The sequence below is a fragment of the Toxorhynchites rutilus genome, chromosome 2, assembly GCF_029784135.1.
Source record: "Toxorhynchites rutilus septentrionalis strain SRP chromosome 2, ASM2978413v1, whole genome shotgun sequence".
NCBI classification, from domain to species: domain Eukaryota; kingdom Metazoa; phylum Arthropoda; class Insecta; order Diptera; family Culicidae; genus Toxorhynchites; species Toxorhynchites rutilus.
In genome coordinates this window covers 98113999-98258177 of record NC_073745.1, presented here as the reverse complement: position 1 = coordinate 98258177, position 144179 = coordinate 98113999, and the positions used below count along the sequence as shown (strand labels likewise).

The 144179-nt window shown below is 39.6% G+C and overlaps 2 protein-coding genes across 2 annotated transcripts; one reads left to right on the top strand and one right to left on the bottom strand.

Annotated features, from left to right (window-relative positions):
- Positions 1-47904: 47904 nt before the first annotated feature.
- Positions 47905-48849, bottom strand: LOC129765972 (uncharacterized). Its single transcript, XM_055766431.1, has one exon. The coding sequence runs from the start codon at positions 48847-48849 to the stop codon at positions 47905-47907; it is 945 nt and encodes a 314-aa protein (XP_055622406.1).
- Positions 48850-78118: 29269 nt separating this feature from the next.
- Positions 78119-143237, top strand: LOC129769261 (protein patched). Its single transcript, XM_055771385.1, has 7 exons — positions 78119-79336; positions 134416-134966; positions 135031-135511; positions 135583-136953; positions 137025-137232; positions 137305-137576; positions 140958-143237. The coding sequence occupies exons 1-7, from the start codon at positions 79199-79201 to the stop codon at positions 141675-141677; spliced, it is 3741 nt and encodes a 1246-aa protein (XP_055627360.1). The 5' UTR covers positions 78119-79198; the 3' UTR covers positions 141678-143237.
- The last annotated feature ends 942 nt before the right edge of the window (positions 143238-144179 follow it).

Genomic DNA, 144179 nt, shown 5'->3' with positions numbered 1-144179 from the left:
TCAAATTTTCACATCTGAGAATTTGAGACTAATCCATTTTAAATCGCGATAATGCATCCACGTCGCTAGATTGAAGAAGGTTAAATTAATTTGCATGTATATTCACATGAAGAAAGAATGTTTCTCGTATACTTTCTAATTCGGTAGTTGTAGCAGACTTCCACATCGCATTCTGAACAAAACACGGATCGTATTCTCACGGACAACACGTAAGCCATCGGCGGCCTCTCTGAACCACCAACAACCTCACTCGTCCAATTACCAGCATAAGAAACAATTAAATACTTTTATTGATTTTTATAGTTAATTTAATTATTTTATTGTAGTCTCTACTTCCGCTAGCTTCTGGTTTTTTTTAGATCAGCTTCCCTGTGTGGTCATATATAGGCTTTTTTCCTTCTCTTGCTCACCCTGTTTTACTAGGCACCATCGTCGCGGCTGGAGTCTGGTACCAGACACTCGCACACCAACTAACCAACACATCGGCGGGATAAAACAGCGACGCAAGGAACTTCAACCCGTTAATGGTATTAAAAAAAAATGAAGATGTTCAATTCCCTGACCACCGAAACTCGCAGCGTGGTTCATCGAGGACCGCGACTTCGAGCGGCAAATAGTCGGTAGTCGTTAATGTGCGTGGTTAATGATAGTTTCGGATTATACAAATTTCAGAATTTCCTATTGATTAGTGCCCTCTTTGGATGTGGGAAGATCTTCTTATTGGCTGGTTTAGTCGTTCCAGCGGGGTGGTCCACGCTTTGCGTGCAGTAAGTGGCAGGAAGGGAGGGGTAGGATGGCTGTGACGAATTTCGTTAGCTTCGGATGCTGATGCGGATGCTCTGCGTAAAATTAAATCGTTGATTCTGTTTGGTTTTTTCACCGACATCGATTTATTTAGATGTTGGATTGGGGAGATGCTTTCGAGGTAAAATTGCTGATTCATTTTATAGGCTACGACAGGCTCGTTTAATGAATGCCTATTTTGAAGACCGACTTGTCGTAATCCAGAATATCGGAATTCCGAAAACGAAGCAATTTGTACGAGTCTTGCGCACCTGTTTTCAATAACAAATATATCATCAAAGGAACATAAATCTTTGGTTTTCTGTAAAACGCCACCCCCCGCTCAGAAAGCTCTGCTGAAGGATGTATATTATGTATATACGACTCTTAAACTAACGATTCTTTCGAATAAATTAGCACTAAATCACCTCTCTGGAATAAAGTCAAATCTTCTACTGTTGGCGCTTCGGGCATATCCCATCCCAATCTAATGCTGGCAAGGTTTTGCCGCTTCCGCACATTCCGCACAATTTTCGCCAAGAGCAAATATGGACGGCTTTTATATGAACCGGAATTGAGCAAACCTGCGCCGGTGGTCTCTCGGGTTTACATTTCAACTAAACAGAAAATTTCTGTCTGTAAGATTCATGTGATTATTTTTGTGTTCTTTGAAGAGAGGTATTTCTATGGAATACAATCAAAACTTCAAATATGTATTGTGCCACAAGTTTTACGGTGAAATATTTTCGAGTTTGAATGTCGAAGCGAACACTTTCATCTTTGCATTAAGACCGGGAAACGTAAGTATTCGAATTGAAATGTCTTTGAAACGAATGCACAAATACCCAACAGGAAACTGTAACATAATTCCAATAAGATGATACCGTTATTATAGAATTCCGTACAATCACTTCCAAAGGCAGTCGGAGAACAAAACTCGCCCATGGGTCTAGTGAACCTTCTGGATATCTTCATTGGTTATTGGTTAAGCGTGATGAAGGAGAGCTAAGATTTTCTATTCCTGTTTCGACGTCTTATATTTTAAAACACTCCTCATAGAATTGAATGTATTTGCTAATGAATGCCTCAGTGTGCGTAGATAAGCGAATTAATTCCGCAGAAACAATTGCAAATTTATTGCTTGTCTATAGGATCTTTTAGAACTCATATCAGAAGCCGCTTGAAGAGAGAGCATTCATATACAGCCATTCCATGCCAAACCGATATAGTGGATCTCAGATTTCCACGAAAAGTTGTAGTTTTGTTCTTTATCGCAAAATATTGAACCCATATTTTTAAAATTTTTCATTTTTTTTTTATCCAAAATATATATTTTATTAAGGCTCATATGGCGTCAGCCTAACGGGGCCGGGAGTTCAATATTTTGACAATGTTTGCTTAGACTATGTTAGTAATATGTAACCGATTACTCGCGGTTGACTCGAGGTTAGTATTACAAGTGTTCTCATAATTGGTATGTCGCAGTCTTCGATGCTCTGTACGTGTGCCCGACACGGGATACTTCCTATTGGGATGCAGCTGACCATTAATCAGCAACGCCCCCCTAGTCTGTACCCCATATCTAGCGTGGTGCGTCTTTCTCGACTCGAGGAATCCAGGATAGAATGGTCACTAGCCGGCGCAATCATCAGCTCGTGTAGAGTTGTCATGAGCGGTACAACCTTTGGCTCTTGTAAAATTTTTCATTTGGATGCTCATTTCCATTTTAGGGTGGTCCGAAAAATCAATTTTTTCGCATTTTTGCCAAAAATGATTTTTTTCAGAAATTCATAACGTACGAATCACTGGACCGATTCAGAAGATCGACATATCAAATTAAAGCCAATCAGCAGGTCTTTTACTACACAATACCACAGTTGCAGAAAATTCGGATTCTGTTTTCGTTATTTTTGTTTGTATTTGTTTTTTATAGTTTATAGTTTTTTTTTCGTTTTTGAGTTATGATTTTTCAAAGTTAACCGATGGTCCGAAAAAATATTTTTTCCCATTTTTTCCACTACAAAAAACTTTTGATCTACTGAACTGGACTGGATTATATTCTAAAAAAAATAGATTTTGTTTTCGTAATTATTGATTATATTTGGTTTTCATAGCTTACATCGTTTCGGGACCAAGAGTGCCATGTTTGTTTGATATATTTTTTCCAGAATGCTGAGGTTTTTTCACATAACATATCCGATTACAAGAGAGGTGTTATTTTCCGTTTTTAAGTTATGACTTTTCAAAATTAACATGCTTTCAGTCCTCGTTCAATATTTCTATGCGACTAGACTGGATGTATGCTACTTTAATCCAGTGCATTTTTTTTTTTGAATAAAGCTGATTAATAGGCTTCAAGATGATATGTCGATCATATGAATCGGTCCTGTAGTTCAAAAGTAGTAAATTTGAAAAAAATTGAGAAAAAAGGGAAAAATGATTTTTTTGATCATCGGTTAACTTTGAAAAATTATAACTCAAACACGAAAAAACGCCTCCCTGGTTTTGAGATATATTATGTGAAAAAACCTGAGCTTTCTAGAAAAAATATAAAAAATATAGCGCCTTTGGTCCCGAGACCATGAAGACTATAAAAATAAATACAATCAATAATAACGAAAACAGAATTCATATTTTCTGCAACTGTAGTATTTTTTCGAACCACCAGCTGATTGACTTTAATCTAATATGTCGATCATATGAATCGGTCTAGTGGTTAGAAAGTTATGATTTTTTGAAAAAAAGTCATTTTTGGTAAAAATTCAAGCGCAACGAATATCCATATCATGGCACAGACATTAGCAACAGTTGTGCTCATTATACAAAACAAGTAGACCAGTTTACACTGATTTAGATGTCGAATCTCAAACAGCCTACATGTCTCACAGCGTCCAATAAAGTATTATGAACATTCCTTTGCATATGTAGCGATTATAGCGCGCAGGATTTCCAAGTCTGCCGCTGCTCGATTCAACCCGAACGCTCCATCCGTGCGATCCGGCCCGATATACGGTACAGATCAAACAGAACGCACTGGGGACGATTATGGAAGAGGTTAATATGGGCCATTAATTAATTCGAATATTGTCCTCGCCATAACGATATTATGAAAACATCATCGATGATAATATAGAGATATTTTACCCCGGTTTTATGATAATATCCACATTTGTGAACGACTGAATTAATTGGGTTTGGAGGCAGTGCCGGGTTTGACTCATTTTTTGTTGTTGCTGTTCGCTGCATCGTCATTTTTTGGTTCAGTGGTGCAATGTGTTTGTTCATAATTCATATCCGTGACTGGGTCAGCCATTATCAAACTTACTTAGTGCTAAGAAATTCTATGAAATTCTATGATACTTCTATGAGAGAGGCATTATGAAGCTATTTTTAGAATGCCTCTCTCCTTAATCTGCTTAGAATGCATTAATATAATTCTAGCGTTCAGAATCATAGAAACTTTACATTTGACAAGAAGTAAAGTTGAATTAAATATTATTAAGCTTAGAGAAGATTATAGGCTGATTATACTGAAAGGTTTGTATCTGCCAAAATGTCAATTAGGCCCTGATTTTGAACGCTGGCATTAATTGATGAAAAATGTAGTTGGTTCATTATCATTTAATTTGATTATTTTGCCTTTAATAGCAATACTTTCTCTAGGTAGTAAATCATTATAAGAAAAGTAACACTCTTCCCCTCCTGTTTATTGGATCTCTTTTGACATTTCCATTGGATTCTTTTTGACAAACAATTTAACTTCTGACAGCCATGGTGTTTTGGCCAAAAAGTTCGTAAGAACCTGGAGGATCCTATGGTTGATTCTTATACTAGATGGTGTCCGGAATCCATCTAGCATAAAATTTCATCCCCATCTGCCCGTATAGGGGTAAAAACTACCCGTGTGTAGTACTGCATACGCGGCCCCAACTCAAGGTAAACGAGTAAAATATCGATAAAAATCATTATAAAACAATTTATTTTTTCGAAATTACATTTTTTATAACATTATTTAAAACTCGTAAAATGTCTTCTATTAAAACAATCCAGACATAAAAACTTTTGGGAGCATTTCGGGCAGTGATAAATTGTAATTGGTAGAATAATACAAGCGGTGATGCCAAACTATGAGATCGAAATGTCCTACTATGTATTGAAACCAGTAGAAAACGACCAACACATTAGTTTTAACGTAAAACTTATGCTGCGCACACGTTTGAAACATCGCGTGTACAGTGCTGCACTCATGGCCCCAGCGGAAAAAAAAATTTGATTGCAGTATGGCGCTCATGGCCGTTTATGTGTTAAATCTACCCGCATGACCCAGGGTATAGCTATTGAAACCGGCAAAGATTTTGAATATTTCGAATAAACGAATTTGAATTTCAGATACCTTCTTCTCTCAGCTGCGTGTAGCAGGAGTCTAACGTCACAAAGATTTTTGCAGATGAATAATCTTTCTTGGGTGAAATTCTGGTTCAGTCAAATAAACAAAGCCCGAGCCACGAAAACATTTACTCCCCTTATAGGCGAAACATTTTATAGCATGGGGAAAACAGTTGCAAGATTTTGACGTACATCTACGTCTTTCATTAAGGGTGCCAAATCAGAAAACAGGTCACGTTTTTATGAAATAAAGTTAACGTTAATAACTATCTTTGCCGTTAACGGATTCTGTCGATCCACATACCAAACGAATCGGAAATTCCCTAAGATTTGTTTGATATGCTATACATTACAATCCCATAGTCTGTATATGGTTTAAATTGATGAAAATTGGAAGCATTCCCATTTCCTCATACATTTGTTCTGTCCATTTGTGTGCTTTCCCGAACAGAGCTGTCAATAACGAGCAACTTATCGACGAGCAACGAATGGGAAATCGTAAGATATAAAGTCTCCGTGAACAAAGGAAAAGAAGAAGAACGAAGGAGGATATTTGCCTATAGTATAAACAGTGGATCTTGCTGGGCGAGCTGGATAGCGAGGGATCGAATGGTTTTCTCAAGGCAATGGGGGTGGAGGAGTAATATGAGGAAAGAGTAGAGTTTTCCTAGGGCTTTTTTGAAAGCTAGAGACGAATAAACTGAAGAAATTTAAAATCTCTTTAATTCAACAAGGAAAGGAAGGAAAGGCAAAGGCTATCGTCTGCTCACCAAGAAAAAAAAACTGGGATTTTGTCAGTGATTTGGTTTCGCATGACGATAGGAAAACTCTTTCCACAAAGGATGACAGCTGAGCTAATCTAGACTGGCAATATTAACAGAAAGGCTTGTGTTGAGAAGAGCGCAAAACAGAGTTAAGTGTGTGTATATTTAGTTGCTTCAAGCCATCGATATATGGATATTTGTGTGCGTACGTGCGTGCTTCATAACCCATACGTAAAAATAGTGCATCTTCACTACGCTGAAACCCCATTTGTAATGATAATATAAACAAGGAGGGGAGATAGCGGGAGGGAATTGTTTACGCTAAGGTACTAGTAATGAATCTCTGCTGAGGAAAATATTCAGCCTTTTTCCAAACATTGTTTGTTTTCTGTCATCATAAAGGCTTCATTGGTGTCTTTGACATTGTATTAATGCATTGAACTGACGACGGTGAAGCAGGTGTTAAGGTTGTGCACCAAAAAAATATTTGGGGAATACCAAGTTATTCAATAAGTTATAATAAGTCATTAATTTATTTAGGTTCGCGTGCAAATAGAGTTTATTTCGCTTGTTTAATCACCAAGAAAGTAAATGTCGTTCTGGAATTTTGTATGTGATTTGGTTTCGCTTGCCAGTGGCAAAACTTTCTCCACTAAGGATGATAGCTGCGCTTATCTTGAAAATGTAATGTTCTGCGAGCACAAGAATGAATCATCAAACAATTATCGTCAAATGATTCTACAATAAAAAACATTTCAGGGCGGTAGAATGGTAGAATGATTTTTTCAGAACTACGTACCATTATAAAATAATATCCGCAGTTATAAACAAGCGACTTGAATTAAACTACAGCGTAGTTCTACGTCAACAATGCGGTCGTGTCTTGAACACAACCTCCTATATATTTTTTTTCTTCAAACAAAACACTTGAATATTAATTACAATTAACTTCAAAAGTAGATTTTGGTTGGGGAAGGCGGGGGAAGACGGCATAATAAATTATATTAGTGTATCGCATTACCCTCAATTATGTATATCCATTTTGGCGTGTGTATAGGTGAAAACTACTTTTCGGGTAGAAAACGAGACCAAACTTGCGATCTTTTTTTGGCCGTCCTCTCAGTCTATAAATCAGAGCAGAACCTTCAGTTGGTTGCCAGTTTAAACGCTAGTTTAGGCACCTTTTTAAGTTACCCTAGTACATGATACCTGGGTGTTAATGTTCAGGCCCTACAGTTTGATTGCAGTATCAAATTATGTATTATGTAGCCCGAATGTATGGGACTTCCAGAGTGGCTAACACAATGGATCTGTTCATACCTCACGGACCGCATCTCCTTCGTTAAGATAGGAGATTACTGCTCTGATCCTTTTCATATACGGCCCGGAGTCCCTCAAGGTATCATACTCGGACCCTTGCTGTTTGTTCTCTTCATTAACGACCTCTACAGGAAACTTAAATCTAAGAGTTATTGTACGCTGACGATTTAAAGTTCTACCTAGTAGTTACATCGACTCTGGATTGCTACGCACTTCAAATGGACATCGATTCGCTATTGGAATGGTGCTGATTAAATGGAACGGAAGTCAAAGCCAACAAATGCTATGTGGTTTCTTTCAGCCGTTCTCGTATCCCGCTTTTGTCGACTACAGAATGGAAAACACAATACGCCCAGTAGACCGATCCTTTTGAAAATTTTAGACAGTAAAATAAAAACTATTAAACAACTTTTGGCATTTTCTTTTTATTCATACTTCGAGCCCAAGCCCGTATGCTCGCACCTTCCTCTTTACCCCGTCCATAAGGTTCTGTACAACGTCAGGTTGTAGTTTTTTTGAACAGAAATCCATTTTCTCTTGAAGTCCGCCTCCGATTTGACAACTTTTGGGTTCTTCCGGAGGGCCTATTTCATAATCGCCCAATATTTCTTTATTGGGCGAAGCTCCGGCGCGTTGGGCGGGTTCATTTCCTTTGGCACGAAGGTGACCCCGTTGGCTTCGTACCACTCCAACACGTCCTTTGAATAGTGGCACGAAGCGAGATCCGGCCAGAAGATGATCGGACCCTCGTGCTGCTTCAATAGTGGTAGTAAGCGCTTCTGTAGGCACTCCTTAAGGTAAACCTGCCCGTTTACCGAGCCGGTCATCACGAAGGGGGCGCTCCGCTTTCCGCAAGAGCAGATCGCTTGCCACACCCTGTACTTTTTGGCAAACTTGGATAGTTTCTGCTTGCGAATCTCCTCCGGAACGCTGAATTTGTCCTCTGCGGAGAAGAACAACAGGCCCGGCAGCTGACGAAAGTCCGCTTTAACGTAGGTTTCGTCGTCCATTACCAGGCAATGCGGCTTCGTCAGCATTTCGGTGTACAGCTTCCGGGCTCGCGTCTTCCCCACCATGTTTTGCCTTTCGTCGCGGTTAGGAGCCTTCTGAACCTTGTATGTACGCAGGCCCTCCCACTGCTTGGTCCGCTGGACGAATGAACTTGATAAATTCAGCTTATTGGCGACATCCCGGACTGAACTTCTCGGATCACGTCTAAACTGCTTAACTACGCGCTTGTGATCTTTTTCTCTGACGGAGCATCCATTTTTGCCGTTCTTCACCTTCCGGTCGATGGTTAGGTTCTCGAAGTATCGTTTTAGTACTCTGCTGACCGTGGATTGGACGATTCCCAGCATCTTACCGATGTCCCGATGTGACAACTCCGGATTCTCGAAATGAGTGCACAGGATTAATTCACGACACTCTTTTTAGTTCGACGACATTTACGAAATTTGGAAAAATGTCGTCGAAAATTGACAGTGAAGCATGACCAACGTGATCTATACACTCTTATCTGATTATAAGCGAAAGCTGAAGATATAATTCCTAAAAATTAAATTTCTACAGCGTTTTTTCCGTGATGCAATTTGATGTGACACCCCCTTCATTAGTGCAGGCGAATACTCCTTCAGCGTATGCTCATATTTGATGTTCTGACCAGGGCCCGAAATCTTCGAAGGTGAAAAAATAAGACCGACTCTACTCTCAGTAGCTTCGCTTCGACTAAAACTGCTTCGGCAGTCGCCCAAAACAAAAAGTGATTTGAGTAGAAAATGAATTGACTAGCGTTGACTATCGAGGATGACTGGTGAACTAGTCCAGTCAGTGGTTATTTTTACTGACTCGACTAATGAATACAAATCTGCCTCTTCATTCAACTGACTTTAATCCACACTTCCATTTCCCCTTGACACTAATTTTATACCCGCGTACGCAATCTTATTTTTACGTCCATATGAAGAGGAACGAAAACTTGATTTCTGATGCAAAAAAGAAGTTACCCCATCCATGGACGGTTTATTGTCTACCCATCGGGAACTCAAACCAACGAACTTAGACATTTATCAAGTATGCTATAAAGGTCCTCGCGTTAGCTGTAAAGTCCCTCGCGGGATGCTTTTTGATAAAGGTGGCAACTCCAGGCATGCACTTTGTACTGTATCGCTCCACATTTACCGCAACCGCCGAAGGAAATATCAGCGGCTTGGTCATTCCTTTCTCGCTGACCGTCAGCCACAGAAAAACCTTCATCAAGAACATTTAGAATCCGGTTCCCTACCAGTCGTTGACGTCCAGCGTCAAGTAGGTACTTCTCCAGCGTTTTGCCGGTTGCTCCAACCTCCCGGTCCAATGTGCGGAATGACGAGGTCACCTTGCTTTCCGCTACCGTCGCATGTGTTCTTCCAATTATGTCCACGTCATTGGCGAGGCAGATAAACTGACTAGACTGTTGAAAATCGTGACCCGCATGTTGAAGCCCGCTCTCCGCATAACACTTTCAGCGCCACGTTGTAGAGCAGACAGGAAAGTCCATCACCTTGTCGAAGTCTCCTGTGAATCTCGAAGAATTCTTACAGATCACCTGAGATCTGCACACTGCACCGCACACTGTTCATCGGTACCTGAATCAGTCTAGTCTAGCACAGCTTCCGGGAAAGCTGTGTCCGTCCATGATTCTCCATTGCTGTCGTCGATCAATTGTATCATATGCGGCTTTGAAGTCGACGGAGATGCGATACTCGCGACACTTTACGAGGATCTGTCGCAGTCTAAAAATCTGGTTCGTTCTCGAGCAACCAAGCAATGTATCCGGCCTGATAACTTACATCTGTCAGCATTACCGTGAGGTAGAAACAGGAACTTGCAATTATCCGATCTTGTCTCAGAGTGAAGTTTTGTTTTTTTTTCTATCCTCTTTTTTATGATGACCAAGGGATGTGAAAGCTAATGAAAGTTATCTTTGAATAATATATGTGCACATTTATCGAATCATAACAGAATTTTTTTCCACTACAACTTGGTCAACTTTATATCATTCGGGTCTTCTCTCCAATTTTTTTCTCTAAATCTAGGCTGCAAAAAAGGTCCAGTAGGAATCCGATCCGATCGACACGATGTGGATGTTCGTAAAATTGTGGTTCGCTATTTATTGTCCAATGCAAACAAAATGTTGATGAAATCATTTCAAATCCGCAATGACTCGTGTCGCTATGATAGTTTTTCTATCAGCATCTTGACATCGAATGTTGCTAATTCATAACGCAAGGTTTTAAGACACGTCTTCAAATTTTAAACTTCATCGTTGTCATCTTCCTCGAAAAGCATGAAGCTATTGGGTTCAACCTGTGATGTCTGCGAGATACTTCCAATAAGTGATAATGTTTGTCATAATATTCCACAACTCTAGCACAAGTACGATTCGTAGACGGAAAATCAGATTGAACCCCACAGTAATAAATTAATAGCTCGAAGTGCTCCAAAAGAAATCGGCAAGATTGCAGCAGCTGGAAGGGAAATACCATTAAATGTGGAGCAGAATTGGAAGAACACCAATGGAGAGCACGACAGACGCGAATGCGATAGAGATATAGGAATGAAATAAATGAAGTGGTCAACGGAGAACGATTTTCTGCTGCTGTTGCTGCTGCTCACTGGTCCCCGGATTGCAGAGTGGTGGTTGCCTGCCTGCCGAGCCATGTCCAGCATCGAGACAAAGTAATGAAGCCAGCGTGAAGCAAAGGTAGATGTGGAAGGAAGGATGGAAACAGTAAAGGCCAAAGCCAAGAGAAAAGCATATAATTTAAATGTGTGTGTCAATAAAAATGTTACTTATTTAGCAATAAAAAAGGACTGATTTAACTTCTTGTCCGGACCACCCAGCACGATTTTTTTCCCTCGGATTTTATCATGAAAGCGTACATATGCCGAGAGGTAGTGTTATATGTGTAGCTGTACGGGGTCGTTTGGACGCCAACACTTGAGATGGATCTGATGGTACCTTGGAACGAAACTTGAGGTTATTTGCATTCAACAGCATAACGATATTTATTGCCTAGTGCGATACAATCTTCAGTACCACCGCAATCAAAGAGATCATTCATCAACAACTTTATGTGTTGGTGGTAAACCGATACACTTCCATTTGATTGAGAGGCTTTTTTTTCATTCTTGTCGGTCAAAAAACGGACTGCAATACCTTTCCGAGTAGGATTCCACAACAGTGGATTACTCTCACATCACGCACATTTAGAGAGAATTAATTTCTTTATCTATGCTCGGTCGGAAAGACGGCTTGGCTTCAAAGGCAGTGAAATTGAAATATCTCTATCCCGTGGCGAGCGTTGCAAAAAGAAATGACACCACAGGTAAAAGTAAACCTATCAAAACATGGGGTTTTTTTTTCCTTCTTCTCTCCGCAGGAACATCTTCATCTCATGACTTTTGCCGGTTGATGGGTGATAGATTTGATGTTTCACGTAATAATTACTGGCTGGCGGCTTTTTCCTACTGATCTTCACATACACACACAAACAGAACTACGGTACTGGGAAGAGTCGATCCTGGAATTCGCATCATTATGTTTCCCAGCTTAACTCTTATGTTCCTCCCATTTGAGGAGAACTACCATCACGAAACCATTGTGGCTGAGTGATGTCTTGGTTTGGTGCGGATTTTAACATCTTGCCGAAAAAGAAATAAGCGTGAAATTCTATTGTCGGGCGGCAAGCAAAATGAAAAAAAACTATACGCTTACCCCCGTGGGATTTATGAATCTAAAAAGTCGCTTTTGGACAATTGCAAGCCGGCACAGTTTTCCCATAAATTTTACCGAAATCTCGGCCCCCTTTTGCGTGATAATAATGCAAAAGTAGCTCTGAAAATAATGCCGGCTTTAGGTGAGCATTGTGATTTTGTAGACTGGTTTCTAACATCGAAAGTATATTTAAAAAAAAGTTCCAAATTTCACGGGCGTATAAGGTCGAACAGCTTAATTTTTGTGTTAAAAAACTTGTTTCGAACATTGTCAATTTTTGACTTTGGAAAAATTGTTTAATTGTTTTTGACAGTTGATTAGATGTAACATGTCATGTCTATTAAGTAAATTTTTACATGGAAAATAATTAAGCAGTTTGCATTTAAATTTGCTATAAAAAGGAAATGTCATTTTGTTACTCGTAACATTGTAATTGGAAGTTTGATGAGCTGGACAGAAAAAAATATTGTAATGATTTTTTTTATAAAGCTTACATTATAGGCGAAGACAGTTTTTATATCTCACCATATCATTTTAACCGTGTATATTTCAGAGAAAACTCATAAAAATTGAGTGATTCTAAAGTAATGAAACATTGGAGTTATCTAAATGTTGATTTTCATGAAATTATTTTCTCTGCTACATTTTTTCTGCATAAAACAGCTAGCAATGGTTGCTTTTCATCATAGATCAGTTAGTGGCCTTCAACCATTTATTGGCCTTGTTCAGAGTGACGATATATCTGCCACTGAAGTTGCTGTCAATTTTGATGATTTTATTATTAATAATAGATATTTTTGACTAGAAACGTTCTTAAAGGCCTGGTTGATTCAGATGAAATACTGTAGCATAAATTTCCTCAATCTGTGGAAGTTGGTTATTAGATTCTGCAAAATATGTACCGGGAAATGCTTTATTTATCATCTAAATTTATATTATCACCTTTAAAATAGACTCCTTCTGAAACAATGCAATCCAATCCAACGAAATATCCAGTCATCGAAACACTTTTTATAGCTGTATAGAGGAATTGCCTTCAGTTCACGCAAAGAATTCATTTTTATGTTTTCAATTCTGTCAAAACGGGTCATACGAAGCAATGCTGTCAAAACGGGAGCTTATGCATTATAGTTGTGCAAAATCCAAGTGTTACCCTTCCACAAATTTGCCCATTTGTGAGGGATTTTCTCTCTCAAACGCCTCATAACGCTAAGGTAATACTCTTTATTGGCCATTTTGCCGTCCGGGAAGAATTTCAAATGGACAACTCCACAAGTATCGGATAAAACAGTTTTAAGTTGTACACTTTTGAACAACTTCGATGTGATTATTTCGGTTTCAACTCGTTTCCAGCGGTCCATGCCGATGTTTGTTGACTCGTTTGCATGTCATCCTTGTCTCGTCTCCAGTAATTATGCGTTGGATGAACGTGGGATCAGAAATTGATCGTTTAAGCATGTCTTCAGCCACTTGATTGCGATTTTCTTCTTCTGAAGGAGCATTGTACCACTGCGACCATTAGTTTCATCTATTGTAGTGCAACTTGATAGCGATGAAATTTTTGAAGAAAATTTAGCTCTATTGGAACTAGTTGTGCTGCGATTTTTCGCATACCCAAAACATCAACCAAAATATAACGAACGGTCTCCATTCTTTTTATTTTGTCAATGTTTTCATCAGTTGAAGAGGGGGATGGTCGCCCTTGATGTGGCAAATCTTTTCTCGGTCGTCTTTGAGTGTCTTAAAGGGTGTGTCACATCAAATTGCATCACGGAAAAAACACTGTAGAAATTCGCCCAGTAGACCGATCCTTTTGAAAATTTTAGACAGTAAAATAAAAACTATTAAACAACTTTTGGCATTTTCTTTTCATTCATACTTCGAGCCCAAGCCCGTATGCTCGCACCTTCCTCTTTACCCCGTCCATAATGTTCTGTACAACGTCAGGTTGTAGTTTTTCTTTGAACAGATATCCATTTTCTCTTGAAGTCCGCCTCCGATTTGACAACTTTTGGGTTCTTCCGGAGGGCCTGCTTCATAATCGCCCAATATTTCTCTATTGGGCGAAGCTCCGGCGCGTTGGGCGGGTTCATTTCCTTTGGCACGAAGGTGACCCCGTTGGCTTTGTACCACTCCAACACGTCCTTTGAATAGTGGCACAAAGCGAGATCCGGCCAGAAGATGGTCGGGCCCTCGTGCTGCTTCAATAGTGGTAGTAAGCGCTTCTGTAGGTACTCCTTAAGGTAAACCTGCCCGTTTACCGTGCCGGTCATCACGAAGGGGGCGCTCCGCTTTCCGCAAGAGCAGATCGCTTGCCACACCATGTACTTTTTAGCAAATATGGATAGTTTCTGTTGCGAATCTCCTCCGGAACGCTGAATTTGTCCTCTTCGGAGAAGAACAACAGGCCCGGCAGCTGACGAAAGTCCGCTTTGACGTAGGTTTCGTCGTCCATTACCAGGCAATGCGGCTTCGTCAGCATTTCGGTGTACAGCTTCCGGGCTCGCGTCTTCCCAACCATGTTTTGCCTTTCGTCGCGGTTAGGAGCCTTCTGAACCTTGTATGTACGCAGGCCCTCCCGCTGCTTGGTCCGCTGGACGAATGAACTTGACAAATTCAGCTTATTGGCGACATCCCGGACCGAACTTCTCGGATCACGTCTAAACTGCTTAACTACGCGCTTGTGATCTTTTTCACTGACGGAGCATCCATTTTTGCCGTTCTTCACCTTCCGGTCGATGGTTAGGTTCTCGAAGTATCGTTTTAGTACTCTGCTGACCGTGGATTGGACGATTCCCAGCATCTTACCGATGTCCCGATCTGACTACTCCGGATTCTCGAAATGAGTGCACAGGATTAATTCACGACGCTCTTTTTCGTTCGACGACATTTTTCCAAATTTACGAAAAATTGACAGTGAAGCATGACCAACGTGATCTATACACTCTTATCTGATTATAAGCGAAAGCTGAAGATATAATTCCTAAAAATTAAATTTCTACAGCGTTTTTTCCGTCATGCAATTTGATGTGACACACCCTTTATACCATTCACACACCCGAGATTTCCAAATAGTTGGGTCACCAAATGTATTCCGCAACATTTTCAACGTTTCGGCACAAGAAAAATAGCTTGGACCAATAGAATTATTTGACCAAAAATCGCCGAGCAAAAAAGGCACAGGAGGATCGTGTCTGGAACACTATCGCATAGTTGATGTAGGATTCCGTTAGATAATCTGTTGCATGTTGAGTTTGGAAATGTTTGAAAAATTCCATCGTTAAACCCTTTGATAATGATTTGGTGGCCTCGAAAAGGGCCGTTTTGTTTGGTTGTTGGGTATTGTTTGTTCACTCCACCAGTTTTTACAACCGATTGATGTGAAGGCGCTCTGGCGTAGTTGTAACATCCGTATCTCTCACGCTAAAGGTCACGAGTTCAATTCTCGCTCCCGACATTCTTCCAAAAATGGAAGTAAAAATGACGAACTAGTCAAAAGTGTTGAAAGTCACTATAATACGAAAAAACGAGTGATGATGATAGGAGGATGGTGATTAGCCGTTGGATGGTGCGTGACACGATAGAAGAAGCAGAAGTGGAATAAGATATGATGAAAGCTGCCCTCCGTGGCTCTGGCCGAGATGGCTTCTGTGTTACGTATGAATGAAATGAACTGACAAATGTAATATAAGGTAACTATAAATTTTTTTCTCACCACAAAATGCGTGTTATTTTATTATAGAGAAATCATATTTGAAATGAGTAATTCCAAATGAAATCGACAAATGACAAAACATGAGTATTTTTGATTCGAATAAAAGTGTGTATTCCGTTTGGGTTAGAGGAAATATGAGTTTTCCACAGCAATTGGGAATTTTTTGACTCAAGCCTAACTTTTGAAAAGGGCGTATCGATTTGAGTAAGAGAAATCTTTGATAATTTATATCTCAAATACTATGAGTCGTACCGAAACAGTGGCTTAGAAAGAGTTATAGAGTATTGATGGTTGAATATGAAAAAAAATGTACACTGAGAAAAAAATTGGATTTTTTTTTATTTACAAAATAAAAATTCAATTTGCATTATCCAAAATACATATTTTTTCATTTTTTTCATTTTTTCATACAAAATAGAAGTCATGGAGACAATAAATTAGAAATATTTTTTAAAATATTTCGAGAATGGCTACATTTAGAAGGAGATTGATAATAACCTTTTTTGTTTTAAATCACATCAGGATTCATAATTTGTTGCTAAAAATGATTGTTAACATACAAAAATTCGAAGTTTCGAAAATTCATAAAAATTCGATGTTCCACAAAGTTCGTCATAAATAGTTTTACCACCTTGGGCCCATTTTTTAAATTTTCTGCATGACTTCTATTTTGTATGAAAAAATAAAAAAAAATTAAAAAATATGTATTTTGGATATTGCAAATTGAATGTTGTAAATAAAAAAAGAGTACTAATTGTTTTTCTCAGTGTACATTTTTTTCATATTAAACCATCAATACTCTACGACTCATAGTTTTTGAGATATAAATTATCAAAGATTTCTCTTACTAAAATCGATACGCCCTTTTCAAAAGTTACGCTTGAGTCAAAAAATTCCCAATTGCTGTGAAAAACTCATGTTTCCTCCAACCCAAACGGAATACACACTTTCATTGGAATCAAAAAAACAAGTTTTTAAAATCTGCATTTTTAGGACGATTTCATTTGGAATTGCTGAAATGGAAAAGGTAATTTTCTTTTATAATTTTTACTTTCTGAATGTTTATTCAACTCATATCCATTTTCGCTTCAAATGCTATATGCTATATGTCTCAAGGTGATTTTCAATTGGACTAAAGGCATCTAATACGATATGAAAGCATATAAAAATAACTTTTTTGAATATTCCTTCACTTTTCCAGTTTTCTCGCCCCATGAACTTCTCTTGGGTGAAAAGGAACACAACAAAACAGACAGCTTAAACTGGACAATCCGTTCTCGAACGGGGACACACATTGGTTTCATTTATGAAAATTGAAATAAATCGTTTCATAGTTGAAGTCATTTTAAAACAATCGAAACCATATACAATTTTACACTTACAATTGTGCTAAATGTTTCACAATACATTATCGCTCATCAAATTTCACGAAGCAACCAACATTTAAGTTCCAAATTTAAATTTTATGTGCTAGAATTAATTGTAGCACCAGAGATGTCAACCTTCCTGATTTTTCAGGATTTCCCAGACATTTTAGCACGCTCCCTGATATCCTGACGAACACTCAATTTATTCTGATTTTTCTGAAATGTTCCTGATTTTTCCTGATTTTTGTACTCTTTACATTATTCATAATAAATATATTGGTTTCCATGCCAAAGTTTTCTATTAACTATAGTTCTGCGGTTCGCACTTGAACATATCTTACATTAAGTTAAATTCTCTAGACGCAAAGTTGTACTTAATTTTTTTTATCTCTACTCTCAATTGTTTCGTGGCTTTTCAAAACAGTGCTAGAAAATTTCATGAAACCAGATTGCCTGACGAATTTATGAAATAACAACGAGATTGAGGAACAACATTGCTGTATTGAGGATAGTGTGTAAATGTATCCCCAGAGTTATGATTGTAGGAATACGTTTCAGAGTGTAAAATTAATCAAGAGAAAAATTTTGACTCCACAGCCAATATAAATAGATTTTCTATGTAATTCGTTCGTTTGATTCAAAGTGGAATCAGGTTTATTGATGGGACTATGGTAAATATGTCTATAACCGTACTAAATATCATAAAAATTAAGAAAAATTGAACAAGTCTTCCACTGCTGATATGCTTTCCTCATTTGTTGAGTAAAGATTCATTCTAAAGCATGGACGATGAATTCAGTGAAAATTTGAATAATAATTTCTCTACAATTGACTGTAGTGATGTTGTATGGTATGGCTCGCAGCAGTTTTCGACGAGAAAGCATACATGTTTTGGGAGGATAGAATATTTAAGCTGTGTGAAAGATGGCGAAAGATTGTGAAACAGAACTATAGATATAAAATTAAATTATAATGCTCTGATTGAAAATTATGTTTTTGTTTTCCCAAAAATCGACATCGACTTTTCGGACAACCCAATTTGAGCTATCCTTATTTATTCTGATTTTTATTTTCATTTTCCCTGATTTTTAAAATTATAGTTGTATCACTCACCTTACTTTTAATATAAAAATGTCCCCAACTTTCATACATTTGCAATGTCGATTTCCCCAGGCACCTTGGTTTTGGCATCCCTGTTAGGGAACACATTTCGGTGTGAGCAAAAGCTCCCCCTACTTTCATATATTTGAAATGCCGATTTCTCCAGGTATCTTGGTTTTGAAGACTGTTGTTTCATAAAATATATAATTTTATTCATTTTCACTGTAATGAATTGTTATGAAGTGTCCGAAATGATTGATGCAAAACTCTCGTAAATCTATCAGAAAATGACTGAGCAACAATTGTGAATACGAGAGGAACATTGTATCTTCAATTCGAACCATCAAAACGAGGTATTTCTGTTTGGAGAATTTTCGATTGTTTGATAGTTAGTTTCATATAATATATTATTTTATTTATTGTGATGAATTGTTATGGAGCGTTCAGATCGATTAATGCAAAAATTTCGTAAATCCATCAGGAAATAACCGAGCAATAATTGTAAGTACATGAGCCGCCGCTTGTGTCGTCAATTTCGACCAATCAGAACTGAGTAGGGGAATTGGAGGCATAGTGGTCACCCTAAGGAATATGTACATTTCCAGCGTACACATACCGCTACAATTCCCGTTTTTCTAAGATTATTATAGTTCAACTCATTGTTGTTTAAGATAGCAAACGGTTTTACTATAAAAATTCAAAATAGTACATTTTCCATCATTAGAAAAAAAAGGTTAAAAATCGAACTTTTTTTTTACTTGGAGGTAAAGTGGTCACCTAGTGAGGGCAAAGTTGTCACTCGTACATATCAAGCTAAATGGGATAGATTTATGCGTTTTTTTCGTCCAACTTTGTTCAAATCATATTCGATTTAGTAGGTAAAGGTATGAAATAAGGTCTATTCACCTGGAGTCTCAATTTAAATTTTCTCATGCATACAAAAACGTAGTAAGAAACACATAGCGTTCCGCATAATGAGTATACGGTTTAATTGGAGTGGCATATTTTTCCAGGATCAAAGCTACAAATGGAACCTCTTCAAGAGCAGAATGTGATGAGGTATATTAGCTTTAGTAAACAGAACATTGCAAGTCGTTATGACGTATGACCACTTTGCCCCCAAACATCAAAATAATTTCTATGCTAATTAATCGCTGAGATTAAACAAAATATCTGTTCACCTCTCCTAGAATATGTGAACAGTTATCCAAACTGATGATTTATCCAATATATCAGATTGAATAAACTAAATTTCACGAGAAATTCCAGAGATACCATGCGCACAGCACTACGGCCGAATGGCTATCGAGAGATTGTTTTTATTTATGTTTCGCATGCGACAGCTCTACTGAAGTACAGGGTGACTCAAAATTCATTAAATTCTTAAAACATAAGGTGCCTATCAATACGGTGACAGTAGTCAATAGTTATACAGGTCGGACTCGATTATATATAATCGCAATTTCACTTTCAACGTCGATTTTAGAATCCAACAAATAATCGAATCACAAAAAATCTATTTTTCTATGAATGTTTGACATTCATACATTAACAAAAAAATTGTTTTCTTCAGATTCGATTATGTATAGGATTTGAAAATAATTGTTGGAATAAAATGGTCGACTATATATAATCGAGTCCGACCTGTACTACCAAACAAGCAGGTGACCACTTTGCCCCCACTACCCCTATTTCTATTAGGATATGAGTTGAAATTTTTTTCGATAGTTAGTTTCATGACATATATTATTTCATGCAATGTAAAAAATTGCTTTGGAGTGCCGAAATCGATTGACGCAAAAATATCATCCATCCATCATGAAATGACTGAGCAATAAGCGTTTTCAATTGGATATTTTCCACGATGCAATCGATTTTCGTTTATCAATTTGTACCCTCAAAATGTTCCCGAATGACATAATTCTACGTCAAAAAAGGCTACTTGTTCTTAATGACGCTGTAAATAAACTGAATGACAGATCGAGATTGAGAGTGACATTAAAGGGGTATTCTGGTGTAGAGACACGCAATTCGGACGTTTTTAGAGCTTCGTAAGAATAAAACAAAGGATATTTTTAGTATCCATTATATCATTATTTGTTCACCCATCTTTTAACAATAGAAAAAAAATTGAACGGAGAAAAACTATTCATAACTGGAATAGTTGAGAGTTGATGAAGTGAGAGGGTTAAAAAAACAGTTGTACCATAGCGTACACGATTCCAGCCCTTCTGATTATCTGAAACACAAACATCAAACATATTCTGAATCAGTAAAGATACTGCTATTGCATGAACCTCGGACAAGTCAAAAACATCTTTTTTGACAATATGTCGGCCGTTTGAAAAACAAAATGCGGCTTAAAACGCTTTTTATTACGTTTCCCGATTTTTTCAAAATAGTTAAACTTAAAAACTAGAATTGGGTTATATCTGTGATATAACCGCAAGGTAGACGTAGGACTATCGCTGGCTCTGTAATCATTTGTTTGAAATTGTATCTGAATTCTCAATGAATGAATGAATAATTAATTCTAAAGATTGCTCAAGGTTTCCTTGTTGGTGTGTGAGTGGATGAGTATGAGTATGAAATTGTTATTAATTCAAAATTCAACTATTTCGAACTTGTTGGTGGTCCAGAAAAGAACCGTTGGGTTTGCAAAAGCAACTGATGAAGTTTGATACACAATTTTATTTTGTTCTCGTGAGAATAATACAAGACGGTTTTCATGACCACTCCACACGAGAGCAAAATAGGAACTGATGCTCTTGGATACGATTGCATCACGGGAACCGAATGAACAAATCTTCATTTGCTCGAGCGCATTTGCAAGCGAGTAAAAGAAATCACAGCCTGCATGTATACGAGATGAATGTTTCTTCAGATGCCTTGGTTTTGCGTCCGTCTGTTTCAAAGCAATTTTTAAGCTATTGAAACGATTTTTGGACTAATAGGTGACAATCATATAACTCTTTGACATTTTATCTTTCGAATGAAGTGATTATTAAACCACTCCATTCAGCCGGCAAAGAGGTATTGATATTCAAAACCTTGCACTCCAGCGTCACTCTCTCGTTTTTGAAACTTTGAGCTTACACCCCGGTACAGAAAAATCATATTTTAGAGGTTCATGCAAAAGTAAGATACCTGCAGATTGTATCCATATAAGTTCGAACTGAATCGGTTCAGTAGAACTTGAGATATCGTGTACGCCAGTTTGAAAAAACTAGTTTCGAGAAAAACGCGTTTGAAGTCCATTGTTATGGCCCAACCAGGTTAGATACCGCATCACTAAAAAGGCTTTAACTAGGGATACCATCTGATCAGAGTTGAAAATCAGGACACCTGTCACAGCAACGTTTATGACCAAAGCATCGTGATTCTTTGAGATATAAATAAATAAAAACACGTGAAATTTATTTATTTAACATATTTCTTGGGAGATCCATGCGGTGAAAATACTCCGGAGATGATAGCTTCTGTTTTTTTACGAGCACAGGAGATTTTTTGGCGGTTTCAGAGTCATCAAACATCAAGTACAATAATACCGATGTACAAGCCACCAAGTATTAAACGCAAGAGGTCCATCTGCAACCCAAATTTTGTGAGCTGATGGATTTCTGTACCACATAGTTTAGCATGGATTTGGAAGTGGATGCCAATCGAATTTTCTAGCAACGTTTCTGTGTTTGGATATGCTTTTCCCAATCATATCTATCTGTAATGTTTCATTTTTGATTTCAAACATCTGTTTCAATAAAACGGCTAAATCTTAATACCGATTCAAGTCACCGACACTTGTGAAAGAAATATGCAGCGTTGGCCTCATATCCTTAAGTTTTTTTTGTGGAAAGGGGGTGCTTCTGGCGCAGTTCTTCAGTAAAATGACAATTCCGTTTAGACATTTGAAAAAATAGCTTGGAATATCGAGACAAAACATCACCGTGTCCAAATAAACAAAATCTCTAAATGAAAATAGTTGAAACATCTCGTGGAAGATCCAACTGCTACTCTTTATATGCTCACAAAACTTTGGTCTTCAATATAAAAGATTTTACTTAAAAACATAATACACTGGAAATAATTTTGATTCTGCAACAAAATTGAATTTCTCTTAAAATCAGGACAAAGGCTAGACTGTGAAAAATAAATCAGGACGCTCCAGATATATCCCAAAATCAGGACATGTCCTGCTAAATCAGGACAGATGGCCACCCTAGCTCTAACTCGGCGAATAATAGAATTTTCGATAAGTCCTTTCTAGGGTATATTCTTGAATGCCAAAATTACAGAAATATGAAGAGAAAAATTTTGATTTTTTTCAAATTTCTAGACCAGAATACTGCCTTAAGATCAATGACAATATTACCAACCTAAACAAATTAAAAAAATGTTCAGTGGGGAGATTTAAAATTACAACCACTCGGAGTATATTTGACGGGATGTATACAGCCCCAAAGCAGTAAAATTTTGGCTGGAAAAATATCTTCTATGATTAACAATATGAGGTAAACGGAAAAAATCACGACTCTATGTTGATACCATGAAGTTATAATAATAAACAGAACATCGATTGACAAAATATTTTCGGGTTTACTTCCGGTTTACCCTCAATAAAATTCGTCAAAAAATATTACGCTTTTTGTTTATTTTTTAGGCTTACGTGTCCCGTTTTCATTCCTAAGCTATTTGGTCAGTCTACTTATGCATGAAACAATTGGGAATTGCGAATTACTGAACTTTCATTAATGGATTATTGCTAAATTCTGTGTTGATTTCGATTCTATGTGTAATGGAAATTTCTTCGAATAAGTCTCAAATGTTATAAAATCGCAATTATGGTGTGTCACAAAGCTAGCCAAAATCACTGAACGAAGGCAATCCACGTACCTACTGCAATCAATAATTGGCATATTTGGGCGGTACAGTAATCAACAGCAAAATGTTGCTTTTTATATTTTTCTCTCTCTTCCCAAAACACTTGCTATTCAATCATGATCATTAGCCCAAACCCAGAGCAGCCACCATCCACATGCTGAACAATGCGTATTCTTACTTGCTGAAAATCAACCATCTTCTTGGAACTGCCATAAGAAGCGCAGAACAAACAGCACACGAAGATTCGAGCTAACCATCAATTTCGTAATAATTCATAAAAGAAGCGTTTCCATTCCTTCGACTGTTGCTGCCTTTTCCACAAATCCCTTAAGAAGCAAAAAGTGAACAAAAAAGAGCCAAAAAGGCAAAAAGTGAAACCAAAAAGATGTGGGTATGAGCACTAGAGAGCCGTTGTTAGGTCGAGAAGTTTGAACGTAATGTATACGTCAAACAAAAAAAAAACACAAACAAGCACAGTTGTAAATATATTTGCCCGTCAAATATTTTCGAAGCGAACCGCTTTGGCTTTTACGTTGGCCTTGTGCGATCGCTTCGATTCCAGGAGATATCCCTTTTCCTGGATGTTTGGGTCTATTCCTGCAAACAATAAACACTTCGAATGTCACACTGTAAACGCATTCCATCAATCATCGCACATCACTCCGCACAACGTTGGCCGTCTGACAATTCTGAAGGACGTTAAACATAGGAGAGGCCAACAAGGATTCGGCGACGGGTGTGTAAACATATAACAAAACGTGTGAAATAAGTCAATGTTTTTCAGCACGTTGCTGTTTGGCTTCATGTGGATTTGGTACTACAAATATTGGATCAGAAGTTACGCTTCTTGTTTGGTTGGAAACATCGCTGCCATCTAGGCGTATTTTCTCGGAAAAGTTAGCTTTTCTACTAGATAGCATAGTGCAATAAATTTTAAAAAAATAATCGAGAACTAAGACGAATTATCTGTGTGGAATATTAACTGATTTAGGCCAGATGAAGCGCACATGCTGATGCCCGATTGGAATTATCATGTGTTTTTAACAGAAGTTCGCAAAAGTTACAAAAATTACCAATTTATCTATTATCAAATAAAGTACAAATCGGTAAAAAAATATTGTTGTAGGTTTTTTAACAATCTTCAAAGAAAAATAAAAGAAAACATATTCATTTGCTTTTCTGACACATTTTACAACTTTTAGCTGGATAACTCTCATTATTTCTTGCACAGTTACATTCTCAACTATGTATGTCATATTTTTCTACAACGTTTTTATGAAATAAAGTTAACGTTAACAACTATTTTTGCCGCCATCGGATTTTGGCGATGTTTATACCAAACGAATCGGAAATTCCCTCAGATTTGTTTGATATGCTATACATTACAATCCCATAGTCTGCATATGGTTTAAATTGATGAAAATTAGAAGCAATCCCATTTTCTCATACATTTGTTCTGTCCATTTGTGTGCTTTCCCGAACAGAGCTGTCAATAACGAGCAACTTATCGACGAGCAACGAAGGGGAAATCGTAAGATGTAAAGTCTCCGTGAACAAAGGAAAAGAAGAAGAACGAAGGGGAATATTTGCCTAGAGTATAAACAGTTGATCTCGCTGAGGAAAACTTTCATCATCCTCCAGGAACAATTTGGATTCAGGAAAGGCCTCTCCTCTGTACACAAATTGGCACAAGTTACTAACATCATCAGGCGGAACAAGAGCGTTTCAAAAACATCGGCGATGGCACTGTTGGACGTCGAGAAGGCGTTCGACAATGTCTGGCATGATTGGCTTGTGTTTAAGCTGCATAGTACAGCTTCCCGATCTTCCTTGTCAAGATCGTCAGCAGTTATTTAGCGGGCAGATCTTTCCAGGTCTTCCTGAAGAATTTCCATTCGGATACGTTCAGAGTTGACGCCGGTGTTCCCCAGGGTAGCGTTCTAGGACCTATTCTGTTCAACATATTCATTTCAGATGTCCCTCCCCTTCCAGGTGGTGGCATTTTGTCATTATTCGCCGATGACACTGCCATCATCTATAAGGGTCGAGTGATTCGTGCTCTGATGAGAAGACTCCAGGAGGGCCTAATCTTCTGTCCGACTATATTGATAGCTGGAAAATTCGTATCAATGCGGCTAAGACACAAGCCATCTTGTTCCCACACTCAAATTCACCTAAACTTGTTCCGCCAAGAAACGTTCATCTCTACCCCAGTAACACTCCCATTGAATGGTCGAGGGAAGTAGTTTACCTTGGTCTTACCCTAGATAGTAAATTACTGTTCCGTTCCCATGTAGACAAAACGTTAAACAAATGTTGTATACTAAAGAAAGTATGGTATCCACTCATCAACAGAAGATCTGCATTGTCCCTAAAAAAGTCACAGGAGGGTTGTGTCCGAGACACGACGCATAGTTGACGTAGGATTCCGTTAGGTTATCTGTTGATTTTGGATATGTTTGAAGAATAACATTATTAAACTCTTTGATAATGATGTGGTGGCCCTGAAAAGGGCCGTTTGGTTTGGTTGTTGCATATTGTTTGTTCACTTTACCAGTGTTTACCGAGTGATGATGACAGAAGGATGGTAAACAGTGGTTGGATGATGCGTATCAGATAGAAGATGCCGAAGTGAAATGAGATATGATGAAAACAGCCCTCCATGTCCCTAGACGAGATGCGTCCTGTGTTATGTATTGATGAAATAAGGAAAAAAAACGCCAATTTAATATAAGATAATTATCAATACCGAACACAATTATCAATTTTTCTCATCAGTAAAACATGTTACTTTAATATAGAGAAAACATATTTGTAATGGAAAAGGGTTATTTTCTTTTATATGTTTTACCTTCCGAGTGTTTATTCAACCCAATGCGAATTTTAATTGGACTAACAACACCTAATACTCTCTTTTGAATCACTTTTTCGAATATTTCTTCACTTTTCTAATTTTCTTCGCCGTATGAATTTTCCTTATGTGAAAATAAACACAACAAAACAACAGACAACTTAAACCGAACGACCCGTTCTCAAGCGGGAACACACCTTGATTTTTATTTATGAAAATTGAAATAAATCGTTTCATATATCAAGTCATGTTTAACACAACTGCTACCATATACAATTTTACACTTACACTTGTGCTCAATTTTTCACAATACACGATCGGTCATTGATATGAAATATCACGAAGCAACCAACATTAAAGTTCCAAATTTAAATTTTATTTGCTAAAATTAATCGTATCACTCACCTTACTTGCAATATAAAAATGGCCCCGACTTGCAGATACTTGCGATTTCCCCCAGGCAGCTTGGAAGTCTCTGTTAGGGGAACACATTTCGGTGGGAGCAAATGCTCCCCCTACTTTCATGTAATTGCATTGTCGTTTTCCCACAGGCATCTTGGTTTTGATGTCTCTGTTAGGGAACCGCCGCATGTGTCGTCAATTTCGACCAATCAGAAGTGGGTATTTCCGTTAGGATAGGGGTTGAGATTATTCAATTGTGCGATAGTTAGTTTCATGACATATATTATTTTATTCAATAAAAAATTGTTATGTTGTTGTGCCGAAATCGTTTGACGCAAAAATTTCATCAATCCATCTCGAAATGACAGAGCAATAAGCGTTTGAAATTGGACAATTTTCACGATGTGCTCGATTTTCTATTTTCAATTTGTACCCCAATATGTTCCCGAAAGACGTAATCCTACGTCAAAATAAACTTGCTATTCAAAAACAAATAATTCTTCCTCTGATGGAATACGCTTTGCCAGTCTGGAAGTCGTGCGCAAAAATCCACCATGCACAATTGCAAGTTAATCAAAATAAATTCCTCAGGATTATACTGCACAGTCCTCCGAGGACGAGAAACACTGAGATCCATCGTCTGGCTGGTCTTCAAATGTTGAAGGACAGGAAAATAACAATTCTGTCTAGGTTCAGAGATTCTCGCCGTAGATCGGACCATCGTTTCATGAACGATCTGGCAAATTAGATTTAAATTAATTTTCGTTAGGTAGGTTATCAAATTTATAATTTCATTTCAACATTTCCTACTGAGGAGTAATTCATATTTGTTAGAAAACTTTCAAACGGAACAACATAGTCATGTGAAAATTGAATACATCAAAGCTGACGGGCCATTCAAGCTTAACACTTAAAATGTAATTAGTATTAATGCACAAAACAATGTTCATAAAAATCATTTTACTACTACTACTACTACGCAAACTTTCATTCTTCGTGAGGAAATCGACTGAACAACATAGTTGCTGGGCGAGCGAGGGATCGAATGCCTTTCTCAAGGCAATGAGGGTGGAGGAGTAATATGATGGATAAAGTCAAGTTTTTCAAGGGCCTTTTTTAAGGTTAGAGACGAATAGACTGAATAAGTTGAAAGTCTATCTAATTCAACAAGCAAGAAAAGAAGACAAACTTTCAGTATCATTCTGTATTCAAAGCAATGAATAACGCTTGTTCTTCCTTGTTTTGTGTCATCACATGTTTTCGTTTCGGATTGAACTGTGGACGCGACCAAATTACTCAACAGAAAGGGCTTTTGGGCTGTAACGGGCTGTAACGATGCAACAATCGCCTAATTTTAGTCTGCTATGATTGACAATTGTTTGGTGTTGCAAATTATGCAGCCGTAATGATAAATATAAACAAGGAAAGGAGATAGCGAGACGGAAATATTTGCGTTAGGGTATTAGTAATGAATCTCTGCTGAGGCAAACATTCTACTTCATTTGGGCTGTAATAGGTAGCTGACTAAGTCAGGCCAGAACATTACGGGACCTTCGTGTGATCGAATTAACGTCAAAATTATTTTCTGAAGATCCACCTTCTTGTAAAGTTTTTCACTCATAGTTGCTCCAGTGATGAAAATCTTTGTTTTCTTTCCACAACTACAGACGCTGTGCCGAGTCTTCGATTCGTGAGCGAGTTTCTCCGCGAAGACAAATTTGAACTCACCTGGAGAATTCCCCTTTCGTCGCAAATGACTCAGCCCCTATGAATTTAGTTGAAGATCCAAATCTTGATGAGTGATCGACTTTTTTATTACCTTCCACATCGCAGTGCTCAGGCTCCCAGTATAGGTAGACACCCACCGAAAATTAAATCGTATTACTTTGAATATTCAAAGTCGTATATAACGGGTGTTCAATAAAAAATGAGAATTTCTTCAGTGATATAGTAAAAAAAATTTAAAAAAAATATTTCAAGCAATTCAGTATTTTCTATTAAAAACAAAACGGCTGTTATTCAAAAAAATAATCAGTGATTGTTGACAAATCGGCCGTGCTCAGCCGTACGGCGCAACATAGTGGAGATGCTCTCACAAGAGCGCTGGACGGCACTGACATCCATCTTCCGGATGCAATTCCGGACCCTCGTGGTCAGCTGCTCAGAGCTGCAATTTGTCACTGTCACTCCATATATTTGGGCTACCATGACGACCATTGCAAAATTACCACCAAATGACGTGCAACAAAACATAAACCGTCAGAACAAATTCTTCACTCTTTGATGCCAAATAGTTTGTCAGTGTTGCAAGCTGCAAGTCAGCGCACTGTGATCGTCAAGACGAGAAATTATATAAATGAATCTAAGCGAAGTTTTAAATACGTGAATATTGATATCGGGTAGAAATTTCAACGAAGAGAGAAATTTCTTCATTATTTCAGCATGTAAAGATTTTTCAAGCTTTGGTCAATTATATACTCCGTTGCCTAAATGATTTGCTATCGCTCACACGTTATCGCGTGTTCGACATAGTATTCACTTCAATGAATACAAGAAACAACAACCTGAACGAAAATGGAAACTTTGCTCGATGAAGATAAAATGCAATCTGCAACAATCATCAATTCGTTACGGACAATTTTACCGCCTACTTGATCGTTAAAAGCGTATTGACAAAGCTCAGTAACAAGCATATTATTGCATCGTACTTCGTCAGTCACCATTTGACCAAGATTTTTGTCAATAGGAAGTGACTAACGACTAACGTGGCTCGTCAGTTGTCAGTGATATTGATGAAACAGTGCAGCTCTGCAGTTGCTTGGTGTCCGTGGCCCGCCAATTATTCTTGTACACCAGGGCACTGAGAGAGTCTGATCGGACGACACTGGGACAAGTTTGTCGAGTTCCATTCCTTGGGTATCTACGGTATCTGTTTTTCTTCGAGGTACGCCAACGTCTTCTTGGCGCCTTGTCCGGCCAGAAGACGTACTTCCCAACAAAACGATGCTCCTCTAAGAACAGAATTAGAATCTTCTCCAGGCACTCCTCCTGGTACACCTTCTGGTTGATGGCAAGTCCGCTCGGCTTGTTAACATATTAAGGACCGCACGTTTTGAGGTAAACTTGAACGCTTCATTTGTACGGATTCCACGAATGAGATCGTTTCCTTCGGTGTGGGTGAGACGAAGGCGAGCCATCTTGCTAGATTCTTGGCAAACCAAGGATTCAACCATCAAGTGTAGAAAACACGGGTTATTAAGTGATCCATCCGCAACAGACCGCGATAATTCTTCGTCGTCCACCGGCACTGAGATTTCACGGTCGCTATCTGCTCGTCCTTGTACTATGGAGACTTAGTCTTCTTTTGACAGACGATTGCCTTCTGCTTGAGGGTTCGGTGAAAGTAGGAATGGGAACAGCCAGCGCCACGCAAACGCTTCTTCTTTTTCGTCATGATCTTCGCCGGACGGCCACTACCGATCTTCCGCTCGATGTTCCGATATGCCAAGATCCGGTAAACAGTGCTCACCCGCACATTTTCGTCCCGAAAATGGTCTACTCTAACCTTTTACCTTGACTTTCACGCGTTTCGAGGAACCGTACAACGCGCTCGCGGAGTGCATGTTATTTCCACGCCATCTTTGATCGAACTGACAGCACACGAGCTAAAAGAAACGATCATCCCGTTTCTAGGGAGCCCAGAGAGCAATTCTCTTGGTGAGAAAAAAAAATTACGCTCTTTACTTTTTTTACAGAAAGGTATTGAAATCATTCTCATTTTTTATTGAACGCCGGTTCGACAGAAGCGGAGACAGCAAACCCAACTCTTCCGGGAAAGAAAGCGCCGCCAGGAAGAGGAAGAGTGTGAAGAACTAGAACAGCTGCACCGTTCTCATGAAACGCGAAAGTTCTTTCGGAAACTCGATACATCCCGAAAAGGCTTCGTGCCACGAGCAGAAATGTGTCGGAATAAGGATGGGAGTATTCAGACGAACGAACGTGAGGTGATCGAAAGGTGGAGGCAGCACTTCAATGAACACCTGAATGACGTACAGGCAGAAGATCAAGATGTCGATGGAAGCGACATGCTGGCTTCCGGATCCGAGCACGACAGGATCCGATTAGGTAGTAGTGTAATGATCGACGGCGATGAGTTCAAGGTAGTGGACCAATTTGTCTACCTTGGCTCAATGGTAACGTCTGACAATGATACCGCGAGATCCGGAAACGCATTATCAATGGAAATGTTCCCTGTACAAAACGCAACCAAGACCGGTTGTACTCTAGGGGCACGAAATTTGAGCTATACTCGAAGAGGACCTGCGAGCACTCGGAGTCTTTGAACGACTGGGCAGGGCATGTTGCAAGAAGGTCGGACATCCTACAAAAATGGTGTTCATTGGGAACCCGGCTGGTACGAGACGACGAGGAGCGCATCGAGCAAGGTGGTTCGACCAAGTGGAGCTTGATGCATGGTGAGCACGTGGTGCTCGCGGGATAGGATAGAGATAGCCACGAACCAAGTTAATTGGAGAAAATTTGTGAATCAGCTCATGTTGTAAAGACGTTACACCAAAAATAAATAAATAATTTTACAATGACGAACAATACATTCTAAAACTTTAAAAATCTGCATTTTGATATGAAAATATGGTTTGTACCTGTGACCAATCCCAATACAAATCTTCAACCAACCAATCAATTTTTCATACCGGATTCTAAATAAATCAAGCTTTATATCTGTTAGTTTGAACTATGGAAAATAGAACGCACCTGTGTGAATTTTTACGTGTACAACCTTTATTGACGTATATAATTTCAACAAAGATGGCCACCATCGCTGAAGAAAGTTTTTATGGAAAGAGCGATGAAATTCTCGAGCTGAAGCAAGGTTTTCATGAAAATGTGCACAAATTTCAGGCGTTCCTAAGGTTCAGGTTATGAATGATAAGGGATACCATCTTTCCTGATTTATCAGGACATGTCCTGATTTTGAGATGCTTTGGGGCGCTCTGTTTTATGCATTTGTCCGGATGTTCATTAGAAATTCAATTTTGTCAACGAATCATAATTATTTTTTTTATGTTGTGTTTTGTTTTTGAGTAAAAACTTTTCGACGTAGAATTTCGTCTTTCGGGCACATTATATTGGGGTACAAATTGAAAAAGGAAAAATCTGCCGCATCGCGAAAATTGTCCAATTTTAAGCACTTATTACTCAGTGATTTGCTGATGGATTTACGAGATATTAGAATCAATCGACTTAGACACTCCCTAATAATTTAATATGATGAAGAAAACAAATATTTTATGAAACTAACCATCGATCAATTGAAAAATGTCAAGCAATATCTACAAGAATATTCCGCTTTCTGATTGTTCAATTGGCACACGCAATCTGTACTCTTCCAGTTGTTCGTTCAATACGAATACGGGATTGTGTAATGAATTACTCGCTCGTTTTGATTTTCTGCTGCGGAGAATCCCACGTTTTGAAAGGTCCAATTTGCGTCTCCCCATTTCTCATCTCATTCCACTTCGACATCTTTTATCGTTCACCATCCAACGACCAATCACCATCCTTTTTGCCACCATCGCTCGATTGTACCCCTGGGGGGGTGAACAAACAATACTAAACACAAACAAACATCGAACTAAACGCTCTATTTTAGGGTGATCAAATTTTTATCAAAGAGGAAATTTGGAATTGGAAAAAAATGGAATTTTTCAAACATATCCATAATCAATATGCAATAATAGTTCAACGTAATCCTACGTAATATGCGGTCGTTCCTCAGACACAACCCTCCTGTAACTTTTTGTTAGTGACTTTAGAGGCGAATGAACTGCAAAGTTTAAAGCCTCTTGAAAACAAAGAACTGAACTGTTAGTGACTATAAATTTGCATGCATGTAGAGAGTGACAGTTGCATCTTTCACGAGATCTTCATTTGTTTTCTGTTTTGTCTCGATATTACAACTTGATTTCTAAAAGTGGTGTAAAAATCACATCGCTCAAAGCTTTGGGCTGCACAAGGAACTCTTGCGTTTCTCACACCATAAAAGCTTCAAATTCTAGGGATTGTCTTCGGCACTATTGAGAATTATGTTTGATGACTCGGAAACCGCCCAAAAATCTCTTAAGCCGGGTTCAGACGGTGCGAGTAAGCATACGAGTCAGTCAAGTCAGTTACTGCAGTGCAGCTACTCACACCGTGTGAACACATCATGCCAGTTAGTGTCATGTGTGATCCGGCGTGCGAGCTACTTCAAAGTTTTTTGAATTCACTCGCTGTTATTTTGTTTTGCACGCTTTCTTTTTGAGATAGTTTTCTTGAAAACGAAAACATAAGCCATCCATAAGTGAAAACATCAGATGATAATTCCATATGCCGTGCAAGGATATTTGAGAAAGATACCTGGCATCCCTAATCAAAGATAGAATATCTATATTGATTGGCGGCATCCGTGTTTGTGAGGCAAATTTCTCTATCATATTAGTATGCTCGAAGGCAGTTTTAACCTGTTAAAATTTGAATGAAAATTTCATACATACATTATTTGACCACTTCAAGCACGTGACCCTGATCCTCAATAAACTATTTTTCTATAATTTTTTTTATATTTCCACTAAAACTTATCATTATAGTATAAAGTTGTCATCAGACACAATTTTCGTTCCAGATTCACTCACTACTTGCAAAAAAGTATTGTTCTACGAAACAGAATACATATTCGATTTGAAAAAGTTCATTTTTATTCATAATTTCAATATTTGACGCGTATTCATTCCACCTGTAAATCTACTATCATTTTCACTTCACAAATCGGCACGAGAAGCTGCTGCCAAGGCGAAATACGAAGAGATGATAGTCCGTGTGTATTCTGTTTGTTTGCATGTTTTTTCGTGTTAGCAGTAGCAGTTAAAAGCAAAAAAATGGCGCAGAGATGGAATTCAGAACAAAATGAACACTTTGTGGAATTATATAAAGAACAAACCAACTTGTGGAACTGTATGGATCCCAATTATAAGAACAGAGATTTGCGTAAAGCCTCACTTGAACACATTCTTTCAGAAGTGGGGTTATCGGATACGAAAGAAGTTACAAAAAAAATAAAAAAAATTACGTTCTACATACAACCAGGAGAAGTTAAAAATTGAGAAAAGCAAACGAAGTAGATGTGGTACTGATGAGTTCTATAAACCTTCCATTCAATGGTTCGATGCCATGGATTACATCATGAATATTATTCACCTGAAGGAAAAACAGGAAGTGGGTTATATCTATGGTATAACCGCAAGGGTGACGTAGGACTATCGTTGATTTAGAGATCATTTGTTTGAAGTAGAATCTAAATCCATTCTGAATGAATGAATAAATGAATATTTGGGGGACTTCGAAAACGAGAGCGTTACGTTGGAGGCACAAGGATTTATGCATCCAATATAGGATACGAAAAACCTTGTTCTGAAGAATTATCTTCAGAAGCTTTCCTGCTAACTGTACTTGAGTGACAAATCACAAACCCAAATATATTATATGGATATTTTATGGATAGAAAACAATAAAATAAACTCTTTCGCTTGAATGTAATTTTCAATTCCAAGGGGAACTGGCAGATTATTTTCCAGCAACGATTAGATATTTCCACATTTTTCTCGATACTGGAAGCCCACCAGTGGTTAATGCTAATTCGATAACCACCTGTTAATAGCACTTGATTGAAACATATTTGGTCACAGTGTTACATGGATAGAAAACATTAAAATAAACTCTTTCACATGAATGTAATTTTAAATTCCCAGAGGAACTGGCTGATTATTTTCAGTAACGATTAGATATTTCCACATTTTCCTTGATACTGGAAGCCCACCAGTGGTTAATGCTAACTCGATAACGATCTGTTAATAGCACTTGATTGAAACATATTTGGTCACATAATATTCATATTATATTTGGTCACATAATATTCACTACCACCAGGGTTGCCAATAATATTTTTGAAAAAACTGGAAGAAAACTGGATCCTGTAAAACCTTTTTATTTTAAGAAGACCGGCTATGATTTATCTAAATTGATTTTTTACCAATTTCAATGCTTGATAAATAGAATGCTTCGTGTAGTATTTGTATGTAGTTCATAAAACTGTAACTGTAATTACTGTAAAACAATATTTGAGGGATGGTTTTATTTGGGAAAAACTTGAAGAGTTTCGTATTTATCGCTTCATAAAATCCATGAAATCGCTGATAGAAGAGCGTAGCAAAACTGCGTATAGTTCGATACCTCAAAAAGGTACGGATCAGCATGAGATACGAGGTAAAATACCAAAAAATACCATAAACAACTTCTCATAGTGTTATTTCAATACTCAAATAACCACAAACAATGTTGCTCAAGTATTACTTTGGTATTGACATTATCAAATTTTGGTATTGAGAAGCTATTTCTCTCACTTTTTTTTGTGTTATCCAGTGCTAATTTACATCTTATATTAGGCTTGCACAAACCAAATTTTGGTATCAAGATCAAGATGAGGGACCCTTAAATATTTCCTCTAGCTCGAGAAAGTACTTTTGAAAAAATATGCATAGTATGCTTTCTTGCAAAATATACATTATGGTTCACATGCATTTTATGCAAAATATGCATTAGCTATCTAGGGGAGTTTGTTTGCATTAATTAAATTAATTATATTTAGAACTAAAATTCCTTTGAGTGACTATGAGAAACTAATATACATTTGTTGTAAACGGAAGCAAGGTTACTTGGGTTTTATATTCATATCAATTAAAGTCAATGAAAACTATTCACTCTATGACCTTTTGAACTTCAGAATGTTTTGGAGGATCTATAAGATCTGATGCTTAATCTAGGCTGTTAAATAAAATTAACAATTGAGTGGTACCCTGTTTTTAAAGTAGTTTGATAAGTTTCCACCATTCGGGAAAGCTTTTGGAATTTTCGACAAAACACCGACGGATTGAACAAAATGGAAAGAACCGAATTACAACCTCGCCAGAGATCGATCCAAGGTCGAAAGATAAATGTCAGAAAATAAAATTACATAAGGAATAGGAAGAGGGAGGGACAGATAATATTAATCAATGTAAATTTATTTTTCATAAAATGGATAAAACTAGGGCACACATATGAAAAACTGGATAAAACTGGACGATATTCCAGAAAACTGGAATATTTTAGGGTTCAACTGGATGACTGGATCGAGAGAAAAAACTGGAAGAATCCAGTTTAAACTGGAACATTGGCAACGCTGACTACCACAATTAGGTGGTGCTTGAATTGTGATGTGCTCCCCATCAATAGCTCCATAGCAACCTGGGAAGTTCCACCTTGAATGGAATCCTACTCCTATATCTTGCCATTCTTCCTTGTTCGATATCTGAAAAATTAAAATATAATTGTTAGTTATGATTTCACTTAGGGTGCTCATACACTGTTTGACCGATGCCAAATATTTGACTCTTTTTGACAGATAAAATTTGGTCAACGTGTACTGATCAAATATTTTCTACACAAAACACGACAAGCAAATATTCAATTATTGGATGCCTAAAATATTTTTTCAGTCTGTTCTTCGAACCTGTCGGTACATGGTTAGGTTACCTTGGATAGTTCAGTTGATTTTATTCCATGTTCGGTGTTTGATATTGTTTACTACTGTTTAAAATTGAAGAGTGGCAAACAAAATAGTGTTTGTACAAATATCAAATCAAACCTTATCTGTCAAAAAATATCAAATATTTGACCTCCGGGCAAACAGTGTACGGCCACCTTTAGAATAGTGTCATATAATGAGTGTCATAAAATAAAATATGTCCAATTCCAGGAGCCATATCATGCATCAAAATATGGGAGCGAGTTTGCTGAAGAAATTACAATAATCGATGAGGAGTGCCTCGATGCTACTGACGATAACAACGCTGATGAAATCCTACCAAAGAAGCCATCGAACAGAAGATCGAAGAAGAAATTGTCAACTGAGCATTCTACAATACAAACGGCCGTGAATGAACTGAAGGAACTAAATAATAATTTAACAGTGTCTGCCTCGAGTATGGGAGAACCAGAAGATGAATGTGAGGCAATTGGAAGACATGTTATAATGCAGCTCAGACAGTTATCTCCAATTGATAGAATTGATGCGACAGATGAAATACATGCAATTCTTTCTAGATACAGTAAGAATGCTCTCTGCGTCAGTAGAATGCAATACACATATTCTGATCACAAATATGCTGAAACATCACAGGCGCCTGTAGGTTTTCCACCAGGATCACCCTAACGTCTACATCTTCACAATCAAATCAACAGTCGCAAATACTACAACCAAGTCATACAATATTGTACTATTTTTAAGGATCACTTTCCATACAAAAGAACTTAGATAATAAAAAAAACTACTTACTTTAATAAAATCTTTTAGACTGAAATTTATAGCGTCACGATATTCCAGAAGAAAGGTACACCAAAGTAATTTCTAATTTCACTCGTGCAGGTATATCATCCCTCATGAGTGTATCTTGGCGTTGCATTGTTGGAGCAATAATATCCAATAGTGTTTCCACTTGTTCAGGTGTTACTCTCAACACTGCTCTGTACTCTCGGGGATCATCATCGTAGAGTTCCTTCAATATTGTATTTGTTGCTCCTTTTCTTTGCATCCAATTCCAGGCCCAAAACCTTTTGCATTTCTGCTTTTTCCGAATAGTACCTTCAGCTCGAAGTAATTCAGCACAAAGTATTTTTGTAACCGCTTTTGTCACGATACGAACTACGTTCAGCCGTGTTTTTCTGGACAACATTGTATACGGTATAAACTACGGTTAGCGTGTATTTCGCGATCAAATTGTGTAATAAAGGGTGTGTCACATCAAATTGCATCACGGAAAAAACGCTGTAGAAATTTAATTTTTAGGAATTATATCTTCAGCTTTCGCTTATAATCAGATAAGAGTGTATAGATCACGTTGGCCATGCTTCACTGTCAATTTTTCGTAAATTTGGAAAAATGTCGTCGAACGAAAAAGAGCGTCGTGAATTAATCCTGCGCACTCATTTCGAGAATCCGGAGTTGTCACATCGGGACATCGGTAAGATGCTGGGAATCGTCCAATCCACGGTCAGCAGAGTACTAAAACGATACTTCGAGAACCTAACCATCGACCGGAAGGTGAAGAACGGCAAAAATGGATGCTCCGTCAGTGAAAAAGATCACAAGCGCGTAGTTAAGCAGTTTAGACGTGATCCGAGAAGTTCGGTCCGGGATGTCGCCAATAAGCTGAATTTGTCAAGTTCATTCGTCCAGCGGACCAAGCAGCGGGAGGGCCTGCGTACATACAAGGTTCAGAAGGCTCCTAACCGCGACGAAAGGCAAAACATGGTGGGGAAGACGCGAGCCCGGAAGCTGTACACCGAAATGCTGACGAAGCCGCATTGCCTGGTAATGGACGACGAAACCTACGTCAAAGCGGACTTTCGTCAGCTGCCGGGCCTGTTGCTCTTCTCCGCAGAGGACAAATTCAGCGTTCCGGAGGAGATTCGCAAGCAGAAACTATCCAAGTTTGCCAAAAAGTACATGGTGTGGCAAGCGATCTGCTCTTGCGGAAAGCGGAGCGCCCCCTTCGTGACGACCGGCACGGTAAACGGGCAGGTTTACCTTAAGGAGTGCCTACAGAAGCGCTTACTACCACTATTGAAGCAGCACGAGGGTCCGACCATCTTCTGGCCGGATCTCGCTTCGTGCCACTATTCAAAGGACGTGTTGGAGTGGTACGAAGCCAACGGGGTCATCTTCGTGCCAAAAGAAATGAACCCACCCAACGCGCCGGAGCTTCGCCCATTAGAGAAATATTGGGCGATTATGAAGCAGGCCCTCCGGAAGAACCCAAAAGTTGTCAAATCGGAGGCGGACTTCAAGAGAAAATGGATTTCTGTTAAAAAAAACTACAACCTGACGTTGTACAGAACCTTATGGACGGGGTAAAGAGGAAGGTGCGAGCATACGGGCTTGGGCTCGAAGTATGAATAAAAAGAAAATGCCAAAAGTTGTTTAATACAGTCAACTCTCCCTAACTCGATATCCAAAGGGACCATCGAGTTAGGGAGGTATCGAGATACAGAACATTTTTTCCTAATTTTTTTTTATGTCTCAAATTGTCATATATTAGGGTAAGTGTCCCAATTATGGTATGAATTTGAATTTTTGATTCATTCCCTTAAAGTGAAAAAACACCTTTCTCATATAAAAAAAATATTTTTTCCAGAATCTTTCAGGAGGTGATAGACGGTTATATTTCACGAAAAAAATCCTTCTACGCATATGTTAGAATTTCAACGATGACAGACTTATAGAACTTTTTCTTTGTTTCGGATTCTGTTGGCTCAAACTGACTCTACATTGAAAAGTATGCTACGTAATCCGATTTTGTTGCTTTCATTTGAAAGATGAGAAAATTTGGTACAGGATATAGTAGTGGAACATCTAAATTAGTGGATTAAACATTTTTGAAGTGGAAAATTTAAAAGTTTTTTTTTTTATTTGTAATTATTAATTTTATCCTAAAAATTCATACTAAACTTGATTGTTTCTATCAATTAAATTAAAGCACTCTAACCTCTCTACAATTTGTTCTTTGACGCCCAACTTCTATCTCTCTTAATTTCGCTGCAACATCGATATAAACAATTCCTGATGAAGATTCAATCAAAATCTTCAAAAATCGCGATTTTTAACCCACTACTTATAAAATGCACTTAAATTTCACCTGAATGCTGAAAGGTTAATTTTTTTCTTGAAATTATTCATATTTGAATTATAAAAAAAACTTTTTTTTTCAAACTGTATACAATCGAGTCCTAAATTTTACATAATCGAATCATATATAATCGAGTCCGACTTGCATGAGGCACTAGGTTAACAAAGAAAATATTGATTAAGTATGTTACTCAAACTGAATTGTAACGATCACGCAGGAACTGTTCAATCACAAAGAAATGTTCGAATAGTTTCACAGGAACATTTTCAGTTGATTTCAATATTCCGGACATATTCTTCAGGTTTGATTAAACGTTCGAATTAACATCTCAATAGAACTACTATCTTCAGCGTTTTTCTCAGGTTTTTCAACACTTTCCAGTATATCGGTATCTGGCATCAGATCACAGCAAATCACGTTTTGGTCCTTTTTGCACTAATTATTAAAAGACATTGAGCAATCGAACGGTATTGTACCGTCGACATCGCTCACGACACATTAATTATGCCAGCGGAATATCACTCCCGTCCATGTTGGTTGTGCTTTAAAGTTAGGATTTCCCAGTTTCTGGACAAATTCTCAAGCCATATCCCGAAGAATAGAAGAGGGGTAAATTATTTTGTCTAGCTTGACAAGACAAAAATTCATTGACCGCTCCAGCTTCTCGATTCTGACCAACCTTATATGCTTTTGGTCTAGATACAATTTTCCATTCCGATTCCATTTTTACTTTAGTTTGAGTAGTGTTGATACCGTACTTTGTGCAATACTGAAATTATTTGCAGCTTCAGACCCCTTCCGTCCATATTTTTCGACCTGCTCGATGATGCTCAAACCTTGCGCAATGGTTAGCGTTTTGATTGTTCGCTTGAAAGGTTTCTCGTGGTTTTCCATACTTGAAAAGAAATTGTTTGATGACACGAACACTCCGTCTTCACTTTCAAGGGCAATTGAAATCTGAGGTAATAACGCACAAAAACATGTACGCGAAAATCAATCGAGTTAGGGAGGTGAAAATCCATGGAAAAATGAATCAAAACACATCGAGTAAGAGAGGCATCGAGTTAGGGAGGTATCGTGTTATGGAGAGAAGAATGCTTGTAAAATTGAAGGTGCCATGAAATCCATCGAGTTAGGGAAAATATCGAGATACAGAACATCGAGTTAGGGAGAGTTGACTGTAGTTTTTATTTTACTGTCTAAAATTTTCAAAAGGATCGGTCTACTGGGCGAATTTCTACAGCGTTTTTTCCGTGATGCAATTTGATGTGACACACCCTTTAATAAATGCAACTAAAAACCTGAGATGAAAACTGCTAATAGAGATGTCGATTTCGGATCAATTATCTGTCAAATTCGGACCTGATTGCTATTTCTTATTATTTGATGTACAAAAATCACCTGGCATCTATGGTAAACCCGTGCTGTTGTATAATATCTAGTTACATGCTAGCAACTCACTCTGTGTGAACAGACAAGGCGAGTCAACCGATTTTCAAGCGAGTTCACCGGGTCAGTAGCTGCTCACTGTCAAGTCAGCTATAAATCGGCCTTTACTCTCGTACAGAATAGAAAACATCACCTCCACCTTCGAGAAATACGTTAAAAAATTGATTAAAGTGCAAATCACATACAACGTGTTTTTATTTATTTATATCTCAAAAGAATGACAATGGTTTGGTAATAATCGTAGTTGTGACCAGTGTTGCCACACGTACAGATTTATCTAGAAAGGTACAGATTTTTTCGTTATTTTTGGTACAGATTCTGTACGGTACAGATTACAGATTTTCATCAAAAAGTACAGATTGGTACAGATAATCTCCGCGTGTGAAATTTCTCTCGAAAATTTTATTGAATGATAGTACGCTATCTAAATTAAGAAAGACTGTGTATAAGCATTATCAAACACACGATTGAGGAAAGGCTAGCAAATGTTAATGTACCTTGAATTCGACTCGAAATTGCGTCGCCAAGGCGGCTGGGGGCCGTCTCATCGTTAGATGGTGACTGCTCCTCCTTATACACCCAGGTTTTTTTACGCGGTTTTTTACGAGGTTTTTTTTACGCGGACTTTCCAATTACGCGGTTTTTTACGCGGATTTTCCAATCAACAATTTTTTTACGCGGTACGTTAAAAAAAATCCAGTGCAATATCACATATCTCCCTCAGCTCACATTTTTCTCTCATGTTTCCTCAGAGCAAATTACGGTAATTAGTGATTGTAACGGAGCTTAGCGCTAAGTGCCGCACCTTATCACGATTCTTACGTGGATTTTAGGTGTTGGGTAACGGGGAGCTCGCCGGGCGGTACAACGTGACGGGGTTTTTACGGGCAGCGATTCGTGAATGTCTTTCCCTGTCTACTTAGCTCTGAACGGTCCAACAGTGGTACTGCACGTGCATCTGCAGAAGAGTGTACAAATTACTAGGGAATCTTCTAGCAACAGCAGATAATCTCATTCGTGAGGAAAACCGAACTATAGCTACCGATAACCAACGAAATTGCAGATAAAAACTACGAGTTTTCGGATGCGAACAACACTCAACTTTTTACTTCCGTTCTACGTAAAAATAGTCCTATTTCATATCTATCATTAGGTGACATGGTTTTTTTTTGCTGATTTTGCAATTAACGCGGTTTTTTCACGAGGTACGTATCCCCCACGTAAAAAAACCTGGGTGTATTGATCTTATTTTCTCATATTTCATGATTTTTCTCTACAATGAATAATTCCAATGGTACAGATTTTTTGAAGAAAATGTACAGATGAGAAAGCTTTTTTCCCTTCTGGTACAGATTAAAATGTGGCAACACTGGTTGTGACAGGTGTCCTGATTTTTAACTCCGACCAGATGGTATCCTTATGCATGATGACATGGAAAATCAAATTAAACACGATGTCTGTCATCGTACATATCAAAAGGTACGTTAACTAAAATATATATGCCTCTAGAAAAAAACACCAGCTGAAACATATGTTTTATCCAACGATAGCAATCAATGTAATGAAAAACATTAATATTATCAATCAATGCAACATGAAGCGCTAATCGTTTATAAAAAGGTTAGGATTTTATATTTATTAGTTACTCGTTGCAAACGAGTTAAATGTTTTCGTTATGAGGAAGTGTTTTTTTCCATAAACCATATTTAAAAATATTACACATGGGAAAATTGCATTTGAATTTGATCAAATATGAATTATGAAGTTTCCATTGGTATACAACATTCCTGGATGGACAACTGACTATTAATTCCATAATGATGGATCCTTATATGAGAATTCTTATTCACACTGTCCAATTGAAATGGAAGTGCTTGAAAAAAGCAAATTATCCATACACGCTATGCAAACAATGTATTGTTCCGCCAACGCAACGGCTGGCCCACCTAAACACCCAACAGAACAGAATCATAAGTGCTACTTATAACTAGAGTGTCAATCATATTACCACCATGCCTCGCGTAAAACAAACAGTAAAATCAAATTTGAGAAAAGGATCTCTCGTAAGCCCGGTAGCCTCCGAGTATTGATGTTTAGATTAGAAGGGCCAGTGCGCTTTTAGCACCTGACTGAACTGTGTTTGAACAGCCTGAATAAACAGTAGCGAACAAACAATGAAGGCAGTTGAGCTTCCTGTATGCTTCAGGATCCTTCAAAGATGAATATTTATGGCAGTTTTCGAAAGATGCGTTTTCGATTAAATATACCCTTTCTCAATAAGAAATTATGTAAAAACCTTTATCCGAGACTTCGTCGTAGAACATGTAATGCATGATTACGTGCGCACGTGCCCATCGGCTCTGTGCGCGCGCGTTTTCACAAATCATCAACGAATTCAGACATTGACGCAAACACGCCTTAATGATCCTTGAAAGCAATTTAGAGAATTGCCGTTCTATTTCTCTGAATGTTTTTTCTGCTTGTCACACCTCTTCGTACACTCTGGAATGGAAGTTCAATTAATTTTAAGCATTGTGGCAGCCGAGCACGTTGCCATAGCTACACGGATTTATTTATAGGCGAGCAATTACTTGGCTCAAATAAGGGCACAATGTTTCTTTAATGCTATAGCACCCCAGAGAAGGTGACAGCCGGCGTTGGAAAAATTGTGAGCGGTGTCCGCAAGACGGAATGTTTCCGGCGAAAAATTATCCACAATTACTCAAAACTGACATCTATTCGAATCGAACACACTTTATTGGGAAATTGAACAGAACTTACGAGGAATGGAATTGATGAAAATTTCATTTTACATTAGCAAATAACATTCAACAGACCTGAACATTCGTACTTAAATGATCAATCAAAAATCAATTGAATTAAAAAATTAGTAAATCTGACAATTCACGTGTCGTACCGAGGATTATTCTTGATCATTATCTCGATCTGGTCATCAAAAGCGAATGTTTACTCACAACCAATATTTGTGATTTCATAAATAATATAAACTGTCTGCCTTTTCTCGTTACTACTATAACTTTTAGATTTTCTAAAAAAAAGAGGAATACATACTTGCAACGTCGAAAAACCTTGTTGTAACCTACATGAACGTTTACGTTTTTTCATCAATTCTAGTATAAACGCATAAACACCAATCTTCCATGGTGTATATAATTAATGCTGCGCATTTAACACTTCGTCACTATTAGGAGATCTAAATAAACGACTAGTAGTGACACACAGTCAAATCCGGTAATTTGTTTCCAAATCGAAACCAGAATATTTTATGCAGAAATTTACAATTCAATCGCCGCGAGTTGCGCTAAGCTGGTCGGCGTTTAGCCCGCGCGGTCGAGCTGAGCTGAGCTATGGCGCACACTCTCTGGTGGTGAGTGATTATGGGTGGTTTATAGCATTCCATTTACCTACCGCAGTGTTGATTTCTGCGAGCGCCCGATCGGAAGTGATGAACTGCTAGTCATTGTGAATGATGACGGCAGGCGAGCGCAAAAGTCACCAACAGCTCGTTCGTCATCGGGATTGCATTTATCGTAACATTCACTGCCAGTGGGAATATTAAACAGAATCGGCACCACCGTAATATGGCGATCACAATTGGTTCCGTTCGTACGTTCCGCGAGAAACGTTCCAGGAAGAATGTAGCGCAAGAGAATTCAGTATTGAAATCAACAATAAATGATCGAGTGAAACGTTTATGTGAACAGAAAAAAGGTATCATTTACTCGTTGATTACTGTTCCTTGTATATTGGCAGTGTCGGTATCTCAAATTTCAATACTGTTCACACCGAGAAATTGCCATTTACCAGCCGGATCGATCGCCGGTTGGAATAATCAACTAAAAGACTGTCAAGAAAAAAATATCTCATTAATCTCGAGGAATATATTTAAACTAGCTGACCAGGCGAACTTCGTCCCGCCCAAAATTTGTGTTTTGTTATCAATACCTTCAAACATCCACGTTTTCTTACTATGAGCAAGTTCATGAGTCCAATCGCAGAACTGTTCATTGATTGATCTTCTAATCGAACCCGTTGAATTTAACTTTCACTATAAAATTCCTAGGATTTCTAACAAAACTCATCATTATAATATCAGATTATTTTGAGACACAATTCTCGTTCAAGCCACTTGAACTCTCGTTTTTAACCACTTGCAAATAACATGTTTCTCCGTTACATGGAATAAATGTTTTATACAGAAAATATGATAGAATAAAGACAGCCCTTAATGGTTAAATTCCTTCCTCGAGTTCTGCTCTCATCAACACATCCGGCGATCCTTTTTTTGTATAGATAGAAGAAGATATAGGAGAGCGTTTCATCACATTAAAATCCATTTCCAGTTTCGAACAAAGATCAATTTCGCTAGCTCGAGTAATGCAAAATTTGTGTTTCATTTGTATGGCAGCCCCCCCTAAGAGAGGGGGAGGAATATCTAACCACCATAAAAACATTTATTGAACCCTAAAACCTCCACATGCCAACTTTGGTTTCATTTGCTTGATTAATTCTCGAGTAATGCAGAAATTCGTGTTTCATTTGTATAGCAGGCCCCCCTTAGAGAGGGGGGTGGAGAGTCTAACCACCATAGAAACATTTATTGCACCGTTAAACCTCAATATGCCTAATTTGGTTTCATTTGCTTAACTAATTCCCGAGTAATGTAGAAATTTGTGTTTAATTTGTATAGCGCTACAGACAAATATGTTACAAACATACAAACAGATTACAGGGCAAGCTAAATAAAATCGTTTAAAAAATGTTTCTTTTGTCAAAATACGCGGCTCAAGACTTTATACTAATATACCCGATTGAACATGTTGAGCCCCACGTCGGTCCATGGGTACTGACACATCACTATCCGATTTCATTTGGAGAGCATTATCACTGGGAACAACAGTAACAAAGATGGAAAATGATGAAAATATTATTTTCACAACAAACTTGACACGTTGAACCCCGCACTGCTTTTACTAGCTACGCTTTTCATTCAACCCGAATCAAGAACTCTTACACAATATCAGTGTCGGTCCCAGCTCCCGAAAATATTCATAGTATAAAAAGAAAGTAGCCAGAATTTCGATAAAAAAAAGTAGTCAGATTTTGTAACACAACTTTAGGGGAACTTTGATATAACGTACATTTCACTTTCAAAATTGAACAAATAAATTGTATCGAAGCATAATAAAGAACCCAGAAACATAACTCATATTACTTTATAGTCTTCTCTTCTTCTTCAATGGCACTAACGTTCCTAGAGGAACTTCGCCGTCTCAACGTAGTATTACTTGCGTCATTTTTATTAGTACTTAGTTAAGATTTCTATGCCAAATAACACGCCTTGAATGCATTCTGAGTGGCAAGTTCTAGAATACGCGTGATCACAGTGCAAGTCGGAGGAAATTTCATTGACGAAAAATTCCCCCGACCAGAACGGGAATCGAACCCGAACACCCGGCATGTTAGTTATGACGCTAACCACTCGGCCACGGGTGCACATTACTTTATAGTGTTGTTAGCAAATAATGATGAAAAATTCTAACTAGAAGATGATACCAACCTTTCTTATGTTGTTTCTATGCATAATGTTGATTAAGGCTAAATAAAAAATCCTAGTATAAACTGACAAGACGTCCCGCGTTACGCGGGACAGTCCCGTATTTCAATAAAATGTCCCGCGTAAGATTACGTCCTGCGAAACGTCCCGCATTTGGCAAAAGAAGCGTAAATGTCCCGCGATATCAATATATTTCAATATCACAATGTTGATTTTCTTAGGTGGATGAACTTAAAAAAAACTTGTATTTGGCAGACTGTTCAAAAGCGCTTCGAATGCATCCGAAGATTAACATGTTGAGCTGGTTTCACCGCATCGATAGTGGACTTTTGGTTTAGAGAGTGTCAACTGGGAACGACAGTAACAAATTTGGAAAATTATTTTTATAAAAGTCCCTTATTAATCCGCAGGGACCAACGTGAGTCAGACGAATAGTTCATCTTCGACCCCCTAGCTCGATCGGGGCTTAACGTGTTAAATAAACCGGAAGAACTTGATATACTGGACAGGAAGAGGCCGGGTTGTGCGATGAAGTATCGTAAATGAAGTACCGAACGGCTTTACGGAAGATGACCGGAACCTCAACCATGGCCGATGAAAAGATGTATGTCGGCGTGTTTTTTTAACCTTTACGTGGTTTTGGTGGTCAACTGTCTCTCAGTTTTGGCCATTTGCACAAAAGTTTCCTATCGGTCGCAGCTGGGGGATGTTGGGAGGGTTGATGGTCTTCGCTACAATGCTTATCTCCAGCCGATCCATCCTCCAATGATTTTTATACATAATGGGCTGTGGCCAGGTTCAGCATAAAGACCACATCACCTTCGCATGATACTTCTTGATGAAGGCGGCAACTTCCAGCAAGCACCGGCAAGTCATCACTTATCTGGGGAACGTAAAGTAACCTGTCCCCTGCCATTCGTTGAATTCTAGCGTCAAGTACGTCTCTTCTTTCATTATGAGCACGACATAGCGCTTCGCCGGAAAGAACTTTTTCACCAGAACCTAAAGCTACTCCTTCTGGGTGATTGCCTGCTGCTCAGATACGGCCGATCTCGTCTGACGCTTCCGCATAGAAATGTCCATTTTGGCCAGATTCTTCTTCATCGTTTGGTCGGTTGTTTTGATCTCCCGGCTTAAGAAGCGGCAGGCAGAGGATGTTGTAAATACCAAATCGGCTATGTTGAACTGCGATCAACAGGACTGAAGATTTCCGAAATAATATCCTCCGGGACGGAAATAAAATTTACACGATCCGATTTTATATGGAGATATAATTTACCTATAAGTTAATTCATATTATAGTGATTTCGTTTATATATTAATTCAATCGCTTACGTTTAGTTTCCTTTTCAATTCTTCTAGTCCTTTGATTTCTGCTTCAACTAACTGCCCAACTAGCGTGTAGTCCATAACCTATATCATTAAGATTCAGCTTTTTATTATTTTATTTTATTTTGCTGTAGGTTTTAGAATTGGACTCACCACTAGTATTAAGAAGAATAATAGAAATTTTAATTATATACTATATATACTAAGTAGAATAATATAATTTTTAACTATATAAGAAACGATCCTGTGATTCCAACTGTGATAATAGTTTTAATAGGCACTAACAAAAGACTCCTTCAACACGCAATGGGTTGTCTACTCCTTTATTCGACTGTCATCGTTGCTTCCGCTTTGCTGTCAATTGTTTCATCGTTGACGCTAGGTGCAATACCTTTGACGGTAGATGCGTATACAACATCCTCCCCCCAGGTGAGCTTAGTGACTCACTACTCGTCGCGGCGAACGTCCAGAATAGCCAACTTAGTTACTGGCCGCTCATACACGCCATTGATGGTGCGTACAACTGCTGATCGGATACGGCCGTCTCTACCCGCGCAAGTTCCTATGGCCCTTCCTTTCGGCCAACAATCACGCGGAAGCTTCGGGTCGACTATGACGACGACATCATCAATAGCTATTGGTCTGGCATCGGAGAACCACTTGGTTCGTTTAGTGATTTCGGGTAAGTATTCCGATAACCATCGCCGCCAAAATTGGTTAGCAAGGATCTGTGACATTCGCCAGTCCTGCTTCAGGGCAGCGCCACTGTCGTCGGGAATCGTCAAGGGCTTAGAACCGTTGGATGAACCAAGCAGCAAATCGTTCGGAGTGAGAGCTGGAGCAGAAATATCGTCGATGGGAACGTGCGTCAGAGGACGGGAGTTGACAGTATTTTCGATCTCTGTCAACATGTTGCGCAAAACCTCATCAGACGGCTTTCGGGATACTTGGATAGCCATCAAGTTCTTCTTCACTGTTCTGATGAGTCTTTCCCAGCAGCCGCCCATATGCGGGGACGCTGGCGGTATAAATACCCATGAGGTGTTGCTGGTCACGAACTCTTTCATCAACTCGTTCTGATTCAGTGCTGCATACGCTGTTTCCAGTTCTCGGTTTGCTCCGACGAAGTTGGTCCCACGGTCACTGTAGATGGTTCTGGGCACCCCACGTCGAGAAATAAAATTACGCAATCCCATTACGCAAGAACTTGCAGTAAGGGAGTGCACCACTTCGATGTGTATCGCTCGAACTGTAAGACAGGTAATCAACATACCCCATCTTTTCTCCACTCTTCTGCCGACAGAGACTTCGATTGGTCCGAAGTAGTCGACTCCTACGTGAGTAAATGGTCGCGAAAACGCGGCAAGTCGAACCGGTGGTAGGTCGGCCATTACTGGTGGCTGTGGAACCTTCTTCTCGTTTTTGCATCGTTAACAACCCCTGCGGACACTTGCATAGCAACAACGAAGTCGCGGGATCCTGTACTTCTGACGTATCTCGTTCATAACAGCCTCGTGATTTTGGTGGTGGAGTTTTTCGTGGTAGTGCTTAATGATCAAATCGGTAACGTGATGACCACGAAAAATTCCACCACCAAAATCACGAGGCTGTTATGAACGAGATACGTCAGAAGTACAGGATCCCGCGACTTCGTTGTTGCTACGCAAGTGTCCGCAGGGGTTGTCAACGATGCAAAAACGAGAAGAATTGTGATTCCAACTGTGATAATAGTTTTAATAGGCACTAACAAAAGACTCCTTCAACACGCAATGGTTTGTCTACTCCTTTATTCGGCTGTCATCGTTGCTTCCGCTTTGCTGTCAATTGTTTCATCGTTGACGCTAGGTGCAATACCTTTGACGGTAGGTGCGTATACAACAGGCTATATTTGGCGAACCCGAAGTACCTCAGTATGTCCAACTCCTTCGCTGTGGGGTGGAGCTGGCAGTATGGAAAAATCATCGAGTTGCTTGATAGTGCTGCTGCTACGAACCTACAGCCTCGAATCATTTTCGTTGTAGGCTTAATAAACGTAAGATTTAAGAAAAATTTGTTTCATTAAATTATCTTTTATAGTTTTTTCCATCGTTATCCGAAATTAGTACATTTTTTAATGCATACGTTAACACTAAAACCTATGAAAAATGGATTGGAATTTTTGAGCATTCCATTCGGTAATTTGAAGAAAATCGTGCTTTCCAGGCTTAAATGCTCTGACTGAGTGAGTGTTTTTTAGGCACAGGCGTAAACAAAATCTAAACCACCGAAAAATCACAGCTAAGTGCCGATACTTAGAAGAAATAATATAAAATTTTTTGGCGAAGCCTGGAGATGTGTTTTTCCACCGAAGAATACATCTCTTATTGCGAAGCGTTCTTCTCACTCGGCTTGAAATGCGGTATACTTTGACACCACTTCTAGTCCAGAAACAATGCTGAAATTCATGAAAATTGAATTATCGATCTTAATACCAATAAGTCCGGAAATAATTTCAAATTTGCGCAAGCTCTTCCCTAGTACAAAAATAAATTAAAAAAATTAGTGGGTTATATCTATGATATAACCGCAAGGTTCACGTGGAACTACCTTAGCTTAGCAATCATTCGTTTGTATTGATTAAATTCTTGATTGAATGAAACAGTTTCCAAATTCAATTGAGTTCAATATATTTGCTCTGTGAGTGAAAAAAATGAACAAATGCCGTGTAAAGTCAATTCATTTATTGTGATTGATTGTTCTTCGTTACAAGTAAATTTAATGACGGACCTTTTACGTTTGGTATGATGACTAGAACAAAATATATGTACGGAAGAATTATCAAACGTTTGATGAACCAGCCTAAGGCTGAAAATCTTTCCAATAAAGACAAAAAAAAATTATCAAACGATTATTTTATTTTACATTTCCCTCTGAAGTTTACATCCCAAAAGTGTACATACTTCTCGAATCTCGAATTTGCTTGAAACTGGGAAGTTCGTCCGGTTCTTCTTTTTGGCTTTAAGAGGGTTTAAACTTTTCAGTTCACTCGCCTCTAGGCTCTTTCGTGTGCTTGCAATGCCGATTTCGCTGCTTGGTTTTAAAGTCTGTGTTAGGGAACATTTTTCGATGAGAACAAAAGTCCCCCTACTTTCATGTATTTGCAATGCCGATTTCCCCAAGGCTGCTTGGTTTTGATGGCTGTGTTAGGGAAACCGTAAATCGGGCCAATCAAAACGATGCAGTTAGGGCGTTTAGATAACGCCTAATATTTTACAGTTATTCAATTGTTTATCTAATGAAAAACAACATTTTGTTAGTTGCGATAGATGCGTAGAAATATTCCCTATCAAGTGATGCAAACATCCCTCCTATCCAGTGCGAAATGTTCGAGCTATAAGCATTCGAAATCTTTCATTTTTTCCTGCATGTTCTGTGTTTAGGTTTTCATTTTACCCTCCATATATTCCGGTTAGACGTAGTCCCACGTCAAAAAATAATTTTCTTTTTATTATTTCGGGTATTACTTCAGAATGCATCGAGCTTCTTGAATATTTTTAGAAGAAAGTTCCAGGGCCACAAACCTAAAACGGGTCGATGATTTGCGTGATTTGATGGAAGCAGCTGAAGATGGTGGATTCATGTTCCATTCTTGTTCTTGACAGAATAATACCTAAGCTTGCCATATGTCGAGATTTGTTTCCTTATTGCCAATGCACGCGATGCTTCTCTTCTTCTAGATACACACGGCAGCCACAAGCGATATTTGCCCATGTCCTGTTCCCACATATCACTACAATCTCCGTTTTTCGAAGAATATTGTAGCTCAACTTATTGTTGTTCGAGATAGCAAGCGGTTTTTATTATGAAAATTTAAAACAGAACATTTTTCATTATTAGAAAAAAAAAAGTTGAAAAATCGAACTTTTTTTAGTTAGGCGGTAAAGTGGTTACTTACCATATCATGCTAGATGCGATAGATTTAGGCGTATATTCTTGTCTAAATTTGTTTAAATCATTATTGAAATAGTAGGTACATGTACAATAGCAGCGAGGCCTTCACCTTGACTCGTAATTGAAATTCAAAAGGTACAAGAACGTAATAGGGAACACATAACGTTTTTCATATTGAGGCTTGGTTTTGGTTGGGGTTGCATATTTATCCTGGGTCAAAACCACAAAAGGTACTCCTTTAAGAGCAGAAGGTGATAAAGTATATCAGCTTTTGAAAACAGAACATTGTCAGTAGTAATCCTTCACTGACCATTTTGCCCTTGTTCCTCTGTGTAAGCTGCATCCTTTGGTATAAACTTTAAATGAGCAGCAACTTTGTTATATATCTTTACAGATGAACTTGAGCGTATCGTTACGCTCATTCGTTTCGTCTGAACTACATCGAGCTGCCCTGGAAAAAATTCTGAACTAAATTCATTTACTTCGCCAAAAATGCATCTCCGATCTATATGCAGCTGGGCGTTCCTCTTCGTCGGTTATCGGCATAACTCCTTCGCATTTCCCTCTCCACCATATCGTGATTTCTCACTGAGTAATCATAGCCAGTTACAGATTGAGCAATAGACAGTTTTGTAGTTTTCCATAATACATTAGCAAATATTGTCGTATCTCTTTACATGACTCTTAGCTGTTCTATCCTGTTCGATCCTTAACCACTTCATTATGAACTAATGTAGAAGTTTTTATTATTTTGACTTTTGTATTTCCAAACTTTTAGATACACAAAAATTTTATACTTCTGTTACGAAGACCTTCAATTTCATATTTCCAAAAAACTAAAAAAAAAACTCATTTTGGGGCCTTATTGTACTAAACCTTACCATACTAGTAACTTCTCATAACACCGGACCCCCTAGCCTCGATCATCATTCTAGACCTTACTACACTAGAATCTTTTCATCACGCCAGGCCCCCTAGCAATGGTCATCATTCCAGGCCCTCTCGCACTAGAATCTTCTCATCACACCAGACGTTATAGATACACACTAAAAACAATCTTGTTCTATTCCGCCGGTCTCTTACATTTGTTCCTTCTTGGTAGTCTCATCAATTATTATCTAAAAACAACATTCTCCGTGTCTCCGCACAGCAACATGAACATAAATTTAACATAAAATATAAATTTTAAAGCTTTTTCAATCAATGATTGAATACAGTCGAACTCCGACTATCCGAGATATAGTCACTCAATTTCGAGACTCTACTGTATATGAATGAGTTTTACTCAGGGGTATGACTAAAACGTCAAATCCCTCATATTGCCAGTGTACCCAATATTGCTGCCGTTCACTGACATTTGGTTCTGTCAATTACTGTTGTTTACAACTCGGTCCGGTTATATAGTCGAATAGTGGCTAACTTTAAACTCCATGTTAAATGTGAACACGTCCATGTGAAACCGAAATATGAAAATCGCTCATGCAGTTAGAAATAAAGCACCGCATTTTTTTTTTTAATTTTTACTATCTCCGTGATTTCAACGATTTCAATCCTCGCAAATGATATGTTGGTAAACAAATGACGCCATATTGATTTTGATTTTGGGTAGCCTATATTCAATTAATGTCTAACCCCTGGTTTTACTAGTCGCTAGTTGGTGGCGTAAATGTCATCTGATGAAAATTATTATGCATTAGTGCACGTGCAAATGCATTTCTTTCCCATTCCTTTTCATGTTCTCCGCTAACACAACACAAAAAACAACCGAATTCTCCCTTCTATCGGGGTTCGGCCTACGCATTTTGGAACGCACACCAAAACACCCCTTTTCCACAGAAAACAAGTTCTATTCTATTTTCTCACCATTAATCCTCGTCGCCAGGAGTAAATACCTAATTCGCTAGATCCGTTAACACCCGTCTGCCCGTCTCCGAACTCTGTCCGTCCGCTTCTCGAATCTGTCCCTTTCCTCTTGTCAAGCTTACCTTCCTGTACGTTGAACCGCAACTGTCAACTTTCATCCTCCATCAAGGTGCTCTTTAGTAATCAGGTATATTCGTTTCAAATATCAAGGTTGTTGATATACAAGGTATGGTATAGAACGCTACAGACGCCTTTCACTCGTAATTTTTTTTTCGAAAGGATTTCTCTTCAAAAAAAAAACCGTGATGAATGTTTTGACGCAGGACCACGTCCTTCATTTCTGTACCGGGGTGTAAGCTGAAAGTTTCGAAAACGAGAGCGTGACACTTGGATTGCAAGGTTTTGAACGTTAATAACTCTTTGGCGGCCGAATGGAATGGTATAAAAATCACTTCCTTCGAAAGATGAAATGTCTAAGATTTATATGGTTGTTACTTATTGATTCGAAAAATGATTGAAAATAAGCTATCGAAATTACACAAATTTGTATAACGGGTGTTAAAACAAAATGAGAATGATTTCAATAACTTTCTGTAAAAAAAGTAAAGAGCGTAATTTTTTCTCTCACCGAGCGAATTGCTCTCTGGGCTCCCTAGCTCGGATGCTGTCAGATCGATTAAAGATGACGTCGAAATAACAAGCACTCGGCAATCGCGTTGTACGGTTCTTCGAAACGCGTGAAAGTCGAGGAAAAATTCGTCGAGCACTGTTTACCGGATCGTGGGATCCTGAAACGTCGAACGGAAGACCGGTAGTGACCGTCTGGCAAATATCATGACGAAGAAGAAGAAGGAATCTCTGAAAAATCTGTTCGGCAACAAAGACGGAGCGAGTTTGCGTGACGCCGCAGATGCTTGAGCGTCTGTCGGAAGAAGACTAGGTCCCCAGAGCACACGAACGAGCAGATAGCGACCGTGAAAACTCAGTGCCGGTGGATGACGAAGAATTATCACGGGACGGCGTTCGTGCTAGACGACGAGAGTTATTTTCCGTTGTCAATGTTTCACATTCCCGGGAATTACCGGTACTATACCAGCGACAAGGCGTCTACACCCACCGGGGTGAAGTACAAATACAAGCATGAGTTTAAGGAGAAATTCATACGGTATATTGCAATATCCGACAAAGGGATTTCAAATCCTGGTTTAACAAGCCGAGCAGACTTGCCATCAACCAGAACGTGTACCAGGAGGAGTGCCTGGAGAAGATTCTGGTTCCGTTCTTAGAGGAGCATCATTCTGATGGGAAGTACGTCTTCTGGCCGGACAAGGCGTCTTCCTGTCACGCCAAGAAAAAGTTGGCGTACCTCTAGGTAAAACAGATACCGTACGTACCCAAGGAACCCGACCAACTTGCCCCAGTGCCGTCCGATCGAGGTTTTTTTCGGCTCCATCAGTGTCCTGGTGTACAAGAATAATTAGCGGGCTACGGACACTAAGCAGCTGGCCACGAGGATCCAGAATTGCATCCGAAAGATGGATGTCAGTGCCGTCCAGCGTACGGCTGAGCACGGCCCCTTTTCCAACATTCACTGACATTTTTTTGAAGAACAACCGGTATGTTTTTAATAAAAAAAAAATTTTTATTTTTTTGTACTATATCACTGAAGAAATCCTCATTTTTGTTATTGAACACTCGTTATAAGCTGGCGCCCGCTCGGAAATCCATTTAGTTGTGATTGAAAAGTGACGGAAAGATGGTCTTGCTCAACGTGGTTTGACATATACTACAGCTGCGCGAGAATTTTTGTATCGTACACGAAAATTACTCACAAAAATAAAATAGTGTGCAGAAACACGGCATTTTGATCATAAAATCTAACAAATTCATGAATTTTGTTGATTCAATCCAGTTTTTCCGGTTGTTTTGACGTAGGACTACGTCTTACATTTCTGTACCGGGGTATAAGTTCAAAGTTTCGAAAACGAGAGAGTGACGCTGGACTGCAAGGTTTTGAACGTTAATATCTCTTTTCCGGCTGAACGGAGTGGTATGATAATCATTTCATTCAAAAGACAAAATGTCCACGAGTTATATGGTTGTTAAGCTCCTCGGAAAAGTGCACCAGCCGCAGGAGGTGTGAAGAAGCCACATCGCTACCAACCGGGAACCTTCTCTTTGCGTGAAATTCGTCGCACACCAAAAGTCGCCCGAATTGCTGATCCGCAAGCTACCTTTGCAGCGTTTGGTTCGTAGAATTGCCCAGGACTTCAAAACCGACTTGCGCTTCCAAAGAACATTCAGCTGGCCCGTCGTATCAGAGGAGAGCGTGCTATTACCTTAGCATATAATCAACGGTCCTTTTCAGGGACACCCAATTTGATGGATTAGAGTTCATAAAAGATTCTGCAGACCGAACTAAAAGGAGGATATAGCGAAAATCGTGGTGCCGATGATAATTCGATACCGATGGGTGCCATTGACTATGGATTTGACAATGAAGAATACGAAATATATGACATGATGTAGTGGATATTTCCCCATATCGAAGAAATCACTTTAATGAAAGCTGCATTATAAAATTATTTGTTTGCGAATGCCGCAACCATTTGCCGTTTCTAATTTTCGGGAAAGGGCATTATTTTTGTTGAGTAATTCTAAGGAGGAATCCATTCCTTTTTTAAGCGTTAATCGTTCTACTCCGGATCAACGGAATGGTATAATCATTTCATACAAAAGATAAAATATCCAAGAGTTATATGATTGCTATTCATTGACTCGAAAAATTGTTTAAATAGTTTAAAAAGAGCTTTGAAATCACGTTATTTAAATCATCCGTATCTGTATGAAGCGCGCCCACTTGGAAACCCATTAATATTATTGAAATGTGAGAAGGTTTCGGTCTCAGGCTGAGCCACAAATATAATGAAAAGAATGTGAAAGAGGTTGGGTATACATTCTACACCTATCTAGGTTTAAAACAAGATGCTTCCTTTGCTTTCGTCATTATTTTCTCTCGAACAGCCCCGAAAGCAGCTCGGAAAAGCGCGAGCCACAGGAGGTGTGAAGAAGCCACATCGCTACCGGCCGGGAACCGTCGCTTTGCGTGAAATTCGTTGCTATCAAAGGTCAACCGAATTGCTAATCTGCAAGCTACCTTTGCAGCGTTTGGTTCGTGGAATTGCAGGCCGAACTGAAAGAAGCATTTAGCGAAAATCGTGGTGTCGATGATAATTCGATAGCGATGGGTGCCATTGACTATAGATTTGATAGTGAAGAACACGTCACGTGATACGGTGTAGTGGACATTATTTTTATTTTTACTTATATTTACTGTTTATTCTGAGGAGGAATCCATTCCTTCTCAAGTGTTAATATTTAACGATGATTCCAATTGTCGGGACTTGGGGAGTGAGTACTACTTACGCTGGGTATTTCCGAGGAGGAATTACACCCCGGTACAGAAATGGAAGACGTAGTCCTACGTCAAAACGAACGAATGTTAACATCGGAGAACACTTCTAGGTGTTCGTACGAGAGAGCGCTCCAGTCACCAGCAACCAGGGCGGTAAAATCGGTTCAAAGTTTTGTTGCGAGGCGATATTATTTTTCTCAGTACTCCCTGCGGGACTTCAACCAACCTCTACTAATGAAGGCGTCTTGATTAGTTCCTTTCAGTGACTACCAGTGTTTATGCAAAAGCGACGATCGTTTCAGCGTACGGCACTCTGCCCAGATTGTGCATATTAATTAACGTAAACTAATTAATTGCATATCTGAGTGATAAATAAAGGGATTATTATGTCTGCTCCTTGTTTCCTTCCTTTGCCGGTGCAAAGTTTACATTTATCATTGCAATTCAATTAGGAATGGTCTGGTTGTTGTGACGACGCTGGCTGATGGCAAACACCAAAACCGCATCCATTAGACACAGCACTGTTTGAACAATGCGCATATTCAAATGGAATCACAAAATTACACTGTAGCTCAGAATTTCGTCGACTTCAAATGTTCGGGACATACCTCAATGTTACTCAAAGGTTGTTTGTTTCCATGATTGGTGGAACCAACGTTTTATTTTAGTGGTGCTGGGGTACATCTCAATCATGAATAATCGTATGTCTCGTAACATCAAACGAGAAACCTTTTTCCGTCTACATAGTTTTACTTCCTCGTATTTACATTCGGTGGCAGATAATGCATAAAGTACTCCCGTATGCGGCGAACTTCAAATGACGTTAATGATGATGATGATGATGATCATTGGTGCCGCCAGCCGTGCGCCATCATCAGTTGTGCTCTCGCACACAGAAATAAAAAAAAAATCAACAGAGATGCTGGAGGTGATGGCCATGCGACTGGCACTTCAAAGTGAAGCCCCCTGAATTAGTTTGCTTTTATCCGTACCTTACGTGTGTAAATTCGTAATATCCGTAAGCGCCCCACTGCTGACTGAATGCTACCACCAACATCGAGAAGAAATGGAGACTACTCTCATCGGCTCCGAGACTGCGGCGGCAATGGTCGTCAATAACCGGCACCGGTAGCCCCAAGCACAATCAGAGCCGGCAAACATCAAAGCGTTATGATTACAAAATGGCGTAGCATGACTAAACATTATGTTTTACGCGATCACTGTGCCAACGATTTTATTCGGTTTTTCGGGGGCAGCTCACGGAATCGATGTCTGGAAGTTGATGATGCTTAATTGAAAGACCGACTATGATTTCACCAGTGAAAATGTTCTTATTTGAAATACATAAACACAGTAATTGTATTCCACCGAAAATCTGTCTAGGCCGTATTGGGTACTCGGATCATCTGAGATGATTTCTTGATTTCGATGGAACGAAATATCCACTGCATTTCAGTATTACTACTATTGGTGTTGTCATTACCATATTATCACTACCACTAATGGAGCCGGCAAAATTGATCATCGGTGGTCTGCATCCGAATATCTGCTCGACTTAACCCGGTTAGTGGTCAGTGAGTGGCGTGTAGATGGACTTTACAACATAATCAATAGCATCGACGGTGGCATGCAGAAAGCATCATAAATACCCACTAAAAATAAATTTAATCTGTTCGGACTGTTGTTGTTTGCAGAGGAATTTTCTTTAAACAGAAGCACAGAGGCATTATGTTTTCATGGAGTAAAAAGCGGAAAATTATGAGCGAGACTGATATGAAACTTCTGTGGCACGCGGAAACCTATTTCACCACCTTGGGCGTGTAATGGATTCGACGGCAGTAAATTCGTTAACATTGATTGTTTTCAGCTGATAGTCTTTAGAAAGGAGTACAAATTTGTTTTTCTGCATTTGAACATGGCGATTTTCACGGATTGTAATAAGAAAGATGGGAGAAAGTTATCTGGGTACTTTCAAATGCCTACGACCATTTTTTGTGTTGTGATCTGTGAAATGTCTTGTATAGCATTTACAAGATCAAACTCATTCGACCACTCCATGGCACGCATTTTCAAAACATGATAACATCTGTTTCATTTGGATGTAAACAACAGGACACAAAGTTAATTTGAAGGCTGCGCGTATTTTGAAATAACGATTAATCGTGAATGTTTCCATAATTATCGGTACAATCTTTAGATTTTATTCAATCAACTAGCTGACTCGGCAAAGTTCGTCCCGCCCAAAATTAGTTTTTTGTTTTTGTTATTTTGTTTGTAATGCCTGCAAGCAATCACGTTTTCTTACTAAGCGCAAGTTCATGAGTCCAATGGCAGAACTGTTCATTGATTGATTTTCTAATCGACCCCGTTGAATTTAGATTTTACTATAAAATTCCTAATACATCTACCAACGCTCATCATTATAATATCGGATTATTTTCAGACACAATTCTCGTTCAAGATTTTTCAACCACTTGCAAATCACATGTTTCTCCGTTACATGGAATAGATGTTTGATACAGAAAATATAATAGAATAAAGACAGACCCCTCCCCTTTTCTCCACTTAGAGGGGGGGAGGAGTGTCTATTCACCATAAAAGCGTTTCGTGCCCCCTAAAATCTTCACATGCCAAATTTGGTTTCGTTTGCTTGATTAATGCTCGAGTAATGCAGAAATATGTGTTTCATTTGTATGGCAGTTCCCCCTTAGAGAGGTTGTGGAATGTCTAACCACCATAGAATCATTTATTTCACCCTAAAACCTCCAAATGCCTAATTTGGTTGCATTTGCTTGATTAATTCTCGAGTAATATGAAAACTTGTGTTTTATTTGTATGGCAGCCCCCGCTTAGAGAGGGTGTGGAGTGTCTAACCACCATACAAACATTTATCGCACCCTAAAACCTCCATATACCTAATTTGGTTTAATTTGCTTGATTAATTCTCGAGCAATTCAAGAAGTTCTGTTTCATTTGTATGGCAGCCCACCCCCCTTAGGGTGTAGGAGTATCTAACTACCATAAAATCATTTATTGCACCCTAAAATCTCCACATGCCAAATTTCGTTTAATTTGCTTGATTAATTCTCGAGTAATGCATAAATTTGTGTATTATTTGTATGGCAGCCCCTAAGAGAGGGGGGCGGAGTATCTAACCACTGTAAAAACATTTATTGCATCCTAAAACCTTCACATGCCAAATTTGGATTCGTTTGCTTGATTAATTCTCGAGTAATACAGAAATTTGTGTTTCATTTGTATGGAAGCCGCCCCTTAGAGAGGGGGAGGAGTATCTAACCACCATAGAACCATTTATTGCACCCTAAAACCTCCAGATGCCTAATTTGGTTGCATTTGCTTGATTAATTCTCGAATAATGTTGAAATTTGTGTTTCATTTGTATGTCAGCCCATCTTTATAGAGGGGAAAACTATCATGAAAACCTTCCCCGGCCCCAAAAACCCCTACATACCAATTTTCATGTCGATCGGTTCAGTAGTTTCCGAGCCCATAAGAATCAGACAAATAGACAGACGGACAGAAATCTATTTTTATATATATATAGATAGATAAAATATTTTGAACACATTGATTCTTTTGATGCATATTTATTACTCATACATTTAACTAGCTGTACGTGCAATAACATTCCGAGAAAAGTTTTCTGTTTATTCCTAAAAATTGAAAACAATCTCTATTCCAGGCATCGCTAAATTGACTGTACACCTTAAATTTGTTCGAACAAATTAGTCTTGTAAGTAAGTTTCTCCCCATTGCTGCTGTCGGAAGAACCCACTCTACAGTAAAGTAAATCATAAACAAGTGTAAATACGAAGGAACCATGGAAAATCTCCCGGTAGAAAACGCAAACGGACCCTATCTTCTGATGATGAACGGGTAATTGTTAGAACATTGCGAAAGAATCCTAAACCAAACATTCCTAAATTGACTACTGAAGTAGCCGGCATCATTTGGAGACCTGTCTGCGCAGACACTGTCCGAAGAGCAACATACAGGAACAATCTGAGAGGTCGTGAATCAAAGGTGAATATGAAAAAACGACTACAGTTTGCTAAGGCATATGTAAACAGACCTAAGGAGTTCTGGAACGAGGTCTTTTTTTATGGATGGGTCGAAAACCAATTTCTTTGAATCGGATGGAAGACAGATGGTGTGGAGGAAACCAGGATCGGTGCTCCGGGTTCAGCATTTGGTTCCCACGGTAAAACACGGCGGCGGTAGTCAGATAATACATGGTACATTGGCGGTACATTGGAACTGGAACCATGGTGTTTATCGATTCGGCGATGGACAACATGGCTTAACCGATCTTTCTGAAACGTAACCTGTAGTCTCCCGTTCAGAAATTCGTGATTACTACTTTCAACAGAATAATGACCCGAAGCAAACTGACTTCGTGTTGCTGGAATGCCTGCTCTATTATGTTGCAATCAACTCAAAACACCTTCGAAATCACAAAACTTGAACACTATTGAGTATATATGGTGGGAAATCAAGAACCATTCATCCATCAAAATCCAGGGAACGAAGCGGAACTTAAAACGACGATTACGGAGATCTGGGAGGTACTTCCGTCTACAGTGACCAAAAATCTCGCCTTGGTGCTTGCAGGAAGTGCTGGACGCCAAAGGGGAGCGATACCAAATACTAGGGGATTGATTTTTGTTATCTATGAACTTTTCTGAACTGATTTCAATTTTCGTTTTAAGAAAAACTTGAACTGTACACTCAATTTTGCAACGTCTTGATTGGAGATTTTTTGTTTGTATTTAAAACATGGAGTAGAAATGTGATCATTTTGATTTTTTTCTTATCACTACATGAGAGTAAAATGGATCGATTTTACGATGAATTTATGTCGCATTTAATTATTTATTCTTTAACCCCGAAAAACTCAACAATAACAAACCAGCACGAGTTGTATACTCAATTTTGCGATTGACTGTACGTCGTTGCCCGTGAGCACAATCTGGTTTACATTTCCGCCTTTATTGAAGGAAAACTGTAAAATGTACCGAATTATCTTTTAATGACATCCATGTTGATATTCAAAATCTAATTAATCGGAAAAATATTGGATTTTTATCCAACAACGTCACCATTCTATCTGATAGAAACGCCCATTTGGGATTTCTATAAGTGAAGAATGTCTGCCATTTGCCTTTTCCTTTCAGTAGTGTACCATAATCTAAACACACAAAAAACATATCTTCCAAATTTCGAAACCAACCACCATTAAAATTAAAGCCACCCACCGGCACGAATGACAGGAAACGTATTTATAAGCCGATTACACGTATAGTTGCGCGGTTGAGCTGCATCGGGCAATTTACATGCGCCCCGAAATTGTGGACGAAGTTGAATAAGGCGTTCCGAAACAATACGTCATAATTTCCATTTATACCTGATCGCATTAATTTAAAATTCATAGTAACATATCCGATTTTTGCAAACGACAAAAAAGGAACGTTTTTACATTACCTTCCAACCAAAACAACGGAAAGGACGGTAAAAGGAGAGCACCCGTGAGGAAGGAGAATTATGTCAAAGTGGGGGGTAGATAAAAGCACCAAACGTCGCTACTCTCAAGTCAAGACTTCTATGTTATACGATGCTACCCAAGAGCAGCGACTACGACGATCATCATCAACGTTGTCGTCGTCGTCGTCGTAGTCATCATCCGTAATCATCAACGGGGCAACGAAATGATCTCGACGGAAGCATGCGGGTGGTCCAATAACGAAGAAATGCGCCTGTGAGTTGTTTTTCTCCTGGTAATTGTTTTTGTCTTCTTGCTCTCGCTCTCCCTCTCTGAACGAAGACGACAGTCACTGGTACCCCATTTACAGCTTCCAAACACTCACACATAGTGGCTTCAGAAGAAGTAAACATAGCCTCATCGCATGTTGAATGGGGATAAAAAATGAAAACAAGTCCGACGAGAGCCACCAGCAGCTCAATACAAGTGCGCACACACAACCAGCAACGTTTTTCCCGTACGATACAGTTGGTCCACATCTTCTCAACCGTTAGTTTGCTCTGACTGTGGAAATGGAGCTGAGCTGAGAGATCCTTGCGTAGTATGCGATGGGGAATGAGATTAAACGCACCATGATGAGAGAGCTTGTGGCGCATGGTGGGTAACATTACTATGCTCGGAAGATTAACAGAAAGATGTTCACCGAAGTATGGGTGTGGCAGGATCCACAAACACTATGATTTCTTAGTGCAGTGCTGTCAGACAAAACTCTAGAAATACAAATTGGAATAAAATTTTTAAAAGTAAGTTGATAAGTTGAAGTTCCCAGATGACACAAAGACACAAATCGCAAGAGTTTTAAGTATTTATGGTCGTATGTCTGCTCTAAGCAATCAAACCTTTTTTACCGCTCCGGTCGTACGTCTGCTCTCAGCATAAAGTATTTCATGTAATAGTTTACACTTTTTCTAACCGAATTTTAACGTGGAATGATAAGAGAATCTTTTTCAAAGGGAAATTACATCCGACCAGTACGACACCCTTATCCATATTTAATAAGTTGAAGTGCGTGCCAATTTTTCAATTTATAACAATATATGCGCTGATGTTCAAGGTGTAGACTAATTTTGGATTACTAGCATTACTATGATATTACTATCAAAACAATCATCTCTCAAATATTTTGTTCCGGAATAAATAACATCGTAATCTAGTGTGCTTCATGAACATTGGCGATTTTAATTAACGTATATAAAATCAACTTATGATTGAATGAGGTCTGTTCAAAGAGTACCGCAGTTTTAGAATTTTCCCAAGTTGAGTACCGCTTATTCCATTTTCGATTTTTTGAGGCTTTCTAAAGAGTGTCCAAAATCAAATTGCGTCACGGAAAAAAACGCTGTAGAAAATTACCTAGTTGACCGATTCTTTTCATACTTTCAGACAATAAAATATAACCCATTAGTGAGCTTTTGGCATATTTTTTTCATTCATGTTAAATACCATAACCGTTTGCTCGCATCTTACGCTTAACTCCACTCATAAGGTTCTGTACAACATCTGGCTGCAGCTTCTTCTGTACGGAAACCCACTTTTTCTTCATGTTTTACTCAGATTTGACCTCCTTGGGATGCTTGCGTAGTGCTTGCTTCATAAAAGCCCAGCATTTTTTGGAAGTGATCCCGTTGGCTTCTTACCACTCCAGGACATCCTTTGAATAGAAGCACGTAGGGTCCTCGTGTTGCTTCAACAGAGGAAGCAGACGCTTCTGTAGACACTCCTTGAGGTAGATCTGCCCGTTTACAGTCCCGGTAGTCACAAATGGCGCACTCCATTTGCCACATGAATAGATCGCTTGCAAAATCATGTATTTCTAGGCAAACTTTGAATGTTTCTGCCTTCTTACTTCCTCTAGAATATCGAACTTGTGCTGTGCGGTAAATAGCAGTAGCCCCGGAAGCTACCGGAGAGTCCGCCTTGACGTAAGTCTCATCATCCATGATGAGGGTGTGTAGTTTCCGGGCTTTTAACTTTCTCACCTTATTTTGCCGTTCCTTGCGATTTGGAGCCTTCAGTACTTTGGACGTATGCAGTCCCTCCCGGCCCTTGGCTCACTGAACCAAAGACTTGAACAAATTTAACTTTTTGGCCACATCCCTGACCGAAGCGTTGGGATTCCGCTTAAACGCTTTCTCCTTCCGTTCGCTCAGAGTTTCGTAGTAACGTTTAATCATACGACCCACCGTTAACTGCACGATTCCAGGCTGTTCTCTGATGTCCAGATGAGAGAGTTGAGGATTTTCCAGGTGCTTGCACAAAATCAATTCGCGATGTTGCTTTTCGGGTGACGCAATTTTTACCAACATTCGAAAAACTGACAGCGATAAAAATACAGTGTAAACAATACACTCTAAACTACTCTTACCCAAATTCTTAATTCAAGACAAAATACCCAATGGGTAATTTTCTACAGCATTTTTCCGTGATTCAATTTTATGTGGGACACCCTTTTTTATTACGTTACTAGCTGACCCGGCAAACTTCGTCCCGTTCAACATTGGTTTTTTGTTATCAATACCTTCAAACATTCACGTTTTCTTACTATGAGCATGTTCATGGGTCCAATCGTAGAACTGTTCATTGATTGATCTTCTAATCGACCCCGTTGAATTTACCTTTTACTATAAAATTCCTAGGAATTCTACCAAAACTCGTCATTATAATATCAAATTATTTTCAGACACAATTCTCGTTCAAGATTTTTCAACCACTTGCAAATAACATGTTTCTCCGTTGCATGGAATAAATGTTTTATCCAGAAAACATGAAAGAATAAAGACAGCCCTAACTCGGACAATTCCTTCCTCGAGTTTTGCTCTTATCAACACATTCGGCGACACTTTTTATTGGTATAGATAGAAATATCTTCTGTGCGTTTCATCACATTAAAATACATTTCCAGCTTCGAACAAAGATCAAGTTCGCTACCGCAAACATCAAATGGACTAACAGCACTTGTCACTATGTAATTGTAGAACATATAGGAATTTAATTTTCCGAATTTTCCCATTTTCCTTCAGAGTTTTCCGAAAATTTTTAATTGTCATGTTTGGTTGGAATATTTTTGGTTGAAATATGTGTAATATTTTTATGGGATCCCCTCTCCATTTCAGAGGAGGGAGGGGTGTCGTACCATCATAGAAACACATCTCATACCCAAAAACCCTCACATCCCAAATTGTGCTTGATTAGTTTTCGAGTTATGCAGAAATTTGTGTTTGTGTCCCCCTTGTAATTTGTGTTTTATTTGTGTGGCAGCCCCCCCTCAGAGAGGGGGTGGAGTGTCTAACTATCATAGAAACATTTATTGCATCCTAAAACCTTTACATGCCAAATTTGGTTTCATTTTCTTGATTAATTCTCGAGTAATGCAGAAATTTGTGGTTAATTTGTATGGCAGCCCCCCCTCAGAGAGGAGGGAGGAGTATCTAACCACAGTAAAAACATTTATTGCACCCTAAAACTTCCACATGCCAAATTTGGTTTCATTTGCATGATTAGTTCTCGAGTTATGCAGAAATTTGTTTTTCATTTGTATGGCAGTCCCCCCTTAGAGAGGGGGGTGGAGAGTCGAACTACCATAGAATCATTTATTGCACCCTAAAACCTCCATATGCTCAATTTGATTTCATTTGCTTGATTAATTCTCGTGTAATGCAACAATTTGTGTTTCATTTGTATAGCAATCGCACCTCTAGGCATCGTTCGTACAACGTAAACCAAGCGCCAAACAAGCGTTCGTCATAGCATGCATACAGAACCATACATTGGTGGCTTGAAGCTACTAAGAATACAAATACTTCTCATAATTTTGCGCTATTCTCAAAAGAAACGCTTTTGTTAATATAACTGGCCTCAAAAAAGTTGCATTACTTTCTCATGCTCGAGAGAAGCGCAGCTATCACCCTTAGTGGAGGAATTTTTGCTACTGGTAAGCGAAACCTGATCACATACAAAATTCCAGAACGACATTTACTTTCTTGGTGACTAAACAAGCGAAATAAACTCTTTTTGTTAATATCAACAACCTCGAAAACAGTAGCAATGCTTCATTATGATCAATATTAGCGCAAATGCAATCCTAGTTGAAGGCAGTTTTGCGACTGGCACGCGAACCTAAATAACTTATAACATTCCAGTAAGACATTCAAGATGCTTGGTATTCCCCAAATATTTTTTTGGAGCATAACCTTAACGCCTGCTTCGCCATAACGTCAGTTTAATGCATTGATGCATTCTTAAAGGCACCAAAGAAGCCGTTTACATTTTCGACCGACGCGCCGAAATCGCCTATTTTGCTGTTGTTCGATGCGGTGACACACTCGCGAAGGCTCGGTTCAGTGCGAGCACTTTGCACTACACCAACATCGCGTGCATCATTAGATGACGCTTGTCTCGAAATTTCATTACCCCTGGCAATGCGTTCGTTTTTTGCAGGGCTAGAGCCTGCCTCCCTCTTCTTTTTGCTCATCACACACTACGCGAAACGTCTAATTTATGACGCGGAAAGAAAAACACACGATACGAATAACGAACAGAAAAAGCAAACGACGATATCCAAGTTGGATTACCACTGGTGGGGTCCAATCTTGGATCGATACGCAGCGAAAGCAAAGTGAACTGGATTGCTCAACAGTCCGATGCCGAATGAAAGTTTGCCTCAGCGAGATCCACTGTTTATACTCAAGGCAAATATTTCCCTTCATTCTTCTACTTTTCCTTTGTTCACGGCGACTTCAAATCCTACGATTTCCCCTTCGTTGGTCGTCGATAAGTTGCTCGTTATAGACAGCTCTGTTCGGGAAAGCATACAAATGGACAGAACAAATGTATGGAAAAATGGAAACGCCTAAAGTTTTCATGAATTTTAACCATCTACAAACCAGGGGAATCTAATGTATAGCATATTAAACAAATCTTACAGAATTTCCGATTCGTTTAGTATGTAAATCGCCAAAATCCGTTCGCGACAAAAATAGTTATTAACGTTAACTTTATTACATAAAAACGTGACCTGTTTTCTGATTTGGCACCCTTAATGAAAGACGTAGTTCTACGTCAAAATGATCAAAGAATTCAAGTCTAAGTACAAGAGTCAGCTATGGACTAGCAAAATTTAGTCGATCACCGGGCAGCACGCGAATCCTCAAACGGGCTGTAAATTGATGAATAAATTTCCCATGTAGTGGTACATAGTATAACATCTGAATGGAACAGGCAAAAAAACAGCAAAAGATTTTTTAAGTGAAATGTTAAATTAATTTCGTTATTATAAGTACAGTTGAGTAAATGATAATTGATGATTTTGATTGAATTCTTATCAGGAATTGGTTTCAACGATTTTGCGCGAAATTAAGAATGATAGAAGTTGAGCCTCAAAAAACAAATTATAGAGCGGTTAGAGAGCTTTGATTTGGTTGATATCAATCAGGTTTATTATGAATTTATGTGATAACAGTAATAATAACACCTTTAAACCCACTATTTTTTTAAGTATTTCACTTCCAAAATGTTACTATTTCAGAATTTCACTTCCAAAATGTTGTTTAAATTCCCTTAAATCTATTTAAATGTTTCACAACTATATTCTGTACAAAATATTTTCAACTTTCAAACGGAAGCAACAGAATCCCTTAATTTTTCGTTACACTTTTCATAGGGTGACTCCCTATTCTACGTAGTCCTACGTCAAAAGTACACAACACACAGTACGAGAACGTTCAAACAGAATAGTTTCCTCGTTTCAGAGGTCTGCCATTCAAAAGTTATACTGACAAAAAACAATTGAAATTGTTAGGGGAATCGTTAAATGGAAGGGAATTATTAGAAGGGTGGATTACTCTGGTAATATGAAAATTAAGTTTTTTTCCCAACGATCTACCGCTGACGCAGAAAAGATTGGCGAATTTCGAAAAGCGTTTGACGTGGAATCCTGTATTGAGAAATATGGTGAAACAACAGCTCGAGCACTATCAACAGAAAGGCTATGCGCATAAAGTAATGTGAGACGTATTGAAGAATAAGGATGAACAATTAGTTTGGTTTCTGTCATTAGGAGCACTGAAAATGTCAGAAAATAAAATAACAGAATGGAAAATGAAATAAAGAATGAATTTACAGCTTTGAAGCTCATCAAGCTGCAAAACTGTGTCTTTTTATTCGTACGTAATCGAACAAGAATTGCAGTCAGTATCCACGTTTTTTTATGGAGGGCAAGGGGAAGTTTAAAATTGTCCTTTATCTGTCTACAACATAAAGGATAGCCTCTTTTTGTCACCAATCTATTTGTCCACATACCACGTGGACTGAAAAAGCACGATTTTATACTTCCCCTTCTCCTCCGTGGACAAGCCTGGACATTTTCATACCCCTCTCCCTGTTGTCAACGTGGACGTTTTTCTTTATTTTATTTGAATAATTGAGGAAATAACTGAATTGCACAAACATTAAATTTTAATTCCATTTAAGTTTATTTCAAACTAGCTGTACCCTGCCACGCTTTGCTGTGGCACATAGAGGTTTTATGGCAGCGAAATGAGTAGAAAAACAAAGCATATGTTTCATATGAGTTTAAATTTGAAATACTTGTAATTGTATACAAAACTATACTTTTTCTAGCAGTTTGAACTCTGTTCTTTGTGATTATCATTGTATAATAAACCTGTTTGAAAATGTCACTAGTGTGTGTAATAGTGTTTCTGGAGTTTCGTAATAAGTGTACCTATTATTATTATTATTTATTTATTTGTGACACTTTACCACTAAAATGCGTGACATTCGTGTCATTTTATGATTTACATTTTTCATTTTCTCGCTGCATTAATTATAACTAATTAGATCTCATTGAACAAATTGCTATCTCTTAAAAAATTTAAAAGGGCTTTTTCTTTTTCAGTGTCATTAGCTAGTATTTCACTTAGGGATCCATTGATTCCGCATGCTTTTCTTATGGGTTCATATCCTCTGCAATCCATTATTATATGTTGCACAGTTGTTTGCACTCCACAGTATATGCAAACAGGTGGAGGGTTATGGTTCATTAGGTGTACATGGGTGAGCCGTGTATGCCCTATTCTTATTCGGGTTAGAACTCGTTGTTCGGACGCGCATTTGCGATCTTTGTATTTATCAGGTGTGTGCTTAGCTCGTCGCAATTTGGTTCCACTTTGATGCCATTCCGTTTCCCATACTGACCATTGATTCTGTTTCTAATCGCACGTACAACATCCTGGGATGGTACCGGGATGTCAAGTTGTGGTTCATTTCGGCCTTGTTTGGCCAGTTCATCAGCTTTGTCATTGCCAACAATGCCAGAATGGCCAGGTATCCAGCTGAAGGTAATATTCCGTTCCTCTATGTTCTTTTCAATGAACTGTATCCATGGGTATTTTGATTGACCTCCACTTAACGCATCAAGACAGCTAGCGGAGTCGGTAAAAATAATGACATTTTTATGTCCTCGTACATATGGTACGGCTGTTTTTAGAGCAAACGCTTCCGCTGAAAACACGCCACATATTTCAGTTAAACCGAAACTGTAACTATAGTTGCACATCACTACTCCAGCACCAGTTTGGTTATTCTCTTTGGAGCCATCGGTGTAGATTTGTTCATGGTCGGGATAAAAGCTAGAAACAAATTCCTTGAACTGAGGTAAAACAGTGATCCTGTTTGCGCCTGCTCTGATCTTTCTCCTAAGGTTGTTGTCAATTTTCGGGAGTGCTGCATACCATTCTCTATCTGAAACCCTTAAAGTCCTGCATACCTTCGGAAAACTCCATCCAGTTGCTTCTTGCAGAAGGTGATTTGCTCTTCTTGTTATTTGATAATCAGATGCTTCTTCGAATTTTTCCATTATACGAATAGTGAGTTGACACAGACGTTGGATAAGGGCCAAGCGAAATGGGAGGCAACCAGCTTCAGCCATTATGGAGATTATGGGGCTAGTTGGGAATGCACCAGACGCCTGCCGAACTACATCATTATACATGGGTCCTAAAATTCGCTCAATTGCTTCGATGTTGATGCTTGTGATTCCCAAGCCGTAGAAAAGCTTCGAAGTGATTAAGGCTGATCCTACTCTAAAAAGTGATGAACGATTACTCCTTTTTAGACGGTGTCCGAGTATGCGAAGAATGTTGATTCTTTTGCAACAGCTTTTTTTGGTATCGGTAAAATGTTTCAAAAAGTTGAGGTTTGAGTCAATTATTATCCCGAGAATTTTCATGCTTCTCACACGTGGTATTGGGGTCTTGTTGATTTTAATAGATCGACCTCGCATTCGGTGTCTAAGATGGCGCACATCTGCCATCTGCAGTTTAGATTTGTTTGGAGCAGTGGTGAAACCTACGCTAGATGTCCATTCAACTGCAGCTACAACAGCTTTTCTAAGTGTCCTGCGAACAGTTTGATGATCCGTTCCTTTTGCTGTAAGTATGACGTCGTCTGCGTACAGTAGGATTTCTACTTCATTTGGTATAGCGTTAAATATTGGTTGCATAGCCACAAGAAATAACGTTACGGACAGGATTGAGCCTTGTGGAACTCCATTATCTGCTTTCCTGAGGCTTGAGAGTGAACCATTGGCAGCCACTTGGAAGTATCTGTCTCTAAGGAAACTGTACAAAATATTCATCATGCGTCCAGAAATTCTCCAGCGAGCTAGCGTGTTAAGTATTTCAGGTCTGTATGTTGTGTCGTAAGCTTTTGAAATGTCGAGAGATATTATTTCGACGTGCTCATTCTGCTCGAGGGTAATAAGGGACTCTAGCTTAGCAAGATGGGAGTCGACTCCTTTGCCAGCGCGAAAGGCGTGTTGGCGTGGATCCAGTTTACCTGTGGATTCCAGTTCCGTAATGAGTCGTCTATTTACCATTCTTTCAAACAATTTACCAAGACAGCTAAGTAGCGTTATCGGTCTGTAACCTTCAGGCTTACTGAAGTCTGCATCAGGTTTTGGGATCGGAATTATAATGCCTACTTTCCATTGCGCTGGAAAAACACCACTGTCCCACACATGATTATATAACTCTAGCAGGGAGATTTTCGCAGAGAATGGTAGACGTTGCAACAGAGTGTAACTTATATTATCAGGACCTGTAGAGGAACCTCCATGTCGATTTAGTACCCACATTAGTTCTTCAATGGTAAAATCCGCATTATAACATTTGTTCGTGTTTGTTCGTTGATTGTTGAAATTGCTATCTTTACCGGATTTATGTTTCTTGCGAAATTTTTCAGAGTAGTTTGCGTCAGATGACCTTATTTGGTATTCATCAGCTAGGGCATTTGTGACCATTTCTGCATTATTGGTGAGGCCCGTTTGAAGATTTAGAAATATGGTATTGCAGCGTCGCTTCCCTTGTAGTTTATTAATGTTATTCCATACTTGACTGGCGGGGGTATTGGGGTTAATATTTTCCACAAAAGTTTCCCAACTTGTTTGTTTGGCAATACGTATAGATTTTCGACACAAAGATCGAGCTTCTTGAAACATATTCAATGCAATACTTTTTTGTGGGTCGTCGTCCCTCAAGCGGCGGAGTACCTATTATGATAATAGTCGGTGTCACAAGAAAAAGGGGTTTATAAGATGCAAATAATACTTCGATAAGCGCGATTAAAATTACCCCGTAAAAGCTTGAAAACGGTTTGGCGCAAGCGCCTTTTCCACTGTGATATGGCGCAAGCGCCGTTTCCCCTATTATGTGACGTAATTTGATTGTGATGCGATGTGATTTTTTTTATCTGTTCTGATAGCGTAGGATGAACGAGCAGGGACAGCAAATTTCACATAACAACATCTTCCGTAATGAACGTTCCGCATAATAAAAGTCACATGCCTTCTTTCTTGTAAAAAAACACTTTCCGAAAAGCTCGTCATGCTAAATATTTTAATCAAAAACAGTCCATCCCCATGCAATGTTGCTTTTATAATAGCAATTTTATTTTAGAACAACAAATAATGTACTGAGAAGCTCATAAAATCATGTACTTTAAATTCATAAAACCGAACTCATTTTAAACGAAAAACTTATTCTAGATTGAAGTGTATTGCTGTTCTCACACATACGCACATAAAGATTAGAACTAAATAGTTGAAACTCAACAATTTAATTGTTGATTACACGGATTCCCTAATATGTAGTGTCTTTTTTCTTCAGGCATCAAGTGACCTGCAAGGCCTGCTCAATTCCAATTTTGGATAAATTGGTAGATTGAAGGGTAAATGTCGGATTTGGTAAACAGCTGCACTCTTCTAAATGCTCCATCAGAACGCATCTTGTAAAAAAAAATCAAAATATCCTCGCGTAAACTGTATCTGTTTTACATCGGGTAACTTTGGACGGCATTATCTTATTTAACACGGATGGTTTCAATTGCATTTTGAATTCGAAAAAGTCGGTGCTGTCCAAAATTATTACAATCGGGTTCTCAACTACGTTAACCTGCTCGACGCATGCTACAAAGTCGGAAAAGTGTGTGGATTCTTCTTCCTGATGCTCCTCATGCTTCGCTCAACGGCGGCATGTTGGAGAAAATAATTGGAAACAGATTCTCTCATACTTTGATGGATGAACGCCAAACGGTTGTGGAAACAGCGATTTTAATTTGCTGTTTTCACAACAAACTGGCGTTGGTGGCATAGCTTAAATAAAACTGCATTTTTTCAAAAATTAAGCCGATGGCAATGTTTTTCCATCAACAGTACACATTTTTTACAGATCAGATTTTCGTATTGTAAGCGTATGCTGATTATACATGCAGTTTTACAAAAAGTCTCGTACTGAAAATGCTTCCGTTTGGCGCTTGCGTCACTTTGCGAAATTACGGCAGTCTTGTTCCTAGTATGTAAAACTATGTCGTTAATTCTACACTCGACAAAAAATTAAAGGAACAGAGCGTGAAGTCAAAAATTTAGAAATGCTGTAACTTCGTGAAAAACCAACGCATGAAGATGGGACATATGTCATTTGAAAGCTTCAAATTATAAGTTTTAAGATGTAGTACTTGGACGTTTCTATCTTGTTGTTTATCGGTGTAGCGGATAGCAATATTGGAAACAAAGAGAAAAATCGATTTTTTCTGTTTTTAAAGATTTTGTAGATAAACAGAGTGTTTTAATAACCAAGTCAATAGTGAATCCCATTAACCTTATCAATCAGCAGCCAAGAACGCTCCTGTAGGTCATTTTACCACAGGAAAAAAGTTTTGATAGAATGAAAAAATCCACTTTTTCTACTGAAGAATTTTTCAATAGTGCGAATATTCCCAAATCGGAAAAGGAGTTTTGGAAATCGGAGTTTTGAAAACTCCGATAAATTCTGGACAAGGTTCATTATTTATTATTATTATTTTTATTATTATTCATTATTCGGCAATTATTACTTAACTCTTGAAAAGGTCCTATCTGATTTGATCGATTATCTTCATAGCCTTTTCTTACGATAACCAAGGCTTTTCTGACAGATTTTGCGCCACATAATTTGATAGATGAGGTTCACTTCTACACTCCTGATATCGAACACATTATAAAATGCTTTTACTGCTGAGTTTTTAACGAAAGAGAATGTTGATGAAGAGAATTGATCAATGCAGATAGGTCATTTTCAATAGCTACGCGAGAATTATTGTTGTCAAAGCCCATAGAGGACGAAGATCTAACGTCGAGATTCCATACCATAAAACCTATGATAGCCAATGTTTTGCCGATAGCAATTGACGAATTTACGCAGAGCTGAATCAGCTTATGCGACACCTTCATTAGAGCTCAGAACCACAAAAGTGATGATATTTGTTTATTATACGCACTTAAAAGCAAGATTTGGTCGTGATTGTTAATTTTATTTCCATTTAGATTCATTTCAACCATCAAATGTCGTCAGTATATGATAAAACAAATTAGTGTTTTGTATATTTACGATGGTTTTAACACGCGATTTGACCAAAGTCATAGATAATCTTCGAGAATTTAAAGTTTGATAATGCATACAAGTTATGAATAATGGTGATGAAATCGATACCATATTTAGTTGGCTGATATCGTTGATTATGTAGGGGCCAATATGAGAAGGACCTGCAATATTTTTAGCGCAATACATACTACTCATCGTTTGTCTAGTTGAAAATAAATTCAAGTTATAACACTTATACCAAACCATTCTTCATAATATACGTACCATATTGTCAAATGATAATTTTCTAACCTTTTTAGCGTGGCAAAAATATTTGAATCCGGGAAATTTGTAGGGAATTTCGTATTTTTATAACAAATTTTAACGAATTTCATGCCAAAAAAATCAAAACATCATAATTTTACTCACCGCGCCAGCTGGTTGGAAATCTAACGTAAATTCGCCAATAGAGCGAAGGCTCTGTTCGGATGGACACGGCCGGTTGAAACGTTCCTCTGAACGCTTGTACTTGCAATATTTACAGCCGAAACTGTTTCGGAAATTGGTTCTGAGAAAAACTTATAATTGTAGGGTAACACGGGGTGAGTTGGACTTCTTTTATTAATGAACCGTATGTAACTAACGTAAAAAAAAACATTGGTAAAATTCGACAGGTGGAAGGAAATAGTAGCATGAACACATGAAGCACTTTGATTGTCAAAAAAAGTGAATTTTCCGATCGTGGTTTTAAGGTTTTTCCCGCTGATTAAACAAACTTTGCGTGTATTGTGCAGTAAAGTTCTATTCGCCTACAGAAGAGGAACAATTTGATGCAGCGAAACTGTAAGTTTGATTTTCTTCGACCAAGCATCGAAAGTGATGTTCAAACACTCGAACAACAGTGAAAAAATCCATGTAGGATTCGAGGTGGTCTCAATCCAATTTTTCAGGTCTGGACACCTGGTATCGATCCCAAAACACTGTTACAGGTTATAACATTATTCCAAAATACTTATAAAATATAAGTATATATATATATATATATATATATATATATATATATATATATATATATATATATATATATATATATATATATATATATATATATATATATATATGTATAAGTTTTCAAAGAGAAACAAACACACTTTTACATAAAAATAATGAACGATGATTGAATTTTCCGTTCAGAATCCATATCCGTTAATAGAGAATGTGGTTTTCTACACAGGATGTTATTGGATTTTTTTTGATAAGGATTTTCATCTACAATGATGAAATTTTTGAGGATACATTGAATTAATTTTAATACTGGACAAATAAGAGAACTTCGACGTTAAATATGCAACTACTAAATAAATATTGGCACTACTAAGAACTTCAAGGATGATAATCTAAGTGAGGTCACACACACCACTACAAATCAAAAAAGAAATAATAAGCATTGCAAGTTTCATCCAAGCGCATCCAAAATATTTCGAATCAATCGCAATCACGATCGTTGTATTTGGTGGTCATTAAACTCTAAGCAGATCCCTCAATTGGTAGTTTTGCTTCTCTTTCAGCTTCTTGCAGTAGTGTTCACAGCGAAAAACTGTTCTCTGAAGCTATTTTGTTATGATTTATCATCTGTTAGTGAGAAATTATTTTTCTAATATTCCCGGCCCCTCCGAATAGCAAATATTGACCGGATAGTTACCGAATATCCGTTTCATCTCTAAATTAGACTGTTGTTGAGTGCTTCCCGGTTGGAAAATCACTGCCTGCTCCTCGTTGCTAGGCCTCTCTGCTACAACCATAATAGGAACAGAGCAGAGTCGTTATGTTCCTGTTATCGCAATACTAAAGCGATTTTCTATAACCATAATAGGAACAGTGCAGCTTTCGATATTGCAATGATTGGCACATAGGTGTAAAATTGTGCCAGTTATGAAGCCACAAAAATGTTTTTTCGATAATGTCACGTAAATTTGCCGTGTCACAACATCGAGGAGGTTGTAATGCATTCGTCTACACTGTATTTGCAACAAAACAGTCGCTTCACAGAATGAAAATCTCATTATTCTGATCACATGATCCTCAGCAAGATGCTTTATTATTCAGCCGCTTTCCCGATCCTACCCATTTAAAAAAAATGTATATTTTTGCCCCGATTGAAACAAGTTTTGGAGGATTAATTGATTGAATTGAGTTAATAGAAAGTTAATTGATTTCTCAAAAACATGAAGAAATGTTTAAAATGCTTAGAAAACTTTATTATATCTGTTTGAAATATTGTTATACACAAATTGTTAGATAGCTGATTCGGAATATTTCAGGTGATCATATTTGATGAAAAAATCTCCCACGTTTATGGTCAAATCTCATCTACGAAAGAATTATTGAACTTTTCCTTGAGACCGTTTGTTTTTGCCTTAAACTGACTTTAATTCAAAAATTACGCTGCTTAGCACGATTCAATTCTTCCATTTGAGAAAAAAAATAGCATAAAATTGTGTTGTGAATCATTTTAATTAGTGCAAGATAACGAGAAGGATAACAGTGTGGTGGAAAGGAAAGAATTATAGATTGGTTGGAAAGATTCAATTTCGTTGATAAAAACAATCCAGTTATAAATTTATAAAAACCCATAAAAACACAAAAATTCTGGTTTCATCTTTACCTCTAAAAGTTAATAGGTTCCATTAAATTAAATGTTTTACAACCGCATTCTACGCAAAATTTTCTTATATTTCAAATGAGTAGTAAAATTATTCTAAGTAGCGTACTTTCTATATTTTTATTTATTTATATTTTTATCAGAATACTAGCTCAATTTTTTTACGACTAGTGGAAATTGATGGAATTAAAATATTTTGGAAAAATGATTTCACACGCAATTCTGTATAAAAACTATACAGACATTATTATCCTAAGACTAACTGTTCTCGAGATATAACAAAATGTATAGAAAATTATATATGATGTAAAATCATTTACGCATATCATGAATCTCAACCATTATGGAATCGTTAAATTTTAATAGATTTGAACTATGAGGGTCTATGCACACCCCGTAACTATAAAAGTTCGCTCATAGAAAATAGCTTAGTCATTCACAGTTTACGTGAGATATTTTTATAATACAGATTTCACTGAAGAAGATCAATGATATGAGAAAATATTTACGAGTGTTTGACTGGGCAGCACTTTCAGGCGACTCAATCCGTTTTTTGATAAATACGAAGAGTATTGAAATTCTTGTTGTATTTGAAAAAAAAATGCTTCCTGTCCACGTGGCCTCGATCTATACCCCTCCCCTCTCTCCGTGGACAAGCGTGGACATTGACTTACCCCCTAAACCCCCCCCCCATTGGTTGAACACGTGGTTTGTGGACAGTCTCTCAGAAGACAGTTTGAAAAAATAATGATACATAGTTTATTCTTACCGATCATGCATCCGAAATACTACAAATTTATACAATCGGCAACACGGTTTTGTTTTTGAGCCAGACCCAAGTCAGCAACTTCGTTGGTGATTCTCCCCGAGACGGCAAAGCTACACCACCAGCAAAAAAAAACTTCAACATAAAAGTTTCTTTCAACTCTCTCATTGTTCTCCCTACAGTTCGTCTGTCACCTAATAACCCCCACTTGCGACCAGCCCACATCCTCAGTTTCAGGCGACTCAATCCGCAAGCTACTTCAACAATCTACCATCTCTCCTGTTCCAAATCGATACCATGCTTGCCGAGATCGTCAGGTCTCTGTGTGTATAGCGTTCTCCCTCTCCCGCTGTCGATGCTCCGATCATGGAAATTTGATTCAAGCTGCGCGAGGCACCCCAACATCAACATGAAACCACCTACCAGTGTACCAAAATATCATCAGCATGGATGGGTGTGGGTGTATATGTTTTCATGAATGTGCTCTCTCTCAGGCAGAGAGAGAGAGCGTGAAACTGAGAGAGAGTCCTGTGCTCTCGCGCTCTCTGGGCGCGTTCCCCCGTTGGTTGTAATACGTACACAGCATAAGACTAAGATGGCCGACTTTATTTGATCGAAAACAATCGCGAAGTGCGGACGCAAAGTCGGGTACGATCCTCGGCCCACGGCAATCAGCGAACAGAAAACCACCCAAGAAGAGAGTGGATCTAAACCAACAACCACCACCCCGATTCGATAACTGTGTTGCTCCAAGCTGAAGTCGAAGACGGAGCTGCTACTAAGGTGTGCGGATCACTTGCGATATATGTTCGTGACATTCTGAATTGGTTTGGCACAGGAATAAGAGAACTGGGTGCGCGATCAACTGATTGTGATTGAGTGTGGATGTTTTTTTTTCGATTGAGTTGTGTGGAAAAAAATAAATAAATATAAACTCATCGGTGGATAGGATTGTAAATCCTGCGTGACAACATTAAGTGTGCGTAGTTCGGTCCATCCAGACTGCGCGTTAAGTTTTAGAGCCATTGGCTTGGATGCGCCTATGGCATAAGTGCGAGCACAAGAAGAGGAGAAACAACATGCCATGAAGCATAATTTTTTGGCGGAGTGCTTGAATGGTGTGTCGATTAGTTTCGCTTGACTAGCCGAGTTTCCGAGTCAAGAAAGTCGCCTGAGAGCGCGGTAGCGATCGTTTCGAATTAGTGATCGGAGTGATATTCAACAGCGGTCTTATGCGCACATGCCACTAACCGTCGTAGTTTAGGAAAGCTGTATGCGCGTCGTACGCAAGGGAAGCGGAAAGAATTCAGTGTGTGGTAAAAGTGCTTCGAAGATTTTTGGAGATTAGAAGTTTCAACCCCAAAACTAGAAATAGTGCCGGAGAGCTGAAATGTGTGTGGGAGTCAGTTTTTCTAGCGAGAGTGGGATGTAGAAGGCGCCGCGCCAAGTATTCAAACGAAAGCGAGAAATTGAGAGTGACAAAAAAAATGTTATCGAAAATGTCTACGCATCGAAAGCAGTGACGACGGGAAATGGACATTTAGTGGATACAGTTGCGATATGTTTTAGCGCGAAGTCGACACGGCATAGCGAAAAGAATAAAAATTAGTGTTTAAGAAAGCGACGAAAAAAAAAGATTCTAACACAAATATGGTAGTACCGACGATGGATAGTTTACCCCGAGTACCTGACACCCACGGCGATGCCGTGGATGAAAAAGTTTTCTCCGACCTGTACATCCGGACCAGCTGGTTCGATGCCTCGATCGCGCTGGATCAAATCGAGAAGGTAAGAGAAGAAACGTTGATTGATGTTAGGAATTTGTTTCAGAGGGAAGCTTTCGTTGGTTTTTCATTCATCTTGGGTGTATTCTGGTGGATTAGTTCTAAGATTGTTTACGCCTCTCTAGAAAAAATGCTAGATGCTTGATATTATTTACAGTGTAACAGTGCTCGAACGAAAAAAATGTAAAAATTGTTGGTATGTTTTTTTTACCTACGATATGCAAAAAAAAATCTATCCATGTACCGTTTTCGAATTTCTCACAAGTAATTCACCAGAATAATGCACTACACTTTATCAAAATGATGTGATTATTATGTAAAATAATCCATGGTCAAATTTCGAGATCAGATAATTGAATTAACAGTACAAATACGGCATAAAAGTATATCCACTTTATTCCGGATAACCACTTACTATTTTGATGAACCAACTTTGGCATAAATTACAGCTTTACATAGCGGTTTCAACAAGGATTCAACAAGTTTGGCTGTAGTTTCTAGTCTGATTTTGTTCCAGTCAATTGCAATTCCCTGCCGTAGTTGCTGAATGCTTGTTGGAATATTCTCTTAAACATTAACTTTCAAAATATACCACAAATGTTCTATTGGTCAGGAGATTGTGCTGGCTACTCCAACACATTGATTTTTCTTTCCGTAAATCAAATTAATATCAACTTTGAGGTATGCTTTCAATCTCCATCTTGCTGGAGTATGTACCGACGACCAATCTTCAAGTTTTTCGAACGTAGTGGAAACTTCCGCTTCAATATGTCCAAATAAACCTTTTTTTTCATTACTCCGTCAACGTAAACGAGTTCTCCGAAACGACACGATGCACAGGAAATTGTAAAAAAACAGATGAGTCACTTGGCCAATTATTATGTTTCAATAATTCACCTTCACCTTAGTTGATAGTCAAACAGTCATTTTGTAGACTTTAGCCGGTTCGTCGCCATTTGCATCAGACCCAAATAACATCACTTCAGTCCCACCTGACCAAATTACCTTCATCCAGTCATCAATTATCCAATTAATGTGATCCTTTGGCCACTTCGGTCGCTTTCAATGTTTTTCTCGAAAGCTGTGGTTTATTGAGTGCCACTCGACCCATTAAACCTTGTTTATGAAGTCAATTTCACTCTGTTTGAAATGTCACTCACTTTTCAAAGCTGATAATCCTCGATTTTGATTAACTTTCTGTACGATAGCTCTGATGGAACCACTCTTACAATTCACGCTTAACTTTTCAATTGGACCCATCTGATTTGATCGATTCTCTTCAGCGGCATTCTTTACCGTTAATAACTCAGCGTTAAAGCATTTCCTGATGTGTTCGACAATCAGAGGTTGGGTTAAAGTCCCTTTAAAAACAAGAACCAAACATTCGAAAATCAGGAGTGTAGAGGGGAAATCTCGTTTATCAAACTATATGGAAAAACTGGCGCAAAATCTGTTTGCAAGGCCGTGGTTATCGAAAGAGAAAGTCAATGAAGAGAATCGATCAAAACAGATAAGTCCTATTGAAAAGTTATGTGTGAATTGTATTCGCGATGACAGTAGTACATTGTCGACGTCTGGTGTCGATTTATAATTTGAAAATGTTTACATCATTTTTTTTAGTTACTTGAAACACGTATTCCTGACTCTCATTTAACCATTTGTCTATAAATTTCCGAAATTTTTACTAAAACCTTTCTTTATAATATAAAATTGTCTCAAAAAACAATTTTCGTATGAGATTTTTTTACCACCTGCAAAAAGTGTTTTTTTTATTTAAATAGAATACTAATTTGATACGGAAAAGTTGATTTTCATTCATAATTGTAATTTTACAAACGTGTTCCGCCTGAAAATCAATTATCAACAATGACGCTCCTCTAAACTCGTAAACGAAGCTCAATGCCGTCAACGCGAATGCAATGTAAGGATAATTACAAACACATTTTATTAGTAGTAGAAATGCTTTAAACCCGAATAATTATCACTTAAAACTAGGGCTAACCATTGATCTAATAGTCATTCGTCACAATTACGACAAGCTTCTGGAACGCAGGGCTGGCCTTATGATATATCCAGCCTCTATCATTAAAACCAGTCCGGCGTTTGTCTATAGGAAAGGATCAATGATTGTCTTGTTGGCCTTGATTGGTGTCACATTGAGTGATCATGGCTGAATGGCCCTATCTTCCGTCTGAAACTACAGATATTCCCGTAGGCAGTTCTGAGTGCGGATCGAGGTTTGGCATGGGGCTCTGTCTAGTTGAAATACCACATTCGTTATCGGTTCTCTTTGGAGTGTAACCCATTCACTGTATCTTCTTTCAAAATGATCTGCGGCTGCATCTGAAGCTACCAATTCTAACTCCGGTAAACATTTTTGTACTCGTTAACCACATCTTTTACCGGGAGGGAGTTTATGTAACGATCGGTTTGGGAGTTCGAGACGGTATGAAATGGTAAACATGATTTCAACTGTGAAGAGGATCGCAGAATTTTTTAACTCACTGAAATTTTAAATCATGTTACTATCATGTGTGTATTTCCGTGTCCTTTTATGATTTTCTATACAGTAAAGTCGAGGCGAAAGAACATGTCTTCTTCTGAATTGGCACTCACGTTCCTAGAGAATCTTCGCCGTCTCAACGTAGTATTACTTGCGTCATTTTTATTAGTACTTAGTTGAGATTTCTATGTCAAATAACACGCCTTGAATGCATTCTGAGTGGCAAGCTCTAGAATACGCGTGACCACAGTGCAAATCGGAGGAAATTTCTTTGACGAAAAATTTCCCCGACCAGAACGAGAATCGAACCGGCATGTTAGGTGTGACCACTCGGCCACGGGAGCACAAGGAACATGTCATTTATCCCATATAACCCACTGGATTCACCAGGATGATTCTTTTAATAGCGGCGTCATCTTTAAGATGCCGAGTTTTCTTCGGACGACCTGTAGGCCCCTTCACTAATAGCTGTTCCTTCATTCTTCGGCCTAAAACTCTTTCTACAGTCCATCGGCGCACTCCTACGACTGCTGAAATGTCTTTTTGCGACATACGCGCTTAGCAATCGCGAATACGCTTCCGCTTCATTATTATCCTACCTCCAGATGGAGAAAATAGGCTTTTGTTGTTGTTTCCAGCCTTCTGTGACATACATTGTGGCAGCAAAAGCATGCAACAAGAATCAAGATGTTGTATACACAGGTCAAGTCTTATTTGTATGATCTTTTTTGTACACCACCATTTGAAGCAAGCGAAGCCCGAGTGTCTTAGTCGAAATTACACTTTATTGAATGGGCTGAAGAGTTTCTTTAATCGGTAATGTCCCTTCCCGTGGAATGGTTACATTTTGGTATTGGACAAAAGTTAGGCAACTAAACTAACAGATATAGAAACGTGCTTTCAAATCACGAGTTCAATTATATTCATGATTTTCGGATCTGTACAATATGAAAATTATCAACCTATGTCTGGTTTTGGATATTTATTTATACTCAAATTGACAAAAATCAAACTAGAAGCCACAAAATTTAAGCAACTGGAAGATGTTATTAGATTCATAATGAATATGCTTACACACTGATAAGCAAAATAAAGTGCCCATCTCATAATTTTGTTTTGGATTTATCCAATTGATTTGGTTCAAATTAAACTAAACACACTGTAATATTTTTCGATATAAATATTTCTTTTTAAATATTTTTCATAATTTTTACATTCGTTTTTCACTTGAAGAAGCAAAAAATCAATTCACTTTCATCAAAAAACAATGACAAAACAGTACTCACTTCGATATGTTTTCGATGAGTTTACATCGGAAAACCCCTCGATTGTTTATATTGTTGTACATTTGTACACGTGATCGAATTTGATTCAGTTGAAAAAATAGAGTGTTATTTCGGAACCAATTCTCTTGTGTATCCGAAAATTGATGGTTCGTAATGTGCAAAACGGTAAATCGCACCGGGCTGTCGCTATCAGCAAGGCAGTGGTTTGGAAAACTCTTCCGAAACTAAAGACGTTCGGACTAGAGGTGTATAATTAGAGAGGTGTATCGTCAAGAGGCAAAGTCAAGAAGAACCCAAAGGTAACTGTCCGCGAGCTCCAGGAAACCCTTTAGCTATAAGTTTCCGGTTTCTGGTGCGGGAAGATCTAGAGGTTTCGCTGATCCAGACCATGGCCTTGAAGAGAAGTTCGCTTTTCACGGGATAACAACCCGGATTATACTGATAATTTATGTTAAATCGATTCAATCTCGTCAAAGTTTTCCTTGTACTACCTGGACGGTTAGCCGTATCCACAAATCCTCTTGTCCAGGAAAGCTTCAACAAACGAGAAACTACCGACTTGTGTATGCTAAATAGTTCACAAACTTCAAGAACACCTCTACTCAATCGACCCAATTTTACATTACGCGACACCGTTATGTTTGCGAACCACACCGTCTGCTCAGGGGTTTAACAATAAAAAAAACTAAAATTTGGAAAATATCTATCATCTCAATAAGTTTTCAAGTCAAATAATTACTACGTGGCAGTATTTGCCGATTTGATAACAACTAGACACCGCTCTGTTGATAAACTTGACAGTTGTTCAACTTTCTTCGCGAGCTTTTCATAACTACTCATTTTCACTGCAGTGCTGCCAAGATGATTGAAGCAGTATTGACTTAACCTTTTTCAGCGTAACAATAGAATTGCACTTCGAATTTGTTTTCATTCCTTGAGTTCAACTGCTTATCAAATTTCAGATGCCTGTTTACTCGTTGCAATGCCATCTATGTGTCAATACAGAAAATGTTTCAGCCCATGTATTAATTAGATGAATAATCTCTAGGAAATGTTTGCGCTATTCTTAAAAAAGTATATCGCAGTCAAGTCAAGTCAAAATTGCACATTACATCAGATCGTGATGTTCATGAAGTGTCCTACATTTTATCAGCTATTACACAACTCAAAATGTGGGAAATACGTCAAACATCAGCTGCGTTTGCTGCGTTGCTGTTGATTATTCTAGTCTCACAACGCTAGCTTTATGTAAATTAGTTCTGTGAGACGTTCACTGAATGACTAATTCAGCCACAGAACGTTATTACCGTTTCAAATCGGTGCCCACCTCCAAAAAAGCCGGAACTTTGCCTTCAACTTGTGGAGGCGAGTTGTTTCGGGAAACCGGGAAGTTTTTGTGCCTTCGGTTTCCGTTCTTACCCCCGGTCTACCCCGAAGATTTGATGCTTGGCAGAGAGATCATCAAATGCAGATATTTTTGTTCGAAGACGACAAGAATCAACAATAACAACAAAGAGATCACCGTTGGTTCATTTTGGATCATGCCGTATAGTAAAGAAATCGTCATTACAATCGTCATCATCAGCAGTTGACGTCTTCGTCGTTGTCGTCGCCGTCGCCCAAGTTCCCAACGTATATTATTCCATTAGCCATTACAACTCAATCTTCTCCATAAAAGTACGAAGAGGAAGAGATCTCGAAAGAGGCAGCAACCAAAAGAAGAAAAAAAACACGCCGAGCAGAGAGAAGAGGGATCATCTGATGGAAGCAGAAACAGTAAAATAACAAACGTTTCGAAGAAGTGAAAAAATTAAGATGAAACGACGGACGGTCGGGGTCCCTCTGGTCCCTGGGACTACGAGAAACGGAGGAGAATAGCATGGAAAGAACGAAGGCGGAGGGAATTGAAGAAATTAAGAGATTTGTTTTGCAGTCGCTCTATCAGTCACGGTCGACACCATCGCCCTGCTGCGGCTGCCGGACGCTTCACGATTACGGTGGCACAATGGTGGCGATGAATTGGTCCGTGCATTGCTAGAGTCAAATCCAATTCGTGGTCAAATTACCATTTGAATAAATTCAATAACAGTGAGAGGATATATTAAAGAAAAAACCTGCATGGTTGACGACGACCCAGTTGGCATTCGTACGTGTGTCTCCCCCCGTCACAATTGATCATGGACTGATCCGTGCGAAACAAGTTTCGCGCGCGCCTCTCGGCTACCTGAATTACTCGCCGAAAGTTGGAGAAATCTCCAATATCAGCGACACCGAGAAATGTTCCTGGACCACCCGGTGCGACACATTTCACGCCATCAGCTGAAATTAATATTATCCGGAGAGGAATTTTGTTGTTAGCTGACAGCTGAGAACCAGCGTTGAATTAGAGAGAGATCGAACAAAACAGATAGTATTAAATCAATTGTCAGTTCCGAGTGTCGTGTCAATTCGATACGCGCGCTCTAGTGGGCGTTTTTCGTTGTTGTTTAGTAGACCGCGTTTCGGTCGCGATACCATTCCAGTCGGCAGCGGACGGCAGCTGAATACATTCCATCGCTTTTGGCCCATTTCTGTTGTTTCTTATTGTTCTCTCAGGGACGACGGAAACATGCCTCCTACGAACTCCGCTGGTGGTCCGATCCGAGCCTCAATGCCAAAAATGGCCATAACGAAACGTGATTCAGAGTTGACTCCGCGGCCGTTGCGTCCAACGCAGTTGGACAGCGCACTATCAACAGTCCGTTCACGTTTTCCCAACGCGAACGCGAACCATCGTTGAGAGGTGCTGCCCAAAAATGTCATTGTTTCTTCGTGCGACTTGTTTTCTCATTATCAGCGGCCAGAGACTTGCTGGAGCTTCCAGCACGGGTAGCAGCTATACATAGTAATCACCACCGACAAAAATAACAGCGCTACTCGCACTGATAGCGATTTTATTTTTTCAACTCGCGATCGCGATAGAAACGCTGCTGCTCATTCATGAATTGGATCGCGATTCATTGACGCTACGAATTGCTTCCATTCATAGCACAATCGCACGCATAATTGTACTTTCGCGACCGGATTATGAAATCAGATGCTTTCTCCTTCCAGTTTCGGTTCAATGTCAGGGTGGTCCATTCACGCGACATCCAATTCGGTTTAGAAACCACAGAAAAGTGCACACGCAGTGTTTGTTTTGTTTCACACTGGGGCATGATTACGTGACTTTCTAGAAATCAGTTGAGAGCGAATCCAAAAAAAAACTATTCATTTTGACCTGGCTGTGCATTGCTGGAGTCACACAGTAGGAATCCGTTTAGCTGGGCGTTTTGGGATTAACCATTTTTGCAATTCTTTGAATTTTTTTCTTTACTCTAATACTGATTGCCTGCGGATAATAGCGAACGATAGGATACGACAGCAGCAGCAGCAACAGGACCGGAGGCAAGCGTCGTGTGTGGTATTTGCCATATTTTTACGAGTGGAATGGCAAATTGTCTGCAAAAAAAAATAACCCAAAACGAATGAAGATTGCTTCATTTCGATGAAAACGGAAGGATAGCTTTTATGACGAATGAAGTGGATTTTCATGTATCGAGAATAAAGAGGAAATGGGAAGTATATCAATGGAAAATTCCAGAAACTGTCAACACATAACAGCCAACTGATATAACAACTTTCTATAATAGTGATTTTCCAGAACAAATTTATTTACTGCCTTTACGTTTCCATCTGTTGTTAGCGTGCTGGAACGTCCAGAGTCAAGTCCGTCATTAGCATCTCCTCGGCCATCTTGAAAGGGTTTGTACCACTATTTTTTTGTTGAAAGTAGACTTATCGTGTGCCATGGCCAACATTTGAAATCTCGCGTAACTTTTGAAAAGGTCCTATGTAACAAATGTGAACAAATCGAGTTAATGGATGCACGCTATTAGTTTTCAATCATTTAATGTATTACAAAAACAATCGTTCACGTATCTATCTTCTTCATCTTTTTATCGCCGATACAAAACATATCCAATGTACAGATTCGGATTTTATGCGCCCGGCTGTTACTTCGGACGCCTCTTTTCTTCGACGCCCGAAACGTCCGAAGTAACAAAGCAGTCAAAACAATACGAAATCGTACTTCGGTCGTTTTGAGTTTTTGTTTCTTACAGGTGTTGTTACCGATTTTAGTACAATTAGACGAGTGATAACAATAATAATCTGCCTTTAGAATGAAATGCTGTTATTTGGATTGTTGTTTAGTAGTTAGTTTCAAATTCTTATCGTGCAACGTAATATGTCCAATGTGCAAATGCGGGCAGTCAAAAGGTCCAATGTAACATTTTTCGCTCCTAGTCTTCAACTTTAATCTCAAATCACGGAACAACAGTTACGACTGGTTTTTCAGAGTTATTCTTGACTGCTAGTGGTGAAAGTAGTGATAAAGACCGCGGGATAATGTTTGGGTCTTCAACTTCGTTTTTCTCGAGTTGACGAAAATGTTACATTGGACCTTTTCAAAAGTTACGCGAGAAATGCTTTCGAAGCTCTTAATTCGATAAAAATAATCTATCGGAAATCAAGATCAAGTCTATAATTGGTTCATTACAATAGAGATCGATGGAAGCCAAACATTCAAAAACCGGAACAGCTAACAGAACTACTGGCGACTACAATTCTCAAATATAAAATCAAACTTTCAAATTTGTAGATAAAAATGCATGCAGTACAGTGGCCATTCCGAAATAAAGGACTGAAGCTCCTGGGTAGTCTCTGGATCAGTTTGGTGAACTCGTGAGAACTTTGATTATTTGGAAGATTTGGAAGAACGATATAACTGGTATTGAAATTCTTCCGGAATCTTGGATGGCTCATCAGCTCCGGAAAAATCGTTACAGACGTGAAATTGTTAACTCTCTGAAATGGTTTCTGAAGTTTCGTAGCATGATACTTAATTGCAAATCAGTAACACTAGTAGACAGTGACATCCTCGAGCAAGGTTTCGTCTGTGTCAGCCTTCTAAAGTCATCGGTGTATGTATGTAGCAGGGCCCGAAATCTTCGAAGGTGAAAAATGAGGACCGACTCTACTCTCAGCAGCTTCGCTTCGACTAGAACTGCTTCGGCAGTCGCCGCCAACAAAAATTGACTTGACTAGAAAATGAATTCACTATCGTTGACTAGCGAGGATGACTGGTGAACGAGTCCAGTCAGTGGTTATTTGAACTGACTCGACTAATGAATACAAATCTGCCTCTTCATTCAACTGACTTCAATCCACACTTCCATTTCCCCCTGACACTAATTCATTCCCGCGTACCCAATATTATTTTTAAGTCCATATAAAAAGGAACAAAAACATGATTTCTGATGCAAAAAATAAATTACCCCATCAATGGACGGTTTATTGTGTACCCATCGTGAACTCAAACCAACGAACTTAGACATTTATCAAGTATGCTATAAAGGTCCTCGCGTTAGTATTAGTTAGTATTAGGCGTGCAAAATAGCGCACACACACTGCACGTTATTTTATACGTGTAAGTAATTTTCGTGTACGATACAAAAGAATCTAGCTTACCTGTAGCGTATGTCAAACCACGTTGAACTCAAACATCGATGCATGCGAGGAACGAATTCATTTTGGGGGAAGTCACTTCAAAATGCAAAGAGGACAATTTGACTGGGAAGAATGAAATGATATAGTCGAGCCGGTAGAGGGAGATAGCGACTAAACGGCCGACTGACTGTTCAGTCATTTTGGCGGAGAAACTGCGTGAAGCCAAAAGTCATTACTAACTGACTATGGATATAGTCAGTCAGTTAGTCAGCTGACTATCCTCAGTTGACTATGACTGTGCAAAGCCCTGGTATGTAGCCCAACTCGCAACCAGCGATATATTCATTCCGACACGATCGTCGTTGTGCTCCCGTGGCCGAGTGGTTAGCGTCATAACTAACATGCCGGGTGTTAGGGTTCGATTCCCGTTCTGGTTGGGGGAATTTTTCGTCAAAGAAATTTCCTCCGACTTGCACTGTGATCACGCATATTCTAGAGCTTGCCACTCAGAATGCATTGCAAGGCGTGTCATTTGGCATAGAAATCTCAACTAAGTACTAATAAAAATGACGCAAGTAACGTTGAGACGGCGAAGTTCCTCTAGGAACGTTACTGCCATTAAAGAAGAAGAAGAACGATCGTCGTTGTGGGAGACTACAATCTTCTCCGGTTGAAATGAGAGAACAATGTGATTAGATGGTTGATACGAGAGACGCTTCATTAGACCAAGACATTACGCCAGTCGAATCGATGGTTACCATCGATCTCCTTTCAAAAAACAGTGTATCGAACGCAAATGACCACCTTCTAGGCCTGGTATTCTAGCGATCCTAGCATTGTTGAACCAATCGTGTCTTCATCTAGCCTACCTACAAGATTTTACAAGTCTTCCGGGCAATGGTGCGATAAGTGATATCGCTTATTTCATGGTAGAATTGGCGAATCTGTTCGCTTATCATTTCGAGAAGATATATTGTTCCAATACGCCAGTATTATCCCCGGACAGCTTCTCGCATCGTTCCGCTTTTGATCTGAATTTATCGTTGTAATAATACAGCACGATATCTCATCTGGCTTAGGTAAACTTGACGTTTCTAAAGGTTCTAACACTGATCAACCACTGTTCCTAAAAGAATCCGCCACATCTCTGCAGACACTGACAATCATCTTCATGAAGTCGCTACGTTACAGCACATTTCCGCAGTTGTAGAAAACCGCTCCAATATGTTCGATCTTCGAATCGGGCTCTAATCATCATGTTGGAAATTTTCGAGACGTTTCCATCCTAAGATGCGTGGTTAAAAGTGTTTGAGAAACTAGTCCACAATCTGAATCAAAAACACCCCGTTGCGATTTCATTTTGCACATGTTCTGCACAGACGATTTTCCAACGGAAGTGGTATGTTTTATCCTGTCTTTTTGGAATTTACCACCGTCTCTGTTCCCTAAGGTTTAACACTTTCGACGCCCCGTCACATAGGACATGAAAAATAATAATAAATTCATAACCATAATATTATACTGTTTATACTATACTTTTTAGTAATATATAGTACGGATGGTTTGTACTGCAGTTTTTTTTTGCAAAACCTCTATTCTATGACTTTGGCATGTGTTATTGTCATCAATTCGTCTTCAATTGAAAACAAACATTGCTAGATCATGTAAAAGTTATCTATCAACTATGTTTGATCTTCATTTAATAATTTAATCGCAAATTGGGCTCTGCAAGAAACTCAAAAACGTCGCGTTGGGCGTCGAACGTGTTAATTTCACTAATGCACAAAAAGTGTCAACGGAGAATATTTCCGGGCAATGAATCCATCAATCATGTGTTCGGGTACGCACCTCTTTGCCTCCAAACTGCTTCAGAGTAGTTTTCGTGTAGTGGCAAGGTGCCAAGAAATTCGATGCCAGTCAAAGATCTTTTCGGGCCGGTAAGCAACCAAACAGGACACTGGAGTAGAATCTGGTGGTTGAAAGACGTCCCCGAAAGCTGTACAGTGAGATTCTCACGAAATACGAAGAATGAATCCTCATAGCCGACAAAACGTGCGTGAAGATGGATGTCCCTAGCTAGTTCAAATTCGTTTTTGTCGATAAATTAGCAAGAAAGCTTATGATCTACCAATTTGTTGCAGTTGTGGACAAAAAACCTAGGTTTTCGAGACAAAGAAGACTATGGATTCCAAAATGCAAGAGTTCCAGAAAAAAACGTGTTCTTCCTCACATTAAAACTCACAGTGGACCTTTAAAGTTTTGGCCTGATTTGGCAAGCTCCTTTTACAGCGCAGCAATTGCCGTGCAGCCGTGTAATTGAGAAATATTGGGCAATTGTCAAACAGAAGTTGAATAAGAGTGGAAAGATGATTCGGGATGAGACTAGGGATACCATCCGTCCTGATTTGTCTGAACATATCATGATTATTAAAGACATATTAATCTTTGGGGCGTCCTGATTATTTATTTTTCATATTCTAGCATTTGTCCTGATTTCCATATGAAATTGAAAATTTTGTTGACGAATACTATTTTTAGTACATTTTGTATTTGAGTAAAAAAAATTCTATTAGTGACTAAAATTTTGTCAGCTTGTAAAGAGTTACAGTTGCAACTCTCACCAGATCTTCCATCTGTTTTCATCCAGAGTTTTTGTTTCTCCAATCACGGTGTTGTTCTACCGACAAATTGCGCCGGAAGTATGCTTGTTTTACAGAAAAACGCAATGATTACTGTTCAAACGTATCGGAGACCAATGTATATTTTGTCATTTTGTTGAAACAGAGGTTTGACATCAATTTGACACAATGAACTATTACAGGTAAACCCGCATATCCATACACTGAAACATTCCAAGAATATCCTAATGACATACGATTTGAAATCGATGTAGGTGCAAATATCAAATCCAACCGTTCAGAAGATTTGAGTTGGGAAGATATTCTTGCGTTTCATACCATGATGCATATTAAACGGACCCAAATCCATGGATTGACTTGACGTTTTAAAGAGTCATTCCTTGATGAGCTTCGACGAAAGTTCGGATCATTATCTTTAACGAGCTGAAAGTCGGATCAATTACTCAATTTTACAGAATATGCAAATACATATTCAAAATGCCCAAATACACAAATCGAACCATGGTAGATTCAATAAATGTCAGGTTTCTAGGTCCACTTGTACTAGAGGCACCCTACACCACAAAATGACTGTTTGACTGTCGGTCGAATTTTTTTCGGATATAATTCGATTTTGAGTTTGCGCCATAGTCTAACTTAACGTTAATGTTGGCGTTTCGTAACCACCTTGAGAGTACTCACCTTGGGAATTTGATAAATGTATCACATAATTATGCAATGGTTACGACCTCTTTCGGGAGTTGTTTCGAAAGAATTAGTTTCCTTGAAGTTCTGAAGCACGTACTGAACGGACGATGGTAGTTTTACAACAATTTCGGACAAGCCTTTGCCTTCATTTCTCAGGTAAGATCAGTTTGCGGACTGCAACTGGGATTTCATGATGGAAAATTGTCCATTTTACATGAAAATGAAGATTAAAATCTTAAAAAATATAACTAGTAAACGCTAATTTTTGAAGATTTTACCGTTTTTACAGCTGTAAATTCTGCAAGAACAATTGTGATGCATTATATGTTGTTTGCCATGGACGCTGATTTTTTCAGATGTCTTCACATAGTACAAAAAATGTTTTCAAATCTCTTCACGGTCACATTGAAGGAAACTAAAATTCATAACATAATTTTGAACAATGTTTGGTAGATTATTCAATGTTTATTCTAACGGATATTGTTATTAGCGTTCATTAAACTTACCTCGAGGTTTTGAAATTTATTTCAATAAATATGATCAAAGAATATACAGCGCGGACTCGATTATATACAGTCTCCGATTTCTTTTCACTGTATATAATCGAATCCTGTATAAAAAGGGTGTGTCACATCAAATTGCATCACGGAAAAAACGCTGTAGAAATTTAATTTTTAGGAATTATATCTTCAGCTTTCGCTTATAATCAGATAAGAGTGTATAGATCACGTTGGCCATGCTTCACTGTCAATTTTTCGTAAATTTGGAAAAATGGTGTCGAACGAAAAAGAGCGTCGTGAATTAATCCTGCGCACTCATTTCGAGAATCCGGAGTTGTCACATCGGGACATCGGTAAGATGCTGGGAATCGTCCAATCCACGGTCAGCAGAGTACTAAAACGATACTTCGAGAACCTAACCATCGACCGGAAGGTGAAGAACGGCAAAAATGAATACTCCGTCAGTGAAAAAGATCACAAGCGCGTAGTTAAGCAGTTTAGACGTGATCCGAGAAGTTCGGTCCGCGATGTCGCCAATAAGCTGAATTTGTCAAGTTCATTCGTCCAGCGGACCAAGCAGCGGGAGGGCCTGCGTACATACAAGGTTCAGAAGGCTCCTAACCGCGACGAAAGTCAAAACATGGTGGGGAAGACGCGAGCCCGGAAGCTGTACACCGAAATGCTGACGAAGCCGCATTGCCTGGTAATGGACGACGAAACCTACGTCAAAGCGGACTTTCGTCAGCTGCCGGGCCAGTTGTTCTTCTCCGCAGAGGACAAATTCAGCGTTCCGGAGGAGATTCGCAAGCAGAAACTATCCAAGTTTGCCAAAAAGTACATGGTGTGGCAAGCGATCTGCTCTTGCGGAAAGCGGAGCGCCCCCTTCGTGATGACCGGCACGGTAAACGGGCAGGTTTACCTTAAGGAGTGCCTACAGAAGCGCTTACTACCACTATTGAAGCAGCACGAGGGCCCGACCATCTTCTGGCCGGATCTCGCTTCGTGCCACTATTCAAAGGACGTGTTGGAGTGGTACGAAGCCAACGGGGTCACCTTCGTGCCAAAGGAAATGAACCCGCCCAACGCGCCGGAGCTTCGCCCAATAGAGAAATATTGGGCGATTATGAAGCAGGCCCTCCGGAAGAACCCGAAAGTTGTCAAACCGGAGGCGGACTTCAAGAGAAAATGGATTTCTGTTCAAAAAAACTACAACCTGACGTTGTACAGAACCTTATGGAAGGGGTAAAGAGGAAGGTGCGAGCATACGGGCTTGGGCTCGAAGTATGAATAAAAAGAAAATGCCAAAAGTTGTTTAATAGTTTTCATTTTTTTTTTTTTTTTTTTATCCCATTTATTTATTTAAGGCTCATTAGCATTTTAGCTGTAACAGAGCCGAATCATATCTATAATTAGCACATTACACAGTTGCCATTCGCCAGTATTCCTTCTATACCATTACATATGGTACATTCACACAGTAGCCATTTAGGCGTAAGGGTATTCTTTCTGTTCTTCCATTATCCAGTTGGACCACCGGACAGCGGAGACAGTTGTTTGATCATTGTTGAGTTATTTATAGAACAGTAGCCCGATGTGTCTGGCAGAGCAGAGCAGTTGTATGGATGAATCGATCTTATTTCGACCGTGGATCGATCTCCATCGCTGATGATTGTTGCGTGGACGTAGCTATTCTGTAACAACACAAAGATGGTCAATGAGGGCCCTGAGTTTTGAACTCACGATCGATCGCTTACTAAGCGAACGCGCAACCAATGTGGCTACGGAGACCCCCAGTTTTCATTTTACTGTCTAAAATTTTCAAAAGGATCGGTCTACTGGGCGATTTTCTACAGCGTTTTTTCCGTGATGCAATTTGATGTGACACAGGGTGAATCAAAAAAATATTTTTTTCTTCGTTTTTTATACATATATTTTTCGTTTATTGAAAATAAAAGAAGAATTTAATTTTTGATTCATCCCCTTGAAGACAGAAAACACCTTTCTCACATGAAAAAATATTATTTTCCAGAATTTCTCAGAAGGTGATAGTTGATCATATTTGACAAAAAATCCTTCTACGCATATGTTCGAATTTCAACAATGACAGAGTTATGGACTTTTTTTTTGTTTCTGACTCTGTTGCCCTTAACTGGTTCTACACTTAAAAGTACGCTGCGTAACCCAATTATGTTGCCTTCATTTGAAAGATGAAAACATTTAGTACAGGATATAGTAGTGGAACATCTAAGTTAGTGGATTTTAATAACTGTTTTGGAAGTGGAAATTTAAAAGTATTGTTTAAAGTGTGATTGTTAATTTTATCCCAAAAATTCATACTGAACTTGATTGTTTCTATCAATTAAATTAATGTTCTTAAACCACTCTACAATTTGTTCTTTGGCATCCAACTTCTATCTTGCTTAATTTCACTACAATATCGATATAAACAATTGCTGGTGAAAATTCAAGCAAATTCTTCAAAAATCACGATTTTTACCTCACTGTACATTTAATAGCCACTTAAATTCCACGTTAACGTTAAAGGTTGCATCTTTTCTTGTAACAAGCTATATTTGAAAAGTAAAAAAAAAAATTTTTTTTTCAAACTGTATATAATCGAGTCCAAAATTGTATAGAATCGAATCACATAGATTCGAGTCTGTATATAATCGAGTCCGACCCGTATTGTGCAGCAGCGAACAAAATGTATGTGTTTAGAAATAATAATTGACTAGCTATACCGTTGATTGAGTGAATATCGCCCCAATTCATCCATAAAAACGGAACTATGATAAGTGTTCTATTAAAGTGGGCTAAAATGCCAAACCATAGAAGGGATGAATCTCATTTATAGAACAATTGTTATAAATAACTCAATTTGTGTATGCCAGTTTTGAAGTTTGGGTTGTAACTCAAAACATGTACATAAAACTATTCATTGATACAGTAACCGGAAAACCTCCGATTCGTGAAGTGGTCGTGAAAAAAAAAGTGAGAGAACGACACTTAACCCTTTGAATACGGGGGAGCGCGATAGCGCTCCTCCTGTTATATGCCAAAACTGCGGAGAGCGCGATAGCGCTCTTCTAGCTTGATGTTAATATTTTTGGCTTGGCACCTCTTAACGTAGAATTTCGTCTTTCGGGGACATTTATGAAAGAGGACTCCACGTGTAGCAAACGATAATTGCAAATGAAATTGTGTAAATATAATATTTTCATTATTAAAAAAATATATATATACAAATAAGAAAATTAATGTTAAAAAATTTTATAAAACCCACTTTTTGTGTATGTTTTTTTCATTAATACAACTTTTGCGACCTAAACAGTTATCTGCGTTCTTTAGTATTTTTTCAAATATACCTAAACTCATCCCATTTTTGGCATATGCTCACAAAATTTGCTCCGCACTCAAACGGTCAAACAAAAACCTTACCTCTTCTGACGATATTTTCGGCCAATAGTATCATACTGAAATGTCTTCACATACCTCATAGTGTCTTCAAAATGTCTTCACAAAAACAAATCTCTTCACAGTAAATCAAATGTTTTCACAAAGATTACATGTCTTCAAACCTGGCATCTCTGTTTCTCGCGCTGAGTGACAGATGGTCGATTGTTCTCACCATTTTTTAAAAGGTCGTAACTGCGCAGAACAATTTTTAACTTGCATTTTGGACCTCGTTCGCCTTTATCACAATTTTATATAATTCAACTATTTTTTTGTTCGTTTTAAAGGCTAGCCTAAATAGAGGACGTATCTATTCACTAAATGAAACAAGCTGACTGTCGCTTCGATTTTATTTTAGGCATATTTTTTTGTGCTGTAATCTTGGAGCTAGTGCTTAACGGACAAAAAATGACGATGGTTTGGCCATAATCCTAGATGTGATTTTCCTGATTTTTAACTTCAACCAAATGATATCCCTAGATGAGACAGAGATGAAGAGGTGGTGGAACAAAATGGCCGCACAAGTTACCCAAAATATGTCCAAAATATGACGAGAGGTATTCGAAGAGAAGTGCGAGACGTCATCGAAACCAAATCGGAATAATTTTGAATTTTAAAGTGCAATAAATGACTTTCATTATAAGTATCCAATATTTTTATTTCATTAACATGGTTCCGAGATACGTTTTTTGCGTACAGATATCAAATGATTCAAGCTTTACTTGTCAAACAAGGGAAAAAATGAATTCGACCCCAAATCAGCTTCACTTATAATGGATGCTACGCAGATGAATCTGGAATTGCAAATGTTCCCTTCATGTTTCGGAAGCTAGCCTCTACGTAAACATTGTAACGGTACAAAATTAATATTATATCGTGGGGCTGAGTATGCAAACTGTTGTTTTCCATTCCTTTGCACATCGCGATGATATTTCAAACCGGCCATATTTGCTGACCTCAGTTATCTTCGCATTTCGTTTACTCTGCTGAGGTACTGTATCAAATTTTCTACTCCACGCAAAATTTCTCTGTTTCCTTTGATACCCATTTCATTCACGCAATACCGACCATCATAACCGATATCCTTCATTAAAGCTGGTAGCCGCTCCGATCGCCTCGTGCGCTGAAGTCTCGAACCCGAGCCCTTCAATCTCCAGAATCGCCGGTTCGAATCGGTCGCCACTAATAAACACATAACTGAAAATGTAAACACAAATAACGGCAGTGTTTAAATAAGAAGCCTGCCGAGAGAAAACAAAAAAAAAAGACAACAAAACGATTAACTCGAACGATCGACGACGATTGTTACGAGAGGCTGGATGGATGCTGTGTGTGTCCAGTGAGTGTGGCAGGGGGAAGGACACAAAATTAAAACAACAACCATGCAGCAAACGAAAAAATATGTTCGAATTGAAGATTGAGAAATCCGGTAGCAATTTATGAGATGGCAGAATTTAGATAACACAAATGACTTATTTTTTTTGCCTTTTGCCTCTCCTGTGTGTGTTCCTTCGCTGTCGTTGCCGCCGTAGCAGCAACCGCCACCGTGTAGCGTTCGAGTTGTTGTTTAACTGCCTTTGCCACCAAAGCCACGCATACAGAGTTGGGCTGAGCTAACATTTCCTCGCCCCGGAGGCGAGTATCTTGTGGCGGCGTCTTCGATCCATCGCTCGATGATGGGGCTACAATCTGAATGAAGTGTCTCCGTGAGTCCGTCAGACGACGATGGCGGATGCTGTTGATGCCGCTGCCTCTGACGCCGAAGTTTAAATAATATTATTTTCTTGCGGTTGTGACTTCCAAGGTGAAATTGATTCGACTTGTGTCCTTTTGGAGGCTCAAAATTATCGTCTAGGCATGCGAGGAGTTATCCGCTAGTGAGAACAAAATTCCTAGACTCTAGCGAACACAGCTCACCGGCTGGCGCTATGTCAATTATCCGTGCTTGTCCGTCCCATCGCGCGCTGGGTGGGCTTGCTAGAGCGCGAAACCACACGCGGTCAAGAGCTCGATCCTACTCGAGCTTGGCCGTTTACTCGCGCGTACTCGAAAAGGTCAGTGATCGTCACTTCTATACGGACAATTAATTCTGTACACAAACCGCAAACATTTACCGCAACAGAGCGGCGACGACGGCTGCAATGTGGATGCGCACGACGGAAGAGGATATTCTAGGGTTGGGGACTTGACGACAATTGCGACAGTAATAGAAATGAATGGCCTATAATTAAAATAAATATTTATTATGTAATTATTCAGATCTGAGTGTTGGATAGCGTTTGGCATCGTGGCGACGGCGATGGCGATCGGCAACTCGCGGAGTGTAGTCTACCGCACACCGAGACTACACACTGAGGGAGCGAAACTGAATGACAACGAATACAGCCAAGACACCTTCGGGAAAGAAGAATATAATGTTTGGCTTATATTAAAATTGCCCGTATTATTATTATTATTATTGTTACTACTGATGCTCCGGAGCGGGACTTCCTCCCGAGAGCCGAGCGTAAGCACGACGCGCCCCTACCTCAGATCACCGCTTCACATCGCCGCTCAGCCTACAGCTTGCTGTCCATATTTGGCACAGTAGACCACCTCGGTTTATTGTTCGCCCGTTCTGGATTTACTACACAATAATAAAGACATTTTCCGTTGCGGTTGTGAGCCACAGTTGTTGGCACGAGAGCGCAGTCAAACTCCGGTACCAATACAGACGAGACTTCCGTGAGGTTGGCGTAGTGTGAGATGTCCGGTCTCTCCGGTATGTTCATTAGGACTCTCTCTCTCTTGCTCTCAGCCTCGATCAAGCTCGATCCTCGTGATCTCGCTGTGTTGGTCAGGCATTCCGTGAAGCGGGTATACGTCATATTGACATACACGTTACTCCACGCTCATTCTCTCCGGTTTCGTCGTTGTCGATGACGAAGGCGCGAGTAACGCGCGCAGAGTGGGACCCCCGAGGTGTGTGCCGCGGCAACAGTGTCGATGCGGTAGGTCTAAATATCAGATTAAACAATTCAACATATTCGCGCTCGGTTGCCGCGGCAAATAAGACCGCCAAGGAGATGCGCGATGCTGTTTTACGCTGGCGGCTAGCTGAGGAGATAAACATTGGATGTAAACAGCCGCGAAAACTATCATTACGTTATTAGCGCGACATGTGTTTTGGGATTTGAACATTTCCCAGCGAGCGTTGTATAGGCGGTACGCCACGACTGTTGACGCTAGTTTGTGGGAAAAAAAAAGATCACCACCGTGGAGACAGACTAAGGCGGATAAAACGTTTGTGCATCCGCGAGACTCTTATCGTGTCTCCGCTTTATCCACGCATTCACACGAGTCACACGATCCTGATGCCGGCCGAGCCGTGGCGCATGCCACATATATCGTACATACATTCTTGGCAATTGACCTTGACATTTATCTCTCGCGCAATCCTCCGCACTCCAAGCCATACCCTCGCAGCGATGGGATAACCTTGCGCCAAGGCATCAACATGCATGCAGCGTTATCCTGAGTAACCTTCCGCGAAGTAGTTGCTGCTACCACAATCGGCAGCGGGGATCATCGCAATCAGGGTACGCATGGTGGTCTCCGCAGTCCGACTCCAGTCGTGGCGGTGTGGCGCGCATTTTCTTCTCGCTTACGCGGTCAATAATGCAGCACGAAAGCTGCGCCACCATGCGTATGAACTGGTGGTATGGAGACCTAAGGATTGTGAAGTTGATCACCGAGACGCCGTACGGCCCTACGACGCGTGCTTTCGAGGTTGACGCCAAGGAGTACAGTGCCGGCGGAAATAATGCATACACGGCAGGAGTATTCATTGTTTTTGACGTACGTCTAACCGCAATATATGGAGGGGTAAAATGAAAATTTAAACACAGAACATGCAGCGAAAAATGAAACATTTCGAAAGTTCATAACTCGAACATTTCTTTATTGATCGCAAAGATATTGCATCAATTGATAGGAAATATTTCTACGCATCTATCACAATTAATAGAATAAAGGGTGTGTCACATCAAATTGCATCACGGAAAAAACGCTGTAGAAATTTAATTTTCAGGAATTATATCTTCAGCTTTCGCTTATAATCAGATAAGAGTGTATAGATCACGTTGGCCATGCTTCACTGTCAATTTTTCGTAAATTTGGAAAAATGTCGTCGAACGAAAAAGTGCGTCGTGAATTAATCCTGCGCACTCATTTCGAGAATCCGGAGTTGTCACATCGGGACATCGGTAAGATGCTGGGAATCGTCCAATCCACGGTCAGCAGAGTACTAAAACGATACTTCGAGAACCTAACCATCGACCGGAAGGTGAAGAACGGCAAAAATGGATGCTCCGTCAGTGAAAAAGATCACAAGCGCGTAGTTAAGCAGTTTAGACGTGATCCGAGAAGTTCGGTCCGGGATGTCGCCAATAAGCTGAATTTGTCAAGTTCATTCGTCCAGCGGACCAAGCAGCGGGAGGGCCTGCGTACATACAAGGTTCAGAAGGCTCCTAACCGCGACGAAAGGCAAAACATGGTGGGGAAGACGCGAGCCCGGAAGCTGTACACCGAAATGCTGACGAAGCCGCATTGCCTGGTAATGGACGACGAAACCTACGTCAAAGCGGACTTTCGTCAGCTGCCGGGCCTGTTGTTCTTCTCCGCAGAGGACAAATTCAGCGTTCCGGAGGAGATTCGCAAGCAGAAACTATTCAAGTTTGCCAAAAAGTACATGGTGTGGCAAGCGATCTGCTATTGCGGAAAGCGGAGCGCCCCCTTCGTGATGACCGGCACGGTAAACGGGCAGGTTTACCTTAAGGAGTGCCTACAGAAGCGCTTACTACCACTATTGAAGCAGCACGAGGGCCTGACCATCTTCTGGCCGGATCTCGCTTCGTGCCACTATTCAAAGGACGTGTTGGAGTGGTACGAAGCCAACGGGGTCACCTTCGTGCCAAAGGAAATGAACCCGCCCAACGCGCCGGAGCTTCGCCCAATAGAGAAATATTGGGCGATTATGAAGCAGGCCCTCCGGAAGAACCCAAAAGTTGTCAAATAGGAGGCGGACTTCAAGAGAAAATGGATTTCTGTTCAAAAAAAACTACAACCTGACGTTGTACAGAACCTTATGGACGGGGTAAAGAGGAAGGTGCGAGCATACGGGCTTGGGTTCGAAGTATGAATAAAAAGAAAATGCCAAAAGTTGTTTAATAGTTTTTATTTTACTGTCTAAAATTTTCAAAAGGTAGACCAGTAGACCACTGGGCGAATTTCTACAGCGTTTTTTCCGTGATGCAATTTGATGTGACACACCCTTTATTAATTGTCCTGAGATAAGCAATTGAATAACTATAAAATGTCAAGCGTTATCTAAACGCCCTAACTGCTACGTTTTGATTGGCCGGATTTACGGTTTCCCCAACACAGCTTTCAAAATCAATGTGCCTGGGGGAAATTGGCTTTGTAAATACATGCAAGTTGGGGGAACTTTTGTTCCCACCGAAATGTGTTCCTTAACACAGCCCACCGACATATGTTCCCTAACACAGCCATCAAAATAGTCCCACGTCAACCTTGCGGTTATATCATAAATACAACCCACTCTTTTTTTTTTGCGTGCTTTTTGCTGTGAATCATTTTTTTGCGATCTAAGAAAACTCGCAATTGGCTGAGGCGATTGGCGATCTAACGCCAAACGTAAACGATCGGTGAGACATCTAGATTTTGTTTTTGAACTAAGAAAATGATGATAATGTAACCTAAAACTCAAAAACAAATCACGTGTATTTTACTTCCGGACTTTCCAAGGTAGTTCTCACATGCAGGAACCATGTATTTTACTTGTTTTGATTGTGCTCACGAATTTCCTTTTTTGATTCAACCATTGTCAACATTTATACAGTTTTCACTACTGAAAAAGGTAATAAAATAACATGTTATATATAAAATTGCGCAGAATTAAATTTCTTCCAGACTCATCGCAATCAAAAATATTTTTTTGTTGATTGAACAGTTTTTTAAAATTTAAAACCATCATCACTTTCACCGCAGCGCCGCCTAGGTGAAGATTTGTACGTTAGATCGCCAATACTTGCCAAGCTTATTTTGTGACACTGCTTTTCTACACTTCTGCAATATTTACTTTATTCGAAGATATACCTTTGGCGTATAGGAAATACGAAAGGTTTAGAACACAGAGGGTCAATTGAATAGAGTTCACAAACTATGCACACGCATATTGTGTCTTGTTTACAAACAAAACTCAGTAGATGTCCCAGATGGACACAGAAATGTTTTGGCGTATTTAGTTTGCTTCTAATCACCATGATTTATCATTCCGGTCAGAAAAAAAGATGCCAGCAGTGATAACATGTCTTTCTTTTGAAGGCATTTGACATACATCCTACATCTTATTTTTTCCTAATATTTTGAATGAAAACTCATTGTTTCTGACGGAAAACATAGCATTCTGTTTAGTGTTCGGTTATGTTTGTTATGCGGTTATGCATTGTGTTCGGTTCGGTTATGTACGCTGATGGAGGCTTTTTCAAGGGAACGGTTTTCTGCAAATCATGGAGAAGACTTTTTTTCGTATTATCTGGGGACAATTGAAAACCCACTTGGCATCCCTGGTCCAGAGGTCAAGAATATTTGTTTACATCAATATCGCAGTATCGTAACGTAACGGACGTAACATTTTGTTGCCACACTACAGTAAAGTGATTGTAATCGAATTTATCAAATATTTTAAAATAAGAACTTTGGTAGGCTGTACATTTTTTTGTCGTACGACAACGTCTATATTTTCAATATGTAACGGAAATTAAGGGAATAGTGGACAGTGGACGACTTCCTTTAAATCCCCTCATACACACAGCATCATCTTGTTTGGTGTAAATCCAGTTTGAAGTTGAAATTGTATTCCACCCATTTCTCATAGTCCGCGAGGATTTACTTTAGAAATGAGTCGATTTTATTGCATCTGTGAAGTATTTCGCTGATGGACATCGTGTAACTAAAGTTCTCTGGTGTCAGATTCATTGCCCTTCACGGCTTTTTCAAAAATTATTCCAATGCACCATGGTCGATTCATACTGCGTTTGCTATCTCTAGACAGCCTCCATGAAGATATTGTTTGATTAACTGCAAAATTGTGTTGACTAGTGACTGGCCGACAAAGTGAGGTTGATCTTCACTTACAGAATCCTTTACGTTCACTTACAAAACTCGTGCAGTAAATTTCACGATTCTTCCTGCTTCCTCGCCATGCTTGCCTTTTCTGCAGTAAAAATGCATCACATAACGTAATTCTTCACAAATTTCACTTATTATCAAGCTAATATAACTCTTGACACTTTTGGTGATATCACTGAATTCTATTTACGAAAAATTACACCCAAAAAGTCATATTTCAGGCATCAACGATAAATAATCGCGGATGATTTTTAAATGACCTATACATAGAGTATTAAACGGGGAATTTACTGGGTTCAAACCCGCAGTCATCCAAACACTTTTCTGCATCTTCAAGCACAACATGGTAAACGCAGTCAGCTATATATGAAGCGATCACTACTACTAATGCGCCGCCTTGCTTAAAAATGACATTTAAAGTTCAAAGTTTTCTGCTGAACGAAGCCGATGAAAGGGATATAAAACACGCCCACACATACCATTGTTGATTTACAGTTAGCTCACTTGGTCACGCGTCGCCTCTGGATATGAATACTTTTTTTTTGTGCCATTTAGAAGGACAAGTAATATTCAATGTCCCCAAACTATCTGGTATTCCTCGGACTGTAGAACTATAGGTCTGTCGTTTTGAACTTTTGAATCATCCGAAAAGATAATGACTGACTACCGTGCAGTAATAGCAGGAGAGTTACCCTTTCAAAACGTTTCTTCTTCGAAGCTTCCGAAACTCCATGAACTTGACATCTCTTAGAAGCTTGGTATCGCAGATCATGTTTGAGCACATAACGCATTGTCAATTTCGAAACATAGAGATTAGCGACCATTTTAAGTTCAGAGAGTTGTGATTTTCATATAATTCGCTCCCTGACTATCTTAATCAGTCGCTCGGTCATTGCTGAAGTCGTCTGTGAGATCTTTGTCCGGTCACCCCAAGAGAAACTTCACTCTCAGGTTCTTAAAACTTGTGAAAATAGGGTCTGTATGCACCAAAAACTTTTTTATCACTACAGCACGAAACTCTTTGATCGGTGAGATGTGTAATGAATTGTGTAAACATAATACAATATTACACCTATACAAAGATAGTGAGTACATTTGACACGGTCCATAAATCTATCCCATTTAGTATATGTGCAAGTTTCCATTTTTCGCCCACATAATTTTTTTCGATTATACAAATTTCGTTTCTTATAATGGAAAATACACTATTTTTAATTTTTATAATAAAAACCGTATGCTGCCTTGAGCAATAATAAAGTAAGCTACAATATCCTTCGAAAATCGGGAATTGTAGCAAAATGTGGACGCAGAAAATGAGCATATTCCTTAGGGTAGCTACTTCACCACCTGTTCCTCTAACTGTTCGCCTGAAAAGTTTACCTTATAAACTTAACTATTAAAACTATTTTTTTGTAACTTAACACAGTAAAACTATTGTTCAACATAATTGCCTTCGAGGGCGATACAGCGATTATAGCGATCCTGCAACTTTTCGATACAATTTTTGTAGTACATCCCAGCAAACATTAAATCGCATAACAAGCGTATATATAACATCATATGCCCTAAAATTTGGTTGGCATATAATGCGCCTAACTGGCATATGCATACAAAAGTGGAGGCCATATACATACATGGCAAATGCTTACCGAATTTGTTTGGATGAATATGCAACTTTGACCGGCTATAATAGCGATTATGTTGAAACTGAATTGCGATCTAATATGAATATATTCATGAATTGTCAAAGCACCAAATACGACTTTTGCCATACTCATATACGATTTATTACAGACATAGAAAAAAAAACAAATGGCGCAAAATATTTTCGTGAAATGTTTATTATAGGCTCACGAAATAATAATTGTTTGGTTGACTTGTGTTGGGAGTGGTATATGAATGTTTAAACTGGCACAGTTTGATGTTTGGTGAAAACTGCTCCGATGTGAGTTCAAACTCCGGTCGTTATCATCCACGAGGTAGCGCGGCTATCTGAAATTTAATTCAACAGCGGTTAAAACTTTCGAGTGCATCAGCATTTCATTGACATTTCAATATGATGTAATATGTTCTTTATTAGGATCTAATATGATTTACTGTTTCATGATTTTCTTCAGCATGCAACACGATTTACTACAGTACTGAATCGATTTAAATTATACGCTTATACGACATACAAACTGCATCAGCGTAATATACGCATATGATGCGGATTAAATATATTTTACGACAATGTACATAATAAAATTGATGTTTATTATACCGAATTGCGACTTAATTTGATAATGGTATATAAAATCGAGTTTATATTTTATGCGATTTCAGATATACACTATGTATCTTTGATTGATATTATATGCGATTATGATTTATTCGGATTTCTTATAAGACTTGGCACGTGCAAAATTACAAGATTTAATGTTTGCTGGGATAGCAGTACTTTCGGTTTTTCCTCAAAATAGGCCTCAGATTCGGTAATCACTTCATCATCGGTCTTAAATTTCTTGCCAGCGAGCATTCTCTTCAGGTCTGCGAACAGAAAAAAGTCGCTGGGAGCCAAATCTTGAGAATACGGTGATTGCGGAAGAAATTCGATGTCCAATTCATGCAAGTACACACGAAATTCGGATTTTTCCATTTTTTTCACAATAACAAAGGATGCTTCACTCTCAATGCTGTATCTCACGAACCAATCGACCGATTGCTGTCAAATTTTAACACGTATCTATGAAAGATAGTGCTTTGTGATAGTCAAGTAAATGTTTGCAAAAAGCGCCATCTTGACGTAAACCTTTTCAGCCGAACTGTTACATATTATCAAAATATTGTAAATCCAATGTAAACGCATAGAGACGATATCAATCAACCATCGATGCATGTTTTACGAATTTCCCGCGTAGAATGTACGAGTAATAAGTTGTTATATAATTATGAACAAATAAAAAGTGCTTGTTGCAGAGGAAGTCATATTTGTTAAACATTCTTTGAGTGTACCTTGAGCGAATACATAAGCAAAAGCGTTATTTAGTGTGACAAGTAAAAAAAAATATGCGCGTGCATTTTTTATTTTTGCCATCACTGTATGCGCGGCTCACTAAAGAAGTCATTTTCGTAGGCGCAATCTAGACGGATTGTATTGAGAAAAAAGGACAACCATGAGCTGAAAAGAAAAAAAACAAAAACGTCCGCTGAGGCTAGGGGTGCGGCCAGTGCCGCGAGGAGGAAAAACTATAGTTTCTTAATTTACGTCGAGGCGAATTAAGTAAATTGAGGAGCTGCTTGCCTGCGCGGGAAATACGAGAAGGCCGCCTCGGAGCCCACTATAATAACAGATTTATTATTATTCACTACCAGGCCGAACCTTTTCGTTTTCTTTCTCAATCTTCGTCTTCCGTGCGAACGTCGGACACGGCCAGAAGCCCTGGGATAGTCACAGAAAGGAACCACAACAACAACCACAGCCTCAAGGTGGGATAACAGCACAAAAACGCGCTTCAAAACAAACTAAACATCTCAATTATGTTTTATTTCTTCGTTCGACGCGATCGCGTCTTTCCGCGTATCATTCCTCAGCGACAATTGACAGTCGATGCGGGCTCTGCGAGCCCGGAAGATCCGAGTTTTTTTGGCATTGGAATTCTACTTTGAGGAACCGAAGTTCCTCTCCGGCACGTTGTGCCGTTGAACCAGGAGAACACGGTGGCGGGCGAAAGATCGATAACTTTCAGTCTCAGCTGTCATCGCGCCAACGGTGGTCTTATTCTCCGTACGTTTATAATTCCCTATTCTCGCCCTCACCGCCGAAGACCACAGATATTGCGGAACAGATGAGTCACTTGTGGATCAAGGAATTCCTGGAATGTGTCTCCAAAGCGGTGTGATTCGTTTCGGAAGAATTTCAACCTTTCCTGAGCGCGGGATTCCGTGCCCCGATTAGAGACCTTCGTAGAAATCAAGAGAGACATCTGCTAAATGGAATGCGTCGTCACCGGGTAAAATCAACCCAAAGTGCGCGCCCATACCGCCATCCATAATAAATCATCCGCTCTTGAATGGGGTTGTCGTTCCTGCTCCGCAGAGGTCTAGTAAATCTTTGGCCAATCTAAGCCCTCGATCTAAATCTCCCACCATAACCGCGAGTGCAGACAATGAAAGACTTTGCCCTCAATTCTCCGCGCAGTCGGCTCCTCGGCTACGGGGACCACAAATGAAAACTTCATCGAACCCCGTAATAATCATCTACCTCCCGATACGTTTCTCAATGTAATATCTCAATTTAAGCTTCATACTTTTCAATTGAGACATTAGTTTCAGTGCTCCAAACTTGTACAACCACTTCATAGCGCTGTGGAACGGCGAGCTTAATCTATCTTTTCGCTTTTATCTTCTCGTTTCTTTCTCTCCTCCTCGCGCTGCGCTGCGCTGTTGGCCGGTTCTTCCATTACGTTTTTCCACATTGTATCTCCCGGTTTGCATGAGGTTGCGGTGTTGCGCCATCTGGTGGTGATTTTTTTTCTTTTTCTCCTACTTCTTCTGAAGGTTGGGGGGTAACCTACGCCGGTCCTAGCCGATTTCTGTAGCTGTAACTACTCCTCGCGCCACTCGGAATTGCTTGGATCCCCAAGAAATAATAACTTTATCTGCCACAGTTGGCAGTCGCATAGTTGTTATTCGGATTTCTCTTTCCTCTGTTTTGAAGTTGTTGTTGTTGCTGTTGTTGCTGTTGCTGCCGTTGTAATACCTGGGGACCAACACCGCGGTGGCACGCCATGGCGATTCGAACCCCCCAGCGCACAGCTGGGTTTGTGCGCCCTCTTTCATTAGCCGCGGTCGGTTGGTTTGTCAGTCGATGAAGACCCCACATTTCGACTCTTGTCTTGTTTTTTTTTTCCTTTCCTTCTTTCTTTCCTTCTTGCTTCCTTTCTCGCTCCCCTTTCCGCTTGCTGCTAGCTCACGTTGCCACTTTGATGTCTCAATTCCATTGCTGCTGCCGAGAGAAATAGCCACGGACAGATGCAAAGCACACGCAATTACGGGGTTCGTGATGCCTTTTTCCTCGATTCATGCAGTTCGCAATATTTCCTAATTCATAGTGGAGTATTTTGATATTTGATATTTGAGACCGATTTGAACACTTGGAAGCGGGCGAGGAGAGAAAAAAGACTGTCAAGCACTGGCCGAGGCAAAAACCAGCGGTCCGCTCCATGGCATTAATTGCTACAGCTTAAACACCCCACCGTTTTTAGCCAGCGGCGTCAACGGCGGCGCCGTCAGTTCGAGCCGACCGCGAATGTCTCCGGATTGAACGCCTTCATCACAATCGACTGCACAATGATTTACGTTGATAACGGCAAATTAAGGGGCCTACGATTCTCGGCACCGTTCGCCGCGTACTGGGGGAGATAGCTATCATTCCGCGGCCGCGGTTTTGAGTCTCGCGTATGTGTGGAATGGCGGTGATGGCAAAATGAGGTCACGGCAATCAAAGGGCCAATAAAATGAAAATTGTCAAAAAAGAGACCCGTGTGACAAAACGACCCGCGTGCGCGTGTGATGATTTCGGCTGGTTCCTGCTCCATTCACACGCCGCGTTTCCCCCCGCACCCAAAATGATCATCTAATCCGAGACGGAAAACGTATAAAAAAGTTTAGCACCCTTGGCAATAAATTTGGTTTCCCTCGGCTCATCTGGCATTCGTAAATTATGGACGCAAAGCAAAATAAAATTCTGTTGGAGGCATCCCCGAATGATGGTTTTGAGCGTTTCAAAAAAGTTACCAGAGAGTGTGTATGTGTGCGTTTGAATGCTCATTGGAATACGCGAAGATACGACGCCTCATAAGGCAAATGGCGCGACGTTCATTAAACGACAATCACGCTACCGATTTGATTGCTAGTTATAAATATTCCCGCTCGAGGTCCATCGATTATTGGACTGAATGTGATTAACTGGCGGAAAGGCTCACCCCACCCCATAAACCATCGGCGGGCATTTTGTAATTTTATGTCATGTCACAAGAAGTGTGTACACACGGACGGCGTCCGTACGACGGGTTCTGTTTTATTGTCTCTACGTGGACAAATGCTTGCAAGCACCAACAGCACCGCCGCCACCAGGCCTAGGTGACAAATGTGGATTACTCCGACGAAATAGGTTATTCATCCAGAGTGAGTAGTCGCTCCGCGCGCGCGCTCGCGCGATTGCATATCAATTAATGTGTAGCTCCCGGTGTTTCAATGTCAAGCAGTGAACCGCTTTCATAACAGTATGTTTATGGTGTAACGCCCGAATGCCCGAGACTGTCTGAAACGACTTCCGATCGCAGTCGATGATCGAACTGTCAAGATTCGTCTGGTCACGTGACTTTTTGCCGCAATCTGACAACCGTGTCGTCAGATAATTGAACTTAAGAAAGGAGAGAGAATCAGTTTTGATCACAAAAAAGAGATTTGTTCGACAAAAATGTGTTGGCAGAAAAGTGCCCACTTCTATAACTTTTACCTCGAAGAACAATCCAATGCACTTTTAAGTCGTTCAGACATCGATGTGTCTACCACTTGTTTTGCTTCCTTATGGAGGCGTTTCGGCACACTCTTTACTAGTGTTAGTTTCATGTGCTGCGCATCAAAATCATGACAGGCTCTCTCTCTCTCAGGAGCCTTAAAGTAGTTCTGCTTGTTTATGACCCCGGTTTCATCGTCACGGGCATCGAGATTAGTCCGTAGATTCTAAATGGAGTTCCAATCCTGGCTTCATGTGGGCCATTTCAAGAGTTTAATAGGCCATGTACAAAAGAACGATTTGATTTTCTTTGCATATGTGTTTGGACGCGTTGCCTTGCCTGAAACAAAGACTGGTTTTCAGACCTGTTGCAATCCATGGAACTACGAGATTTTAACCCTGAGTGTTGATGTAAAAATCGGCAGTCATAATTCCATCGATTTTCGTATGATTTTCACAAGAGCCACCTCCGGCCCACGAAAAACTTCTCCAAACCTTAACGTTACCTACCCCGGGCTTCACGGTACTTTGAATATGTCGCTTCTGGGGCTCCTCTATCGACTGACATATCGTTAGCCTATCTTAGACAAAAAAAACAAAATTTCACATTTGTAACATGGATGAGGAATTATCGAAGGTGGTTTATTTGTAATTTCCATATTATCCCGAATATCCTTATTTTCATTTCTGTTTGGGTGAAACCTCTCCACTGTGAAGGATGTAATCTGATGGCTACATTCAACTACACCACACAACCCGCACGCAACACAACACAACACTACGAAATAAGCTGTAATGAGTACCGGGTTCACACCTTTCATCTGAATCAGCTGTCATTCAAACACATTCAAACATTTTCAAGCGTGACAGGGCAAACGCAGTCAGCTATGTATGAAGTGTTCACTACTACTAATGCACCGCCTTACGTGAAATGGCATTTGTGGTTCAAAGTTACTTCTTATTGAAGTAACAAAGTTACTTCAATTCCCGAAAAGGAAACGATAACACACACACACACCATTGTTGATTGAACAGCTAGCTCACTTGGCCACGCGTCGCCTCTGGTACCACGTTTGTACCGATTACCTCTCATTGTCCGATACCAAAGACATGCGAAGACAGATATCTCACGAAAAAAGGTTCTCATAGTCGTATTACATTCCAAGACAGGCCGGGCATCTTGGCAGGATCCCAAATCCGCCTAAAACACCATCAAGAAGCGCAGAAGTCGCTTTTGGAGGCATTCGTCCTTATCTAAGTTGACAGCCTCAGATGCGATAAAGAACCAACATCCGCAAATGTCACCATTGTAAATCTAACTTTCTGGAAATTTTATACAGTTTCTTCTTTCGTACACTCACCAAATTGGGCAACTTAAAGGTGGCAACGTAGTTTTCTCATCATTTGGCTGGTGTAAGTTCCATTATCCATTTCAATACAGAACGATTTTGTTAGCTTCTCCCATGTAACCAGCAAGCAATAGTCATATATTGGCATAAAGAACATTAAATAAATGTGTGCTATAAATTATAGTTTATATAGAGCGGATATAGTGCTAAAACGATGCAATAGAATGCTACAGTCACTGAAATGTCAAATTGTTTTGCTTCTGTTAATTTAGAATGAAACGTTAGAAGGATGATGTCTGTTCCCTGTCTATAGCGTCACTAAAACTTTGAATATGGAATATTCAAGTAATTTGTTACTATCTCTTTGCAAAATGATATCTGCAACGCTCCAAAAAAAAACACCGTTTCTCAAAGAAATAATTCACAAACTCTACTATGAAGCACCTATCGCAAAACGGTAAGCAAACCCGAACCGAATAGGCTGTGTAGTGCTGGTGTCGGTGACAGCAACCGATGCGGAAAACTTTCAGTTTTCCACCAAAGAACACAGCTCTCACTGCTGTAGAATACCTTCTTCACATTCGGTCTGAAATGCGCTGCACTTCTACACCTCTTATAACCTGCTAACAATGTTCGAATTCATGAAAACATAACTGATACATCGGTAAGGATACTAATAAGTCGGGACAGCCTACCAAATTCACAAAAGCATTCACCCAGCGAGAAAAAAATATAAAATTGAATTCGCTTTTCATCATTTTGTATATACATTATAATACATCGAAATTTTTGTTATGTTCTTAGTAGAAAGTTTTCGTTTTATGGAAGCAGCCGGAGATAGTGGATTCAAGATTCATTCTTGTTCTCGCGTTGGCCATATGTCGAGAATTGTGTTCTTATGTCGATATACACATTGCACTGAATATTTATCGCAAGAGCTATCGCTTTTGTCTCTCCAGCACAATTATCCCACATTTCATTACCACATAAATCTACTTTTGGAACAACATAGAAACAACAACGTGTGTACGTGTGATGCAATAATACAGAAGCACTATTCACCAGACGTCATGGAAATCGACGGTGCTTCCACCGAGACACTGTTTGATGCTTGATGGGAGTATAACAAGGGTACTCTGCAGCAGCTGTTCTCCTCGCGACTTTGCTATCTGGACTACTGTTGATGCAGATAAATGAGTTGAGAGTACTCGTATTTGAATCACCAATCCATCACTATTTTAACAATAGCGATATCCTACTGCTTGTAATTAATGACTGGTAGCTCTAAATACTCATACAACACATTCATTAATGCTAGTTTTCATTTATGGTTATGTGCTCTGACAATATTCACATTAGATTTATACACTGCTATTGACATTAAATATGCTGAAATAGTGTCATAATATGGCTATAAGTTAAAGCTTATGGTTCTTCCGGCATTCTGCACAGTTTCCTTATGTGAGTGTTGGCCACCATGTTTTGTTTGTTGCTCCAGTTCGGTGCCTTCCGAACGTTGTTTTTGTGTAGTCCAAAGCGTTTCATTGTTGTTACAGAAAATATTTTTTTTGGTCTTATCCTGAAACGAAATGTGTTGGTTTGAATCAATACCCAATGCATTGATGCTGCCAGAACTGATCCGAGTCTAGTAGAGTTAAGTCAGTCTACTGGTTTTGTTATTTCATCACTTAGTTGATGAAGGTAGTTGTTGTTCGCTAACTGAGCTGGAAAGGCATTTAGCATCAAATTCCACTTTCTAATTGGGCTGACATGTCAAATAAAGTTGAGAGGAACTCCAACGGATTGCTCGATTGACACTGATAAAAAAACTCCCAATTGTCCATGAAGGTAGTTGTCTGTATAGTGTAACGATTTTAGTTACATTTTCTTAGCGTTCCACTGAAATTTCATGCAATTTCATCAATTTCTTGTCATGCGAAAATAATGTAAATTTTTGTAACGTCTCGAATTAAATTCGGGTGCTCCTCACAACTTATGACAGCAAAACTTCAAATGGAATATTTTTATCTATTATTGATAGCTGTCAATTCACAACATTACCGGTGCAGCCAGTCAGTCAAGCATATTATTCTTCGGTATCGGTGCAAGATCATGATCCTTCAGAAGAGCAACTTACGGCGAGTCTAGTGATGGCTAGCGATCTTGCAAACTGTTCAGGAGACACTCAAGAATGACCGCTATTTCTACAGCTCGTTCTGCAATTCACCGGAAGTTTGCGATTACGTTGAAAGGGAATGCTTAAACTTGAGTGTAGTAATTTGAATTTGCTGTTACAATCGCAAATTGAATTTTGAATGTATAATCTATAAATTGTTAATCGGAAACAAACGATCGAGGTTTCCATCGTAAATGATTTTCCGGCTCAAAAATAACTAATACTAACGCGAGGATAACTGTCTAAGTTCGTTGGTTTGAGTTCACGGTGGCTAAACAATAAACCGTTCATTAATGGTGTGACTGCTTTTTTTGCATCAGCAGTCAACAGAGGTGACCCCTGACCAAATGAGCTACCAGTTCTATTAACATAGATGTATTCTATTGTTTCCATCGGCTTCGGTCAGCAGTAAATTATGAAACTCCAATGTCATTTTACGCAAAACAGCGCTTCAGTGGTAGTGATCGCTTCTAAAATAACTGACTGCATTTGCTCTGTCGCACTTGAAGATGCAGAAAGGTATTTGAATGACAGCGGGTTCAGATAAAAAAGTTGTGTTGCGTGCGGGCTGTGTGGTGTCGTTAAGTGTAGTCATCAGATTACATTCTTCACGGTAGAGAAGTTTCCCCCAAACAAAAAATTAAATCAGGATGTTCGGGATAATATGGAAATTACAAATAAATTACCTTCGATAATTTCTCATCCATACTACAAACTTAAAATAATAAGAAAAAAATCTCATTTTTTTCTGAGATTCTTTACCTGTCCTATGAACAGTTTGAACAGGCGGACGAGACGCCACTGGAAATCAAGTTTTCGTTTCACTTTATATGGACGTAAAAATAAGATTGTGTACGCAGGTAACGAGATTCGTGTCAGGAGGAGTAGAAGTGTGGATTGAAGTCAGGTTGAATGAAAAGGCAGATTTGAATTCATTAGTCACGTCAATCAAAATAACCATTTGCTAGAAAAGTTCATCAGTTATCCTTGCTCTCAACGCTCGTCAATTCAATTCATTTCTAGTCAATTCTAATCATGTTGACGGCGAATGCCGAAGTAGTCCTAGTCGAAGCGACTCTCAATTATTGGAACATTCTTCTGCTCCTCGTTATGGAGATACAGGCAATACAATGAATTTAAAATAATGAAAGTTATTTTGTGGAATCGCCCAATTCCCGAAACATTCACATGTTTCACATTTTGGTCCCCCCAGCTACATGGTGATCACGGAGAAAGTCTCAAATCCAAATTAATATTGGTTTTTCGCTTAATCAACGCAAACGATCAAAGTTCTTAGCTAATCAGTCATCGCATCAATGAGCTCAAAAGCAAACTCGGGCACGCCTTATGATATGGGGGGAATGTGACGACCCAAGCAACCATTGCATACAATTTCGTGAAGATTAATCGGATTGAAGAAAACCATCACACACAAACACGGAAGAGGGGAACGAAAATAAAGACATAACTATAAATAAAGTCACGGTGGGTCTGTACATGTTGTACGCTCGATTTACTGAAACCCGCATACCCGCCCGAAACCCCGATCACTGAGTCTGACTGAGTAAAGCAGCAGCTCTATCATCACCGGATCTCCGAAGCGGAGGGACGATCTCTTCATTGAAGAAAGCGTGAAAAAAAGGAACGGTTAAAAATGTAAATAAACAATTCCACGTTCGTGCGACGGTTCCCCGAGAGATCAGTGGGCCCCGGTCTTCCGTTACGCGACTGAACAACGCCGGGGATACGCGCTGTGGTGGAGAAATTCAAACTGGAAGTGTGGTATTCTAAGGTCAACGTGACGATTGCACAGTGAGTGCAGCGGCGAATCCTACCCATCAGCCGTATGCGATCGCTAGCATTGTGAATGCGACGAATGTTGACGACTTATTCGGGCGCATGCACCCACAGTGCGAGACGAGACACACGGACGACAAATAACTTATGGCCGACTTATCGGATATCTGTTTCGCTTTCAGTTAGATTTAAATCACATATCGTCGTCTCCTCTGCCCATAGTTATGGGTCCGATAAAAATACCTTGTTGTTGAGGCGCATTTCATAACACGCAGGAAGGCACGCACAGCGTTTTTCGGAGAAACTGGAATATTACTGGTTCCCTCCCGGTACCAGGTACGAGACTATTTCCGTTCCCGACCGGTGCAAGTCTCCCGGAAAACACTGCGAGCTGCAACCAAAATTTAGAACCACAACCTGTCATTACTCATGCGCACGTAATTGTCCTTCTTCCTTCCTCGCCGCTTACACACACGCAAGGAGGTATCTGTACCGAGAGGTTCGTTGTTTTGACGTAGGACTACGTCTAACCGGAAGATATAGGGGGTGAAATGGAAATCTAGGCACTGAACAAGTAGGAAAAAATGCAAGATTTGGAACGCTTATAACTCGAGCATTTCTCAATAGATCGCAAATGTTTTTGCATCAATTGATAGGAAATATATCTACGCATCTATCATAACGAATAACATTTCATTTTTCATGAGATAAATAATTGAATAATTGTGAAATATCAAGCATTGTCAAAATGCCCTATGTGCCCATTTTTGATTGGTCCATTTTGTGCTCCTCAAATCGTACTGACCGAAACGGGCAACCAGAGCAGCAGCGAAATAGAATGAAGCACGATTGGAAAGGAAAAAGAAAAAAATGAACGAAACATTGGTCGCTGTCTCACACATGCGTAATTCTCGAGCCAGCCAGTCAGCTTAAAAATCCCCGCTCCGCTGCCGTAACGATCATTCTCATTCAAACCGTACACCACATCGGTTCGCATCACAACACATCAACAAACCAACCCAAGCAGTCATGGACATGGTAAAAGAGGAAAAGTGAAGGGAAAGGCAAAATCCCGCTCGAACCGTGTTGATCTGGAGTTCCCCGCAAGGGTAGCTAGGCCAAGCGCGTTAGTACCAGTGCACCAGTCCACCTAGCCGGCGTTATATAGTTTCGGCCGCCGAAGTGATCGAGTAGCTGGCAAAGCTACTCGCGACGATAAGAAAACCCGCATTCGGAACAGAACACATTCGGTTCGATGAACATCAAGACAACAGGCAGTTGCAGCGAGTGGCGAGTGGCAAACGCAATCGCAAAACAGCATCAGGTAGCAGAAGAAAAAAGTTTGTTCTTTATACAAACTGCTTTGGTGGCAAATCCAGAACAAGGCGGCATCGAGGGCGTTCGAAATGGTTTTTTTCAAAACCACGAGTACTAAGTTTTCTAAATTGGAACCATTCCATAAAACAAGGCGCTTTTCAGGGCCATTAAACCTTCCAAAAAAGAGTTTAGGAAATAAAGTTCAATGCTTCCTAAAACATTATCCAAAATAATAATAAAACACAAATTGATGTTTTCATAATTTGTTTGCCAGGATCTGATGAGTATGTGAATTTGGCAGTTGTTCTGAGCTTATTGATAGTTGGGGACTTTCCTGATTATTCAATTTTCACCAATTCTTAAATTGTTTCCAAATTGAAAGTACAGTAATTTACAATTAGTTCGACATTTAGCAAATTGGACGGACATGTAATGCGACTTATTTAGTTGGACATTTTTGTAAACATAGAGTTCGGGGTCCAAATTATGACCCCACATTGAAAGTTGACACTGTACCACTGTCATCGCAAATGTTCAATTACAGGTTAAAATCGCCTCCAATGCGACACTGAGTGGCGCTTCGGCACGTCGCATTGAATGTAATTTACTGTACAACATGTCACAAAGCTGGATGGGATGAAATTTGTGAAAAAAAATGTGAAAGCTGTGGCGAGTGGCAACAAATCGCTAAACAGGAAGGTTTAGCCGAACATGATGGGGATATCGAGTGATAACAAAACAATAAACTCTTTAGATTGAAGATAATTTTGTGATCCTGAAAAGGACTCTTTTTAGCCTGCATGTGAATCCAACGAGCGAACAAATCGTAATGAATGTATTTTTTTGCCATCGCTCCCTTTTAACGCTCATTCGTTCGTCTCGTTGGACTCGCCCCTCTGGCTGAGTCTGCCGATTTGTCTCTATCCTGTGAGTGTGTACCGCTAGAGTATAAAACACGCGGACCCCAAAAAAATATCTTATTTTCTTTCAAACCGTAAACCCGTGTGGTTGTACGGCATCGGCATCGTGGACGTAACAAAGGAGGACAAGTTAAGGGAAAGGCAAAGTCTCACTCGAACCGTGCAGGTCTCCAGTTCCCTGTTGGTCGCATTCACTGATTGCTCCGCAAGGGTAACTAGGCCGAACGGATTGGTGCCGGAGCACCAGTATACCTAACAGCGATTATAGAGTTTCGGCCGTTGGAGTGCTCGAGTTGGCTTGCAAAGCTGCTCACGACGATCAGAACACCCGCATCAAGAACAGAGCAGCTTCGGTTCGGCGCTCATCAAGGCAACAATTAGCTTCAGTGAGTGGCAAAGTGTTTCTCCGGCACGTCGCATTAAATGTAATTTACTGAACAACATGTCACAAGCTGGATGGAAAGAAATTTTCCAACTGTGAAAGCTGTGGCGAGAGGCAAATGCAATAGCTAAACAGGAAGGTTTAACCGATCAAGATGGGAATATCGAGTGATAACAAAAACACAACACCAAAGGTTCTTTTCAGAACCATCAACATATTCATAAAGAGTAAACAGTAAACTAATCCATTTTTCAGGTAGATAGGTATTCACGTAGGAGAAGAAAATAAAACAATATATTTAAAATATATATTTAGCAAAAGCTGTCCCCTTTGTATAGTCCTACGTCACTCCGGTTATGTCCCCGACATTACCCACCCGTCTTTTTTTTTCTCCCGAGTACCCGCCCCGCATGTCGCGGCGCGCCGTAATGAATGATAATTATCAATAAACTGATTTATTATGCTTGGGTCGATCTCTGTCCGGCTTTCGGTGTCTCTCCGAATACACATTTCGCCATGTTATCGGTTCAAGTGAGTCATTCGTGCGTTGGGTTTTGTTTACTACCCCGTTCGGAACCACGATACAGAACGTTCTTGGGCAGATGCAAGAGAGACATGCAACCTTCCAACACAACACAACAGCAACGGCAGCAGCAGCATCCAGACATTGGTTTTCATGACACGGATCATTAAGAATAACTCATCAAGAGATATAATTTAAATAAATTTCGAACGCCCATAACATGCGCGGCTGGTCGAATACTGGTCCTCGCCGGGGATGATGTTTTTGGGAGCACCGCCCGGTCGCTTCGGCTGCAATGATCATTCCAGTGTTGAGTAATGTGTCTATAAATGGTGGTGTGTTTCCGCATGCAGCAACAAAACAGACAAAACAATTCCAAGTCGTGCGGCTTTCCGAGGAACGACCGAAATGGCCTGTAGGTAATTTCGCATCTTCGAGAGATCATCTCCTGCCGATTGCGGCGATGCGACGCCACACAGCGGGCTTGGCTGGCAAACATTCGTGGAAAGGCAAACAGTCTGCCGGGAGTTTGCCGCTGATTGAGACATTATAAGAGCAATAAATAAGAAATTAATATCATTCTGCACCTCCACACGATTCTGCTGCTATGTATCCCTCCAAACACATACGAACAGTGAAACCCCTTCTTCACCTGTCGGCACCCTGGCAGACGGATGGTGGCGGCGTGAAGCTGCTTCGCGGAGAAAAAAAAATGTCTTGTAAATGATTTATTTCATTAATCAAGATGTTGGAAGAAGATTGCCGACATCCAGCGACCGCCAACGAAGCTGCCTATCTCTTTGACGATTCAACGAGGCGGCGGCGGCGGCATAGTTTAGTTCCTTGCTGGTGCCATAAATTGTTCCCACTCTCCTCCCCCCTCCGAGGGGGCGGATCGGGAGTGAGTTAAGTGCTTTTCTCACGTGCCTTAACGCGATTGCACTCACTTGACCGTCGTTCGTCGATGATGGCGGTGCGGCAAACGCTGATTATCGAACAGAACGACGACGAGGGTGACGATCCCCTTCCTAGAGAAGACCACGACGACGATGACGACCTTCGGAACACATTTCCTAGCCTATTTTCTCGCCTCTTCTCCAAGGGTTATAAAGTCATTAAAATTGTTGCCTGTGTTCCGAACAAGGCCACCACGAACCTACGAACGATACCAGAGCGCTGCATTCTACCAGGGCTTGTCTTGCCTGGAGGAACCCCATTAGGGCCAATATTTCGTCAAGTTTATATCTTGCAGGGTGTAATAAATCATTCCTCGGCTCGGTTCGAGTTCTTCGAATCGATGGGCCGCTGAGTTCAATTTGTGTTACCTGCTTCGTATAATTGTTGAACTATGATTTTAGCAATTCCATTGAGAATTTTTTATATGGTATAAAACATCCTATTATCTGACAACACTGGTGATTAATGAAGCTGGATGTGAAGATATTCAATTTTGAGAAGGCATTTCAGAGTATCTGAAAACTTTTGTACTAAATGTTGACCGCGAATCTTGAAAAAAAAAAAGTTAACGCATTGAGACCGTCTTCTTAGTGCCACGTGTTTACTTTCATTTACCCAATCGACGACATTTAGGGTAGTTTAAATGAATCGCTTCATATGATAACATAAAAAAAACATTGTATAATCTGTTGAACGTTGTTGAATAGTTTAGTTTTTTTCAAAAAGTCAAACGAAGGCAACGGGGATCGAGTCAAGGCCAGCTGGAATGCAAGGCTGTTTTACACGACCACGCTATCCACATAGCCACTGGTGCTGTTGCATAAAGTCTTAATAATATTGCACCTCATTATAAAATGAAGTTGGAAAGTGTTTTCTAAGAGTAAAAAGGAGAGCATAGACGTGGTTCTATATCCTTTTCGGTCTGGACCGTGTATGTGGCAAAGTATGCGAAAAACTTTAATGCGTGCTTGTTTGCAATGTGTCTCTTGTATCGCTCGCTTATATTGTTCTTATATTGCTATAGCATATATATTATGCAACTGCAATACTGCCCATGTTTGCGTAGGTGACGTAATCACCAACTCAATTGGTGCTGAGAAAACGCTTTTTTGTTGTTTTTCGGCATAAAAGCATAACCATGCACATTTTCAAAGGAATAATCTGTCTAGTTAAAGGATATTATCGATCCAAAGAGGGCCCAAGAGATTTTGTGGATTAAAACTTATTCGGAAAATTTGGAAAATGCTTACGTCAACTTATGGTGACAAACAATCGCTTCAATGGACATTTGCTCGCATAGTTTGACGTAAGCACAAGGTGGCTTCGGCTGAAGTATTAGCATCTACATTTCCACTAATAGTCAAAACGTTTCTGTCGGTAGTCAGGATTAATTTGCCGTATACTCAAATTAATTGAAATTTTAAGAATAGTTGTATTGGATTAGCAAATAATGAAAAAAAAATGATATTCAAAATAGTGACTGAATCGTTAAACTATCGGTGGCAAACCGTTTAGTCTGTAGAACTATTGTTAACATTGATAACGTAGGATAAACATGGACTGTTCATTTATCTAATTGATTATCATAAAACCAATAAAGTTAGTTGTGGTTTGCAATCGTTTATCTTACAACAACAGTTTGAGTAAAAGTTCAGTAAATTGAATGATTCGATGCCGAATTTGATCAGCAACAATATTTAGAGTCAATATTATTTTCATTTCATTCTAATTTTGATTATTTTCGAAATCACCTTCATGTTACAATAGCAGACATTTAAGTAATTACAACATAAGGAAATTACTTCTCTACGTTCAAGATAGTGCAGTGAATAGAGAAAAGTCATTATATGAGGAGCGTTTCAATGGTTTCTCATATTCATCTATTATAAAACTGTGAGCTTCAAAAAAAGCATTTTGGTATCGCTAAAATGACGAAAATTTGCTTCTGTCTATGAAGGTGGAGGAGTATGACACATATCTCACACAAAAATATTATTTCATTCGTTTTTCTTGAAGTGATTCCACAAATATTCACTGCAAACTGCCACATTTTATTTATATTCTGCGGAAACTCAGTATAAGAAACGATTTACTGTTCTTGATTGATAGAAAACTCACTGGAAATAGCGGTTCATCGGTGGAAACGTGCCTCTAGACGCTTGAACCTTCAAGTACATAGCTGAATATCTTTGGGAAAATAGTTCTGGAAAGAACTGACTGCATGAATCCTTAGTAGGCAAACGGTGGAATATTTCACGCTGTGACAAGAGCAAAACATTTGATGATAATGTCTTGAGAAAGACCATTTGGGAAGCCTCCCTGCCACTGACGTCTGTTCACTATCTGAATGATTGATGATTTGCGAATGAGCGAGACCGAAACACACACGTTTAGGTTGTGACAGAAAAATTGAAACACATTTGCTGCTGCTGAGATTATTGCTGTTAATGTTGCTGCTTTGCTACTGTTGCTGATGTTCAGTTTGATTTTTTCGCTTCTTTTTTGGTTCTTCTGCATTTTGGCTAATGGTGTTGACTGCTTTACGATTAGAAAATGACAGATCGCTTTACTACTCGCTGGCAAGAGAATCACACAAGCTTGCGAAATAATGTTTCGCCTTGCTTCTTCTTTCCCATTCTTTTGTATAGAGCAAAAACGCTTTTTTCGTGATATCAACATTAGAAAGTGATTTCAACTGTGATTTCAACTCGATTATCCAATAAGATGAAAACGGACGGAGTCTCCACATTTTTTTTGTAGAACGATCGTTGCATTTGCTGATCCTACGTCAAAAATTGAAATGACTAAGTGTTATTAACTTTTGTCGAGTATAAGGTACATCTATCTAAGCCTTTATAAATGAAGAGCTTAGATGGAAAGGGGTGTAAGTGATTTGATCGATTTCTCTTCATAAACATTCTCTTTAGTTAATAACTCAACTACAAAAACGTTCCAATTTTACATTAATTACTAAGTTAATGGTGCATAGTTCAGATACCATCGGAGAATCAATACCATTGATCATCAACGCTAACTTTTTCAATGAAAATGAATATAACAAAATGTAATCGGAGTATTTTCGGAAATAACCTAGATACATGTTTTCTCAAGAAACAAATTGGAATGGCCGAGCTGGACTGAATCTGATTCTTGAGATATTTTCATGGTGCATTCATCTTTGTGTGAATAGTAGGTTTCTTTTCTACAAACAAAGAAGAATATAAAGAAGAATGACAGCTGTTTAGATATTTGTTCCGCATCCCCCATCAAACGAAGCTCCTCATAAATTCACTCTTGATTGAATTCACTTGGCGAATCGTCACCTAATAATGAAGCTACTGCATTTCACGTTACAGCATATTCACATTGGGTTTTATTTCCGTTTCCACTTCATGGTGAAAACGAAATGAGCAGCATGCCGTTGAACGACGAGTTTACGAGTTAGTGAAGCGTTGAAGATAATAAAAGGTTTTCAGGCAGAATAAACGCCTTTCAAATAAAAATGTTCAATGTGAATGGAAAACTTTGTTTTTTCCATGTGGTAAAATAATCTATTACAAAAATTATATCTGAAAATATTTGTTCTTATAATGATAAGTTTCAGTGGAAAACTAATTTCGTATCCAGAATTCGACACCGTACCGTTGTCATTGCGGTTACACTTCATTTCGTTTTCACTGTGAAGTGGAAACGGGAATAAAGCCAACTGTCTCAATATATTACTGCTCTCTCTCTCTTCAGTCTCAATAATAAAGACATCTCTATTCATTGATGTACGCGCCTTTCGCGTACACGTTCATTCGTTATTTCTCTTCGTGTTCACTAAAGCAAAATTTTCAATCATCATTGAAACGCTCATTCAGTCGAGCAGCTTATATTCAAATGTAAGTTTCGCTGTAGTATTCAAAACGTATTCACTGAAACAAATTAAAACGGCGAGTTGGAAGGTTGTAGTGGTGAGCGTGATTGCTATGCCTCTTTAAATAATTTTGACATAGGATTTCGTCTTTCGGGTTTTTAGTGGGGGGCTACAAATTGGAAAACCAAAAATTGTCGCGTCAAGGAAATTAAACAGTTTTGAGTGCTTGCTGTTCATTTTTTTCTTGATGGATTTACAAGTTCAGGAGACCAAACTTAAACCTAACATTCTAGTGCAATATAAAAAACTATAGTTTTTTCTATTGTGAATTTGTTGAAAAAACATTGAAAAGAGAGTTTCTAATTTCTCTTACATATGAGCAGACCGCAAGGTGGCTCCCCGTCACGCAAAGCAGCAAGTAGCAATATAGTTTTGAAGACATTCAAAATCAACATGCAACAAATATCGTGATGTAATCCTTCTTCCATTATGCGGTCGTATTTGGGGAGCATGTGATGCTTACAAACATTATAATAAAAAACGTTGATATTACCAAATGCTAATATAGGGCTTCTACTAAGTATAGGAGGTCTGAGCGAAGCAATGATTGAGACGCGAATATGCCCCATTTTTGACGAGATATTCTAAAGCCTCTTAATCGTAGAGAGCAGAAAGTTATAGAAGAGAGGATACATATTGATTTTGTTTACACAAATTACTAAAAGATGCAACAGCGGAGTATCCTAGAGAAACTTTTTTTTTATTTCCTGGTTTTTTATCGTTTTCTTATTCATTAGCATATTGAACAAAATTCATAATCATTTTCGGGTTAATCGGGTTAATGTTACGTTCAGGTGAATGTTCTTCGGGTAAATATGTTTCATGTGACTCTCACATTCACTTCAGACCTCACGAAATATTCCCGCAACTACGCAACATAATAAGGTCGCAGCATGATTCGGAAGTTAGAGTCTCAACCAGCCCTCATGCCGACAGCAATTTCCTGCCCATCCTCTCATCGGCTATAACTCATCGCACACTTCCTGGGAAACTGCATCGTTCTCGGATATGCTGCTACCGCTGGTACCGCAAATTACACGCACCGGAAATGACCTGAAATTTGATCAGCTTGCCGCTAGAAACCTCCGTTAGCCGCTTACTGCTGCATCATTCATACAGAAACGCAAACCTACGATATATTGCAGAAGCTGCCAGAGAGCAACTAATTAGTGAGAATCCGAAACACAACAAATAAACAGAGATGCGTATGCAATGCAATATTTTGCTTTCAATCATCCTCGCCGGCCCAATGCCACTCCGTGGTAGACACGCTATTCGCAGGGCAGGGACCAGAGAACCCCCGGCATGGCGGCATGTTTATTTGTTGTAAGACTCTCTTTTGCATTTGGGATGATGATGATGACTTTCTTCTCGTTTCGGACAAAGTTTGTGTGCGCGCTCGTTCGGAGAAATTTGAGCCAGAGGTTGACACTACCCGCGTTTCGACAAACCATATTTCACTGCCAGGGACGGACCCCTTTTGGGTGTTATGTGAACAACAACTGTATTCGGTTGCAACTGTAAGATGGATGAGCAAGTGCTTAATTATGCCGCCTATTTAGGGTCTAGATATCGTTTTTCTGCGAATTATAATTCACTAGTGGCCCTTCCCGAGAAGGCTACCATAAATGATAACTTCGTTAGGTCAAAAAGAATTATGGTCAAACAGACGGTTTCGGTCATATTACGACAAACCCCAGTGGTGCAGCTACCACTCCTGCTGATGTAAATCTGTACGCATATGCAGTCATAATTGAAAAGTAAACACAACATATCTGGTCTCTTCCTTGGCACGACGACTCGGCGGTGTTTGTGTTTATTGAGACAACAGCGGGAGCACCGGAGTTGTTCGACGTCCGGCTGCTGTTTGCTTTTCGTCCGCCGCTCTCTCCATGGTCCGTCGGTGATGCTCTAGTTAGCACGACAAGCAATCCTTAAGTGGTCAATCACAGAATGGAATTTGAAGAATTCCGGTAGTCCACCTGTGTGTAAGAGTGGATGACTCCTTGGAATCCGATCATGCGTGTCGTCAAACCCCGATCGTGGGCTCGAGCGCGCAGCACGCGAAGGGTGTGTGTGTGCCTATATTCAGGATACCCGCATCATGATGAATGATAACGTTCATCCGGTGCGTGATTTTCTAATGAAATGTGAAAATAAAAGCGAACATCTTTTTCGGGTATGATTCGATGAATACAACATGCGCTCGGCTTCAAACAATAGCAAAGAAAACAAAAAGAAGGATAAGGCGTGACCCGGTGAAAACACATTTTGGAACCTTTCTCATTTTACGAGCCTGTGTCATGGTAGATTTCCTAAAACACTTAGCACACAATCAGCCAAACACACGCACACGTTCGTTCGGAGACGCAGAATCATATTCCATCTCCGAGAGGAGGGGAACGAACCGAAGCCGAAGGAAATTGATGCGTTGCACCACTAATTACTACGTCATCGAGGTTGGGGAAGATTCTCACATTTCCTGCTTTCTTCCCACCCACTCAACAGCACACGGCAACGCATGCATGCTGGTTTAATGATGATGACATGACACGAGACGAACGCATCTCTAACGAGGGTATAGATGAGAAGCATAGGTTCACTAAATATAAACTATGATTTTCTTGGATTTCGGATGTAGGACTCCTCCATTTCAAGTTTTTTTGAGTTTCGAGGTTGCTTGCATTAGGAGTGCCGGGGAGGTGCATGTTGGTGGTCCCCCTTATATTTTGGATCAATTCAATATGGCGAAATGAAGAAATAAGTTCGACCACACAGTTAACTACCCCATTCGCTAGAATTGCAACTGTTTTTGATTTTTTGTTCTTCTCTGAGGAATGTGAAGTTATGAAATTATTTTTTGCCTAACTAGAGTGCTGTGAAGTCGAAAAATTTATACATTTCACCAGTTGAAGTCAGCATTTTTCAGATTAATCAGAATGTGTTTAGAACAGTGAGAAATCGTGTGACATATCGCACAAGATTGCCATTTTGCAGAACTAAATCGCACGAGTGAAAAATTTAATATCTCTTAAGGAGGTAGTGCACTATGGGAACTTGATTTTTTTTTTAAATATCGCCATTTCGTCAAAAATCAATATTTTGAAAAAATCCTACGTACGATGACAGGAAATATATCAAGGATTACGTACAAAATCATTGGTTGAAATCGGTCCGCTAGAAAAACTTGTAGAACTCCCACCAGTTTACAAGGTGCAGGCTGCAAGGGTTCAACAAATCGGTTGCGGCTATTCAGGGAACAGTCCAATTGGCACCAATTTATTTTTTGTTTGTTATGTAATGTATACCTAAAAAAACTGTGATATCAGATTAAACATAGTAATTTATTTTTTTAAACATAGTAATTTATTTATTTTTATGATGTTCATAGTGTACTATCCCCTTAAGCTTGGTTCACAATAAAGAAAAATGAGCGCGATTTCTCGCGTATATTTTCGCCAACCAATCAGAAATAAGCGCGCGATCACTTGCGGAAACGCTAAAAAGGATAAAACTTTTCGAGCCTATGCGGCGAAAAAATACGAATTCGCGTTGTCTTGACAATAGCCAGTAGTTAGGAGAACACAAACTGGATGAGTGCAACAATATATCAAAAAAATTTCTCAGCTTCACATCAATGGAACGATGTAAGCAATTTTTATGATGCTCGGCTATTGCTGCAGAACAACAAATAATCTTCCGATTTTCTATTTATACACTGCTGAGTTTTCCAATTGAGAACTTTTACGAGCAGTCTATTTACAACGATATCTATCTCTATTGTAACTATCGCGCGATTTGTTGCAATACTAATAAAATCTGTATTCATTAAAAAATGAATTTGTTCAATTGCGTCTAATTTTTTAGCTTGCCGATAAAAATGACAGAATTTTGGGAACTATTTTTACTTCTTATTAAAGGTTCCAAAAAATATTTCAACTGAAGAACAGGCTTTGTTTTTGCGATACGAACTGCATGAAAACAACTTCATGAATCAAACAAAGTATTACATTTTCCTAAAAAAAGATGGAATATCTCACTCAATACAAACAAACTAAGAAACTGCAAAAGTGAAACAAAAGAGTTTTGACAATCCCTTTATGTGAAATTTTAATATACAAGAAAACCTGTTTTTGTGTGGTTTTCTGTTCTTGTGGCGTTTTTTGTGCGATTTTTTTATGCGGTATATAAAAAGAAGCATATTTGACGAAGTTATCGTCCATTAAGTTGTTTTCGATGGTTTATATGCATTTCAGTGCGAATAAAGTAGATTTGCGTCTAATTTATCCACTTCTCAAATCATAACTTTTCATTGAAAACGATTGAAACCTGCTACCTCGAATGACTAACGGTTCAGGATGTATGAAGTTTTCATATCAGCGGGTCGAATTTCCTTCCACCAAGTAAAATTACCTTCGACGACTAAACGGTTTCCTCCGACAGCGAAGTTGAAATGTCTGCCAGACTCATTGACATTGACATTTGTAGACATTGTAAGTTGTATTTTCTCCCAATAATAGCTTCTGAAAAAAACGCGAAAAAAAATCATTATCAGACACTGTTTTGGCTCACGATTCTTTAACCGTACGTAGGAAACTTGTAACTCTTTTACATAGAATATCCATTCGATACGGAGATTATGATTTTCATAGATAATTTTATTCTTGAGTACGTGTTTATTTTTCCTGCGACCGAGAAAGCGTCATTTTATACTGCAAACAAGATGTGATAATTTATATATTTCAATCTAATTAGAACCGCAGAACATTCTACTTATAGTTGATACTTACAATTATAGTAATTTGCTTCATTTAAACTCGCTGTCAAACTCAGCTTCGATATCCCAAATAGGGCTCTTGCTACACATCCATGCAGAGAATCTGTTGGGCACACATCGCTTGTTTACATTCGTAATCTCTTTGTAGCAGAAACGGAGTTATTATCAATCGGCGTTCTTGTTCTTGATTTAAATAAAGATGCGGGATTTCTACTAACAAGAATTTTTTAACAGAACTAACATGAACCTCGTTAAACAGTCAGGCAAACTATTTCCTAAACAAGAGTTTCTGTGTGACGCATATTACTTAGTTTACTAGCACTCATTTCGCAATGTTCATTGAACGACTTTCCCACTAGATTTGGATAGAAAAATTGTCAGAAAAGGATTACCAACATGTTTGGATCATATTCAAAGTCACAGAGAATCCATCTCACGTTTGAATCGGCCAACTAATGGATTTTCTCCGTTTCCGATCAATTTGCTTATAAACATATTGTATTCCTCCGCAGAGCATTCAAGTACCCGGTTGGTTGAGTGGTTAAGCATTTAAGTACCATGAGCATTCAAGTACCCGGTTGGTTGATCTTTCTGACTGAATATGTTGTTAATTTCAACATAATCAACTGCTTTCTTGGCGGACCTAACCACCGATTGAGGATATCTGCACACGAATGTTCATTATAGTCTACTTTTTCACGAGACCAGCACTCCAGGGCAAAAAACACAAAGCCTAAATGAGAACACACTTCACCAAATCCGGCTATACAATCGCAATGTTCAGTGGAACTTTTCGAATTCCGCTTCCATTAGTATGGTTCATAGCCATGACAGAAATTTCTATTTTCTTCCGTATGTATGGCTTCGACGCTTAAAGTAAACATTTTTATGTAAAGACACATATGTTCGCATGTTATTGATATAGAGTAGCGCGTAATTTTTGTAACTATAAAATAAAATAAAAAATAAAAAAATTATTATAAAATAATTATTTAAACAAATTGAGTCGATCCATGTAAATCATATGCAGTTATGACTTTTGCCTGCCTAACATATTACCAATACATATGCACTCTGCAAGCGTCCTATTGTTTACGATGATTCATGGTTTACATTGACACAGGTATGCTCACCTCAGCATCTGTCATGTCGAGTTATGCACTGAAAAAAAAACACGGATAATTTGTCCTCACACTGTAGAAGTTGTCCATCTGTTCTGTGGTTACATCTAAATCTACTAGTAGTATGCTTATTTCATTTTGAATAACAGACAGTAAAATCATTTTGTGTTACCTCTGTTACATTAGACGAAGGAAGCAACAAAGCACGGTTCACCGGTACACTTCACCTGGCAGAATAATTTCGCGCGTCATGCTCAAAACTAGACGGATGCCCAATTAATTACCAAAAACGAAGTATGAATTTGAGTAGGTGTGCCGTGCCGCGGATGCCAACCAGAATTCGATATGACCCCGCTCCAAGCGTGGGAAGTTTACAGAGATGCGTCTCGTTTTTTGCTTTAATTGAATATCCGCCGCGCAGATCATTGTCGTGCTCGTCTACTACCAAGGTGGTACTCGATCACATCAAGCTGACTTTGACGATCATTAGCGTAAAATTTGAAGGTAAACATAAATAATCCCCTTCGGCTCGGTTGAGATCAAGCACACCACACACATGGTGGTGTAATAGAGACGTCCGTGTGGTTAGCAGAGAAAAACAACATAATTATAATGCCGAAAAAATATTGAGACGCCAGCACACAGGGTGCTCAGCCTCGAGGGCGAGAAAGAGAGGGAGCAAGACAAGCGCTGAGACCCAGCATAGTTTGAATCCGAGAGGTACAGCCGAGATACACAGCCGAAATTATATTAAGAAATTATCGGAACATAATTTAAAGGCGGTCGCGTCGATCAACCCACCGTTGGATGGAGTGTTTGAAATCAATGCGTACACATAAAGCCGAATCAATGCGGTAGTTTCTTTTTTAGAAAAAAAAGCTCATTTCCCCCGCCCCCTTTTGTGATGCGCCGCCGAAGGGTATAAAATACATTAGTTCAGGATGATTCTAGGTTATATTTCCTCTTGGTTTGTCTCACTTTTATTTCTTTTTTTTTCTCGGCGGATTCCGCTCTTTGATCTGACGTTCGATCAAAAGGAAGATCCGATTTTTTTTTTCTCTTGAAATATTGAGTCATCACTCATTCGATCGGCAGACCTATAAATCGTAAAGCTTGGCACCGGATTCCGATTATCGAATACTTCGAAGGGTAGCAGGTGTTGCAGATTAATAATAATAATTTGGCCCGAAACCTATCACTATTGATACGTGTCTACCTGAGAAACAATGTACAAACTTGAGGACTTCATTCCGAAAAAAACATGTCCTCGTGTTGTATTTCACTCTACAATGTTTTTCCGATTCCTAAATGAAAGGGATGTACCTACAACATTAGAGTAAATTTAGTTGTGTCTCGACTCGCACTTCCCAGCATGGGCTTTTCTGTCTGTTGTCCCCCTAGGGAGTTCCTTTTTGGCATTCCTTCCTTTCCATGTTCCTTCGCATCAACTACGCTCGCACAAAGCATCCATGGCGAATCTGATTGTTATTGCCGAACCCAGGGAGAAGGCCCGGATAACGAGAAAAACTAATTGCTAGGTAAAATGTATAAATTCACTTTATTTCCTAGAATTTGACACAATTTCAAAGAAGCTGACGCTAGGCCTCATCTCGGTGCTCTCTCTCCATCGTCTCCTTCGAAAAACCTTCGAACTCTTGGAAATAGCGACCACCTGACCGGTTCGGTGTAATTTCCTATCCCTCCAACGTACGATGAAGTCGTCATTGGTACCACACACCACACCTACCTCTCCTCCTCGTTCACCGTGTTGTTATCTCACTTGATGCTTCTACGTGGGATCCCAGCTCTTCTTTTAGGAAGAAAAGATTTTCGACATCGGTTTGATGTTCTTGGTTGGTGGCATAGGCTCCGAAAAAGAGGAGGACACACAAAGATGCCGAGGTGAAACAGTTTGAATCCGATTTCAACCTTTGGCTCGCTGCGCGCAGCATTCGTTCATAAATTTTAACATGCTTAGTCAATTAACATAAAAATGCTGTTTTCGGGTGAGATAGAGCAGCAGCAGCACCACGAAGGCAGCAGTGGTAGTAGTAGTAGTAGTAGTAGTAGTAGTAGTAGTAGTATCTTCTTCTCGCCTGAGCCTAGTGCGAGATCACCGGTATAGATCTCCGAACGCTGAGAACCACAAAATATGAATACAACATATGCGCACAGCGGGGGAAATAGGTGTGATTGCAAGGGGTGACGAGGCTCGGGGACGTTTCGGATCAATATTTTCTGAGCCTTAACAAACCAACCAACCGACCAACGAGCTGTGCAATAAATCATTAGCGTGAGTGTGGTCAAGGGTTGTTGTGAAATCAGGGCTATTTCGGCCCTGAGTACCGGTTTGAGCCTTCGACTCGAACCAGCATCAAAAGAAGGGGGCGATCATGATCATGCGGCGCTCAATTGTGAACTCGGACTAATTATTTGGTAGCTCGAAAAGTAATTAATGGAAGTAATCTGATGAATAACTCTCATGTCAGTGTGCAGTGTGTCCAACAAATTAACAAATTAGCTGTTGTAAGTTTCGATACCGAATATTCAACCCGATTCTGCATTCCGCCGGATTTGCATTTCGTTCGAAACCATTATTTCGTTCGAGCTATAATTTCGCTTTCTCTATTTCGAGCGTTTTGTCCATTTAATGTTCGAAGAGAAACAGATCAAACGAAATGCAATAACATTTCGAACGGTATACTGAATGGAATTTCATGAAGTCGATCGAAATGTAGAATCGGGGTAAATATCTGACCACCACGCTGAATTGTGCGGTGTAAAAATCACATCGCTCAGAAAGTTCGAGCTGCAAAAGGAACTCTTGCGTTTTTACATCATAAAAGCTTCAAATCCATGCATTGTCTCCGGCACCATTGCGCATGATGTTTGATGACTCGGAAACCGCCCAAAAATCTCCTGTTCTCGCACAGAACTGAAGCTAGAGTGGAGGCGATCTGGTGTAGTGGTAACATCCATACCTCTCTCGCTAAATGTCACAAGTTCAATTCTCACTCTCATCATACTTCCAAAAATTTAAGTAAAGTTACAAATCAGCCAAAAGTGTTGAACGTCTCAACAATACAGGCAAAAATAGACTATTTTGGTCTCTGGAAGTGCTAATCACATGCAACGGGTTTTCATTTTTTTATGTCTCAAAACAATGGTCATAATCAAGCAAACCATTTGTCATGACAATTGTCATGCGTAAATGCGAAAACAGAATAGAAACATACGGTATGAGGCATGATGTCGACGCCAACCTCTCTCAGTTTCTATTCTGTTTTCGCATTTTCGCATGACAATTGTCATGACAAATGGTTTGCTTGGTCATAATCGTAGCTGTGACAGGTGTCCTGATTTCCAACTCCGACCAGATGGTATCCCTACTCCAAGCCCAGTTTTCGCTTGATTCTGGATCCTGATGCAAAACAATCGTTCTGGGAATAACGTATGAATAACCTCATTCGCTCTCTGTGTAGCATTACTTATACGTCATTGATCCTCTTGTCCTGAAACGCTTCAACAAAAGAGAAACTGCCTAATTCTTCACTAACTTTTCTACTTGAAATCAAAATGTAAACATCACGTGACATTGTTAAGTTTGCGAACAACTACGTCTTTTCAGTTTAAACAATGAAAAAATACTAAAATCTGAGAAAAGTCCATCAGTTCAATAAGTTTTCAAGTCAATTAATTGATGCACGGCATTATTTGCCAATTTCATTAAAACTACACACTGCTCTGCTTACCAACGTGACAGTTCCTCAACCTTTGTCACGAGTTTTTCATAACCATGCATCTTTACAGTACAGAGTTGCCAAGATGATCGCTTTTAAGTTACAATAGAAAGAAAAAAAAATCACTATACAAAAATCTAACGAGAAGTGGAGTGATCTAACGGGTGAATTTCTTCAGTGATATACAGAGTCTTTCAGATTAAACGCTCACGCAAAAAAATCGAACAGCTCCTTATCAATTTTTTTTTCGCTCCGTCGATGGTAACACTGCATTCCCCACTTCGGGACGATAATATTCGGCTACTCGTTCAGTCTGATCGGATGGTTTTTAGTGTCGAGATGTACAATTTACAAGAACCGAAGCCATAATGTAACCTTGTTCTCTTATGGTAAAAATTTCAACATTTCTTGTCGTCGATTACTTCCTCTGGGGGTGCGTGAAGGACCGTTGCTATTTTAATAAGCCACAAGATTTGGAGGAACGTAAAGAAGAAATAACTCGGATTTTCAACAACATCGAAGTCGTAATGTTAGAGTTGTGCATGAAAAATGTTGTTCAATGTTGTTGTATCGAAAAAAGGGGCGGTCACATCGAAAATGTCCTGTAATAAGCTTTATTTTCGTTTTTTAAAAATAAAAATTGGTTCACTTTTGTAGAAGTTATTAAAACTTGTTGCGTGAGCGTTTAATCTGAAAGACCCTGTAGTTTTCACAAATAAATTGAAATCTTCCCACGAAGATCGCCCTTGCGTGGTCCAGGAGCTTGTGAGCAATGGCAAATTCGGCGTACTTTTTGCCCCTCTCCCGAACACCATAACCTAATTAACCCGCTGTGGCACCTTTCAAAATTCGTCAAGAGAATGGAAAGCCAAAACACCAGATGCACAGAAATATGCCGCGAAGAGTAAGCTGAAATCTCTGCTCCGAACCATAGTTGTATTGTCACCCAAATTACGCGGTTGAGCTTCTGGTCATGCCTTTGTTTTTTTTTCACACAAAAAATGGCATAAAAATGACCCAAAAAACCAGAGCGAACCCAACGGTTCCGATCACCGCCTCCCAGATGTTGTGTTTTTTGTGTGTTAAATTTTTTGTCCTAAATCTCTGCAAGTTACCGGCCACCAACACCCCTCTCATTCGTGTGATCTCAAATTCACAGTTTTAGCACTATTATGCTCGGTTGTCATCCCCCCTCGCCAGAAAAGCGCTCGTAATCATAATTACGATTTGCGGCTCGCTGATCACATGACGATTCCGGACCTTTCCACAGACGGCAACGATAACGGGGAGAGGTGAAACAACAACAACAGAAACCACCGAGGTCTGATGCTTGGTGGTCGTGGTGGTCGGCTGAGCTGTGCACGCCTTGTGGTGGGTGCGTAATTCGAGATCATTTGGGTTCCTGCACCTCGAATCTACTCGCGCACTACAAGTGGTCGGTAATTCGATAGCCCCATCCATCCGCCGCCACCGCTCCCAGCTCCTAGCACCCAGCGAGCGGCTCGATACCGATTTCGCATGGCTGCCGTGTGGTCCCATGAAACCATATGTTGCACCGAGCTCGATTTTCCGGTTGAGTAAACTGAATCACGGAATTTGTGTTATTTTCTCGTGCCATCGTGATACGGAATTCGAGCCTGAGGGTACGGGGTGTCTCACCCCAGCGGTAATTGGAGACCGAGCTCTGGCTTACCTTGTGGTTAATTTTGTGGTAGTTTAGCTTTAACGCTCAATTTAACTTGTCACCCCTTCAGCTTATTCAAAATTGTCCCAAGCAACTCATATTTATGCTGATTTTCCTTTTTTTTTCTTCAGGGCAAAGCGCGAGGGCGTAGATCAGCGGTCTACATGCGATCCCTGTTCCAGTCCCATCTCTACAACCTCGGATGCTCGATACAGAAGCACGCTGGCAAGGTGTTATTCGTAGCGATTCTAGTTCTAAGCACGTTCTGCGTTGGCCTCAAATCCGCGACGGTGCATTCGAAAGTACACCAGCTTTGGATACAGGATGGCGGAACGCTGGAGCACGAGCTAGCGTATACGCAAAAATCCCTCGGAGAAATGGATTCCTCAACGCACCAGCTGCTCATACAAACCCCGAAGGACATGGAGGCATCGATTTTGCATCCGAACGCACTGCTGACGCATCTCGAGGTTCTGAAGCAAGCGATTTCCGTCCGGGTGCATATGTACGACATCGAGTGGAGTCTGAAGGACATGTGCTATTCGCCAAATATTCCCAACTTCGACACGCATTTCATCGAGCAAATCTTCGAGAACATCATTCCGTGCGCGATCATCACTCCACTCGATTGCTTCTGGGAAGGGAGCAAGCTGCTTGGACCGGAGTATCCCGTTGTTATACCGTAAGTTTTCTGGGTCCAATGCTAGTGTCAACCTTTGCGTCTAACCTATTTATATTTTCAACAGACACTTGGTGAACAAAGTCCAATGGACCTCGTTGAATCCCCAGACCTTGTTGAAGGACATCAAAGCCCAGAACTACCAGTTCCCTTTCGATACCCTCGAACAGTACATGAAGCGGGCGGGCATCGGGACCGGTTACACCGAGAAGCCCTGTCTCAACCCGAAAGATAAGCAATGTCCAGAGACGGCCCCAAACAAGAAATCTCAGCAAACTCCCGACGTGGCATCTGTGCTTACCGGTGGGTGCTATGGGTTTGCCGCCAAGTATATGCATTGGCCCGAAGAACTAATCGTTGGTGGTGCCACACGGAACCGCTCGCAGCACCTGAAAACCGCCAAAGCTCTGCAAACCGTGATTCAGCTAATGGGTGAACGGGAGATGTACGAGTACTGGAACAATCACTACAAAGTGCACCACATTGGGTGGAATCCGGTCAAGGCGGCTGAGGTGTTGAATGCTTGGCAGAAAAAGTTCTCCGCAGAGGTGAGTTTCGTCTTGTTCAAATGATCGCGGACAAAAGTTTTCAACTATTTATGTCTTCCCAACAACAACAGGTCAACAAAATTATGCAAACCGAGGTGAAACCTCTGTCCTACTACGAAGTGTTCGCCTTTTCGTCTGCCGCTTTGGATGATCTGCTGGGCAAATACTCCAACCCGAACCCCATAAGCCTAGGTATCGGACTAGCTGTGATTCTCATTTACGCGGCTGGAGCACTGCTCCGGTGGAAGGAACCGGTAAACGGTCAAAGTGGCGTAGGAGTAGCCGGTGTTCTGCTGATCGGAGTGACCACTGCCGCTGGATTAGGGTTTTGCGCACTGCTGGGCATCGCCTTCAACGCAGCCACAACTCAGGTGATACCGTTTCTGGCCCTCGGGCTGGGCGTAGATCACATCTTCGTGCTAACCCACGCGTACGCCGAGCGGGATGGCAATGAACAGACGGGTCAGGTACTAAAAAAAGCTGGATTGAGCATCCTCTTCAGTGGTGCCTCCACTGCGGGTTCATTCTTCGCGGCTGCAATGATTCCGGTTCCTGCGCTTCGGGTGTTCTGTTTCCAGGGAGCGATTCTTATGGTATTCAACTTGGCTGCGGTCCTTCTCGTGTTCCCGGCCATGGTTTCGTTGGATTTGCGTCGGCGGCGTTCTGGTCGTGCCGATATCCTGTGTTGTTGTCTACCCGCGCTACCCACCACAATCCAAGATGTTAAACACCGACAACAGCAACAGCAGCATGCCCAGCCAAATCAAGAAGATTCGCTGATCGATTGTCCGGCCAAGTCCTGCTTCAGCTTTTCCATCTCGAAGTTTGCGGTGAAACACTACGCACCGTTCATAACGAAAAGTTCGATCAAAGTTCTCGCAATGTTGCTTCTGAGTGGAATCATCGGAGTGTCACTGTTCGCTTCCATGAAACTCCCGGATGGTTTGGAGCTCACTGATTTGGTACCCCAGAATACCAACGAGCATAAGTTCCTGAATGTGCAGGGAAAGCTGTTTGGATTCTACAGCATGTTTGCCGTGACCCAAGGTGATTTCGAGTATCCAACGAACCAAAAGCTGCTGCACGAGTACCATGAGGCGTTCGTGCGGGTGTCGCATGTGATCAAGAATGACAACGGAGGGCTGCCCGATTTCTGGTTGAGTTTGTTCCGCGATTGGTTGCTGAATTTGCAGAAAGCATTCGACCGGGACTACCGGGAGAACAAGATCACCCAGGAGCGATGGTTCCCGAATGCAAGTGACGACGCCATTCTGGCGTACAAACTGCTGGTACAGACTGGACATGTCGACAACCCCATCGATAAGAGTTTGGTGACGCAGGTGCGACTGGTGGATTCGGAGGGGATAATCAATCCCCGAGCCTTCTACAACTATCTTTCGGCGTGGGCCTGGAACGATGGCTTGGCATATGGCGCGTCACAGGTGTGTACCTTTTTCGAAGAATGGGTCGAATCCATTTATCTGACAAACTATTCTTATCTATTTTTTTGCAGGGAAATTTGCGCCCCGAGCCACGTGAATGGTTCCATTCGCCGAGCGAGTATGAGTTGAAGATCCCCAAGAGTGCACCACTCACCTATACCCAGCTGCCGTTTTATCTACACGGGCTTAGCGACACCCAGGATATCAAGGTTATGATCGGACAAATTCGTGAATTGAGCAGAAAGTTTGAATCGCGCGGATTACCCAACTACCCATCAGGTATTGCATCTAGCTATGCTGCGTCTTTATCTACCATGTGCTAAATGTGTGGTTTTTTATTATTATTTCCAGGGATTCCTTTCCTGTTTTGGGAACAGTACATGAACTTGAGGCCTTGTTTGCTCAAGGCCATTGGTTGTGCATTGGTAGCTGCGTTTTGCCTTGTGGCACTGCTCCTACTATCAGTGTGGGCCGCAGTACTTATCGTTTTCAGTATCGTCACCATGCTGATCCAACTATTGGGCGTGATGATACTGCTAAACATCAACCTGTCCGCGATTCCTGCAGTGATACTGATAGCCAGCATCGGCCTAGGGGTGTGCTTCACTGTGCACGTATCTTTGGTAAGAGTTTCAAGTGTGTTACAAATAAATGTTATTAGCGCCTATACATTAAATCAACATTAAATCCCATATTCTTTGTCATATATAAAGTGAGATCGAATCACAAATTATAATGTCGTTCAAAGTATACATGGTGTGAGTCTCAAATCGTATAGAATGCGAAAAATTTGATTTTATTTATCTCGACAAATTAAGTCATAATTGGGTATAAGAAACATCGGTTACAATGTATATGATATCGTAAAATTGAACTAATCGAAATCATATACCAGCTAACATTGAATTGTACAACTAGCGTATATACAGTATCATATATCCCAAATTTTGTGTGGTATATGCTGCGCATAACTGACATATACATGCAAAAGTGAAGGTGATATACATACATGACAATTGCTTGCGAATAAGTCTGTATGAATATACGTATCTAGTACGATTATTGCCATACGTATATACAATTTACTACAAGCAAACAAAAAAACGAATGGCGGAAATGTTCGTGAGGCTATACTTTTTTTTTTTATAACCGCCTTTTGTATCTATGACAACATTTATTCAAGTATGTACATTTATACAAGTGTGAAATATAATTTGGGAAAATTATTTTTATGTAATTTAATCAATGTTTTGTCATGCGAAAATAATGTCAATTTTTATAGCATCTCAAATTACATCCGAATAACCCTCAACGATAACCTTTTAAATTAATATTGACGTTAATTCCTGCTTTTTAACTGGACCACAGCCCATTTAACGTTCGCCCAGTTAAAAAAAAAAGTCCAGCTAAAGCAGGTTCAGTTATCGAACGAGTTTTGGAATGAAGACATCTTGAGTGCGCCTTCATGTGGATAGAATGCGCTCTAGTATAAAACGTGTCTCTCGATTAAAGATGAAATTAGCTTCGATTCTTCTTTTTGAACCAGGACTGGAAAAACGCTATTTGCACTTGTGGATTTGTATAGTTGGAAGGATCTCTCCGCGTTTTCTACTCTGGCCCTCGTGAAAACCAATGTAGCAACTATGTTTGCGACCTTCTTTGCACTTTCTGATCCTGTGAGACTCCTTCGAGAGCATTTTATTTCACGATTATATAGCTAGGACTGGTATCAGAATGAACAGATGTAGATCCCGGGAAGTAAGTCTGATACTTCTGAGGGAGTTTTTTGAATGTCGCATCCTCCTTCTTGAGGGAACCAAGCCTGTTCGAAAGGTCTTTTGCAAGATTCTTACTAAGTCTTGCAACGATTGGGATACTTTCGTTTTCGCAATTGTTTAACACGTACACGCCGGTGGCCCGCACTTGACTGCTTCATCGGGCGGTGCTCACCACCGGTGGCTCGCATTAGACTGCCTCATCAATATTGTGCCATTGTGTGGCATGTAGCAACAACAAACAAACGAAAGTGAATTATTCAGAAAAACGTTCCATCGGCCAACGCTGCCTGGAATAGGTTCCGTCCGATAAAGCGAAAAGCATCAAGCGCAGCCATCAAATGGCGAGGAACATGAGTTACAACGCCGGCGCAGACATGTTACCCAAGATTTTCGTTTAGATCGTCATAGTTCTCTGCTACATTCGGTTCTAGCTATCCTGTATTGAGACCAATCCGAATTAATTTTAGCTCTGTGCAATGGTGTCGACTGGTGGAGGAGGGGAGGTGGACCGCACTCGGGTACACGATTTTAGGGGTGCAGAATGAACTGAATTTGTATGAATAAATTGAATAAATGTGATTGATTACTTTTCTAGCAAATCACCTTTCCCACCCTGGGGGCGAAAGCTTCACTCGGCGCCACTGGATCTGTGTAACTGTTTCTACGCTGTTTTGCGAAATCGCTCGAGTCTTTTGTTCCACCAAGAAAAGTTTCTTGTCGAAGTTCTCTTTTAGTTCTCGAGTATTCTGTCTGTTCTATCGTGCCATCATCCCATTCAAAAGTAATGTGTCCATGATCAGACCAAGACGCCGCTTCCGAAACGTGCCAGTTATGAATTTCCTCTACAATTACCGCTAGATACACAGCGTCTTTTGTAAACCTCCTAGACGCTGCCTTAGCGTGATGGAGGTTTTATTATAGAATATTAGTGTTTCGCACCGGACGCTCAGCGGACAGCGGACAACCCTGCTGGCTAGGTTCGTTTAGGAGAGTCGGAATCCCATCTGTTTGATTGGAAATTTTATTAAATTTATAACATTTTCCAGTATACGTATTTGTTTGGGATCTAGAGTGGCAAGGACTTTGAAGAAACTCGCCTTTTTCACTCTGCCTTATCGAAGTGGTTTTCGGAGGTTCTTCACGAGCAATCTTCGCTGTATCAGAGCCCTGCTGGCGTACTTTTTGTGGCACTACAATACACCTCGAATACACTGGCGTTTTTCTGAGTTGTGATTCGGCGTTGCTTTAAACTAGTTTTCCTCAGCCTAGTTTCGCCAAATCTGAAGTTAAAGGGGAAGTTTCTACTTGTAAGTTGACGCATGGAAGCTTCGTCGATTGTTAGCGTCCAGTCCGCGTAAGGGATTCTCCTCCGGTTTTTTGAGTATTGGTTTTTCTTCTCTAGTGTAAGTTTCCACATTATCATGCCGGGGGTTCGGGTTCTGGCCGGGGGATTTTTCGTCAATGAAATTTCTTCCGACTTGCACTGGGGTCACGCGTATTCTAGAACTTGCCACTCCAGAATACATTCCAGGCGTGTCATTCGGTCTAGAAATCTCAACTAAGTATTACAAATAAAAATGACGCAAGTAATACTTACGTTGAGAAGGCAAAGGTTCCATTGGGAACGTTAGTGCCATCCAAGAAGAAGGTGGTTTCGATTCTAGAAGATGTTTTGTTGGTCCAGAGAAATGCTGCCAAGCTTCCCATGCAGGGACCCTAGCTTCAACCAGGTTCTTCAGCTGAAAAAAACTTCTTCTGACCCTTTGTTAAGTTTTTTTTCCCATGGAGTGTGAACCTCGGCTAGATTTACCACTTTAGATCCAGTTTTTTGTAGTTACGTCACTCTCGTCAGTCTCATTCTCTGGCGACTCACAACGAGTCGGAGTGTTGAGGATGAAGGAGGAGTAGAACTGAACTGCGTAGAACATCCTCTTCGATACTCATAGATTCGATCTCTATGAAGGTTTTTTTTCGACAGAGAGAGGCAGCCAGACCCCGAAAATTTTTGACTATTTGGATCATTTTCTGAAGTCCCACAATTTGCTCGATAAAGAGAAGAAGAATGTTTCAATTCAAGGGACCACTAGCGGAAAATTTCAGTAGAAAACACGATGTGTTGACTCCTGTCAATTTAATAGGGGTTCAATTTGGACATCACCCACGTGATCATAACCAATACAGCAAGAAGCAGTGTTTCCTAATCCGATTATTTCATTCTACTTGCAGGGCTTCATAACAGCAATCGGCAACCGAGATAGACGCATCAAGCTCGCTCTGGAGCACTCGCTAGCGCCGGTGACCCACGCGGTCATGACATCGATCCTTGCCGTCCTCATGCTATCAACGTCATCGTTCGAATTCGTGGTGCGACACTTCTTCTGGTTGCTACTGTCCGTACTCGTCATCGGAGCCGTGAATGGCCTATTTTTCTTTCCCATCCTACTGAGTCTGGTAGGACCGGGAGCGGAAGTCATCCCGCTGCATTACGCCAACCGAATATCGACCCCATCGCCACCACCGAAACGAATCAACAAATCCTCGAACAAACCGATCATTCTCAACAATAAACGGTCCTCGTCGAGGAACTGCTCGAAATCCCACCACCATCACAAACATAACAACGTTAACATCAACAACGAACCTTCGTTGACCACGATCACCGAAGAGCCCCAGTCCTGGAAGAGTTCAGCCTCGTCGATTCCTTCGATCCACGAAAAGAGCAACCTGAACGTGAACTACGGCGGCAGCCAAGCGCCGGAGCTGCAGAGCATTGTGCTGCAGCCGGAAGTTACCGTCGAGACGCACCACCACGGTGGTGATCACCAGAACACGAAGGTGACCGCCACCGCCAACATCAAGGTCGAACTGGTGACACCCGGCCGGGGCGCACCTCGGATGGTTCGGACGAGCAGCACCAGCAGTAGTAGCGGGCACAGCAGCAGTTAACTTAACTTAACCGGCCGTTAGCTTTAAAGTGGAGCGTACGAGCGAGAGCTTACGCGGGTGTGCGTGTGTGTAAATATGATGAATCCTTCTTCTTAACATAGAAATAACATAATTATTTATTTGTTTTCCCTCCTCCAAAAGCAGAAAAGTATTATTTTTTTACTTAGAAACTAGTGGAAATCCGTTGAATGTTGTGTCTATTTTTTTCACCAATACTCAGTAATAGGAAGGTGTCTGATGTTAATAGCGTGTGAGAGAATCGATTGAAAAATGAGGTCGACGGGCTCAACGGAGCTCATCCTCGACGTTGTATAGCAGCTTGAAACTTGTTCCTCCTTCTTTAGAAGAAAGATATAGAAAACAATACTGACGAACTGATTAAGCTAGTATATAGTATGAATATAGTTAGTAGATAAGCACCCCAAACTTCTGGAGTAAAAACCTGAATCGCTGGAATGATATATCATGTATAAACACAGCCATTCTATCGCAAGTAGAGAGTCCTGTGTACATTTATTCAATTGCGGGTTCGAGAGACGATTGCATGCTTTGAGGCCAAATATTTTCAGTTTTATAAATATGTTTAACGTAAACCCCTCTTAACTTATACTTACACTGTAAATAATCGAACATACCCGAATATGTGTTATCGCGAATTTAAAACTTCCTGCTAAACAAAACAAGGAACGCTTTCCATCGGTAAGTTGTACTTAACTTTCTTCCTAAAACGAAACATCAATCATACAAACACAAATGTATACCGAAAATAAACTAAAGACATAAACCAAACGCATTTCATCAACGAGTTATCTATTAGGAGTGAAACAACCGAAAATCGGTTGTTACGTTGTAAATCTGGATATTTGGCTTATTCCTTACAAAAAATACAAAACAAACGAAGCTTCGAGAAACGTCGAAAACAAGGATATAAAATTTAGTGCTAGCAAAGCTTGTACAAATTAAATGTTGTTTTTATGAATGTTACCAATTTTGTATAAAACAAAAAAAAGCTTCCCACAGGTTGAGAGACAAGATTGAAGCTGACGACGCATTCGGACAATTGTCATTAGTGTGGTACAATTTGATTAGCTCATAACATCCGGTAGGAATGAAAAAAAAACAAACAATGGTAAAAGGAACAATATTTTTATGTTTTAAATGTAAAAGTACATATTATTACCCTTAAAAAAGCTATTTATTTATTTCTATATGTCGCTCAGGCGCAAAGGTATGGTAGTTACTAGGACTTTTCTTATGGAACTGAGTTGAATGCAACAGCAGCATTTTATTACCCGTTAAACAGGCGGTGAGAAGTACAAGCTATCGGAAAAAGAAATGATATTGGTTGTAATTAATTCAAGGCAGACACAAAAGAAGAACGCACATGATTGTAAAAATTGGTTTCAGACAAGTCTTGGTAAGAAAAAAAAAATGCAAAATTCTAGCGAGTCTAGTAGGTCTTAATATTCGAGTTTTTTTATACTTTTTACGGCACAGTGTCTCCAAATGAAGGAAATGTAACAAAATAAATACATGGTAATACCTGTAACTAAATAATAACATTCCTAGTTTCAATACTCGCCAATATCACATTCGACCAATTCTGCCGAAAAAAATTGAAATTCAATCAGGATAGAAATTAATTCGATTGGCTAATACGAGGTTGAGTGATTGACGACATAAAAAAACCCACAATCAGTTATTTCATCGACATCCGAGTGAATTTGAGTTATTTCACCTTGCAGCAAGACCGTCTACAACTGGAAGAATATATCGGAAATTCAACAGCCGGCAATAAAATAGGAAAAAATAACAGGAGGTTGTGTCCTGGACACGATTTTGGATATTATTTTAGAATTTATCGCAATTCAAGTATTAACTTATTAGTAGAAAATTGTGGTATTTCTGAAAGGGGCGGATGGTTTGCGTGGATTTGTAAAAGCAATACCACCATCATTTCACATTTCTATTAAACAAAACACAACACTATGTCAGCAACGCATAAAAACAGTAAAAATACACAAGCACTCTCCACCAGACGAAAATCGGCGCATCTCGCTGGCTGGAGCGAGGCTAGAATATAAATTTATTGATTTGATTTTTTTTATAATAATGGTATTGAACGTTCAAATTCATTCGCCTCTATCCTTTAAAAAAGCCGTTTGGAAATTTTTTAATGGAGGTTCCTAGGATTGAAACGATCGTTTGCTTAGTAATCATATTGCGATCGCTCTCTTATGGCGGGTTTACATTATTTTATAGATTTATAGCTATAGATGGATTTATTCACGTGAAAATAGGTGTAAACGGGTGAGAATAAATATGATACACTTATTCGAGGTATATATAACCTGAATAAATTCAACATATGTAAACGCTTGTGAATTTCTCACTGGTGAGAAATCACTAAAGTTGGATGCAGTTCTACTTCAGGTGAATAAATTCACTTAAGATATGAATATATTCATTATAGAAGTTCACGCTAGTGTAAACGTTTGATGC

What these genes read in the sequence shown, in the direction of transcription:
- LOC129769261 (XM_055771385.1), top strand. Translation starts at nt 79,199, where the DNA reads ATGGTAGTACCGACGATGGATAGTTTACCCCGAGTACCTGACACCCAC. An exon ending in CGCTGGATCAAATCGAGAAG is followed by an intron (nt 79,337 to 134,415) that starts GTAAGAGAAGAA and finishes TTTTTTCTTCAG; the next exon opens with GGCAAAGCGCGAGGGCGTAG. An exon ending in TGGCATATGGCGCGTCACAG is followed by an intron (nt 136,954 to 137,024) that starts GTGTGTACCTTT and finishes ATTTTTTTGCAG; the next exon opens with GGAAATTTGCGCCCCGAGCC.
- LOC129765972 (XM_055766431.1), bottom strand. Translation starts at nt 48,849, where the DNA reads ATGGCCGACCTACCACCGGTTCGACTTGCCGCGTTTTCGCGACCATTT.